The sequence below is a fragment of the Amblyraja radiata genome, chromosome 32 (assembly GCF_010909765.2).
Source record: "Amblyraja radiata isolate CabotCenter1 chromosome 32, sAmbRad1.1.pri, whole genome shotgun sequence".
Taxonomy (NCBI): Eukaryota; Metazoa; Chordata; class Chondrichthyes; order Rajiformes; family Rajidae; genus Amblyraja; species Amblyraja radiata.
The window spans coordinates 866,045-987,940 of record NC_045987.1 but is presented as its reverse complement, the minus strand read 5'-3'; the positions used below and the strand labels follow the sequence as shown (position 1 = coordinate 987,940).

At 46.8% G+C, this 121,896-nt stretch overlaps 7 protein-coding genes across 15 annotated transcripts in view; 1 reads left to right on the top strand and 6 right to left on the bottom strand.

Annotated features, from left to right (window-relative positions):
* Positions 1–849: 849 nt before the first annotated feature.
* rnf183 (ring finger protein 183) lies at positions 850–3,818 on the bottom strand. Of its 2 annotated transcripts, none has more exons than XM_033049328.1 (2): positions 3,198–3,818; positions 850–1,098 (listed from the first exon to the last, which is right to left on the bottom strand). In XM_033049328.1, the coding sequence occupies exon 1, from the start codon at positions 3,779–3,781 to the stop codon at positions 3,215–3,217; it is 567 nt and encodes a 188-aa protein (XP_032905219.1). In that variant the 5' UTR covers positions 3,782–3,818; the 3' UTR covers positions 850–1,098; positions 3,198–3,214. The 2 variants fall into 2 exon arrangements, with proteins under 2 accessions (XP_032905219.1, XP_032905218.1); XM_033049327.1 differs by having other exon boundaries at positions 850–1,048.
* A 7,647-nt stretch (positions 3,819–11,465) lies between these two features.
* LOC116991029 (RING finger protein 225-like) lies at positions 11,466–19,800 on the bottom strand. Of its 3 annotated transcripts, XM_033049330.1 has the most exons (3): positions 19,276–19,800; positions 14,439–14,441; positions 11,466–13,157 (listed from the first exon to the last, which is right to left on the bottom strand). In XM_033049330.1, exon 3 carries the CDS (start codon positions 13,143–13,145, stop codon positions 12,609–12,611), a length of 537 nt encoding a protein of 178 aa, XP_032905221.1. In that variant the 5' UTR covers positions 13,146–13,157; positions 14,439–14,441; positions 19,276–19,800; the 3' UTR covers positions 11,466–12,608. The 3 variants fall into 3 exon arrangements, with proteins under 3 accessions (XP_032905221.1, XP_032905222.1, XP_032905220.1); XM_033049331.1 differs by lacking the exon at positions 14,439–14,441 and having other exon boundaries at positions 11,466–13,153; XM_033049329.1 differs by lacking the exon at positions 14,439–14,441 and having other exon boundaries at positions 19,276–19,798.
* wdr31 (WD repeat domain 31) lies at positions 15,006–51,913 on the bottom strand. 4 transcript variants are annotated; one of them, XR_004416684.1, is made up of 11 exons: positions 50,061–50,284; positions 47,840–48,000; positions 47,598–47,727; positions 47,052–47,126; positions 45,854–45,998; positions 45,177–45,277; positions 43,644–43,711; positions 42,051–42,192; positions 40,575–40,737; positions 36,779–37,986; positions 15,006–15,039 (listed from the first exon to the last, which is right to left on the bottom strand). XR_004416684.1 is itself a non-coding variant. In XM_033049325.1 (10 exons), exons 2-10 carry the CDS (start codon positions 47,884–47,886, stop codon positions 37,826–37,828), a joined length of 1,032 nt encoding a protein of 343 aa, XP_032905216.1. In that variant the 5' UTR covers positions 47,887–48,000; positions 51,844–51,913; the 3' UTR covers positions 36,167–37,825. The 4 variants fall into 4 exon arrangements, 3 of the variants coding, with proteins under 3 accessions (XP_032905216.1, XP_032905215.1, XP_032905217.1); XM_033049325.1 differs by lacking the exons at positions 15,006–15,039; positions 50,061–50,284 and adding an exon at positions 51,844–51,913 and having other exon boundaries at positions 36,167–37,986; XM_033049324.1 differs by lacking the exon at positions 15,006–15,039 and having other exon boundaries at positions 36,167–37,986.
* A 1,448-nt stretch (positions 51,914–53,361) lies between these two features.
* On the bottom strand, positions 53,362–63,040 carry LOC116990694 (ganglioside GM2 activator-like). Its single transcript, XM_033048617.1, has 5 exons — positions 62,848–63,040; positions 62,603–62,716; positions 58,055–58,205; positions 57,352–57,531; positions 53,362–55,845 (listed from the first exon to the last, which is right to left on the bottom strand). The coding sequence occupies exons 2-5, from the start codon at positions 62,638–62,640 to the stop codon at positions 55,690–55,692; spliced, it is 525 nt and encodes a 174-aa protein (XP_032904508.1). The 5' UTR covers positions 62,641–62,716; positions 62,848–63,040; the 3' UTR covers positions 53,362–55,689.
* Positions 63,041–67,710: 4,670 nt separating this feature from the next.
* bspry (B-box and SPRY domain containing) lies at positions 67,711–83,324 on the top strand. Its single transcript, XM_033049377.1, has 7 exons — positions 67,711–67,771; positions 67,808–67,986; positions 76,281–76,379; positions 78,071–78,301; positions 78,389–78,414; positions 81,206–81,330; positions 82,333–83,324. Exons 2-7 carry the CDS (start codon positions 67,822–67,824, stop codon positions 82,854–82,856), a joined length of 1,170 nt encoding a protein of 389 aa, XP_032905268.1. The 5' UTR covers positions 67,711–67,771; positions 67,808–67,821; the 3' UTR covers positions 82,857–83,324.
* A 3,014-nt stretch (positions 83,325–86,338) lies between these two features.
* On the bottom strand, positions 86,339–91,032 carry hdhd3 (haloacid dehalogenase like hydrolase domain containing 3). Its single transcript, XM_033049378.1, has 3 exons — positions 90,971–91,032; positions 90,919–90,939; positions 86,339–90,088 (listed from the first exon to the last, which is right to left on the bottom strand). The coding sequence occupies exon 3, from the start codon at positions 90,056–90,058 to the stop codon at positions 89,342–89,344; it is 717 nt and encodes a 238-aa protein (XP_032905269.1). The 5' UTR covers positions 90,059–90,088; positions 90,919–90,939; positions 90,971–91,032; the 3' UTR covers positions 86,339–89,341.
* A 22,882-nt stretch (positions 91,033–113,914) lies between these two features.
* tor4a (torsin family 4 member A) overlaps positions 113,915–121,896 on the bottom strand; it is a 17,561-nt gene continuing 9,579 nt past the window's right edge. The window contains exons 1-2 of one of the 3 annotated variants that reach the window (XM_033048707.1): positions 120,971–121,172; positions 113,915–115,461 (exon numbers count right to left, since the gene is read on the bottom strand). In XM_033048707.1, coding sequence (XP_032904598.1) covers positions 114,191–115,450 — 1,260 coding nt within the window. In that variant the 5' untranslated portion in view covers positions 115,451–115,461; positions 120,971–121,172 and the 3' untranslated portion in view covers positions 113,915–114,190. Of the gene's footprint in view, positions 115,462–116,174; positions 116,421–120,970; positions 121,173–121,896 lie in introns of those variants that run through there. The other 2 variants (XM_033048706.1, XM_033048705.1) reach the window with 2 other exon arrangements.

Sequence of the window (121,896 nt, the reverse complement as noted above, 5' to 3'; positions counted from 1 at the left end):
TAATCACAGCATTGGCTAAGATTGTGACCTCTGTCTCTCTACAAGATGTGGTACATGAGACCCACATGCAGTAGGAGTTGGTGCGCCCAACGCACGGATACTGGGATCCTGGCTACGAGTGCTGTCTTTACGGAGTTTGCACGTTCTCTCTGTGACCCCGTGGGTTGAGGGCAACCCCATGTTAAGAGAAGCTGATGATAGGGGAACAGATGTCAGTCTAGAGTCAGGGTTGTGTTTCCAATATAAACTAAACTCAACATAGTTTAGACACAAAATGCTGGAGTAATTCAGCGGGGCAGGCATCATCTTTGGAAAAAATTAACGGGCGATGTTTCGGGTCGAGACCCTTCTTCAAAGTTTAGTCTAGTTTTAGTTAGTCTAGTTTATTGTCACGTGTACCGAGGTACAGTGAAAAGCTTTTGTTGCGTGCTAACGAAAAGACCATACGTGATTACCATCAAACCCTCCACAGTGTAGAGATAAAGGATACAGGATATAATGTTCAGTGCAAGATATAACATTGAAGTCCAATAATGTTCAACTAAAGATAGTCCAAGGGTCTCCAATGAGGTAGATGGGAAGTCAGGACCGCTCTCTAGCTGGTGATAGGATGGTTCAGTTGCCTGATAACAGCCGGGAAGAAACTGTCACTGAATCTGGAGATGTGCGTTTTCCCACTTCTGTACCTCTTGCCTGATGGGGAGAAGAGGGAGTGGCCGGGGTGAGACTGGTCCTTGATGATGCTGCTGGCCTTGCCGAGGCAGCGTGAGGTGTAGATGGAGTCAATGGAAGGGAGGTTGGTTTGCGTGATGGTCTGGGCTGCGTACACAACTCTCTGCGATTTCTTGCGGGTCTTGCCTGGAGCTGTTCCCAAACCGTTCTGTGATGCATCCCGATGAAATGCTTTCTCCGGCACATCTGTAGAAGTTGGTGAGATCTGTTGGGGACATGCCGAACTTCCCAAGTCTTGCCTTCTTAAGCGAGTGGGTAAGTTTATAAACCACAAGGCACAATTGAAAGAAGGACAAAAACAAAACTGGCTGGAAATCTGAAATAAAAACAGAAAATGCTGGAAGCATTCAACGGGCCAGGCAGTGTCTGTGGAGAGAGGAATGAGGAACTGTCAACATTTCGGGTTTGAGACCCTGTGTGGGTTTAAACCTGCAGAGATTTTCCAATAGTTTCTGTTTAATTTACAAGGAAGGCAAGATGTCAGAGGGTGGTGAATCTGTGGAATTCATTGATTGAGTGGGGGAGTAGACTCGATGGGCCGCATGGCCTAATTCTACTAAAACTTTGGGACTTGTGAGAAGGCTGTGGAGGCCAAGTCAATGGATATCTTCAAGGCAGAGATTGACAGATTCTTGATTTGTACGGGTGTGGGGAGAAGGCAGGAGAATGGGGTTGGGAGCGAGAGATAGATCAGCCATGAATGAATGGCGGAGTGGACTTGATGGGCCGAATGCCCTCATTCTACTCCTAAAACCGATCACTTTATGAGGTGCATTTTCTCGCTGATCCGAACAAATTGTTTCCTCAAACACAAATTAAAACATAGAAACAAAGAAACATAGAAAATAGGTGCAGGAGTAGGCCATTCGGTCCTTCGATCCTGCACCGCCATTCAGTACGATCATGGCTGATCATCCAACTCAGTATCCTGTACCTGCCTTCTCTCCATACCCCCTGATCCCTTTAGCCACAAGGGCCACATCTAACTCCCTCTTAAATATCGCCAATGAACTGGCCTCAACTACCTTCTGTGGCAGAGACGTTTCGGGTCGAGACCCTTCTTCAGACTGATGTGGGGGAGAGGAAGAAGAAAGGGGAGGGGAAGGAGGGAGAAAGTCTGAAGAAGGGTTTCAGCCCGAAACGTTGCCTATTTCCTTCGCTCCATAGATGCTGCTGCACCCGCTGAGTTTCTCCAGCATTTTTGTGTACCTTCGATTTTCCAGCATCTGCAGTTCCTTCTTAAACAAGATTATTAGATTTGTATTTCTGTGAGGTCTTCAACTGGATCGTCCTATTCATCTCCCAGGTAGCACGCAGCGTGGAAACGGGCCCTTCGGCCCACCTTGGCCACCCTGGTCAACATGCTGCAGCCTTGGCATGGCAGGCAAGCAAAAACATTCACTCTGACTTGTCACATGTGATAACAAAGTATTCAATTCAATTCAATGCCCCATCTACACTCGTCCCACCTGCTCTAGTCCCACCTGCACTAGTCCCACCTGCACTAGTCCCACCTGCCCCATCTACACTAGTCCCACCTGCACTAGTCCCACCTGCCCCATCTACACTAGTCCCACCTGCACTAGTCCCACCTTCCCCATCTACACTAGTCCCACCTGCACTAGTCCCACCTGCCCCATCTACACTAGTCCTACCTACACTAGTCCCACCTGCCCCATCTACACTATTCCCACCTACACTATTCCCACCTGCCCCATCTACACTAGTCCCACCTGCCCCATCTACACTAGTCCCATCTACACTTGTCCCACCTGCCCCATCTACACTAGTCCCACCTGCCCCATCTACACTAGTCCCACCTGCCCCATCTACACTAGTTCCACCTGCCCCATCTACACTAGTCCCATCTACACTAGTCCCACCTGCCCCATCTACACTAGTCCCACCTGCCCCATCTACACTAGTCCCACCTGCCCCATCTACACTAGTCCCACCTGCACTAGTCCCACCTGCCCCATCTACACTAGTCCCACCTACACTAGTCCCACCTGCCCCATCTACACTAGTCCCATCTACACTAGTCCCACCTGCCCCATCTACACTAGTCCCACCTGCTTGCGCTTGGCCCACATCCCTCCAAACCTGTCCTATCTATGTGCCTGTCTAATTATTTACGTTGGGATAGTCCCAGCCTCAACGACCTCCTCTGTGGAATTCTCTGCCTCAGAGGGCGGTGGAGGCAGGTTCTCTGGATGCTTTCAAGAGAGAGCTAGATAGGGCTCTTAAAGATAGCGGAGTCAGGGGATATGGAGAGAAGGCAGGAACGGGGTACTGATTGGGGATGATCAGCCATGATCACATTGAATGGTGGTGCTGGCACGATGGGCCGAATGGCCTAGTCCTGCACCTATTGTCTATTGTCTCTGGCAGCTTGTTCCATACACCCACCACCCCTTGATGAAACAGTTACCCCTCAGGTTCCCATTACACCTGTCCCCCTTCACCTTGGCCAGGTGTCTCCTCAGCCCAGATCCCAGAGTATTTTCTTGGTCCAGAAGAGGGAGATGACGAGGATGATGGTGATGCCGAATATGACGATGAGGATGTAGGTGACTGTCCGGCAGGGTGGGCTCTGACAACATCTCCACATGGTGTTGTGTGGGAGTCTCTCGTCCATGGCCGGAGCGGCCTGAGTGCGGACAGGGAGCCCGTTCTCCCGCTCCATCTCCAGGCTCAGGGTGTAGACGGTGGGTCGGCGCAGCAGGAAGCTGGCCTTGCCCGGACCCTTGTAGAACAGGCGGCCATGATCCAGGTACACGTGGAGCGGCTGCAGCCTCATGCGGGCCAGGATGTCCCCGTTAGTGCGGAGTCCGGTGACCAGTTGCCCGGGGCCGAGCGGCGTGAGGTGGCGGCACAGAGGGCAGGACATGGCCGGCTCCATGTCCGGCACTGAAGCCAAGCTCATGCGGGCCAGACACTCCAGGCAGAAGGTGTGTTTACAATCCAGGATCTTGGGCGTCCGGAACGCGTTGTCATATGGGTTCCAGCACACGGCACACTCACACTCAGACCCATTCACCTCCAGCATGGTCACCCCCCTACCCTCACCCTCACCCCCCTCACACACACCCCCACACACACCCTCACACACACCCTCACACACACCCTCACACACACCCTCACACACACCCCCACACACACCCTCACACACACCCTCACACACACCCTCACACACACCCCCCTCACCCCCACACACACCCTCACACACACCCCCACACACACCCTCACACACACCCCCACACACCTCTCGCATACACCCCTACCCCACTCACCCCCTTCTCTCCCTCTCTCTCCCCCTCACTCACCCCTCTCCTCCCTCTCTCTCTCTCCCTCTCTCTCCCCCCCTCTCTCTCTCCCTCTCTCCCCCCCTCTCTCCCCCCTCTCCTCCCCCTCTCTCCCCTCCCTCTCTCTCCCCCCCCCTCCCCCTCTCTCTCTCCCCCCTCTCCCTCTCTCTACCCCCCTCTCTCTCTCTCCCCCTCACTCACCCCTCTCCCTCTCTCTCCCTCTCTCTCACACACACACAGCGGGGCTGGGCTGGTCTGGTCTGGCTTCACACCTGCTCCTGTCTGGGACCCGGGAACCGCAGTGTGACAAGTTCACCAACTCTGCGCCTCTATGCGTCTCTCTGTCCCCGGCCTCCAGCGCTCCTCGCCCCGGCCCGCAGCTCTTCGTGTTAACCGGACAGGTTCACCTTCACCAGGACGTCCAGTGTTATTTTGCTGTCCGAGCCGCCCCGGCTGTAACGGCAGTGAAGCCCGGACTCTGTGTCGGAAACTGCCCGGCGTCTCCTCTCCGTCCTCTCCCGCCAGCGCTGTCTCCCTCCCTCCCTGACTCTGGAGCAACAGGTTGTGCGGGTTTGGTGCTGGGAGGCGAGGTTCTCATCACAAGCTGCCGCCTCCCCTGTGGACAGGTTCATCACAACATCCACCCCATCAATCACACGCCAGGGACACCCGAGATAGACACAGAAATGTTGGAGTCACTGCCTGTGCCTGCCATTCTGAAAGCGACCCGTTAATGCCTACTCTTTGTTTCCTGCCTGCCAACCACTTCTCTATCCATGTCAGCACTCTATTTATGAGACAGGTTTAGGTGGGATTACAGATGATGTCTAGTGGGGTACCGCAAGGCTCGGTGCTGGGACCGCAGCTATTTACAATATACATCAATGATTTGGATGAAATGATTAAAAGTAACATTAGCAAATTTGCAGGTGACACAAAGCTGGGTGGCAGTGTGAACTATGAGGAGGATGCTATGAGAATGCAGGGTGACTTGGACAGGTTGGGGGAGTGGGCAGATGCATGGCAGATGACGTTTAATGCGGATAAATGTGAGGTTATCCACTTTGGTAGCAAAAACAGGAAGGCAGATTACTATCTAAACGGCGTCAAGTTGCGACAAGGGGAAGTACAACGGGATCTGGGGGTCCTTGTACATCAGTCTATGAAAGTAAGCATGCAGGTACAGCAGGCAGTGAAGAAAGCGAATGGCATGTTTGCCTATATGACAAGAGGAATCGAATATAGGAGCAAAGAGGTCCTTCTGCAGTTGTACAGAGCCCTAGTGAGACCACACCTGGAGTATTGTGTGCAGTTTTGGTCCCCTAATTTGAGGAAGGACATTCTTGCTATTGAGGGAGTGCAGCGTAGGTTAATTCCAGGGATGGCGGGACTGTCATATGCTGAGAGAATGGAGCGGCTGGGCTTGCGTTTAGAAGGATGAGAGGGTTTCACATTGAAACATATAAGATTGTTAAGGGCTTGGACACACTAGAGGCAGGAAACATGTTCCCGATGTTGGGGGAGTCCAGAACCAGGGGCCACAGTTTAAGAATAAGGGGTAAGCCATTTAGAACGGAGACGAGGAACCAGTTTTTCTCACAGAGAGTGGTGAGTCTGTGGAATTCTCTGCCTCAGAGGGCGGTGGAGGCCGGTTCTCTGGATACTTTCAAGAGAGAGCTAGATAGGGCTCTTAAAAATAGCGGAGTCAGGGGATATGGGGAGAAGGCAGGAACGGGGTACTGATTGTGGATGATCAGCCATGATCACATTGAATGGCGGTGCTGGCTTGAACAGCCGAATGGCCTACTCCTGCACCTATTGTCTATTGTCTATTGTCTGTCTGCAGTTCCTTCCTACCCCTCTCTACCCCTGAATCATTCCAATAATATCTGGAGCGTATTTATGCTGCACGCCCTCTATTGTCTGAAGATGATCAACATTTACATTAAACCACAATGTCAGCCTGACACAAAGTAGTAACATCAATATGCAAAATAAATCAATAGTTTTCACTAAATTTCCAGAAAGCCTTTGCTGCCGGCCTTGTGGATACAGAGAATATACACGTGGAGTATCGCGTGCAGTCCTGGTCGCCCCTACAGGAAGCATGTGGAGCAGTTTACCAGAACGCTGCCTGGATTAGAGGGTTTCAGTTGCAGGGAGAAGTGGGACAGACTTGGAATGTTTTCTTTTGAACGTCAGAGGTTGAGGGGAGACTTGATAGAAGTTTATAAAATGACGAGAGGCGTAGATAGGGTAGATAGTCAGAACCTTTTTCCCTGGGTGGAGATGTCCAACACTAGAGGGCGTAGCTATAAGGTGAGAGTGGCGATGAACAGAGGTAGTGGGTGCCTGGAACGCGCTGTCAGGGGTGGTGGTGGAGGCAGCTACGATCATGTGTTTAAGAGGCTTTTAGACAGGCACATGGAGGTGCGTGGGATAGAGGGACATGGATCGTGGACAGGCTGATGAGATCAGTGTAACTTGGCATCATGTTCTGCACAGACTTTGTGGGCCGAAGGGCCTCTTCTATGTTCTTTGTCACATAAAACTAGCTCTGCACAATGCGTTGACATAGACTGAGGGCAAGGAGACTGTTGGATGTGAACAATCTTGCCCGGGCTGTGAGGGGTCAGAGTTCACAAGTTATAGGGGTAGAATTAGGTCATTCGGCCCATCGAGTTTACTCTGCCATTCAATCATGGCCAATCTCTGCCTCCCATTTTCCTGCCTTCACCCCCGTTCTAATCAAGAATTTGTCTATCTCTGCCCTAAAACTATCCACTGACGTGGCCTCCACAGCCTTCTGTAGCAATGAGTTCCACAGATTCACGGGTTTAAAGTGAGGGATTCCTGGAGGAACTGCCTGATAGATGGGCGCACGGTGGCCCAGCGGTAGAGTTGCTGCCTCACAGCGCCAGAGACCCGGGTTCCATCCTGACTACAGGTGCTGTCTGTAGAGTTTGTACTGTAGGTTCATCCTGTGATCGCGTGGGTTTTCTCCGGGATCTCTGGTTTCCAACCGCACTCCAAAGATGTACACGTTTGGGTTAATTTGGCTTTGGTAAATAAAAATTGTAAATTGTCCCTGGTGCGTAGGTTAGAACTAGTGTGTGGGGGTCGCAGGTCAGCGAGGACTCGGTGGGCCAAAGGGCCTGTTTCTACGCTGTATCTCTAAACTAAACTAAAAAATGAGGGGTTGTTTAAGATCTGCTGGAAAATCGAAGGTAGACAAAAATGCTGGGGAAACTCAGCGGGTGAGGCAGCATCTATGGAGCAAAGGAAATAGGCAACGTTTCGAGTCGAAACCCTTCTTCAGACTCAAGAAGGGTTTTGACTCGAAACGTTGCCTATTTCCTTCGCTCCGTAGATGCTGCCTCACCCGCTGAGTTTCCCCAGCATTTTTGTCTACCTAAAAAATGAGGGGTCTTATTCATGCCCGGAAGCAGAGATGTGAACAGCAGATAGACACAAAGATGTTGGAGTAACTCAGTGGGACAGGCAGCATCTCTGGAGAGAAGGAATAGGTGACGTTTCAGGTTGAGAGCAGCTGTTCTGATGAGTTGACAAAGTACGTGTTGCATCCTTTATGTACAGATGTACACATTAGCAGCAGGAGTAGGCCATTCAGCCCATTCAGCCTACCCCAATGTCATTAAAACCTCCTTCTTTCATCTCCGCAACATCGCCAAACTCAGACCCTCTCTCACACCGCCTGCTGCTGAAAGACTCATCCATGCCTTCATCTCCTCCCGACTGGACTATTGCAACTCACTTCTCCTTGGCATCAGCTCCACCTACATCAACCGACTCCAACTGGTCCAGAACGCAGCCGCCCGACTCATCACCCATACCAAATCCTGGCATCACATCACTCCAGTCCTCAAAAAACTTCACTGGCTTCCCATCTCCCACCGGATCACCTACAAAATCCTGGTCCTCACCTACAAAGCCCTCCACCATCTGGCCCCCCCATATCTCACTGACCTCCTCTCCCCCTACCAACCCTCACGGTCCCTCAGATCCACATCAGCCGGTCTCCTCTCCATCCACAAGTCCAACCTCCGCAGTTTTGGGGACAGAGCCTTCTCCAGGGCAGCTCCCAGGCTCTGGAACCCCCTCCCCCAACTGATCCGCAATTCCGTGTCCCTCACCATCTTCCAATCCCGCCTCAAGACCCATCTCTTCACCTCTGCCTATCCTTAGCCCCACGTCCCCCTCCCTTTTCATCTGTGCATGAATTGCCTCATATTGTGTTTTGAATTGAATCCTGTCTTTACTTTGTGTACTAGTCATGTCTCTACTATTTATTTCATTCCCCTTACATGTTTTTCCTCTACATGCTCAATTTTTGTGTCCTTGAGACTCTTGAAAGGCGCCCATAAATAAAATTTATTATTATTATTATTACTCCAATTTGATAACGCCATGATGGTCTGTTTGCTGTTTGGAGATACAGGCCCTTCGACCAACAAAGTTCAGACTAACCATCAATCACCCGCTCACATGAGTTCGACGTTATCCCAATTACACATCCACTGCCCTCATACTAGGGGCAATTTACAGAAGCCAATCTACCTACAAACCTGCATGACTTTGGGACGTGGGAGGAAACCGGAGCACCTGGAGAAATCCCACGCGGTCACAGGGAAAACGTGCAAACTCCCCACAGACAGCACCCGAGGTCGGGATAGAACGGGGGTGTCTACCCACGACACCATCATGCTACCCTCTGTTGCAACTTCAAGGATGATCTGCATTCCATCTAGCTGTGGTAACCCTTCCCCTCCTCATGTGTAAAGCATGTTCCTTGGCGTAAGAGACTGCAGATACGGGAACCTTAATCAAAGTGCTGGAGCAACTCCAAGAATATGTCCATCTCTGACTCCAAAATATTCAAAGACTATGCAACCTCCCTTCCAGAGAGAGAGTTCCAAACCTGACAATCCTCTGAGCAGGTAGACAAAAATGCTGGAGAAACTCAGCGGGTGCATCAGTTTCGTCCCGAAACGTTGACTATTTCCTTCGCTCCACAGATGCTGCTGCACCCGCTGAGTTTCTCCAGCATTTTTGTGTACCTTCGATTTTCCAGCATCTACAGTTCCTTCTTAAACAATCCTCTGAGCAGGTACACAAAAATGCTGGAGAAACTCAGCGGGTGCAGCAGCATCTATGGAGCGAAGGAAATAGGCGACGTTTCGGGCCGAAACCCTTCTACAGACTGAGCAGCCCTGACCAGTTGAGGGCGCCAGTGTACACTGGGTGAATGTTGCAGTAATTGCCCAGTGGACCAGAGGACAGAGGTTTAGGGTGAGGGGGGGGGGGGGGGGGGGAAGATTCGATACGAATCTGAGGGGCAGCGTCTTCCCACACATGAGGGTGGTGGGTGTATGGAACGAGCTGCCGGAGGAGGTAGTTGGATCGCCTCAACACAGAGGGAGACAAGGAGGGAAGGGAGACAAGGACATTAAGACTTTTGTCCATCATAGTGAGGAGGTGCCTGGTAGACTCACTGTGGTGGATGTTAAACTGTGTTAAGTGTGTGTTCTGTTATTTTATTCTATGTTATGACTGCAAGGTACGCAATTTCGTTCAGACTAAAATGTCTGAATGACAACAAAGGATACTTTAGCGGCGCCTGCTATCGCTCGCAGACATCGAACCCGGCGTTTGGAAGCCGCGGTCACGTGACTCGGGAGGGGCTGTTGTTTTCGTGCAGTTTTTCCCCTGCGTGCGTTAGTGCAGCGATGTCCACCGATGTGGCCAGACGTGTCTGTTAAACCTGTATGCTGCAACTTGAACTTTCGAATAAAGTTTCGTTGATGAATCCAGGAGTCGTTTATCAGACCACCAAAATACTTTACTATGCTTTTTGAGGCAGGGACTATCATCGTGTTAAGTCTTCCTGTCCCACTGAGGTACTCCAGCATTGTTTAAGAAACCTTTAGACAAGCAGCGTGTAGGAAGGAACTGCAGATGCCGGTTTAAACCGATGATAAACACAAAGTGCTGGAGTAACTCAGCGGGACAGGCAGCATCTGTGAAGAGAAGGAATGGGTGACGTTTCGGGTCGAGACCCTTCAGACTGGTTAGGGATAAGGGAAACGAGAGATATACTGTAGACGATGGTGTAGAGAGATAAAGAACAATGAATGAAAGAGAAGCAAAAATGTACCAGTGATGAAGGAAACAGGCCATTGTCAGCTGTTTGTTGGGTGGAAACGCAATGCTGATGCGACTTGGGTTGGGGAGGGATAGAGAGAGAGGGAATGCCGGGGTTACTTGAAGGTAGACAGGTACATGGATAGGACAGGTTTAGAGGGATATGGGCCAAAGGTAGGCAGGTGGGACTAGTGTAGACGGGACATGTTGGTCGGTGTGGGCAAGTTGGGCCGAAGGGCCTGTTTCCACACTGTGTGATACTATACTGGTCCTTGGGCACAATGGACCTCTTCATGCCACATGTGTCTGATGGACATACACACTGGGACAGGATCAATGATAGATCACCCATGATTGAATGGTGGAGTAGGCTTGATGGGCCGAATGGCCTAAATCGGTTCTTATGAACTTGTGAACATGATACCTATTTAAACTGATCTCATTTGCCAGTACATGACCCATATCTCTCTATTCTCTGCATATCCATGTGCCTGTCTAAAAGCCTCTTAAACACAACTATCGTATCTACCTCCACCACCACCACCCCTGGCAGCGAGTTCCAGGCATCCACTGTGTACAAAAACTTGCCCCTTACATCTGCATTAAACTTTCCCCCTCTCACCTTGTAGCTACACCCTCTAGTGCTGGACATTTCCATCCTGGGAGAAAGGATCTGACTGTCTACCCTATCTATACCTCTCATCATTTTGTAATGGGGTCAAGGAAGGAGCGTTCACGTTGATCGCGGCCCTGTTTCCACCACCACGCACAAGAAGTGACAAGACATTCACCATTGTGCTGATGCCGAGAAGTGGCTGAACAACCTCTAATCTCGTGTGTGGACTCGATAAGAAGAATTTTTTTAATAAACTTCTACTAAAGTCTCCCCTCAACCCCTGACGTTCCAGAGAAAACAAACCAAGTCGGGATGTTATGTTATAGAGTCATAGAGTGATAGTGTGGAAACAGGCCCTTCCCTTCAGCCCAACATGCCCACACCGACCAACATGTCCCAACTACACTAGTCCCACCTGCCTGCGTTTGGTCCATATCCCTCCAAACCTGTCCTATCCATGCACCTGTCTAAATGTTTCTTAAACGTTGGGATAGTCCCGGAAACAACTACCTCCTCTGGTCCTTGATTCACCTACTCTGGGCAAGTTTTGCAGGATTTACTGGGAATTCCTGGCATTCCTCTGAGTCCAACCCAGCAAATGACATTGGATACAACACTGTGTTGGTTAAGAACTCAGATCAGACACAACCTTAATGGATAATAATTTACTTAGACAATGATTCATGGACAACAGTTCATTCTTAACAATAATTTATGTTCAACAATAATTCATATTGGGTAGTAACCGATGCTGGGCACAATGGCACTTGAGAACATGTCTTCAATAACACATTTATTTATGATTGAATTGGATCATAGTCCATTTTAGACGATAGACATGCCAGATATTTTGGTATTGCCCAATAATGAATGCATGTAGTCACACAATGCTGGAGTAACTCTACGGGACAGGCAGCATGTCTGGAGAGAAGGAATGGGGGACGTTTCAGGTTGAGACCCTTCTTCATACTTGCACGCATGTATCATGCATTATCCTTATGATGTGGAAATAGGTGATGGTATCCACTTTGTGCACAAACCAGGGGAGCAAGATGTTGTTAAATGCTAACAGAACGGGCAATGTTAATGTTGATTGAGACGTCACTGAAAGGCAACGTACTAAAGCAGAGAAGTGAGCAGACAGGGAGACTGGGAGGGGTGGGAGAATGCTTGGACCCAGGGCAGGACATTAGTTTGGAAACCACTTCTTGTTGGCGATATTCTGTATTATTCAAGGTAGACACAAAATGCTGGAGTAACTCAGCGGGACAGGTAGCATCTCTGGAGAGAAGGAATGGGAAACATTTCGGGTCGAGACCCTTCTTCAGACTGCACTGTATTATTGAACTCGACTACCTTTTATAAAATTCAATTCTGCATCGGACTGTAGCTTGTGTTGGAAGCTTCTGTACGTTACTGTATTGGTGCTAATATATATATATATTACTCTTTGCCTTCTAGATCGCTACATCGTATTGAACCACATGAGAAGGTATCCCTTTCCCTAGCCATGTGGAGGCAGAGTTTCCCCCACATTGGGAAGAGTCATTGAGATGACCAGATGACCAGGTGTAGAATGGTGGTGACCTGGAGGTCAGTCGCTTCAATGTGATCCATGTAATGGGGTTAAAATCAAACAGAGAGAAGAAAGTTGATGGAATAAGTACAGGTTTACATTTACAAGTAAGTTTACAAGAATGTCAGTGTGAAATTCCTTCAGCACACATGTTGCGTTCCTTGAAGCATCTGGTTCTGTCCAGTTTGTCCACACTGGTCATTGCTGGTGAGGGTCACTAACGCACTACAAAGACCCAGATGGAACTGATGAGGATAGCTAGAGTGACCATGATGACAAGGACGATGGTGACGTAGGACTTGTGGACACAGCACCACCACCTCTGCCCCGACACCTGGTGATTGTCCATGTCTGATGGGCGCCCCACGTCCAGGCTTTGACTCACTGAGCTGGCAAACATTTTCTTTTTCCCCCTCTTCTTCTGGGACCACTGGCCTTTCTTCACGAAGAGCCGGCCCTTGCCCCGGTTGAAGCGAATGCTCTGGATTCTCTGCATGGCCTCAGGCAGGCAGGACAAGACGCCAGAGTTGTTGCCCAACTTGGGCAGCCCATCCTTGGGCACCCGGGTCAGCGAACGGCATATGGGGCACTGGATGGCTTCTGCCACCTGCGCCTTCATGTTCATACGGGCCAGGCACTCGAGACAGAAGGTGTGGTTGCACGCAAGCTGCTTCGGCGTACGGAATACATTGTTGTAGTTGCTGAAGCAGATGGAACACTCCAGGTCATAGTCCTTCTCCTCCGACACACTCATCCTGCAACCTGCCTGAGTAAAGAGAGATTCACAATAGAGTCATGGAATCATTCATAGAATCAGTCGTAGTCATAGACTCAGAGGCATCGCCACTGAGTCATTGAGTGATGCAGTGTGGAAACAGGCCCTTCAGCCCAACTTGCCCATACTGACCAACATGTCCCAGCTACACTAGTCCCACCTGCCTGTGTTTGGCCCACATCCCTCCAAACCTGTCCTATCCATGTACCTGTCTAAATGTTTCTTAAACGTTGCAATAGTCTCAGCCTCAACTACCGCCCCTGAACCTCAAACATCAGGCTGTTCCCAGATTCCATCCCCTCCCCTCCTCACCCACCGTGTGGTTCAAACAGATCCTGTGTCACCTCAGCCTGTACTCGCTGGAGTTTAGAACAATGAGGGGGGACCTCTTTGAAACTGACCGAACATTGAAAGGCCTGGATAGAGTGGATAAGGAGAGGATGTTTCCACTAGTGGGAGAGTCTAGGGCCAGAGGGCACAGCCTCAGAATAAAAGAACGTTCCTTTAGGAAGGATATGAGGAGGAATTTCTTTAGTCAGAGGGCAGTGAATCTGTGGAATTCATTGCCACAGACGGTGGTGGAGGCCAAGTCCATGGGTATTTTTAAGGCGGAGATGAACAAATTCTTGATTAGTACGGGTGTCAGGGGATATGGGAAGAAGGCAGGAGAATGGGGTTGAGAGGGAAAGATAGATCAGCCATGATTGAATGGTGGAGTAGACTTAGTTTAGTTTAGTTTAGAGATACAGCGCGAAAACAGGCCCCTCGGCCCACCGAGTCCGCAGCAACCAGCGATCCCCGCACACTAACATATCCTACACACACTAGGAACAATTTACAATTTTACCGAAGCCAATTAACATACAAACCTGTACGTCTTTGGAGTGTGGGAGGAAACCAGAGCTCCCGGAGAAAACCCACGCAGGTCACGGGGAGAACGTGCAAACTCCGTACAGACAGCGCCCGTAGTCAGGATAGAACCCGGGTCTCTGGCGCTGTAAGGCAGCAACTCTACCGCTGCGCCACTGTGCCGCGCTTGATGGCCTAGTTGTGCTCATGAACCTATGAACGCCTGTAACCTTGGTGTCTTCTGCAGGGCTTCTCCATGCCAGCTCCACAAGATCACCATTTCCCAACCCTGCCCCGACTGCTCGCAGGTGAAACTCTCCATCATTGCCCGACACATTAGCCTGGCCGCCTTCCACACACTGACCTGATACAAAGTGCTAGCCCTGCTTGTGAACTGTTCCACAATGATTCCTTGTGAATCACAGCCTCTATATTACATTCGACTTTTCAATCCCACCCATGTTCCCACTCCTCCTTACTCTAGGAATTTCCCCCAGGGCTGGTACACTCTGAGATTGCCTGTACACCTCCAGTTCTGCCTTGTTGCCTAACTCCCACTATGTGGAGTACCTTAAGCACTCACCTCTTCCCATTCCTTTAACCTTTGTGGTCCGTAAGTCATAGGAGCAGAATTAGGCCATTCGGCCCATCAAGTCTACTCTACTTATGGGCGGAACGGTTTTTCATTGTACCTCGGTACACATGACAATAAACTAAACTGAACTGACCTAGACTGCTCTCTAGTTAGAAACATAGAAAAATAGGTGCAGGAGTAGGCCATTCGGCCCTTCGAGCCAGCACCACCATTCAATATGATCATGGCTGATCATCCAAAATCAGTACCCCATTCCTGCTTTCTTCCCATATTCCTTGATTCCTTTAAGCCTAAGAGCTAAATCTAACACTCTCTTGAAACTATCCAGCGAATTAAACTCCACTGCCTTCTGTGGCAGAGAATTCCACAGATTCACAACTCTCTGAGTGAATGTGTCTCTCCAGAGATGCTGCCTATCCCGCTGAGTTACTCCAGATTTTTGTGTTTACTCTCTGGATGAAAATGTTTTTCCTCATCTCAGTCCTAAATGGCCGACCCCTTATTCTTAAGCTGTGGCCCCTGGTTCTGGTTGTGTTGTGGTAGGACGGTTCAGTTGACTGATAACAGCTGGGAAGAAACTGTCCCTGAATCTGGAGTCCAAGGACTATAATAATAATGCATGTTTATTGGCCAAGTATTCACATACAAGGAATTTGCCTTGGTGCTCCGCCCGCAAGTGACAACACGACATACAGTAACAAATAAGAATGACACATAAAACATTCATTATTAATTATACTGACCCAGACTCTCCAGCCACTGTTGATCGGACAACCCTGTCACCCAGGAGTGACCCTGGTGGATATTTTGGGATTGTCTACACCATAAGATCACCACCTCCGTGCCCGTAAACTCCAGCCCCCCTTGTAAGCAAAGGCCACCGCGTATCCCCCTAGATAATCACCTGGTCAGTACAGAATGTACAGGACAGCCCACTTTGGGGCTATTCTACAGTCCCAGCTGCCAGTCCCAAAAGGGATTATACAGATGGGCACATGTCAGTACAGACAGCGAGGAAAGATTCTTGCTACGGAGGGAGTACAGAGAAGGTTCACCAGACTGATTCCTGGGATGTCAGGACTTTCATATGAAGAAAGACTGGATAGACTCGGCTTGTACTCGCTAGAATTTAGAAGATTGAGGGGGGATCTTATAGAAACTTACAAAATTCTTAAGGGGTTGGACAGGCTAGATACAGGGAGATTATTCCCGATGTTGGGGAAGTCCAGAACAAGGGGTGACAGTTTAAGGATAAGGGGGAAGACTTTTAGGACCGAGATGAGAAAAAAAAAATTTACACAGAGAGTGGTGAATCTCTGGAAATCTCTGCCACAGAATGTAGTTGAGGCCAGTTCATTGGCTATATTTAAGTGGGAGTTAGATGTGGCCCTTGTGGCTAAAGGGATCAGGGGGTATGGAGAGAAGGCAGGTACAGGATACTGAGTTGGATGATCAGCCAAGATCATATTGAATGGCGGTGCAGGCTTGAAGGGCCGAATTGCCTACTCCTGCACCTATTTTCTATGTTTCTAAGGGCCTGTGTGCGTGACTCTGTGACAATGATGGAAACAGAGAGGGGTCTGTTATTTTTGGTTGGTTGCCAGACCTCATTAACATTCAGCTCTCCATGCAAAGGTTGGGCTGATTTGCCTGTTTCTACGTAACTTGCCTGACCATAGTTTCCACCTTCATTTGGTTATCAAATGTCCACTGCGTCACTGTTCCCAATTGTGCCTGGGCCGATCAGACCCAGCTACCTGCACCATCTGCCTGTGGATGAAGGCATGGTGTGTCTGCGCGCGGTGAATCGCTCACGCCCCAGCCTGGGCCTCTATGTAAGGGTGAAAACGCACCCCCCCAGATTCAGGGACAGCGTCATCCCAGCTGTTATCAGGCAACTGAATCATCAACACAACTAGAGCAGTGCTGAACTACTAGCTACCTCATTGGTGATCTTCACACTATCTTTGATCGGACTTTACTGCACTTTCTCCTGCACTAAATTTCATTCATGTTATTCCCTTTATCCTGTATCTGTACACTGTGGACGGCTCAATTGTAATCATGTATTGTCTTTCCAATAACTGGTTAGCACGCATGTGACAATAAACAAAACTCAACGGAACAAATTTAACTAATTTTGAACTTAAACTGATGTTTTCAAGAGAGTTAGATGGAGCTCTTAGGATTAATGAATCAAGGGACATGGGGAGAAGGCAGGAACGGGTTACTGATTCTGGATGATCAGCCATGATCATATTGAATGGCGGTGCTGGCTAGATTGAATTGAATCGAATTGAATTGAATCCTTTATTTGTCATTCAGACCTTTCGGTCTGAACGAAATGTTGTTGCCTGCAGCCATACATGTAATAATAACAACACACAATAAACACAAATTAACATCCACCACAGTGAGTTCACCAAACACCTCCTCACTGTGATGGAGGCAAAAGTCTTAGAGTTACTGTCTCTTCCCTCCTCTTCTCCCTCTGCGCTGAGGCGATTCCCCACCGGGCGATGGTAAGTCAGTCCCGCGGTTCAAGCTCCGCGGCCCAGGGGTGGTCGAAGCTGCCGCTGTGGCGAAGGGCCGAATGGCCTACTCCTGCACCTATATTCTATGTTTCTATGTTTAACTTAAACTACAGAGGAATGAAGGGTGACCCGATTCAAACATTCAAGATCCAAAGGGCACAATGTGCTGGAGTAACTCAGTGGGTCAGGCAGCATCTCTGGAGAAAAGATCTTTCTTCAGACTCCGACCCGAAACGTCACCTATCCATGTTCTCCACAGATGCTGCCTGACCCGCTGAGTTAGTCCAGCACTCTGTGTCCTTTTGTGTATTACCCAGTGTCTGCGTTGCAGAGGGTGGTGGGTTTATGGAACGAGCTGTTGGAGGTGGTAGTTGAGATGCATTCGGACCTGCTGTGTGGTTCTTGTATTTTTTGCATTGATTTCAGATTTCATAAGTGATAGAAGCAAAATTGGGCCATTCGGCCCATCAAGTCTACTCTGCCATTCAATCATGGCTGATCTATCTCTCCCTCCTAACCCCATTCCCCTGCCTTCTCCCCGTAACCTCTGACACCCGTACTAATCAAGAATCTATCAATCTCCACCTTAAAAATATCCAATGACTTGTCTCCACAGCCGTCTGTGGCAATGAATTCCACAGATTCGCCGCCCTCTGACTAAAGAATTCCATCTATCACCGACAGCGTGTTGTAAGATTATTCCTCTGCCTGACAATTCCGTGAGGGATAGTATCAGAGAGCACGCACAGACCGTTCAGCCCACTGCCTCCGTACTGTCCCACACTCACCTCACACAGCCCCATATTATTCTCCCCATATTCCATCATTTTGTGTCCAATAATTCCCAGAGGATCCAAGATTAACGTGGAATGTTGTAAACACTCCTTGCTTGAGCCGACCACGAAAGAAACAATATAATAACCATATAATAACCATATAACAATTACAGCACGGAAACAGGCCATCTCGACCCTTCTAGTCCGTGCCGAACACATAATCTCCCCTAGTCCCACCTGCCTGCACTCATACCATAACCCTCCACTCCCTTCTCGTCCATATAATTATCCAATTTATTTTTAAATGATACCAACGAACCTGCCTCCACCACTTCCACTGGAAGCTCATTCCACACCGCTACCACTCTCTGAGTAAAGAAGTTCCCCCTCATGTTACCCCTAAACTTCTGTCCCTTAATTCTGAAGTCATGTCCTCTCGTTTGAATCTTCCCTATTCTCAAAGGGAAAAGCTTGTCCACGTCAACTCTGTCTATCCCTCTCATCATTTTAAAGACCTCTATCAAGTCCCCCCTTAACCTTCTGCGCTCCAAAGAATAAAGCCCTAACTTGTTCAACCTTTCTCTGTAACTTAGTTGCTGAAACCCAGGCAACATTCTAGTAAATCTCCTCTGTACTCTCTCTATTTTGTTGACAATCTGATAAAGTGCTTCATATTATGGGGTTGAGGGGAGAAGAGGATAGTGGGGTTGAGAGGGAAAGATAGATCAGCTATGATTGAATGGTCTTGATGGGCCGAATGGCCCATATATTCTGCTCCTACAACTTAAGAACCTATCTAAGATAGACACAAAATGCTGGAGTAACTCAGCAGGACAGGCAGCATCTCTGGAGAGAAGGAATGGGCAACGTTCTGGGTCGAGACCCTTCTTCAACTTACCTATGAGTTGGGTGGTGATTTCATGTTCATAAGTGATAGGAACAGAATTAGGCCATTCGGCCCATCAAGTCTACTCTGCCATTCAATCATGGCTAATCTATCTCTCCCTCCTAACCCCATTCTCCTGCCTTCTCCCCATAACCCCTGACACCCGTACTGATCAATAATCTATCTATCTCTGCCTTAAAAACATCCATTGAATCTGCACTGGGACATGGGTCTAGGGTCCCCTTTGTAGGCTGGGCACCTGCAAGATGCATTAGACGTTGGCTGGGTAAAATATATAAATTTTAAATATTTCAAAATATACTTTATGCGAGAAATAAATATATACAATACATGATCCTTACAAAACTCCATCTGACATTCTTTGAGGCTGGACATACATTCAATACTGGTAAATATTATTCTTCAGAGGGAAGTCTCAGTTTAACGGGAACACACAAGAGATACTCACGTCGTTGGATGAGTGGAGGTCACTTTGTCATGCACTCGCCCAGTGTTTGGCCCCAAGATAGTGGCCAGGATTTGGGGATGTGGCGCTGGGTTAGACTGAGACTGTGGTGTGTGGAGTGGCGAGGTTTAAATGGTGCATGTATACTTCCTTGTGAAGTCCCGGGATGCTAACCCTCCCTCCCTCCCTCCCTCGATCAGGCGTGGCCCGACACACATTCACACAATGGGGCTTTGTGAGGGAACTCATTCCCCCAGCGCCCTGTTCCGCTGAAACACGAGAGCGGCGCTTGAATGAAAGCGGAATCCACTTGCAGGCGGCTTTCATTGGTCCATGTTGTCGGGAGGGAGGGAGGTAGAGAGACATTACACACCCCCTGTAGCGGCTGGTTCCAAATATTCAGACCCTGGTTCCAAACCCAGCTTCACCCCGGCTCCACTCTGGGTCACTCACACCCGCAACTCTCTCCCTCAGTAACTGGGTTAGAACCAGAGGTCTCGCCCCACACTATGCTGACACACACACATATACACACACACATACACATACACACATATACACACACACACACACATACATACACATATACACACATACACACACACATACACACACACACATATACACACACACATACACATATATACACATACACACACACACACACACATATACACACATACACACACATATACACACATACACACACACACATACATATACATATACACACACACACACATATGCGTGAACACCTCTGCGCTGCTGAAAAAGGTCCAGCAGAGACTGCACTTCCTGAGGGTGCTCAGGAAGAATAACATCACTCAGAGACTGCTGCTGTCCTTTTATCGGTGCTCCATTGAGAGCCTCCTAACATACTGTGTATGCGTATGGTACACCAGCTGCACAGCGGCTCAGAGGAAAGCGCTCCAGAGGGCCATTGACAACGCCCAGAGGATTGTCGGCTGCCCTCTCCTTACCTTGGAGGACTTACACAGTTCCCGCTGCATCAAAAAATCCCAGAGTATTATAAAGGACATTTCCCACCCCGGACACTCCCTGTTTGAACTGTTACCGTCAGGCAGACGGTACAGATCTACAAGGACAAGGACAAACAGACTTAAAAACAGTTTTTACCCCACTGCTATAAAGGCACTAAATGTAGCCGCCAAGGAACGCAGGGGCGATACATACATACATGAAATCGACAGAAGGATGTAGGGCTGGGTGTTTATGCGTGCTATTTTTATGATATTTATTTTAGTTGTTTACCTTTTTAAATATTTTACCTTGTATGTATCGTTAGCTTTTAGAAATGTTTGAATGGTGCACTGACTGGCTGACATTTTACAATTTCGTTGTACATGGTTCATGTTACAATGACAATAAAGAAACTATTCTATTCTATTCTATTCTATTCTATATACACACACACACACACACACACACACACACACACACATATACACACACACATATACACACACACACATACACACACACACACATATACACACACACACATACACACACACACACATACACACACACACACACATACACATATACACACACATACATACACACACACACACACATACACATATACACACACATACATACACACACACACACACACACACACATACACACATACACCGTCTATCTTCAGTGTAAACCGGCATCTGCAGTTCCTTCCTACACAGTTGATGCTGTTCACAAATTATAGGAGTAAATTAGGCCATTCGGCCCATCGAATCCACTCCGCCATTCTATCATGGCTGATCTCTGCCTCATAATCCCATTTTCCTGCCTTCTCCCCATAACCCCTGACACCCGTTCTAATCAAGAATCTATCAATCTCCACCTGAAAAATTTGTCTATCTCTGCCTTAAAAAATATCCACTGACTTGGCCTCCACAGCCCTCTGTGGCAATGAGTTCCACAGATTCACCACCCTCTAACTAAAGAAGTTCCTCCTCACCTCCTTCCGAAAAGAATATCCTTTAATTCTGAGGCTGTGACCTCTGGTCCTAGACTCTCCCACCAGTGGAAACATCCTCTCCACATCCACTCTATCCAGGCCTTTCATTGTTCGGTACGTTTCAATGAGGTGCCCCCTCATCCTTCTAAATTCAGGCCCAGTTCTGTCATGCGCTCATCATAGGTTAACTCACTCACTCCTGTTATTCCCCTGAGAGCTGCTTCAATTATTCACACTGTGGGTTACACTCGGATTCCCTGGGGGGAACTAAGGTTGTTCCGTGTTTCCACAACTGTACTGCCCTAACTTGCTTTAGAAGTAAGTTTGTGGTTGTTCATTACTAATTAATGAGCCGGTCATAGGGAGGAGCAGCAGAGAAACAGGCCCTTCAGCCCATCGAGTCTATGCTGGCCACCAACCACTAATCCAACCTGTTTTTCAAATTCTCATCATCTTCACATCAACCCGCACCAGAGGGAGAAGCAATGGCCAATTAGCACGCAGGGCAATTAACAGTTAACACGTTGGAAGAAACCAAGACAATAGCAAGGCGATAGACACAGAGTGCTGGAGTAACTCAGCGGGTCAGGCAGCATCTCTGGAGGAGAAGGAATAGGTGACGTTTTGGGTTGAGACCCTTCTTCAGACTGAGAGTCAGGGGAGAGGGAAATGAGAGATATGAACAAATGAATGAAAGGTATGTAAACAAAATGAAATCCAGCAAGGATGATCAAGGAGAGGTAGATAGAGCCCACAATGGTCCATTGTTGGCTGTGGGGAAAGATAGCTGTGGGGAAAGACAGGATTGCAGTGAAACTACGATTACTAGCGTGGGGAGGAGATGGAGAGAGAGGAGAGCAAGGGTTACTTGAAGTTAGAGAAGTCAATGTTCATACCGCTGGGGTGTGAGCTGCCCAGGCGAAATATGAGGTGCTGTTCCTCCAATTTACGTTTAGCCTGACTCTGACAATGGAGGAGGCCCAGGACAGAATGGTCATTGTGGGAATGGGAGGGGGAGGGGGAGGGGGAGGGGGAGTCAAAGTGTTTGGGAACCGGGAGACCGGAATGAAACACTTTATTGTCCCATGTGACCAGGCACAGTGAGATTCTGTGCTGCGTACACAATGTATACAAATAACAGCCACCTACAGTGTTGACAAAGTTACAAAGCACGCCGGCTCCTCCTTTGTCCCGTCACCCCCTCCCCACCATGCACCGCATCCTCATCGACCGCCGACCGCGGGTATCGCCTGGAAAGAAACTGTCCCTGAAACTGGAGGTGTGCGTTTTCACACTTCTGTACCTTTTGCCTGATGGGAGAGGGGAGAAGAGGGAGTGGCCGGGCTGGATCAGGTAGGCCGAGGCGGACTGAGCGTAGCTGTTCATTATTGCATTTACATTATTTGATTGCAACTTCTAGTAAAACGGTTTGTATGGATTTGTATGCACAGTGAGAACGTGCAAACTCCACACAGACAGCACCTGAGGTCAGAATTGAACCCAGGTCATAGGGTCTTACTGCCCTTCGGCCCAACTTGCCCACACCGACCAACATGCCCCATCTACACCAGTTTCGCCTGTGTATGTTTGGCCTGTGTCCCGTCCAATCCATGTTTCAGAAACGATGGGATAGTCCCAGCCTCAACTACCTCCTCAGGCAGCTCATTCCATAAACCCACCACCCTCTGCGTGAAAATGTTACCCCTCAGATTCCTATTAAATCTTCCCCCCCCCCCTCCATAAATCCATGTCATCTGGCTATTGATTCCCTGACTCTGGGTGAAGGACTCTGTGCATCGACCCTATCTAAGTTCATATGTTCTAGGAGCAGAATTAGGCCATTCGGCCCATCGTCTTTCTGATCTATCTCTCCCTCCTAACCCCATTCTCCTGCCTTCTCCCCATAGCCCCTCTAACCCGCACTAATCAAGAATCATCTGTTCCCCTCATGGTCTTACACAGATCTACACAATCATCACTCGTCCTCCTGGGTGGTGAGGCAGCAGCTCTACCCGCTGCACTGCTGTGCCGGCTGTACGTGGGCTGCTGGAGAGGCTGACATTTGTGACGCTGTGTGGAGCCAAGCTGGAACAGGGCAGCCAGTCACAGAGGGAGGAATGCAGCCCGTCCAGCCACACCTGCCCACACCGGCAGCCGAGAGTGAAGCCGTGCCAAGCGCATCATTAATGACCAAAGGACTTCTTCCTCCTCCCAATGAGTTGACAAAAAGACGTTGTCAATTGCAGTTGGACACAAAGTGCTGGAGTGACTCAGCGGGACAGGCAGCATCTCTGGAGAGAAGGAATGGGTGATGTTTCTGGTCGAGACCCCAATACAATACAATACAATATTTATTACATGTCATTTGAACCTCAGTGAGGCTCAAACGAAACTCCGTTTCCACAGCCATACAAACACAGACAATTTCCTACAGACATACACACAATTCAATTTACAGAAATATCCATCATAGTGAACCTCCTCCTCACTGTGATGGAAGGCAAAGTATTTTCTCTCCCCTGTTCTCGGTTTTTCCCCCTATGTCGAAGCCCCAGGCGCCAGACTGAGAGGAAGGGGAGAGGGAAACGAGAGATATGGCAGGGTTAGGTGTGGAAACATGAGGTGCAGCGAGAGAGAACGTTGCAGAACTCTCCACAACACCAATGGTGAATTATGCAACGCTATCTGTGTGGTTGGTTACAACACGACTTGGATCGGGAACCACTTAAGAGTAACTTTGGAAATTGGCAAGTAGAATAGAAAGCTGTCTTGATAAAGACCTGTTTCCATGTAACCTGCTGGCAGTAACCAAACACCTTTGTGTCTGAAAAACTACACAGTCACTACCCTGCATGAGGCCTCTGACAATGGCCAGCAATCACTCCCTTTGCCACTCGACACAATACTCCACGTGTGGTCTTGCCTGGCGTAGGGAGTACAGCATGGAGCCCTGCCCTGCAACCACTCCTAATCCCAGGAATGAGGTTTACAGGAATGATCCCCAAAACCATGGGTTAACATACGATGAGCCTCGACCCGCTGGAGTTTAGAAGGATGAGAGGAGACCTCATTGAAACTTACCGAATAATGAAAAGCCTGGATAGAGTGGATGTGGAGAGGATGTTTCCAATGGTGGGAGAGTCCAGGACCAGAGGGCACAGCCTTAGAATAAAAGGACGTTCCTTTAGGAAGGAGACGAGGAGGAATTTCTTTAGTCAGAGGGTGGTGAATCTGTGGAATTCTTTGTCACAGACGGCTGTGGAGGCCAATGGATATGTTTCAGGCAGAGATAGATAGATTCTCGATTATTATGGGTGTTAGGGGGTTTTGGGGAGAAGGCAGCAGAATGGGGTAGAGAGGGAGAGATAGATCAACCATGATTCAATGGTGGAGTAGACTTGATGGGCCGAATGGTGTATCTCGAAACTAAACTTCATGCCAACTCCGCTGATCTTTAGACACCAGGTGCGGAGGGTGGAGAGGTTTGGGCAGGTCAGTCTGGAGATCTCTTGTGGACAAACTGGTTTACACTAATGATAGACACAAAATGCTGGAGTAACTCAGCGGGACAGGCAGCATCTCTGGAGAGAGGGAATGGGTGACGTTTCACATCGGGACCCTTCTTCAGAAGGATCTCGACCGGAAACATCCCCCACTCCTTCTCTCTAGAGATTCGGCTCAACTTGCCCACACCGGCCAACATGTCCCATCTACACCAGTCCCACCTGCCTGCATTTGGTCCAAACCCCTCCAAACCTGTCCCAGCCTCGATGACCTCCTCTGGCATCTTGTTCCATACGCCCACCACTCTTTGTGTGAAAACATTACCCCTCAAATTCCTATTAAATCTTTTCCCTTTCACCTTGAACCAATGTCCTCTGGCCCTTGATTCCCCTACTCTGTGCAAGAGACTCTGTGCATCTTAGTATGATGTACTAATGTCTGATATAATTTGCCTGGGTAGCAGACAACGCAACGTTTTTCACTGTGTCTTGGTACAGGTGTCAACATCACACCAGGGATGAGTTTGCTAGTCGTTGTATTACTGGGGGGGAAGGTCATTGTGGTCTCTCACGCCTAATCTGCTTGAGGAAGCAAGGTAAAAGGCTACACTGTGTGCACGCCACGATATACACACCACAAACCAGCCTTACACACCACAGCCTCACCTCCAGGCACCATTTATCACAGCCAGAAGCCGTTGCTAAGTTACTATTTTATTTTCTGAGCATAATGTTCGCCCAACTTCAGAGAATTCCATGACGTGAACAGAACTATAAACAAGGAAGTTGTGTTTGCTCTTTAATCAAACACTGACAATCTTTCCTGGATACTCGCAGTGTTATATGACTGAACATAGAACTGTACAGCACAAGAACAGGCCCTTCGGCCCACAATGTCTGTGTCGGCATGATGCCAAGTCTCCTCAGGCTGCCCCTGATCCATATCCCTCCATATCCACGTGCCTGTATAAAAGCCTCTTAAACGCCACTATTGTATCTGCCTCCATCACCAACCCTGGCAGCGCGTTCCAGGCACCCACCACCCTCTGAGTAAAAACTTGCCCCACTCATCTCCGTTAAACTTTCCCCCTCTCCCCTTATAGCTACGCCCTCTAGTGTTGGACATCTCCACCCTGGGAGAAAGGTTGTGACTGTCTACCATATCTGTGCCTCTGATAATTTCTCCCAGTTCTATCAGGTCTGTCATTATTATCCAGTCATTGTTAGATAAGTCTGCAAGAACACAGGAGAATGGGAGTACAGCATTAGTCCCTTCAAGCCTGCCCCACCATTTAATATAATCATAGATCCACACTGCTCTTAACTCTGCTCCATCGAGACCTTGGGTGGCACGGTGATACAGAGGTAGAGTTGCTGCCTCACAGCGCCAGAGACCCGGGTTCAATCCCGACTACGGGTGCTGTCTGTATGGAGTTTGAACGTTCTCCCCGTGACCTGCGTGGGTTTTCTCTGGGAGCTCCGGTTTCATCCCACACTCCAAAGACGTACAGGTTAATTGGCTTTGTGTATATGTAAATTGTCCTTAGTGTGTGTAGGATGGTGTTAGTGTGCGGGGATCGCTGGTCGGCGCGGACTCGGTGGGCCGAAGGGTGAGCTGGCATCAATAGTTTAGTTCATTTTAGATTCTAAACTAAACCAAATGGAACTGTTGATGCCAGCCACTATCATTCAGCCTCTCACACGGTCAAGCTGGTAATGGTGTGGAAGGTGAGTCAGACTCACTGCCAGGGTGCTGGGTGCCAGGGTGCTGGGTGCCGGTTGCCAGGGTGCTGGGTGCCAGGGTGCTGGGTGTCAGAGTGCTGGGTGTCAGGGTGCTGGGTGTCAGGGTGCTGGGTGTCAGGGTGCTGGGTGTCAGGGTGCTGGTTGCCAGGGTGCTGGGTGTCAGGGTGCTGGTTGCCAGGGTGCTGGGTGCCAGGGTGCTGGGTGTCAGGGTGCTGGGTGCCAGGGTGCTGGGTGTCAGGGTGCTGGGTGCCAGGGTGCTGGGTGTCAGGGTGCTGGTTGCCAGGGTGCTGGGTGTCAGGGTGCTGGTTGCCAGGGTGCTGGGTGTCAGGGTGCCGGGTGTCAGGGTGCTGGGTGTCAGGGTGAATGCAGGTGAATGACTGTGAGTTCACACCCCTCTGAGAACCCAGCTGGAGATTTCAGTTTGGGGCAACTCATTTTCAGACGTTTACTAATGAGAACTTTAAATTAAAGCCCAGCTTGCCTCTCAGATACAGCATGGAAACAGGCCCTTCGGCCCAACTTGCCCACACCCGCCAACATGTCCCAGCTACACCAGTCCCACCTGCCTGCGTTTGGTCCATATCCCTCCAAACCTGTACTATCCATTCACCTGTCTACCTGTTTCTTAAAGGTTGCGATGGTCCCAGCCTCAACTACCTCCTCTGGCAGCTTGTTCCATACACCCACCACCCTTTGTGTGAAAAAGTTACCCTTCAGATTACTATTAGTTCTTTCCTCCCCTCACCTTAAACCTATGTCTTCTGGTTCTCGATTCCCCTACTATGGGCAAGAGACTGTGTGCGTCTACCTGATCTATTCCTCTCATGCTGCCCACTGGTAGATTTGTCCCGTGCCTTTGACTATAATCATCTCTCAATTAAATCTGCAAGAGCAGGTGATCTCTTTATTGATCCAGGACTGCTTGAATAAATTAGCCGTTGAATTTCCTATATCTCCGCTGTGACTAAATCTCCAAACTCCTCACAGACTCTCAAGTGTTTTCTTTGTCCCGTAGTTGCAGAAGCTGATGCACAAGGTTTTTAGTTTTTAGCCAGAGAGATACTGTGTGGCACATCGGCCCACTGAGTCCGAGCCAACCAGCGATCACCGCGTATACTAGCTCTATCCTGCACACTAGGGCCAATTAACCCACAACCCTGCATGTCTTTGGTGTGTGGCTGGAAATCGGAGCACCCGGAGAAAACACGAGGGTTTCAGTTTAGTTTATAATGTTCCATTGTTGGCTGAGAAGAGGTGATGACGTGTGGGTACAGACAGTGTAACTAGTTATTAAATATTCTGCAATATGGCTACAGGGAGTTAGGTAAAAATCTTACAAACAGGACAGTTTCAGGTTGGAACCCTTGGACACAATCTGTGTCTACCTGTGTCTATATGTGTTTACCTGTGTCTATATGTGTCTACCTGTGTCTATATGTGTCCACCTGTGTCTATATGTGTCTACCTGAGTCTACATGTGTCCACCTGTGTCTACATGTGTCTACCTGTGTCTATATGTGTCTACCTTCACCAGAAGTGGGTTTTGGTATCCCCTTTGGTGAACATTGAAACCTGATGAACTGAAGGGAAAGGCGAGTGCACTGGGATTGTGTTACTGTGGAATGTGGGCCACATTCATTACTAACAATCAAAGAGTTTTGTTGTGACAACAGGCTGAGCAATGAACAACCTTTTCACACAGAGGGTGCTGGGTGCATGGAACGAGCTGCCTGAGGAGATAGTTGAGGCAGGTACTATCGCAATGTTTAAAAAACATTTAGACAGGTACATGGATAGGACAGGTTTAGAGGGATATGGGCCAAACGCAGGCAGGTGGGTCTAGTGTAGATGGGCCATGTTGGTCAGCAGGGGCAAGTTGGGCCGAAGGGCCTGTTTCCATGCTGTGTGACTCTATGTCTATGACTAGTGTAGATGGGCCATGTTGGTCAGTGTGGGCAAGTTGGGCCGAAGGGCCTGTTTCCATGCTGTGACTATGTCTAGTGTAGATGGGACATGTTGGTCAGCATGGGCAAGTGGGGCCGAAGGGCCTGTTTCCATGCTGTGTGACTATGTCTAGTGTAGAGCAGCCAGTTTTGCTTCAGTTAATAATACTTTATGGCCTGGTAGTTTGCAATGGCCCACGCTATCAGTGGTGGTAGGGATGAGTGAAGGGGCATTGTATTGGGGATGGTTCCGTGGTTGCAGGCTCGGGCGGCTGCCGACAGGTGCCAGGACCATGGACGTGTCTGGGCTTGTGGAGTGATCGCGTATCCCAGCACACGTTGCCAGGATTCTGATACCCCTCCCGTTAAGGTGCAACCCATCCCTCTTGTACAGATCGTGTCAGCCCCAGAAGAGATCCAATGGTCTAGAAATCTGGATGCCTGCCCCAACTCCTCAGCCACACACTCATGTCCTCTGTCTTCCTGTTCCTACCCTCACTAGAACTTATCACTGGAAGTTTTATCTTGTCTATTTTTATAGTTTCTAATCTTTATACTTGTTTTTAAGATCTATACACACTGTGTGCTCGCAGAAATCTGTGTTGTATGACTGCTTATCAGTACATTGTCCTGGTTGTATGTTGAGCCACGTCAAAGAAGATTTTCTGTTACGACAGACAATAAAGTTTTCTGAATCTGAATCTGAATCTGAAGTAATCCTGAGATCACTACCCTGGAAGTCCTGTTTGTAAGATTTTTACCTAACTCCCTGTCGCCATATTGCAGAACCTCCTTCCTTTAGCAACCAATTTAATTTGCGCCAACATGAACGATGACTTCTGGCTGCTCCCCCTCCCCCTTGAGGCTGCCATGCAGCTCCTCCGAAACATCCTGGACCAAGTGTCTATCCTCAGATTCAACCCGTCCTGCCACACACTGGGCTGGAAAGGCTGAAATTGGTGTTTAACGACGCTTCTTTGTAAAACAAAGGTCATAGCCAAAGATCCTATAGCGGAGCAAGATGGATTACTCTCACGCAAACGTGTAGTACGCTCATGGGCAGATTCATGGGTGATTTTATGACCCATTTTAGCAACCTGCCCCCGCCATCTTGTTCCGCCATTTTGCTCCGCACTCTTGCTTCCGGCCAAAGATTGGATCCGCAGTGGGGAGAAGGAGTGCGCGGCCCGGGGCAGCGGGGACAGAGAGTGCGGAGAGAGAGGCCCAACTTTTGTTGGAGGCAGGGTGTGAGGTGCACTCAGTGGACATGGTAGTGGGGGGGGGGGGATGAAGGGAAGGGGTGTAATGGGACTGAAGAGGATGAGCCGTAATTCAATACAGTTTTATTCGTCACATTGCACATAAAGTGCAAGTGAAATGAATTTGCCAGCAGCGGTACAATGAGAAAGAACACACAATACACAATAAAGATTTAACACAAACATCCACCACAGTATTCTTCACTGTGGTGGAAGGCACAAAGTTTGGTCAGTCCGCCTCCATTTTCCCCCGTGGTCGGGACCACAACCCTCCGCAGTCGCCGCTGTGGGCGGCGAGATGAGCAGACAGGGCAAGTCCTGAATCGGTGCTTCCCCACCGGAGACCTCGGCTTCAAGATGGTGTAGATAACAGGCCGGCGGTCGAAGATCTAAAGTCCCCGCCAGAAGCACCGCAGCCAGAAGCACCGCAGAGCCGGCGGTCAGAGCTCCTCTCCAGGGGTGATGGTCAGTCCACGCCGGGCCCGCGGTAGAAGTTGGCCGTGGGCTGGTAGTGGAAACTTCTTCCTCTCCAGGGTCCCCAACGAGCGATCCCGGGCTGCGGACGCCACGCAAGCACCTCACCAAATCACAGTTTTGCAAAGAGATGCAGAAAATCCAGAATTTCAATCATAGATAAATATTCCTGTACTGCAGTGCCACAAGGCTTGGTGTAGTTTGTGCCCTTTACTGTTTATCGTGTCGTGTTATGTTTATCCACTGTTTTTTCCAAGTGTGCTGTACATATTAAGCCCCCTCTCCCAAAAAGAAAACCAAATTCTTGTTTCACCTCAGCAGGATTCAGTGCCTGAGCCCCAGTTACACCATAACCAGATTTCTCAGCTTTGGTGAGATGTATTGAGTCAAGAATTCCAGAGACACAAAATAAAGAGACCAATAACAAGATCACAGCTCTTTATCAGTGGCCATTAAAATGACCATTGTGGGTCCGATAATGAAAGGGTGGGTGGGATTTGATTCACCTGCTGCAAAGGAAAGGGAGGTCAGGACTTCAGAACAACTCCTTGGTTGGACGATACTCATGACCCCACCAGGCTACATAGACAACCTTTAGAAGGGAACCTACTGAGTAACATCCTGCACCCTGGAAGAGCAGCGTCCAGAGTGGTTACAGTGGGTTTCTGGTGACATCTGATCTCTCTCTTTGGAACAGGTTGCAGTCCGTAGTGCCGAGGCTTCAATGGGGCTTCTGCTCGATGTTCCCCTCTGGCTCTATGCAGCAAAATGTTGGAGGTAGATCACCAACCGTGGACTTGAAGGACAGGGCAACGCTGAAGATCCCAAAGGCCCATTGTTTCTCCAAATACTGAGTAACTGTGGAGGCACTAGTTGCGATCTTTCAAGAACCACTAGAGTCAGGGGTGACCGACCGACTGACCTGATTGACCCTAATCCTAACTGTACATGTGTTATTTATCATGTTTATTTAACAGTTCACATCATAACTTTATAAAGATAAATCAATTGTAAAACAAAATGATCAGCAAGGTGAGCATTACCTTTATTCCTTGGAAACCTTGCTATTGTTTTGATGTAATGAGGAGGCAGCCATGATCCCAGCTACCATGAAACAAAATGCGTGATTGGTCAATTGGCTCCCAACACAATGTCAAACGTACATTGATTGGACAATTACTACTCCGAAAATTGAGGTTTTTCTCATATTTTAACAATCTGTACAGGTTCTGTTCTTGACGAGTTTCAGGAATGATTTCTATAATATTTTTACACAATATGTTAAAAATTCAGGTGGTTACGTGATTTGGGTCACAAACATAAACGAAAAAGCTCCTCGGCCCACAGCCTACTTCCCACACATAAAGTTTAAGAAGGAACTGCAGATGCTGGAAAAATCGAAGGTAGACAAAAATGCTGGAGAAACTCAGCGGGTGAGGCAGCATCTATGGAGCGAAGGAATAGGTGACGTTTTGGGTCAAGGGTCTGAAGAAGGGTCTCGACCCGAGTCAGAACTGGACGAGTTTGACAAATTTCTTAAACGCCGTGGATTCTCCCAAGCAACAGGTCGCTGCCAGTTGTACTGGGAAATGTTGACGATGAAATCCCAAATACAGACGAGAGCGCGGGGTGGGGAAGAGGTTGTAGCTCTTTCTAGTGGCTCTTAAAAGGGCCTTTGTTGGCTGGAGTAAGAAATTCCAGTGCGGTCCCCACCGATGTGGCTTCAAATCCGATGTATTGTCAAGAACGGCTCTCAGGTTCCTGACGTCCATTTTCAGTTTTAGTTAAGTTTATTGTCATGTGTACTGAGGTACAGTGAAAGGCTTTTGTTGCGTGCTATCCAATCCCTCTTGGGGTTGCACGGGAGAATCCACGGTGTTTGAGGAATTTGTCAAACTCGTCCAGTATATTTTGTGCCCTTTACTGTTTATCGTGTCGTGTATGTTTATCCAGTTTTTTCCAAGTGTACCGTACATATTAAGCCCCTTATTTGGTTGTAGCCGAACATTGCCAATAAGACACCACCTCCCTCTCAACCGCCCCCCCAACCCCCCTTCCACCCCCACACGCCCAGTGTGGTTCATTATAGCAAGGGTTTACTGTAATTCATGATCCACCCCCCTCCCAAAAAGAAAACCAAATTCTTGTTTCACCTCAGCAGGATTCAGTGCCTGAGCCCCAGTTACACCATAACCAGATTTCTCAGCTTTGGTGAGATGTATTGAGTCAAGAATTCCAGAGACACAAAATAAAGAGACAAATAACAAGATCACAGCTCTTTATCAGTGGCCATTAAAATGACCATTGTGGGTCTGATAATGAAAGGGTGGGTGGGATTTGATTCACCTGCTGCAAAGGAAAGGGTGGTCAGGACTTCAGAACAACTCCTTGGTTGGACGATACTCATGACCCCACCAGGCTACATAGACAACCTTTAGAAGGGAACCTACTGAGTAACGTCCTGCACCCTGGAAGAGCAGCGTCCAGAGTGGTTACAGTGGGTTTCTGGTGACATCTGATCTCTCTCTTTGGAACAGGTTGCAGTCCGTAGTGACGAGGCTTCAATGGGGCTTCTGCTCGATGTTCCCCTCTGGCTCTATGCAGCAAAATGTTGGAGGTAGATCACCAACCGTGGACTTGAAGGACAGGGCAACGCTGAAGTTCCCAAAGGCCCATTGTTTCTCCAAATACTGAGCAACTGTGGAGGCATTAGTTGCGATCTTTCAAGAACCACTAGAGTCAGGGGTGACCGACCGACCCTAACCCTACTTTTGTTATTTATCATGTTTATTTAACAGTTCACATCATAACTTTACAAAGATAAATCAATTGTAAAACAAAATGATCAGCAAGGTGAGCATTACCTTTATTCCTTGGAAACCTTGCTATTGTTTTGATGTAATGAGGAGGCAGCCATGATCCCAGCTACCATGAAACAAAATGCATGATTGGTCAATTAGCGCCCAACACAATGTCAAACGTACATTGATTGGACAATTACTACTCCGAAAATTGAGGTTTTTCTCATATTTTAACAATCTGTACAGGTTCTGTTCTTGACGAGTTTTAGGAATGATTTCTATAATATTTTTACACAATATGTTAAAAATTCAGGTGGTTACGTGGTTTGGGTCACAAACATAAAACGAAAAAGCTCCTCGGCCCACAGCCTACTTCCCACACATAAAGTTTAAGAAGGAACTGCAGATGCTGGAAAAATCGAAGGTAGACAAAAATGCTGGAGAAACTCAGTGGGTGAGGCAGCATCTATGGAGCGAAGGAATAGGTGACGTTTTGGGTCAAGGGTCTGAAGAAGGGCCTCGACCCGAGTCAGAACTGGACGAGTTTGACAAATTTCTTAAACGCCGTGGATTCTCCCAAGCAACAGGTCGCTGCCAGTTGTACTGGGGAATGTTGACGATGAAATCCCAAATACAGACGAGAGCGCGGGGTGGGGAAGAGGTTGTAGCTCTTTCTAGTTGGCTCTTAAAAGGGCCTTTGTTGGCTGGAGTAAGAAATTCCAGTGCGGTCCCCACCGATGTGGTTTCAAATCCGATGTTTTGTCAAGAACGGCTCTCGGGTTCCTGACGTCCATTTTCAGTTTTAGTTAAGTTTATTGTCATGTGTACTGAGGTACAGTGAAAGGCCTTTGTTGCGTGCTATCCAATCCCTCTTGGGGTTGCACGGGAGAATCCACGGTGTTTGAGGAATTTGTCAAACGCGTCCAGTATATTTTGTGCCCTTTACTGTTTATCGTGTCGTGTATGTTTATCCAGTGTTTTTTCCAAGTGTACTGTACATATTAAGCCCCCCCTCCCAAAAAGTAAACCAAATTCTTGTTTCACCTCAGCAGGATTCAGTGCCTGAGCCCCAGTTTCACCATAACCAGATTTCTCAGCTTTGGTGAGATGTATTGAGTCAAGAATTCCAGAGACACAAAATAAAGAGACCAATAACAAGATCACAACTCTTTATCGGTGGCCATTAAAATGACCATTGTGGGCCTGATAATGAAAGGGTGGGTGGGATTTGATTCACCTGCTGCAAAGGAAAGGGTGGTCAGGACTTCAGAACAACTCCTTGGTTGGACGATACTCATGACCCCACCAGGCTACATAGACAACCTTTAGAAGGGAACCTACTGAGTAACGTCCTGCACCCTGGAAGAGCAGCGTCCAGAGTGGTTACAGTGGGTTTCTGGTGACATCTGATCTCTCTCTTTGGAACAGGTTGCAGTCCATAGTGACGAGGCTTCAATGGGGCTTCTGCTCGATGTTCCCCTCTGGCTCTATGCAGCAAAATGTTGGAGGTAGATCACCAACCGTGGACTTGAAGGACAGGGCAACGCTGAAGTTCCCAAAGGCCCATTGTTTCTCCAAATACTGAGCAACTGTGGAGGCATTAGTTGCGATCTTTCAAGAACCACTAGTCAGGGGTGACCGACCGACCCTAACCCTACTTTTGTTATTTATCATGTTTATTTAACAGTTCACATCATAACTTTATAAAGATAAATCAATTGTAAAACAAAATGATCAGCAAGGTGAGCATTACCTTTATTCCTTGGAAACCTTGCTATTGTTTTGATGTAATGAGGAGGCAGCCATGATCCCAGCTACCATGAAACAAAATGCGTGATTGGTCAATTGGCGCCCAACACAATGTCAAACGTACATTGATTGGACAATTACTACTCGTAAAATTGAGGGTTTTCACATATTTTAACAATCTGTACAGGTTCTGTTCTTGACGAGTTTCAGGAATGATTTCTATAATATTTTTACACAATATGTTAAACATTCAGGTGGTTACGTGATTTGGGTCACGAACTTAAACGAAAAAGCTCCTCGGCCCACAGCCTACTTCCCACACATAAAGTTTAAGAAAGAACTGCAGATGCTGGAAAAATCAGTGGGTGAGGCAGCATCTATGGAGCGAAGGAATAGGTGACGTTTCGGGTCGAAGGTCTGAAGAAGGGTCTCGACCCGAGTCAGAACTGGACGAGTTTGACAAATTTCTTAAACGCCGTGGATTCTCCCAAGCAACAGGTCGCTGCCAGTTGTACTGGGGAATGTTGACGATGAAATCTCAAATACAGACGAGACAGAGCGCGGGGTGGGGAAGAGGTTGTAGCTCTTTCTAGTGGCTCTTAAAAGGGCCTTTGTTGGCTGGAGTAAGAAATTCCAGTGCGGTCCCACCGATGTGGCTTCATATCCGATGTTTTGTCAAGAACGGCTCTCGGGTTCCTGACATTCAATCCCTCTTGGGGTTGACATTTGTCAAACTCGGACTCATCGTCTGCCCCAGTGGCATTTTCCTGCAAGTCTACAGGGAAAGTTCCTCACAAACAGCTGGCGACCACATCAGTCGGCAGATGTTTCATGCTTTGCCCATCACACCTCTGGAGGAGATCCAGGGCCACAAGAAGTCCCACCCTGACCAAGTTGTTCCTCAACAGCTTCTCCAGCGCCAGGTGTGGACTTGCGGGGACTTGGAGCAGAATGACACAAGAAAGAGACTCCCCGCGCTCACCCCCCTCCCTCCCTCCCTCCACACCCTCCCTCCCTCCATCCCAGGGGCGATGTCTTTGACCTTGACCCTTGGTCGTGTCCGGAACGCAGACCCGGTCCGGCCGCTGACCAGTGGGATGACCAGAGCGATGGACTGTGTCTTGAAGGCGCGCGTCGAGGTCTCTCTCCGGCCACTCGCTGGCGGACACTGGACAGCAGCGCCGCCTTTTATAGACACCGCCATGTCCCGCCCCCCTCGATGACCATTGGACCTCGCTCCGGCCACGGCGTTGGGCAAGGGGGGGGGGGGGGGGACAGTCCGTCCGATTGGCGGCGACCGCTGTCCGTCTGCGCGAAACCCCGTCAAACTTCAGCGCGGGAAGGAAAGCTGGTGCGAAGCGATTGTCCGCTCGCTCCGGCCACGACCCCGCGTCACTGGCGCCAAGCCGGACACTGGGGGAAACGAGCCACACTGAGAGAAAATGTTAGCACTCATTTAATCATCCAAAACCCAATTTGGCTGTGACTTTTGTACAAATTAAATATTTAAATAACTATGATACAGGATGATATTTTTATCTTCTGTTTCTATGTTCTTTAAATGTTGCTTTCAACATTTGTCAGTGTTACAGGAAAGACAATTTACTTTGGTAAAACATGTACTACAATGAAATACCAGAATTGTAACCCAACAAGCGAACTACATCTCACATAAAGACATTATACACTATCATACACAGTAGATCAGTAGATAGATCCCATACAAGTGGTACACAAAGAGATATTCTTCACATCATGTTGCAGATTCCTGTTTTGGTGGCATCTCTTCACTAATCTGCAGCAAATACGTACATGAGACAAGATAGAATGATGGGCCCATTGGAGCCCAGAAGGTCGGCTGTTTGTTTCAATAAGTCTACTGCCTCTCAGCAGAAAGGTTTGCATAGTTCTAATGTGTAGGAAGGAACTGAAGATAGTCACAAAATGCTGGAGTAACTACGGGACAGGCAGCATCTCTGGAGAGAAGGAATGGGTGATGTTTCAGGTTGAGACCCTTCTTCTCAACCAGCTGCCTGTCCAGTAGAGTTACTCCAGCATTGTGTGCCTATCTTCATGCATAGTTCTAATTTCTCATCTTACTCTCCTTAACTAAAACTATTAGTGGAGGAAACTTGTGAAAGCTATTCCAAGCAAGTGAGCTAGATCCTGATACAAGCTGCCATAATGTGCTACATATATCAATACCATGACAGTGCTAAAGAAGTCAACACTGTGCAAACATGGCATTGCCTCACTACACATTGGGAGTTTGCAATAATAAAATAATTTGCCAAATTATTATAATTGGCCCAAATAAGGTTCATTTTACCATCCTTTGTCCTTCTTCATGACGTCTTTTGGTTCAGCCTTATCTTATCTATTGCTCCGGGTGTCAGGGGTTACGGGGAGAAGGCAGGAGAATGGGGTTGAGAGGGAAAGATAGATCAGCCATGATTAAATGGCAGAGTAGACTTGATGGGCCGAATGGCCTGATTCTGTTTCTAGAACATGAAAACTATTCTCCATACTCCTATCACCACTGCCAATAACGCTGCAACTGACGGTAAAGATCAGAGAACAGGAATGGACACAGAGGTGGCTCCAGGCCATTGGTTATGGTGCTCAATGGTTAAACAATAGGTATTTACAACAATGCATTCATGATTTAATTCTACACAATAAATTAAAGTATTCTGACCTATACAATGCACATTCTGAGGATCCTTGTCGCATATGGAGATAACTCATGAGAGGAAGCTTTGTTAACAGAGCCCGCCGTTCCTTAGCATCTTCCATTGCTGCTCTCCTATATGTTGAAGTGTGTAGGAAAGAACTGCAGATGCTGGTTTACACTGATAGACACAGAATGTTGGAGAAGAACTCTGAAGAAGGGTCTCGACCTGAAACAACACCCATTCTTTATCTCCAGAGATGCTGCTTGTCACACTGAGTTACTCCAGATTTTTGTGTCTATCTTCAGTGTTGAAGTGTCGGCTCCGGTCTCCACTTGTGATCGATCCACTGCTGTCCATTCTGCTGAGGGCCTCCCACAAACCAGCCTCAGCTCCTCGGCGAGGAAGATGCATCCCTGCCTTGCTCAGAACCTGGCCACCTCTCTCAGGCTGCAGCCGTTCCAATGGGTCAGCCGGAGACAGTGAATTCCTGTGTTAAAGCTGCCACACAGGAGGCTAGCAGCATCACTAGAGACCAACGATGTCAGAGTGCCGGCCCCATCCAGGCAGAGCGAGCCAACACACACTACAGTGAAGACACAAAACACTCAGTCAATGTACCTGACTACCATCCTCTCACCCTCTTTACTAACATCAGGGTTAGATTTAGCTCTTGTGGCTAACGATATCAAATGATTATGGGGAGAAAGCAGGAACGGGGCACTGATTTTGAATGATCAGCCATGATCATATTAAATGGCGGTGCTGGCTCGAATGGCCAAATGGCCTCCAGCTGAACCTATTCTCTATGTTTCTATGTTGGAATCAATGTAATCTTCACTGCAAGCTTTTTAAAAATAAAGTTTCCTCTCTTACAAAATGAATGTTTATTTTCCAAGTGTTCGGGCTTCCCACACTCTCTGGACGATTGCTAATCATGTCTGTGCCCCTGGGAAAAGCAACTGTGGGGAGTAATATTGGGAGTCCAGACCACCCTTTCTGTCCTGTGATTTCTCCATTGCCATGGTGAGGCCACATGCAAACTGGAGGAACAGAGCTTCATATTCCACACTGATGCACGGATACAAAAGGCTTAGCGGGATATGGGCCAAACAAGGGCAGGTGGGACTAGCATAGATGGAGAGTCTGGGTCAGGATGGGTACGTTGGGCCGATTGGCCAGTTTCCACGATGTACGACTCATCTCTGACCAAAATATGCTGAGAGCAGACTAGTGTAAATTAAACCTAGCAGCGCCCGGCATAGAAAGATAAGAAATCTGACAGTGGGGCACTGGTAAAGGAGGTGAAACTCTCAGTAATAGAGTTGGTGACCAGGATCTCCTTCATTGATCCACTGTTATCAGGCTGCATCTTTGGAAACACATATGAAGATGCATGCACGGGTAGCGTCTGAGACATATCCAAGCTCAGTTATAAAGGCAAGCAGCTTGTATTTAAAGTGAACATCTTCTAGGATTTCAGGTATCCCAAAGTAAATTAAATGTTCCAGATAAATGGAAAAACAGAGACAATGCCTCTGATGACTAGCGACTAGTCTTTTGAATGTTTTAACAGTGCCACCTTTTGGATAAGACAATAAGCTGATACGCCAACTGCTCTCTAGGTTGGAGAATTAAAAAAAAGTAATGCATTGTTTCAAAGAAGAACAGGGTAGTGTTCTGGTCAATATTAATCATCAATTGACTAAAATAGACCAGCCTAGGAATTCAGTCAGGCAGAGTTGCTTCAATTAGTGCTCCATTTTTCCAGGGTGAGGTATGATTACGTTTGTTTTTGGGCTGAATATCAACATTTTGGAAATTCAACCGGGCACTTTCTTCAACAAATTATGTCAGTGCGATTTTTAACATTTACATTTCTACATTTTACATTCCACTCCTCTTTCATTCCTTTTCCCTCCATATTTGACACCCTTCTGTCTCTGTGTCTCCTTTTTGTCTGCTCTTCATATCTAATCTTTGTACACCCATCTGCAAATCAAACCCGTCTCACCCGTGTCCACCTGCCACTTGCCAGGTTAGATACAAAATGCAGGAGTAACTCAGCGGGACAGGCAGCATCTCTGGAGAGAAGGAATGGGTGACGTTTCGGTTCGAGACCCTTTGTGTTCATTTTGGGTTTAAACCAGTATCTGCAGTTCCCTCCTATCACTTGCCAGGCTTTGTCCCGCCCCATCAGTTTCTGAGCTTTCTACCCCCCTATTACAATCAGTCTGAAGAAAGGGCCCAACTGAAATGTCACCTGTCCATATCCTCCAGAGATGCAGCCTGACCCGCTGAGTTACTCAAGAACTGTGTGATTCACATTCTATCAATATCAGAACAAGCCAGATATGCTCTTAGTCATCAATCTATGATATTAGCTCAGTTCTTCTCTCTCATAGGGTCATAAATAATAGCAGAATTATGCCATTCGGCCCATCAAGGCTGATCCGCCATTCAATCATGGCTGATCTATCTCTCCCTCCTAATCCCATTCTCATGCCTTCTCCCCATAACCCCTGACACCCATACTAATCAAGAATCCATCTATCTCGGTGTTAAAAATATTCATTGACTTGGCCTCCACACCTTTCTGTGACAAAGAATTCCACAGATTCACCAGCTCTGATTGAAGAAATTCCTCCTCATCTCCTTCCAAAAGGAACATCGTTTAATACTGAGGCTTTAACCTCGTCCTAGACTCTCCCACTAGTGGAAACATCCTCTCCACATCCACTCTATCCAAGCCTTTCATTATTCAGTAAGTTTCAAGGAGGTCCCCCCCTCATACTCTCCATTTGCCCTGCTGGCCATTTCCCATGGCCCTGCTCTGAGTCACGCATAACACACAGACATGTAATCACAACTAATTGTCCCCATTAACCCTGACACAAAAATGTCCTTTGTCCTATCCATCCCTCCCATCAACTTCACCCAAACTTTCACTCTTTTCCAATTTAGTTTAGTTTAGTTTAGAGATACAGCGTGGGAACAGGCCCTTCGGCCCACCAAGTCCTATCAATTCCTTTATCATTTGAGTGGTCATCTCTCAAACTTTAGTGAAGAATCCCAGATTGCATGGACTCCAGATTTTAGGTTGCTGTGCAACCGAGGTAGACTAAAACTAGATTCAAATAACTCCAAGTGTAGCATTCAGCACAAGGACAATACCTGCAGTGTCGCGATTCCAGATCCTCACAGTACAGTCATGTGCAGAGGTTGCAACCAAAGGGAATGAAGAAGTCCCACTTGGGAGAAAGATGCAAGCTGCAGTACTCTGAAGATGTCCCTTATATTCGCACACCTTAAGTTTTGCCTGCCTTAAATCCCATAGCTGTAAGAGAGAGGGAAGCTGAGTAATTAGTGATCATAATAGTAATCAACTGGACTCGATGTTGTCGCGGATACTAGTGAGTCTTGTACTGTAGTGACTTGTTGGATATCATCTAGCAGCTTAATCATCTTTTTTTTTAATCCAAAACACTTCTTGTACTATCAGGTAATTGATAACTTGGTTACAATCTGTTTTGTAGGTAAAATGAAGAGTTTCTGGCAGGGAGGGTGGGGACAGAAGGTCCCCCCCTACCTCCTCCTCCCTCTCCCTCTCCCCCCCCCCTCCCTTATATACCCCCTTGCTGGGGTGTTTAGAACAGAGACACAGTCCTGCTATAAGGGATTGACCATTAAGGAAATTGCGGATCTTTGAGATATTAAGGGAATCAAAAGTTATTACAAAGTAGTGCTGAGAAAAAGATTGGACGTGATCTTATAGAATTGCTGAATAAGGATGAGAGGTAAATGGCCTACTCTTACTTCGATTTATTTTACTCTTATATTATAAAATATTATTTCAGAATTTGAGAATTAAATCAAACTGGGGTGGAGATAGGGGTGATTATGAAAGGAAGAAAGCACCAAAACACAACACTAATAAACTTGTTATTGGCAAATGTAATGGATTACAGTACAGATAATTATGATGGGGGTGCATTGTTGGTGGAAAAAGGAGAGAGGTCACATACTGATTGGATTATATTTACAAATGTGGCAGAGGTGCAGAGAGAGCTGAGATTAAATCACTAAAGTAATGAAATGTTGAAATGAGGAACTGCAGATGCCGGTTTACAAAAAAGACAAAGTGCTGGAGTAATTCAGTGGGTCAGGCAGCATCTCTGGAGATCATCTCTGGAGGCAGTGTTTCGGGTTTTCAGTGATTGCAGGGGGAGGGGGGGGGGGGGAGAAAGCTGGAAGTGAGGTGGGGGCAGGACAAAGTCTAAATGGGCGGCACGGTGGCGCAGCGGTAGAGTTGCTGCCTCACAGCGCCAGAGACCCAGGTTCGATTCTGACTACGGGTGCTGCCTGTAAGGAGTTTGTACGTTCTCCCCGTGACCGCGTGGGTTTCTCCCAGATCTTCGGTTGCCTCCCACACTCGAAAGACGAACAGGTTAGTAGGTTAATTGGCTTGGTGTATGTGTTAATTGTCCCTAGTGTGTGGAGGCTAGTGTAAATGTGCGGGGATCTCTGGTCGGTGCGGACTCGGTGGGCCGAAGGGTCTGTTTCTGTGCTTTATCTCTAAAACTAAAAAAAAATTAAAACTTAAAGTGATAGATACATTTTTTAATCTGGGCTAAAATGGTGATGACATACTGTGGCCTCACATCCCTCGCCTTCAAAACCGTTGCTACAGGTGATGCAATATCGCCCATCAGGACTGGTGTCACAGTGTGTCTGTATGTACTGCTTCATGGGGAAGGTATGGGTCACCTGGAGCTCACGAACATCCCAGATCCTGCAAGCAGAACACAAATAACAGGAGTACAGATAGCACTGGTTAATAATTGTAGTTTAACAAATATATATCTTTTAGATTATTTCAGTTCCTTATTATTTATTTTTTTTACAGTCAAATCCTAATTCCCTATTCTGTATATCAACATCAAACTGTGCTCTCAGCGACAGAAATGAGCAGGAAACTCAGTTTCCTAAATACTTCTAGTTTGTGGCATTATTTGCATATTTTTTCAAAAATGGTTGCGTAATAACATTTTTGAAATATTAAGCAAATGTATTGACAAAGGACAATCATGCATTTCACCGTGATTAAATCAAAAATACAAAGTTAGTTATATATCTGAAACAGGAACAATACCCCAAAATAGCTGGGAAGCAGAACCAACAGTAGTCGAGGCTAAACTAACGTGACTACTAAAATTATAAGAACATAGCACACAAACTAAACCTGAGGCTGATTCTTGCTGACAAATGCTAGCAGCTCCACAGCAAACCGACGACATTTAATCTGTAAATGCTGATAAATTCAGGACATTGGCATATGTGTATTCAAAGACAGAAGATGCAAATGTACTGAAAGATATCAGCCGGTGAACCAGTCTCTTCTCTTTGCAGTGGATCATAGACAGTTTGTGCTGGGTGAGCTGCTATGCTCAACCGAACAGGATCTATGTAACTGCTATCATGCCCAAACTGCTTAGCGGAGAGATGTTGACTGATTCCAAAGATAGACACACAAAGCTGGAGTAACTCAGCGGGTCAGGCAGCATTTCTGGAGAAAAGGAATAGGTGACGTTTCGGGTCGAGACCCTTCTTCAGATTGAGAGTCAGGGGAAAGGGAAACGAGAGATATAGACGGTGATGTAGAGAGATACTGAACAAATGAATGAAAGATATACAAATAAGTAACAATGATAAAGGAAACAGGCCACTGTTAGCTGTGGTCTAGGTGAGAACAGGTTACAGACAATGAGACTCAACAAGACAACTCTGAAGCCAGTACGACTTGAGTGGGGGAGGGACAAGGGTTACTTGAAGTTAGAGAAATCAACATCGTACCGCTGGGGTGAAAGCTGCCCAAGCGAAATATGAGGTGCTGTTCCTCCAATTTGTGCTGGGCCTCACTGACAATGGAGGAGGCCCAGGTCAGAAAAGTCTGTGTGGGAATGGGAAGGGGAATTAAAGTGTTCGGCAACCAGGAGATCAAGTAGGTCCAGGCGGAGTGAGCGCAAGTGTTCAGTGAATCTGGAGTGTGGGAGGGAACTGATAGAAGATTTCAGAGAAAACCCACGTGGTCACGGGGAGAATGTACAAACTTCGTACAGACAGGATTGAACCCGGGTCTCTGTCACTGAAAGCGCTGTAAGGCTGCACCATCGTGCCCACTTGATTAATGATTCTTACTGAATATTGGTTCATACTGGTTGAAGTGGACCATGGTTTACCTACCTGATCATCTTATCCTCTGAAGTCTGAATGACCAGTGATTCTGTGGGGATCCAGCAGATATGTGTCACCTATAAAAGCCACATCAATTAATCAATGCTGCCATATAATCAAACAGTAATAGGTCTTGTGACTGTGGCAGTCGTACACATGGTGACTGATTGGCATCAAAGATTATGGGGAGAAGGCAGGAGAATGGGGTTGAGACGGAAAGATGGATCAGCCATGATTGAATGGCAGAGTAGACTTGATGGGCCGAATGGCCTAATTCTGCTCCGATCACACATGAATCTTCTTGCATTGGGCCATTGAGGGAGAATTTAGACCATGTTGTCTGGAGATGTTCATCATTGGTAAGTCTAGGTCTTACCTTTGTCAAGCTGTTCTGGGATCTTTACCAGGTGACAATTATACTTGTCCTCATGGTTCCTCTCCCATAACTAAAATCATTGCTGATCCCAACCCCTGGTTCCCCCTTCATATCAGCTGGTGACTTTCTTTGTGCATTGCTCTTAAGCTAAACAGAAGCTTGTGTTGGGAAGGCACATCACTTGTCGCTAGCTCCCTGCAACTTATACCTAGCTCACCCTTACTGGTGCACAGCAACTTCAAGCCCTTTGCACGTTAATAAACAGTTATGTAGAGCAAAGAAAAATAATAATTGTCATAACAAAGTTGGAAACATAAAAATAAAATGTTGCACCTTTCATAACCTCAGGATTTCTGTTGTTCAGCAGGGAGTTCCAACATTTTGACCCCATCAATGATTAAGGACCAACATTACTTTTCCAAATCAGGATGTCACACGACTTTGAGGGGAAGCTGCAGGTAGTCAATAGAGGTTGCAGGTTGGACAGGTGTGGTGGTAGTACCTGGGCAAATCACTGCAGTGCATCTTAGTAATGGTGCATAGCACAGCCACTGTGCACTGATGGTGGAGAGGGTGAATACGAGTGCCTCCTGTTGATGGGCTGCTTTGTCTTGAATGTTGCGGTGCCTTTTGCATGTGAAGACTATTAATTACACATGCTTCTGACGTGTACTGTAGATGGAGGAAAGGCCTAGCAGTGGCAGAAATTTAGGGAGAACACAGCTGCTCTCAGGTGCCATGTGACAGAGTGTAAACAGGTCCTTCGGCCCAACTTGCCCACACCGACCAACATGCCCCATCTACACTAGTCCCACCTGCCTGCATTTGCCCCATATCCCTCCAAACCTGTCCTATCCATGTACCTGTGTAATTGTTTCTTAAACACTGCGATAGTCCCTGTCTCAACTACCTCCTCTGGCAGTTCGTTCCATACACCCACCATCCTTTGTGTGAAAAAGTTACCCCTCAGATTCCTATTAAATCTTTTCCCCTTCACCTTAAACCATGTCATCTGGTTCTTGATTAAACCCATGTCCTCTAATCTGTACACCTTCCACATTTATTAGACAGGTCATCGGAAACATGAGACAGCTTGTAGGTTCTCAACATTACAATCATATACACTGGGGGGAAAAACCCCATCAATAGTTGTTCATCAGTCGTACCAGATTCCTGGAAATGGAAGATTTTTGTAGACAGATTCCAGTTTGTACATCCCAGATACGCAACGAGTTATCCCGGGAGCCCGTACACAATTGGAAGTCACCTGGAAAAGGAAATAAAACAAAACTGTGACACACAAAAAAAATAATTCTGCAGCATAAATCACGTATTGCCACAAAGAAGGTTCAATGCCTTTTCAGTTATGGCTGCAGAACAGTCAGGAAGAGATAAAACATCTGTTAACAACATTATTTATTAATAATAGTAATTATATATACATGAGATAGCTCACAGAAATAAATGGTATTCTTCTCTTCCTGCCTCTTTCAATGCATGTTGTCCATTCTGCAACTTGATCCAAAACATCACCAATTTATTTTCTCCAGAGATGCTGCCTGACCTACTGAGTTACTCCAGCTCTTTGTGTCTATCTTCGGTTTAAACCAGAATGTGCAGTTCCTTCCTACACAGTATGCAGTGCTCCAGATATGGTCATACTAAGGCAAAACCTCCTAGTTTTTGCATTCAATCCCAGTTCGATTCCTTTGTGACCCTTTCTCTCTTTATACCAAATGCATGATTTCACTCTGCCCTAGTTAAATATATTATAGCAACTACCCTCACAACAGAATATAAGTTCTAAGGTGTTACAGAGAGTGATAGCTTCCAGTATCCAAACCTGGGCTCACAGCTAGGCCTGTCACTCCCAGTTCATGGCCAGTAAACTCCTGCAATGGTCCAGCTTTACCCTTCACGTCCCACATCAGGGCAGTTTTATCACGTGAAGCACTGAAGATTCTATTTGATTGAAAGATGCACGTTACCTGAAATGAAACGATTTGAAAAATATCCACATGTAGGTCATCATTTCAATGCAGGAATGGGTTTCAAACAACCACCCATTCACCAACCACTCTTCCCCTTAATCCCCCAGTGAATAGCTGGAAATAGCCCCAGACACCTTAGAGAATATCACACTATGTGGCTGTTTCACGTACACCGTATACAGGTGCAAATGCAAAGACAAGCCACATGCATTAGATTGGACCTGACCACATTCTCACCTATCATCTTCATCTCTGCAACTCCACACCACTGTAATACAATTCCCTCAGGCCAGGTGCTCACATCTTAACGTTGATATCTATGTTTGTCTGTACAGAGTTTGTAGTGTGTGTAGAGTAGTGTTAATGTGCAAGGATCGCTGGTCGGTGCAGACTCAGTTGGCCGGAGGGCCTGTTTCCACGTTGTATCTCTAAACTAAACTGACTATGCGAAAGTGAAGAGCACTGTTTTATAAGTTAATTCCATTTATAAGTTTAGATTGAGAATCATTTCACCGCTGACAGGAGCTCAGACCAGGAGATCAGAGGCAATTAAATAACTTAGTCACAATTATCCGCTACAAGATGACACTGGGAATTTTTTTTCAGTTCATGGTGCAAAATAGTAAATGGAAATGAAAATTGGGAAAAATGTTTAGAAGTTGGCAAAATGCACGATGATCGCTGGTCGGCATGGACTCAGTGGACCAAAGAGTCGTGTATCTCTAAACTAAACTGCTATTTCACCCCCTCCTCTCACTCAGGCGCAGGTGAGGATGGATCCCATCTATTCATGTTCTGATGCTGCCTGATCCGCTGATTTGGTGTCTTTCCTTGGTAAACCAGCATTTGCAGTTCCTTGGTTCTACATCATTTTGAGAACCATACATCAGAACAAAATACATAATGAAACCTCTGCACCAATCTATTACCAATGTGCAAGTTAAATCCTGGACATTAAAACCTAGCCTGAGATAATAGTTTGTGGCAGACCTTCAGTTCTCTGCTTGTGCATCAAGATTAGTTAGAACACTGCCAATACATTATTCTTACCTTGGTGACATCACGTTCATGCCCCAGGAATTTCTGCTGTACACCACCAGACTTCCAGTTATATATGACCACTGTCTATAAAACAGAAAGGTGAGAACATCTCCAGTGACTCCACCATGGAACTAAATTAGTACTTAAATATCTGCAAATACTTGCACATGTACAATGCAGCTGCCATAACAGTGATGCTGTGGAAAACACATGTAAAACATTAAATAAGCTGAAAGATAGACACAAAAACCCTAACTCAGTGGGACAGAGAAGAAATGGGTGACGTTTTATATACGTTTTATAAGATCACCCCTTAGCTTCCTGCACTCCAAGAAATAAAGTCATAGCCTGCTCATCCTCTCCCTGGAGCTCAGGCCCTCGAGTCCCGGCAACGTCCTCATAGATCCTCTGTTCTCTTTCGAGCATAATGACATATTTCCCACAGTCTGATGTAATACCACAAATCTATCACAACATTGGTGCACAATGGTGTAAAATGGTGATGCTAAAACTCTTTCTCTCCAATTCTTCCCTCTCGGAAGATAAAAGTCTCACCTTGTCCTTTCCACCAGACACGCATTGTTCAGATGTGAGGGAGGTTATCGATGTCACGGCATCGTTATGTGCCGGGCTGTATTGTTGCACACTTTGTGTGGAGGAACTGTGGCCTGCAAGCCCATCAATCCTGGAAAAAAATACAACAATTCTAGTAGAAAGCAAACGGCTTGTAACTGCAGAGTGATGACAGATTTGTTCATTGCTGTTTAAGCTCAGTAGTCTCTGAACTCTCATTGTACCTGTATCGTGATATGTTGCGTTTCTGCTTACTTTGCAGTTTCCCCATGGCAACAAAGCATCAACTGGAATCATCTAATAGTCAGGTGGATGGCTTACTTGTAGACATGGCATCAGCTGTAGTTCACCGCACTTTTCATAGATACATGGTGATGCTCACACCCTATGATAAGAGATAATCATATCCAGCAAAAAAAATCACTTTAAAGAACCAATTAAGTGAAAGTTTTAAAGTTGTAATTTCATAAGGGATAGGAGCAGAATTTGGCATTAGGCCCATCAGGTCTACTCTGCCATTTGGGCAATCAACATTCAAAAATGTTTTGATCAATATTTTGTTTCCACACATTTGTGCTTATAAGAGCCAGAAAAAATGTCATAACTAGGTGTCAGAGATATATCAAAGGGAAGGAACATTTAATTGAACTATCCCATAACTCATACACAGTTCAACCTGGACAATCCAGAACATTCAGAAATCCCCATAGTTGGGTATTTTTGTTCACCAGGTTATGTGTTCCCTTCCTACTCACCAGGGCACCGCTCCCATGTTCATGTGATAGGAGCAGAATTAGGCCATTCAGCCCATCGAGTCTACACCACCATTCAATTATCGCTGATCTATCTTCCCCTCTTAACCCCATAACATCTTGTGTATATATTTATATCATGGTATATGGACACATTTATCTGTTTTGTAGTAAATGCCTACTATTTTCTGTGTGCTTAAGCAAAGCAAGAATTTCATTGTCCTATACAGGGACACATGACAATAAACTCACTTGAACTTGAACTTGAACCCCAGACACCCGTGTTAATCAAGAATCTATCTATCTCTGCCTTAATTCTTCAGCCTAATAAACTTGCACTAGTCTCCAAATACAGTTCATGGAAAATATAATGTTAAAATTGCCATGCTTTCTGGCGGTGCAGGCTCGAAGGGCCGAATGGCCTACTCCTGCACCTATTTTCTATGTTTCTATGTTAAAAATATCCACTGACTGGGCCTTCACAACATTCTGTGAAGACACAATGAACTCATCACCATCTGACATTTAGGGCCTGGCTTTCCACACGCCCATCCACCTACTGGAGCTAGTGTTCCTGCACTCGCATTCAATTTACTGGGACACCACTTCCCTGGCTTGCATCAAACTGAGCAGGGTCCAACTACCCATGCTCCCTTTAAACTTACCTAGTTACAAGGAAATGTATTACAACATAATGTATTATTTGCAAAAAAAAGGTTATAATGTGTGAGTGTAATAATAGAAATAAGATCCATTAGTGTGGAGAATCTGCTAGCCCGGCACTGCCAAAATCCTAATCCTGTGGATTATTGGATTAGGTCACAACATGGTGGAGTAACTATCACCTATCCATGTTCTCCAGAGATGCTGCCTCACCTACTGAGTTACTCCAGTACGTTGTGCCCCTTTGTGTATTAACCAGCATCTGCAGTTCATTGTTTCTACTATTGGACTAGGTGTTGAGAATTGGTAACATATTGCAGAATCAAGACTGTGTGGAGTGCTGTTAAATTAGTTGAGCCTTATTTCTTTTAATTAATCCAGAAACATAAAACTCAGCCACATATGGGTGCACATTTGATGTAATGTGCCAATATCCTGATAATGCTTCTTACATAGGGAGTGAAATTGGCTGATGAACTCTCTTGTGCAAAAAACACAAAGTCCGTGAGTGCCTCCAGAATATATAAACTCTATAAATATAAAGTGGACAAAAATGCTGGATGGAACAAGCTGCCAGAGGAGGTAATTGAGGCAGGGACTATCCCAACATTTAAGAAACAGACTTGTACATGGCTAGACAAAAAATGCTGGAGAAACTCAGCGGGTGAGGCAGCATCTATGGATAAACCTCGTCATATTTTCAGGACCACAAGGGGGAGATTGTACAGAAATTTCATAATCCAGTTGAAGTAAGGAAAGCATGGCGATTTTAACATTATATTTTCCATGAACTGTATTTGGAGACTAGTGCAAGTTTATTAGGCTGAAAAAGTAATTGAATGTGGACTCAGATGCTGGGTTTTGCTGTCAGACTGATGAACCATGGGAGAATGTCTACAAAAGCAAGTCTTCTGCTTTCTAAGAAATGTGTGTCATTGCAAGCAAAAATTTACATGGACCAACATCATTTAGTGCGTTGTGTTGGGACTGCTCACTGGCTAAATGATGATGGACAATCTCAAAGACATACCTGATCTGAGATCTGCGGCCACTTGGTCAAACACATGACACCACTGAGCTCTCATCTTGCTTAGCAATGGTCAAGGCTTACTCTGTTCATGGTCAACATTTGCTGCGTCCTGTTTATGTATTTATTTCCTCTCGAATAATTGCTTCATTCCAATCCCTGTCACCTCTCCAGTCTCCACTCTATTTTTCCACATGCATTTACCTGTCCCTCTCTCTGCATTTACCTGTCCCTCTCTCTCTCTGCAATTACCTGTCCCCCTCTCTCTGCATTCACCTGTCCTTCTCTCTCTCTGCATTTACCTGTCCCCCTCTCTGCATTTACCTGTCCCCTCTCTCTGCATTTACCTGTCCCTCTCTCTCTACATTTACATGTCCTCCTCTATGCATTTACCTGTCCCTCTCTCTCTGCATTTACCTGTCCCCCCCTCTCTGCATTCACCTGTCCCTCTCTCTCTGCATTTACCTGTCCCCCTCTCTATGCATTTACCTGTCCCTCTCTCTCTGCATTTACCTGTCCCTCTCTCTCTGCATTTACCTGTCCCCCTCTCTATGCATTTACCTGTCCCTCTCTCTCTGCATTTACCTGTCCCCCTCTCTATGCATTTACCTGTCCCTCTCTCTATGCATTTACCTGTCCCCCCCTCTCTGCATTTACCTGTCCCCCTCTCTATGCATTTACCTGTCCCTCTCTCTCTCTGCATTTACCTGTCCCCCTCTCTATGCATTTACCTGTCCCCCTCTCTATGCATTTACCTGTCCCCCCCTCTCTGCATTTACCTGTCCCCCTCTCTATGCATTTACCTGTCCCCCCCTCTCTGCATTTACCTGTCCCCCTCTCTATGCATTTACCTGTCCCCTCTCTCTCTGCATTTACCTGTCCCTCTCTCTCTCTGCATTTACCTGTCCCCTCTCTCTGCATTTACCTGTCCCTCTCTCTCTGCATTTACCTGTCCCTCTCTCTCTCTGCATTTACCTGTCCCCCTCTCTATGCATTTACCTGTCCCCCTCTCTATGCATTTACCTGTCCCCCCCTCTCTGCATTTACCTGTCCCCCTCTCTATGCATTTACCTGTCCCCCCCTCTCTGCATTTACCTGTCCCCCTCTCTCTGCAATCACCTGTCCCTCTCTCTCTCTCTGCATTCACCTGTCCTTCTCTATGCATTTACCTGTCCCCCTCTCTATGCATTTACCTGTCCCCCTCTCTATGCATTTACCTGTCCCCCTCTCTATGCATTTACCTGTCCCCCTCTCTGCATTTACCTGTCCCCCTCTCTATGCATTTACCTGTCCCTCTCTATGCATTTACCTGTCCCCTCTCTATGCATTTACCTGTCCCCCTCTCTCTGCATTTACCTGTCCCCCTCTCTATGCATTTACCTGTCCCCCTCTCTATGCATTTACCTGTCCCTCTCTCTCTGCATTTACCTGTCCCCCTCTCTATGCATTTACCTGTCCCCCTCTCTATGCATTTACCTGTCCCCCTCTCTTTGCATTTACCTGTCCCCCTCTCTATGCATTTACCTGTCCCTCTCTATGCATTTACCTGTCCCCTCTCTATGCATTTACCTGTCCCCCTCTCTCTGCATTTACCTGTCCCCCTCTCTATGCATTTACCTGTCCCTCTCTCTCTCTGCATTTACCTGTCCCCCCCTCTCTATGCATTTACCTGTCCCTCTCTATGCATTTACCTGTCCCCTCTCTATGCATTTACCTGTCCCCCTCTCTCTGCATTTACCTGTCCCCCTCTCTCTGCATTTACCTGTCCCTCTCTCTCTGCATTTACCTGTGCTCCCTCTTGCTCGCACCTGGCAACGCCGCTCCGGTAACCAAGGGGGTCCCTCCCTCTAACCTGTCCCACTCCGCTGCTTCCGGTGCGTCAGTCTATCTCCTCCCCACCGCGCCCAGGTAGGTGCTGGGAACCAGGAGCTGAGACAAAGATGCACAGCCAACTCAAATACTTTCAATAATGCATATATTAAATTAATGAGAGAAAAAACACAAGTAGTTTTGACAGTAATCAGCACTGACTTTCTGGATATTAATCCCGAATGATTTAAAATAGATTATTGGGATTTTCCTAAGATTGTGTCCTGACTACACATTTTCCTAAAAGGTACTTTATTATCAACACTAATTTCTATAGGAAGTGTCCAACTCCTTAGTTTTATTTGTTCTGTTTTCCCAGTAAGGTTTGCCACCACCATAATATTGACTCAATCTTAGTACTGCTGGAATTATACCTGTGCCAACCTCACCTCAGTCTGAAGGGTCTCAACCCAAAACATCACCCATTCCTTCTCTCCAGAGATGCTGCCTGTCCCGCTGAGTTACTCCAGCATCTTTGGTTTAAACCAGCATCTGCAGTTCCTTCCTACACACTACCTCGCCTCATATCGATTTTACAAATATTTTTCTAGTTCACTTTGTTGCCTCCGATCTTTTGCAAATCCATGCTGTAAAAATCCATTGTCCTCTTCCGCTTACCATTTAAAATCATCATCCAATTCCTGCCCTACATTTGTATTATTTGCTCATATGCTTGTGGACTAATGATGGGCTAACAATGATCCATTCCACATTTCCTTGATCATCGTCTGCTTTTATCTGTCATTTTCACACCTTTCCCTTCCACATATCTAATCCCTCTTTCCCCTCACACCCAGTCTCAAGAAGGGTCATGACCTGAATCATCACCCATTCCTTTTCTCCAGAGATGCTGCCTGCCCTCTGAGTTAATCCAGCATTTTGTGTCTCTTGTGTTAATCCAGCATCTGCAGTTCCATCCTAAACGTTTGTCTTTTTTATTTCCTAATTGCATTGTTTGATGTATGTACAGATAATGTGGTGGGTGTTTCTAGTACATTTGATTCATTTTGCTATCTAGTAGTGTTGTTTTCAAGAGTGTGTCCGGTTATTTACTGTTAATTGTTGTGAGTTATATCATTAAACTATCTTCCCTCTCTCTGCACCCTCCCAGGAAATGTATGGGAGAAGTTTTCTGCCTCCCTTGAAGATCAACGTGGCATCTGTGCGTTTATCTGTGAGGGCATCTCATTCAGATTTCAGCAGATTAGAAGAAGGGTCTTGACCCAAAACGTCACACATTCCTTCTCTCCAGAGATGCTGCCAGTCCCGCTGAGTTACTCCAGCATTTTGTGTCTATCGTCGATTTAAACCAGCATCTGCAGTTCTTTCCTACACATTCAGCAGACCAGGCATTGCAACACTCACTGTGGAAACTCTGCCTGGATTTCGTGCTGGTGCACAAATTACATGTATTACAGAGAAAGTGATAGGAAACTTTTCATGGTGACAAATAAAGGCTTTATTTTAGGAAAGGACAGCATTTCAAACAAATCCCGAAACATTTAAAAAAAATCAGAAATGCTATTTTAGGTCCAGTTTGAGCATCTGCTTAAAGGGTTATGAGAAAAGCATTTAGCGAAGTATATTTTTAACCATTTCTTTGCATACAGTATGTGAAATGTTAGATTTTGAGATGAATCATAATTTCTATCTGATTATTATTAAAAATGATGCATATATCTAATGTCTTTCCCACCAATTGAGATTGTCAGATTCTGTTATAAATAGAATATATTACCCCTTTAAAAGTAGGTTTGCAAATCTCTTGGAGTGCCGAAAACAATCAACTAAGTGCATTGAAAGGATAAATAAACTGGTCAAGTGATTGTTTCAGTGTGCAACTTATTTTACCTTCACCAACAAATAATTTGTGTTGATGAAGTTTGATTAACAGTTCCAACTGGCTCGTATTATTTGACCATGTAACAGTGCAGTCGCTCGTTTTTAATTTGATTTACCTTCTGTAGTTCAGTTGAGTTTGGTTTAGCTTATTGTCACGTGTACCAAGGTACAGTGAAAATGTTTTTTGTTGCGTGCTAACCAGTCAGCAGAAAGACAACATGATTACAATCAATTACAATTGTAAATGCAGAACTGAGAATGATGTAAATATTGTAAACATTTTAATATTAAACAGAATAATTTAATTCTAAGGCTTTTCATCAGCAGATTAGTTAGTAACCAGAGGAAAAGAATGAGTTGAATGACAAATGAACTGGAAGCGTCTGGAGAGGATGATGATGTATATTCACCAGTGACTTTCAAAAGCGATTTGGATCCCCAACTTGAACTAAAGAATTGTACAAATATGGTGAAAGCAGCAGCGAGATTAACTGAGAGGCAGTTTGGCCGACACCCTGACGGTGGGGAAATGGCCTGCCTCTGTATTGCACTATTCTAGCTGTGGTCACTGTGGTTCACACTCGTGCTGCACCCATCAAATAGAAATAATGGGAGATCTTTGAAGTTTGCCCAAGGCACATGCAAAGTTGGCAGGCAGCTCTCCACTTATCTGCTGGGTTAGTGTGAAGTAAATTATTGATGCCTGCTGTTCAGAAGGCTAATTGTTCTTGAGACTATTTCTGTTGGCATGCAGTGCGTCCACTTCAGGCTGTAAATTTGCTGCAATTGGGTTAGTTGTTTAATAGTTAAATGAATGATACTTTATTATCCTTTAGCATAAGAAGCAATTACTGACTGGAATGTGAGAGTTGTAATCCATCAATACAATCAACAATTGTTCCTCTGATGTATAGAATAAGGAAAACCGTATTACTGAGACTAGCTTTTTGATTTTGCCAGGTCTCTGTTCAAATTTGGAGCAGCACTAGTGTAATGCAGAACATCACAAGAATGTAATGCTTGTGATGCTGGGAGATTGCAACCTTCACGTGGTCCACCCTGTTTCAACGAATGCAATCAACCTGGCATGCACAAACAGAAGATCAAACAGAACAAGTTGTCTTACAACTTTAGGCTGTGCACACCCTACGCAAGAAGAAGAAGCAGACAAGAATGTTGTGCGTTTAGAATACTCTCTCTTCTTCTGTACCCTGCCTACTGTCCTTATGGAATTTAACCCAAATCTTGAATAATGAGGTTTGTAAGAGGAGACCAATAATGGCAAATCTATTTCAAATGGATCTGATAACCTGAGGATTTCAATACAGATTTTGCAACACAAAAACTAGCCGTTCGAAATTATCAATGTTCCTGTTTATAGCTCATCATGGTCTTAGGACATTGAAGAAGAAGTCAGAATAAAGATGACAACTGATAAAAAGATTCCCATTAGATGAAGTGTGTGTGTTTTCTGTGCGTAAGAGAGTTTTCGCCACCTTTATATTTTGGACAGAATTAGTAAATTAAGAGGAGACCCACCCTCCCCCGTGTTTCCACCCACCCTCCAGAGAGAGGAATGTTTCTCAGTACAGGAGCTTACTCACTGGATCAATATCTGGGACATGATAGTCACACACCTCAGCACTTGTGACTTTACTCTGAGACTGGGACAGATTGTTCTCTTAACTACTCCCTTTTTTACACACTGAAAAAACTCACTGGATGAAAAGAAAAGAAGCAACATATTTTAAACTGAAATAGTGTTTTGTGGCAGCAGATCATAGTTGGAAAAAATGAACATTAGTTTTTCAGACATGATTGCTCTTGCAAAACTAAGCAGATGGAGGCAATTTGTTATTTCTTGTTCTGTGGTTCCAAGCAGCTGCAGTATACGGCCAGGAAAGATGCAGGCTTGATCTGATCATTCACTCTTCAGGGAGAAGGTGAGTTTGACACATGCCAGCTGATCTCCGTTGCTGCTCAGGATTACCTTAGCCTTGTAGTTCCCATTGGTCATCCAGTACGGAAATTCAACATAAGGGATGTTGAAGTTGGTATTTGGCAGAGAGTACTTACCCTGGTTATCAAAGAAAGAAAAACAATGTTAAGCAGGAAATGCTCATCCCTCTGTCTGAAACCACCAGTTCCTTCTTGGAGTGATTAATTTTTGTTTTTTTAATCGCACTACATCCTGCTCTAGGTTTCCTTCCTCTTTTTGTTCTCTTCCTTCCCTGACTGAGTAGGCTGGCTTCTTAAGTTCATAAGTGATAGGAGTAGAATTAGGCCATTCAGCCCATCAAGTCAACTCTGCCGTTCAATCATGGCTGATCTATCTCTTCCCCCCAACCCCATTCACCTGCCTTCTCCCCATAATCCTTGACACCCGTACTAATCAAGAATCTATCTCTGACTTGGCCTCCACAACTATCTATGGGAATGAATTTCACAGATTCACCTCCCTCTGACTAAAGAAATTCCTCCTCATCTCCGTTCTAAAGGTACGTCCTTTTATTCTGAGGCTATGACCTCTGGTTCTAGACTCTCCCACTAGTGGAAACATCCTCTCCACACCCACTCTAATAATAATAATAATAATAATACATTTTATTTATGGCCGCCTTTCAAGAGTCTCAAGGACACCTTACAAAAATTTAGCAGGTAGAGGAAACGCATGTAAGGGGAATTAAATAAATAGTAGAGACATGACTAGTACACAAAGTAAAGACAGAATTCAATTCAAAACACAATATGAGGCAATTCATGCACAGATGAAAAGGGAGGGGGACGTGGGGCTAAGGATAGGCAGAGGTGAAGAGATGGGTCTTGAGGCGAGCACTCTATCCAGGCCTTTCACTTTTCAGTAAGTTTCATCATTCATTATCAAACAAAATTAGTTTGGATTAGTGGGGGTTTAACATGTGGAACCTGCAGCCAGATTGTTACACCATTGTGACAGCGTTTTAGAAGTTTCTAATTGGCTCGAGAGTGCTTTGTGATGAACCAAACACACCCAAAATAGATGAATCTCTGAGCATGTAGACCACGGATCCAGGAAGAGATGTGTATACAAGAGTTGTGGATGGATAAAATCATGAATTTGTGTTCTAATTGCTTAGCTAAAGTAGCAAAGATACTATGTAAATGATCACAGTTCCTGCATTCATTTGGCTGAAGATAGGCACAAAATGCTGGAGTAACTCAGCGGGACAGGCAGCATCTCCGGATAGTTGGAATGGGTGATGTTTCGGGTCAAGGCCCTTCTTCAGACATAGTCAGGGGAGAGGGAGACAGAAATATGGAAGGGTAAGGTGTGAAAACGGGACATCAAAAGGGGACGAGATCAAAGGAAATGTAGAATAGATCATTGTTAGCTAGGGGAAGCTGACAACAAAGCATACAGAGATAACATGTATTCAGGAGGACAGTCAGACTGGTCAGAGAAGTAGGATGGGGGAGGGATGGAGAGAGAGGATCAGCAAGGGTTACATGATGTTAGAGAAGTCATATCGTTGATCCTGTGATTAGGATAACATTTCAGATTGCGCTGTTACTTTGCCTGTGGAAAGAGAGAAGAGCTTCTTACCGCTTTAAAGGGACAGTGACATGGAAGGCCGTATGTAAACAGTGGTTCGGGGCAGTCCTGTCCAGGGGGGATCAACATGTTCAGCAGTTCACAGACATCATTGTAGGTGCAGCTTCCAATTTCATCAATACACGGAATTTCCACCCACACTCCAACTTCCTTATACAACGTTACGTTAGCCTGTCAAACAGAAACTTATTTATATAACTTGTTTATATCAGAATTTATATAACCATTGCAACATCAAATATCCTAAGGGACTTGGCTTTGAGACAAGTGATAGGAGCAGAATTAGGCCATTCGGCCCATCTGTACTTTGTGTACTAGTCATGTCTCTACTATTTATTTCATTCCCCTTACATGTTTTTCCTATACATGCTCAATTTTGTAAGGTGTCCTTGGACTCTTGAAAGGCGCCCATAAATAAAATGTATTATTATTATTATTATCTGGTCGACGGCCATTCAATCATGGCTGATCTATCTCTCCCTCTCAACCCCATTCTCCTATCTTCTCCCCATAACCCCGTACTGATCAAAAATGACATCGGCTCAACTAAGAGGTAACTAGGAAGGTGACAAAAATAAAATAATGTAGAAACAAGGAACCGCAGGTGTTGGTTTTACAAAAAAAAGAGACAAAGTGCAGCAGTAACTTGGTTCTCTTGCCTGGAGCAGGGCAGAGGGAAGGGATGGAATCTTACCATTAGAGGTGTTGTAAGAATAACGCTGGAGGAACCTGTTGCACTGGCCTGAAGGTTCCCAGGAAGTACGATTGGATCGGGTTGAATTGAAAGAGCCTCAAGGACTGCAGGTGCCGTCTCACTCCCACAGTTAGCCCAGGAAAAACGTGGCCTGAATAACATAAAAAGAACACATATCTGAACAACTCCGCTCAGTCCGCATAAAACCTACAAAATCTCCCCATTGCCAAACCTTAACTCCCCCTCCCATTCCCACACTGATCTTTCTGTCCTGGGCCTCCTCCACTGTCAGAGTGAGGGCCAATGCAAATTGGAGAAACAGCACCTCATATTTTGCCTGGGCAGCTCACACCCCAGTGGTATGAATTATGACTAACTTCAAGTAACCCTTGCTTTTCCTCTTTCTCCATCCCTCCCTCATCCTAGTTCTCCACCAGTCTGACTGTCCTCCTGATTAAATGTTATCTTTGTATGCTTCATTGTCACATTCCCCAAGCTTTAATGTCTCGTTTTCACACCTCACCCTTCCATATCTCTGTCTCCCGCTCCCCCGACTCTCAGTCTGAAGAATGGCCTTGTTCCGAAACGTCACCCATTCCTTCCCTCCAGAGATGCTGCCTGTCCCGCTGAGATACTCTCTGGATAGGTGACGTTTCAGGTCGGAACCCTCTTCAGTCCGAAGAAGGGTCCCTACCCAAAACATCACCTAACCAGGTCCTCCAGAGATGCTGCTTGATCTGCTGAGTTACTCCAGCACTTTATATCTGTCCTGTAGTGTGGTGCTCAAAACAGGCCCAGTATTCCACTTACGCTGCTGTCAATGTTTTATACAATGGTCATCATGACTTCTTAACCCTGCACTGGGGATCATGAGAGAAGCCTCCTCGTGGCGATCCCCGGAAACGACGACACGATGTACTCTGTGACACGTCGGGTGACCAATTCTGTCAATATGTTGGATGTCGACAGAAGCCAACAGCGAGCTACACGTCGCCTGACACACGTGAACGAACCTTGCACTAAACTCCTGTTAATAAAGCCAGGCACTCAGATGCGTATCTTAGCCTTCATCTCAACCTGCTTTCAATGAAATAACTAAATGTACCATTAGATCTCGAAGTTTTTGTCGGCCTTTTAGAATTGTCTACTACAGTTTATATTGACTCTTCTTATTCTCAGTATGTTCAGTATTCAGTATTCTTTCCAGCAAAATATAAAAGTCCCAATTTCTCAGCATTAAATTCCATCTCCCGCCCGCCCTGCTTAACTTCTTGTGTTCTTAAAGTCTATTATTATCCACTTCAGGATTCACCACCAAATGCTATCTACACATTTGGATATTTTGTTCATCATTCTCTGAGCTGAATCGCCTTTTCCATTTAAGCAGAATCTTAAATCTTGATAGCATCAAACCGTACCAGCCAGAAAATTACTGTTACATTTCTACTGCAAGGATGGAGAGCCTGTATTGCTGATTAAGGCTTTTGATTCCACAATAACTGGAATGGACTTGTTGGCATCTAGCACATTGGTCACATTGTGCAAAAATTAACCTTGAGAGATATGGGATGCATGTCGTTGATCGGTCTCAGCATTTACTCATGTGAGGGATGGTAAACAGTCTTGCCACAGCCTTGGTTAATATTTGATCTTTACTCAACACCTCCCACAGCTTGAGATCAATTAACGCACTTTTGGATAAGTCACTACTTTTGAAACTTATGAAACGAGGCAGTCAGTAAATACTGTAGAACTATACAGTACAATACTGTATAGTACTGTACTATAGGGTAGTACTATGGGGCGCAATGTTAGAGTTGCTGCCTTACTGCACCAGAGACCAGGGTTCGATCCTGACTACGGGGGGCTGTCTGTACAGAGCTTGTATGTTCTCCCTGTGACCGTCATGAACCAGGCCCTTCGGCCCACCGAGTCTATGCCGACCAGCGATCCTACACTCACAAAGGACAATTTACATCTTTACTGAAGACAGTTCACCTACAAACCTGCACGTCTTTGGAGTGTAGGAAGAAACTGGGGCACCCGAAGAAAATCCACGCAGGTCACGGGGAGAACGTACAAACTCTGTATAGTTAGCACCCGCAGACAGGATCGAACCTGGGTCTCTGAAGCTGTGAGGCAGCAGCTCTACCCGCTGCTCCACCGTGGGTTCAGACTCTCCAGGGTAGACTGTTTGAACTCTCACCTGGAAACTGCATCCCATTATCTCCTGCACAATGTAACCCACACACACTCCGCTAGATGCCAACAAGTCTGTTGTGAAATGCCATTGTAAAATCAGAAGCCTTATTCAGCAATTCAGATTCTGTTCTTGCAGTAAAGTCGGAGTAATTATCTCGCTGGTTCTGTCCGGTGCTATCAAAGGATTCAGTAAGGTTCCAATTATATGGAAATGGCAGTTTTCAGATCAGAGAATGATGATCAAAGTTTCCAATTCTATAGACGGCACAAATTTAGAAATGTGATGAAGCCAGAGGCTGATAATAATAGATTTCAAGAACACATTTGTGAATGTGGGCGCCGCTAGAGGAAATGTGTGGGCTAGATGAAATTTAATGCTGAGAAATAAGGATTTTTTACATTTTGACGAAAAGAGGAGACAATGGGACAGAATTCCAAACGGGCTGCGAAAGGCAGAGAGAAATGGCAAAACATATATATATTTCACTGAAAGCGGCATGATAGGTTGAGAAAATGGCTTAAGAAAAGCATGTGGGGCCTCACTATATAACCTTGTGTTATGCAGCAAGATACTACTCTGTTCACCCACTAACATCCATGGGACTGATTCAGCACTTGCCTGTTCTCTGTGACACACCACGTTAGTATTAGCTGAAAGATATTAACCAAAAGAGGTCCCATCACCCTGTATACGTTGACCTACACTGACCCCATGTCCAACAATGCATTCATTGTGAAAGCACACAAAATGCTTCAGTATCTCGGCAGTCATTGGGTCCGGCAGCATCTCTGGGGAAAATGGGTAGGCAACGTTTTAGGTCAGGACCCTTCTGGGGGTGTGAAGGAGACAGCTAGCACTACCATCAGTCTGAAGAAGGGTCTCGACCCAAAACGATCTCTATCCACATCTCCAGAGATGTCTGCCTGACCGCTGAGTTAGTCCAGCACTCCTGTGAAACGTCACCTATCCATGTTCTCCACAGATGCGCCTGACCCCTGCTGAGTTACTCCAGCACTCTGTGAACCGTCCACCTATCCATGGTTCTCCACAGATGCTGCCTAACCTGCTGAGTTACTCCAGCCACTCTGTGAACCGTTCATCTATCCCTGTTCTCCACAGATGCTGCCTGACCGCCCTGAGGTTACTCCAGCACCCTGTGAAACGTCCACCTATCCATGTTTCTCCCCAGATGCTGCCTGACCCGCTGAGTTACCCTCCAGCACTCTGTGAAACGTCACCTATCCATGTTCTCCACAGATGCTGGCCTGACCCGCTGAGTTACTCCAGCATTCTGTGTCTATCTTCTGTGTAAACCAACATCTGCAGTTCCTTCCCACACACCCCTCCCTTGCTCTTCACCAGTCTTGGAGATTTCTTCCCTCCTCTAATTATGGTTTTGGGCTTGATGTTCATTTACCCAGTTGCAGCTTGCTCAGCTCTGAATTCTACTCCTACTGAATTTCATTGCCTCAACTTCCTCTTTTCAGAATTTCCATAAATATCACCAATGTGTTCGAGTTTCGGTCACCTGCCCGAATATCTTCTGAAGAATGGTCTCGACCCCCAGAAACGTCACCCATTCCTTCTCTCCAGAGATGCTGCCTGTCCTGCTGAGTGATTTTCTACGCTGTTATCTGCTGGGGCAACAGCATTAGTGCAAAAAACAACAAGAAGCTGGTCAAACTGGTTAAACGAGCTAGCTCAGTGCTGGAGGGGAGAGTAGACTCTGGGATGGATGTGCTTGAGAGGCGTATGAGGCACAAGGTGCAGGTCATCCTGAAAAACCCCGGGCATCCCCTCCATGTAATTCTGGAGAGTCAAAAGAGCACTCGGAACAACAACCGGCTCCTCTCCCTGCCCTGTAGAACGGAGCGGTTCAGGAGATCCTTCACCCCTGCAGCCATTAGATTTTATAATTCGGACCGCTAGGCTGTAGGGGGATGCATTTTGCAATTTTTAATTTTTAATTGTTAATTATTGATCTTTTTAAGTATTTATTGCTCTCAGGTAGTGTCCACATTGTATTCTATGCATTTTCTGTCTGCGTTCGTTTTGAATCTGTGGGTTTGTTGGTTGGGGGCTTCTGGACATCTGAATTTCCCCGAGGGGATCAATAAAGTATTTTTTATTATTATTATTATTATTATTATTATTATTATTACTCCAGCATTGGTGTGTCTGTCTACAGTTCCTACACTACCATCTTCTGCGACATTTTTGTTTGGTAACACTGTTTCACTGAGTAACAGGAAATACAGGAACGATACAAAATGGATTGCAAATGTCTGTTTACAATTACAAGAGCAAAATATCCCGACCACAGCGAGAGGGGAAGACATACATACCAGCGAGCGGCTCTCAGCTTGCTGCGACCGGTCCACATGAGACGTTGAGACACATCCCAAACCAAAGACGATTGCAACAATGACTTTAATTGCACTGGATTTTGTTTTAAAGATCTGTGGGAGGGGAAAGTGTGCAGAGAGTGAAGGAGATGATAAAACTCTAAAATTACAACAACAACAACAATCCTCGGTTGCATCAATGTCACTGTAGTTGGTGTTTGTGTTAAAATATAAGAGATACTTGCGTGCATCATCGTTGCAGTGGCAGGCTCACACTGAAAGAAAGCAGCGTCGGTTGTACACAGCGTCTGCTACCCAGTAAATCAGGAAACTGCAGCTACTACCCAGTGAATCAGGAAGCTGCAGACACAGACTAGGGCTGAGGCAAAGGCAGGGTAATGGTTCAAGATGTGCTGGTTCACCACAAACAACATGAGCAGAGACACTTCCTCGCCCTCTGTGGGCTGGATGGCCATGTGTCTGGCTAGAATCAGCTGGAGAACTGGCTTGAGTCAAGAGCGTTTTAGCGTCAGATTTAAGGAACATTTTTACAATCACTTTTAAAAAAAATATGAGGATGGCAAAGCGGTAGAGTTGATGCCTCACAGCGCCAGAGACTTGGGTTCGATCCTGACTACAGATGCTGACTGTGTGGAGTTTGCACCTTCTCCCTTTGACCGTGTGGGTTTTCTCCAGGTGAAACATAGAAACATAGACAATGGTGTTTAAAATAGTTTTTCAACGATTTAAATCATTTTGCATTGTTTTAGATCTCTCTGCTCAATGGAAACATTTATCAGCAGTTCAAAGTTGTTTGACAGCAATGAGACTATAGACAATAGACAATAGGTGCAGGAGGAGGCCTTTCGGCCCTTCGAGCCAGCACCGCCATTCACTCTGATCATGGCTGATCATCCCCATTCAGTACCCCGTTCCTGCCTTCTCCTCATATCCCCTGACTCCGCTATCTTTAAGAGCCCTATCTAGCTCTCTCTTGAAAGTATCCAGAGAGCCTGCCTCCACCGCCCTCTGAGGCAGAGAATTCCACAGACTCACAACTCACTGTGAGAAAAAGCCATCAGGGCAGCCAAGCAGGACTTGGCCTCACTGTCCACCAGCTGCAGCCGCCATGTTCTCATGGCCTGTCCTCTTCACTCTGGGAAGCTGCATCAGTAACTCCAGCAAATTCGAGTAAATAGGACTAACTTAGGTGGGGCATTGGAGAGTTGGGCCGAAAGGCCTGTAACTGTGCTGTGTGATTCTAAGACTCCAGTATCTGTACACTGTGGACGGCTTGATCATTATCATACATTGTCTTTCCGCTGACTGGCTAGCATGCAGCAAAAGCTTTTCACTGTACCTCGGTATAAGATTAACATATAAGATAACATATAAGATTGTTAAGGGTTTGGACACGCTAGAGGCAGGAAACATGGTCCCGATGTTGGGGAAGTCCAGAACCAGGGGCCACAGTTTAAGAATAAGGAGTAAGCCATTTAGAACGGAGATGAGGAAACACTTTTTCTCACAGAGCGTGGTGAGTCTGTGGAATTCTCTGTCTCAGAGGGCAGTGGAGGTAGGTTCTCTGGATGCTTTCAAGAGAGAGCTAGGTAGGGCTCTTAAAAATAGCAGAGTCAGGGGATATGTGGTGAAGGCAGGCACGGGGTACTGATTGGGGATGATCAGCCATGATCACGTTGAATGGCGGTGCTGGCTTGAAGGGCCAAATGGCCTACTCCTGCACCTATTGTCTATTGGCACACGTGGCCATAAACTAAACTCAAACTCAAAGCATTAACTGTTTCTCTTTCTACAAATGTTGCCTGACCTGTTCCTAGTATTTTTTCATGTTCATGCATTGTAGGAGTAGAATTAGACCATTCGGTCCATCAAGTCTACTCTGCCGTTCAATCATGGCTGATCTATCTCTCCTTCTTAACCCCATTCTCTTGCCCTCTCCCCATAATCCGTCACCTGTACTAATCAATAAAAAATATCATTGATTGGACTTCACAGCCATCTGCAGCAATGAATTCAACAGATTCACCACCCTCTGATTTAAGAAATTCCTCCTCATCCACTTTCTAGAGGTACGTCCTTTTATTCTGAGGCAGCTACGGCCTCTGGTCCTAGACTCTCCCACCAGTGGAAACATCCTCTCCACATCCACATGTTTTGTTTTAGTTTCTGGTGACTTAGTCCCCGATTATTATTTAATTCTCCTAAAATATGGTGTTCGACCTCCCTCTCTGTGCCCCTCCCATGTCTCTTAGGTTTCGCTGCGTGCGTTCACTCTGAGGTTGCCCATCCTTTGCCTTTGTCGGTGAGGGCAGCCTGGGGGATAAGTGGTGGGAGAGGCAGGTTCCAATCTGTCTCTGTTGTGTGGATGTAGAATATAGGTGACACACTGGATCAACAGGTTCAGCAAGGAGTCACTTTATCCAGAGTGCTTGAGATTTTGTGCACCAATCTAATCTTTGTATTATGTAGAAACAAGGAACTGCAGATGTTGGTTTACAAAAAAAAGACACAAAGTGCTGGAGTAACTCAGCGGGTCAGGCAGCATCTGTGGAGAACATGGATAGGTGACGTTTCACAGAGTGCTGGAGTAACTCAGCGGGTCAGGCAGCAACTGTGGAGAACATGGATAGGTGACGTTTCACAGAGTGTTGGAGTAACTCAGCGGGTCAGGCAGCATTTGTGGAGAACATGGATAGGTGACGTTTCACAGAGTGTTGGAGTAACTCAGCGGGTCAGGCAGCATCTGTGGAGAACATGGATAGGTGACGTTGTGGGTGGGGTCCCTTCTTCGGACTGCGGGGAGAGGAGGAGAGGTTCTTCAAAATAGGCATATCATGAGATTTTGCAGTGGGACAGTCAAAATGTCGGAACAAGGAACTGCAGATGCTGGTTTATAAAAATAGACACAAAGTGCTGGAGTAACTCAGCAGATCCAGCAGCATCCTTGGAGAACATGGATAGGTGACGTAGGTAAATGCCTGAAGAAGGGTAAAGGGTCCCAACCCGAAACGTGTACGAAGGAACTGCAGATGCTGGTTTCAACTGAAGATAGACACAAAAAGCTGGAGAAACTCAGCGGGTCAGGCAGCATCTCAGGAGAGAAGGAATGGGTTGCGTTTCGGGCCTAAGGTCCTTCTTCAGACTGGTTAGGGATAAGGGAAACGAGAGATATAGACGATGATGAAGAGAGTTAAAGAACAATAATAAATGATATGCAACTCGAAATGTCACCTATCCATTCCCCCCACAGATGCTGCTTGACCCCTTGAGCTATTTCAAAGTCTAGATTAAAAGCTTGATTTAACTATTTGCTTTCCAGTACTTGGTTCAACAGAGTATCAACAATCTCAAAGAGATGTTAATTCCTTTATGAGTCATAAGGACCATTGTTTTGGGTAGGTAGTGCCTCTGTGGTTCACCTATTCGACTATTTCTCACTTTGCTTCTGATTCCAGTAAATGGATTTTGTAACAAACGTTCAAAGATAACCATTGGCCATAACTAATTAGAAAAATAAACATAAATAATTAATTACTGTATGATTCAATTTGTTGTAAGTAGACCGGGCTCTGGGGAGTGTTGTAGAGCAGGGGGATCTAGAAGCGACATAGTTAGTTGAAAGAGGTATCACAGTTAGATTGGGTGGTCAAGAAGGCTTTTGATCCATTGGCCTTCATCAGGCAGAGTATAGAGGTTGGTGAGGCCACATCTGGAGCCTTGTGTTCAGTTTTGGTCACCCACCTGTAGGAAATATGTTGTTAAGCTGGAAAGAGATCAGAGCAGATTTACTAGGATGTTGCCAAGACTTGAGGGGCCTGACCTACAGGGAGAGGTTGAGCAGGCTGGGACTTTATTCCTTGGAACTCAGGAGGATGAGGGGTGATCTTATAGACTGTATAAGAGCTCAATTTAGCTCCTATCACATGAACATGATATGGGCCAAGCTAGGACTGGTGTAGATGGGGCATGTTTGTCGCATGGGCAAGTTGGGCCGAAGGGCCAGTTTCCACGCTGTATGTCTCTGTGACTCTGTGATAGATTCCTGGTGAGTTTACCATGAGGAGCTGCCCTTTGTGAGTTTTCCACTCTCCCTCCCACAGCTGTTCAAGGCACCAATTGGCAGGTCTATGTCTGGGACCCTGTCTCGACCTTCTCCCCATGTCATCTCTCTTAGGTCTTGCCCCAAGAACAACGATCTAGTTGCAAATATGTAAGATCGCAGATGGCTGGAGATGTAGCCGTTAAGAGGAGATGAATTAACCGATTTCTTTTTGAAGAGATAATAGGTTAAAGTTGAAGGGGAAAACGGATTTAATATGGATGTTTTTCACATAATGTGGGTGTATGGAACGAGCTGCCAAGGGAGGTAGTTGAGGCAGGGACTATCGCTACGTTTGAGAATCATTTAGACAGATACATGGATAGGACAGGTTTAGAGGGGAATGGGCCAAACGCGGGCAGATGGGACTAGTGTAGATGGGGCATGTTGGTCGATTTGGGCAAATTGGGCCGAAGGGCCTGTTTCCGCACGGTGTCACTGTGACTGGGAGATGGCATTTGCAAACCTCGTGGACAGACGGGGAACCCGGAGCCGCCAGTTCTCTGTGAAGGGAAGGAATAGGTCTGAATTCAGAAATTCTGAAGAAGGGTCTCGACCCGATACATCACCCATTCCTTCTCTCCAGAGAAGCTGCCTGTCCCGCTGAGTTACTCCAGCATTTTGTGTCCACCTTCGGTTTAAACCAGCATCTGCAGTTCCTCCCCACACATCCCTGTGAAGGGAGTTTAGACGTCTTGGAAGGGTTATTAACACACATAATCTTCCATTAAACCAGGCCAGACTTGCTTTATTCGTACAAGACGAGCTGAGGGTTTAAGAGTGAGGACCTCGCTAGATCGCTCGTCCCTTCAGGATGGAGGGTGTGTGTGAGTGAGTGAAATATCCAGGCTGGGCGCGCCTCGGTATTTCCTGCAATACTCGCCTGCCATGTCCTCTCCCTCCCTCCCTCTCCCCATCCCTCTCCTCCCTCCCTCTCCCACTCTCCACCCACTTCTCTTCCTCTCCACCTGCCTTTCAACCTCCCTCTCCCCACCCACTCACCTCTGTAGTTTCCGCGTTCACCTGTTACCGGCCGCTCCTCCCTCTCCCTCCCCCTCTCCTTCTCTCTCCCTCTCTCCGTCTCCCTCTCTTTGCCCCCATGTCCGAGCCCGGACCCGCTGCCCCCGCCTGCCCGGCCGCTGGAGCCGAGGATGGGGATCGCGATGCCGCAGCGAGCGGCGCCTGTCCCGTCCACGGAGCCCCGGCCGGCAGCGAACAGCTCGGCACCGGCACCGGCACCGGGCAGGCGGCGGAGCGCATGAGGGTGAGTGTGAGGGGAGGGGACAGGTGTGGGGACAGAGAGGGCAGGGCAACAGGTGCAGAGAGTTGGGGACAGCCACAGTGTAGTACAGGTAGCAGGTATGACTGTGGGACAGGTAGCAGGTATGAGTGTGGGACAGGTAGCAGGTACAATGACACTGTTACACACAACAGGTACCAAGACCACCACCCCCCCCCCCCCGGGTACAGGTGAGGGGTACCAGGATAATGGGGGCAGAGGCAGCGGGTACGGGCTGAATGGGGTGCAGCTGGATTAGGGTTCAGGTATCGGGGCCAGGTACATTGGGTACAGGGAGCAATGTACAAGGGGAATGGGGTCACGGAAAGTTCAGGGCATCGGATACAGGGGAATATGGAAAATGGACAATAGGTGTAGGAGTAGGCCATTCGGCCCTTCTTCAATGTGATCATGGCTGATCATCCACAATCAGTACCCCGTTCCTGCCTTCTCCCCATATCCCCTGACTCCGCTATCTTTAAGAGCCTTATCTAGCTCTCTCTTGAAAGTATCCAGAGAACCGGCCTCCACCGCCATCTGAGGCAGAGAAATCCACAGACTCACCACACTCTGTGAGAAAATGTGTTTCCTCGTCTCCGTTCTAAATGGCTTACTCCTTATTCTTAAACTGTGGCCCATGGTTCTGGACTCCCCCAACATCGGGAACGTGTTTCCTGCCTCTAGCGTGTCCAAACCCTTAACAATCTTATATGTTTCAATAAGATCTCCTCTCATCCTTCTAAACTCCAGAGTGTACAAGCCCAGCCGCTCCATTCTCTCAGCATATGACAGTCCCGCCATCCCGGGAATTAACCTTGTGAACCTATGCTGCACTCCCTGAATAGCAAGAATGTCCTGCCTCATATTAGGGGACCAAAACTACACGCAATACTCCAGGTGTGGTCTCACTAGGGCTCTGTACAACTGCAGAAGGACCTCTTTGCTCCTATACTCGACTCCTCTTGTTATAAAGGCCAACATGCCATTCGCTTTCTTCACTGCCTGCTGTACCTACATGCTTACTTTCATAGACTGAACAAGGACCCCCAGATCCCGTTGTACTTCCTCTTTTCCCAACTTGATGCCATTTAGATAGTAATCTGCCTTCCTGTTTTTGCTACCAAAGTAGATAACCTCACATTTATTCACATTAAACTGCATCTGCCATGCACCTGCCCACTCCCCCAACCTGTCCAAGTCACCCTGCATTCTCATAGCATCTTCCTCACAGTTCACACTGCCACCCAGCTTTGTGTCATCTGCAAATTTGCTAATGTTGCTTTGAAATATAGAGAGTACCAGGGGAAGTGGGGGCATCAAGAGAAGAGTGTGCAGGCATTCAGGCAGAGGTCTGAAGGCAGTGCACGGGCATCTCAGCCTATTTTTGGAAACTGCAACTGCATGAACCTGTTCTCAGGAGAAAGGTTAAAAATGTACACTGTGTGTTCAACCTCAGTTGTGAAACGTGACTCATGGATCGACACGAGTTGCTTTGGGAATCATCAGTGCTTTTGGTCCTTGTAGAACCTAAATCAGGTCACGCTGGTAAACACTGCCATTCTTCAGCTCCGTCCCCTCCCCCCAGCGAACTGTCGAAGGTTTCACATCCCTTTTTATGTTTCATGACCAGTTACTCTTGTAATCTACCTTCCCTTTTCCTTATCAATACTTGCTCCCCCTTGGCTGAATTCTGAAATAATCTCAATCCTCAGCCCTTGTGCCATTTCCCTCCAACTGAACACCTAGCTTTAACCTGTTCATGACAACAGCTAGACAACTCCCTCTGAGCTTGTGTGCCTCAAAGTAATACTGAAGAAGGGTCTCGACCCGAAAAGTCACCCATTCCTTCTCTCCAGTGAAGCTGCCTGACCCGCTGAGTTACTCCAGCATTTTGTGTCTATCTTCTGTTTAAACCAGCATCTGCAGTTCCTTTCTGCACACTTAAAGTATTACATGTTTGTCGTAAACTTTAGTTTAGTTTATAGTTACAGCGTGGAAACAGGCCATTCGGCCCACCGAGTCCATGCGGACCAGCGATCCCCGCACATTAACATTATCTCCTAAAGACACTAGGAACAATTTACATTTATAACAAGCCAACTGTCCATTAATTCTTTAAATGTTAGTCATTGCTTATTTACTGTTGGATCTTTTATGAAGTTTCCCAATCTCCCAGTGACTCCTGGCTTCATCCTATTATAGTTGTGAACAATCCAAATCCTTAAATTGCCTCCTGAATATTACAAATGAAATAATATATAATCAGTCTGAAGAAAGGTTCCAACCCGAAATGTTATCTGTGCATGTTCTCGGTGAATCTCTGGAATTCTCTGCCACAGAAGGTAGTTGAGGCCAGTTCATTGGCTATATTTAAGAGGGAGTTAGATGTGGCCCTTGTGACTAAAGGGATCAGGGGGTATGGAGAGAAGGCAGGTACAGGATACTGAGTTGGATGATCAGTCATGATCATATTGAATGGCGGTGCAGGCTCGAAGGGCCGAATGGCCTCTACTCCTGCACCTATTTTCTATGTTTCTATGTTTCTCCAGTGATGCTGCCTGACCTGTTGATTTACTCCAGCACCTTGTGTCTGTCTTTGGAAAGAACCAGCATCTGCGGTTCCTTCTTATAACATAGGGTGGATCTGAATAGTGGTTTGCCCAGACTATTTCCAGATTAAAGTCTCCAATTATTTAAATTATGGCCTCTATGTAACTTGTATTAGTTCTTCCTGAGCACAATAAAAAGGGGAAGTTTTCTAACAACTACTTATATAAATAATTAAAGTTGGAATTTGCTTCCAGTAGAACTGTGAAATGAATGTTGTAATTGTCCTTAATCAGTTGGCAATACCTGGTTTAGGTTTGATGTATTATAGTCACATATACCCACATACAGAGAAAAGGGTTAATTTGCAGGCTGTCAAAACAAATCAGATAAGTTTGTTAAATCAGTTTGATGATGGGTCTCGACCTGAAACGTCACCCATTCCATTTGTCCAGAGATGCTGCCTGACCCGCTGAGTTACTCCAGCTTTTTGTGTCTATTTTCAGATAATATGGTGTACCCTGGTTATTACGGACTTCATTATAACGGATTTTGGTTATTGTGGATAAAATCTGTAGCAACCGAGGCATCTGGGGTATCGGGAACAAATGACTGAGTTTGTTGTAACATGTTGTGACCGCAAGGTGATAGGGGCGAATCTTGTCTGTCTGTGTTTATCGTCCCCATTTATTGTGTGTCTTGTTTAGTGTATGTTTATTGGCTGCTTTTATTTACCCCCCTCTCTCCTTACTTGGTTATAGCGGACAATCAGCAATAATGGACATCCCCCCCGTGGCCAGTTCTAATAAGGGTTATCTGTACCAGATGTTGCACGCAGGCCATTCCCTCTTCCCCCCTCTCCCATCGGGCAAAAGGTACAGAAGTGTGAAATCGCACACCTCCAGATTCAGGGACAGTTTCTTCCCAGCTGTTATCAGGCAACTGAATCATCCTACCACATCTAGAGAACAGTCCTGAACTACTATCTACCTCATTGGTGACCCTCGGACTCTCTTTGATCGGACTGGCTTTACCTTGCACTAAACGTCATTCCCTTATCATGTAACTATACACTGTGGACGGTTCGATTGTAATCATGTATTGTCTTTCTGCTGTTTAAGAAGGAACTGCAGATGCTGGAAAATCGAAGGTAGACAAAAATGCTGGAGGACCAGCGTAAATTGGAGGAGCAGCACCTCATATTTCGCTTGGGCAGTTTACACCCCAGCGGTATAAACATTGACTTCTCTAATTTCAGGTAGTCCTTACTTTCTCCTCCCCTTCTCAGCTCTCCCTCAGCCCACTGGCTCCACCTCTTCCTTTCTTCTTCTCCCCCCCCCCCCCCCCCCCCCCCCACCCTCACATCAGTCTGAAGAAGGGTTTCGACCCGAAACGTTGCCTATTTCCTTCGCTCCATTGATGCTGCCTCACCCGCTGCGTTTCTCCAGCATTTTTGTCTGGTTAGCACACAACAAAAGATTTTGACTGTACCTCGGTCCACGTGACAATAAACTAAACTGAACTACATCAAGCCAAACAAAGTACAAAAGGTAGAATGAAGAGCTAGGGAGCAGAGTCAGAATATGTGTTGCAAGGATAATGAATGGGCAGAAGCTACAGGACATATTGCTCTGTTCCACAGTTACACACGTCAGAACACCCTCCCCATGAGTGAATTTGTTTCTGCTTTTCTGTGTATTAATTACCAAGAAGTTGTGGCAGGTATCCACTAACGTTTGTGTCCTTTTAATACCAAGATATCTGCCCCAGCAATGCAGATCACCCTCTCCAACTGAACTAAACACACATTTATAAACCATGGAACCTCCATTCCAACTGGTAGTGAACTGCTCCAACACAGTTTTAAACATGGAGATCTTTGTTCTCTATCTGTCCTTGCTTCCTTCTTGCTTAATTTCTCAGTCTGTACTTAATTTGATTCTAATTCACTCTGCAGCTGCTCTTGACATTGTTTCTATTTCAGTCCTTCAATCTTCATCATTAACTCTTCAACTTCAACTCCCCCTCCCATTCCCACACTGACCTTTCTGTCCTGGGCCTCCTCCATTATCAGAGTGGGACCCAGCGCAAATTGGAGGAACAGCACCTCATATTTCACTTGGGCAGCTTACACCCCAGCAGTATGAACATTGACATCGCTAACTTCAGATAGCCCTTGCTCTCCCTCTCTATCCCCTCCCCTTTCCCAGTTCTGTCTCCGACTACATTCTATCTTTGTCCCGCTCACTCCCCTGACATCTGTCTGAAGAAGGGTCTCGACCCGAAACGTCGCCCATTCCTTCTCTCCAGAGATGTTGCCTGACCCACTGAGTTACTCCAGTATTTTGTGTCTACCTTCGATTTAAACCAGCATCTGCAGTTCTTTCCTATACATTCATAATTAGCAGATACGCTCAATGTTCGTTGCCCCATTATCACCCATCCTCACACAGAGTTACAGTGCAGGCAAATATGGAAGCTCTTGTCCCTCCTACGTGGTGTCTCTGTGGGTTATCAGACCACACAGTGAGCCACTGAGACAAACATTGAGAACGTCTTGCAATGCCTTGGTGGCCGAATAGGTTTGCAGAAGGGTGGCGCAGCGGTAGAGTTGCTGCCTTACAGCGCCAGAGACCCGGGTTAGATCCTGACTACGGGTGTTGTCTGTACAGAGTTTGCACGTTCTCCCCTTGACCTGCGTGGGTTTTCCCCGGGTGCTCCGGTTTCTTCCCACACTCCCAAGACGTACAAGTTTGTAAGCTAATTGGCTTGGTAAAATGTAAATTGTTCCTAGGATACGTATGCTGGTGTTAATGTATGGGGTCGCTGGTCGGCGCGGACTCGGTGGGCCGAAGGGCCTGTTTCCACGCTGTATCTCTAAAGCTAAACTAAACCAGTGCCTCAACTGTGCGTGTGTCTTTGTTCGTTCGTGTGTTAGACCACGTTCCGCCATCGCTTTGCCACGGCCAGTGCCACATCTGTGCCTCTGCGGAGATCGGCCGCAGTGCTTGGCTCACCGCCACAAGTCAGTAGGTGTGACTGTGTCTGGTCAACTGCTAACCCGTAATTGAGAGGAAATCTGTAAATTGCACAATTATACTCTATAATTCAAATACAATTAGTTATGGATAAGGCACGAGGGTGTAACGAAACCGTGTGCACTAAGGAGCTTTAGTTACAGACCAGTTGCCACGGTTACATGATTTGATTGGAGCGGGTGACTTTGGAATCTGCGGTTGTAAACTATGTGCAGAATATTCAGATAACACAAGTCACATGCGGCAGGTCACAGTGTGGAAGTGTAGTCGGGTTTAAACAAAGCCACCATTTGTATCATTATCATGTTGACATTGTTATCCATATTCCTGTGTGCCGGTGCAGAGTCTAGGTGGAACAGGAGTGCAGGAGCTTGCAGAACAGTTCCATCAGGCAATGGGCCGAGAAAGAAACGTCACCTATCCATGTTCTCCACAGATGCTGCCTGACCCGCTGAGTTACTCCAGCACTCTGTGAAATGTCACCTATCCATGTTCTCCACAGGTGCTGCCTGACCCGCTGAGTTACTCCAGCACTTTGTGAAACGTCACCTATCCATGTTCTCCACAGATGCTGCCTGACCTGCTGAGTTACTCTGCAACTTTATGTCCATATTTAGTGAACAGAATACTCTTACCGGTCCCTCTCCCATCCACAGATAACCCGAAGGACAGAGTTTTATTTGCATTTCCAGCACCCATTGTGTTCCTGGTCATTGTATAAGAAGGAACTGCAGATGCTGGTTTACACCGAAGATAGACACAAAATGCTGGAGTAACTCAGCGGGACCAGGCAGCATCTCTGAAGAGAAGGGATGAGTGACGTTTCAGGTCAAGAACCTTCTGCAGACTGAAGTTATCTCTGTGTCTTCTTCTCCCCTGACTCTCGACCCAAAACATCAGCCAATGTTTCTCCAGAGATGCTGCCTGTCTCGCTGAGTTACTCCAACACTTTGTGTCTATCTTTGGAGTTCCTGATCATTATCAGGCTTTCTCCAAAAAAATTAGCTTTTTCTTTTCTGGACTTGATTCGTTATTTCCTGCTGGCTTTAAAACTACTTAGAAAAGTGGAACCTGGGTTCGATCCTGACTACGGGTGCTGTCTGTACGGAACTTGTACATTCTCCCTGTGACCGCGTGGGTTTTCTCCGAGTGCTCCAGTTCCTCCCACACTCCAAAGATGTTCAGGTTTGTAGGTTAATTGGCCTCGGTAAAATTGTAAATTAGTCCTCATGTGTAGGATAGTACCAGTTTACGGGGTTGGCGTGGACTGGGTGGGCCAAAGGGCCTGTTTCTGCACTGTATCTAAAGGCAAAGAGAGACCAGGATTGATGTAGTTACTAGACTAAGTGGGGGTGTGTGGGGGAGGAGGGATGTGGGGGAGGGAGGGTGGGGGAGGTTGTGTGTGTGGGGGAAGGGGGCTGTGGGGGAGGGGTGGTGGGGGAGGGGGAACCTTCAAAACCTTCATAACTTTTGTACTATTTCACGGATCGAAACAAAACTTATTTGACTTGCAGCAGAGGAGAATGGCGAGTAAGGTGGCGAAAAATCGTAGCGCTATAGGGGGATCGTTTTTGCGGAAATGTAATTACAACGCAGACAGGAAGTGGTCAAGATGAGAGTTTTAGTAATATATGGATAGATAGATGGGTTATATGTTTCTCAACCAATGGTGACTTAGAAATGTAGTTATTGTTCTGTTTACAAGAACACTGGAACAAAGTAAGATGGTCCCATGGTGTTAGCAGCTGACCAAGGATGTGTTGCCCATTTGTATTTCTTCATTTCTTCATTGACTTCAGTGGAAATAAAAATGAACAGAGATATAAAACATTGTATCAATTAACAATTTTCCTTCTTAATCTGTTGGTCAAAATCAAAATCTGCCTTCTTGAACAGTAAACATATTTATATACAAAATATCTACTTGATATCGAATATAAATAAACATCAAGGAGGAACTTGGTTGTATATAAAACACTTAATCATCCTTTCTCTCTTTGTATTGCTTACATTTAACTTAGTTCTGGGAGTTGAGTTCACCAAGGCTCAATACCATTCTGATTTTCCTTCAGTGCCTCCTAGCATCCATACATGGACATACATACAAGGCACTAGATACTTGAAACAACATTGAGTGCTGGAGTAACTCAGCAGGTCAGGCAGCATCTGTGGAGAACATGGATAGGTGACGTTTCACAGAGTGCTGGAGTAACTCAGCGGGTCAGGCAGCATCTGCGGAGAACATGGATAGGTGACGTTTCGGTTTGAGACTGGAAAGCTGGAAAAGGGAAGAGGGAGGACAGAGTGTGACTGGGCGAGGTGGGGGGGGGAAAACATTTAATAGGAATCTGAGGGGTAACTTTTTCACACAACGGGTGGCGGGTGTATGGAACGAGCTGCCAGAGGAGGTAGTTGAGGCAATGACTATCACAACGTTTAAGAAACAGTCAGACAGTTACATGGATTGGACATGTTTGGAGGGATATGGGCCAAACGCAGGCAGGTGGGACTAGTGTAGATGGGACATGTTGGCCGGTGTGGGCAAGTTGGGCCAAAGGGCCTGTTTCTACACTGTATCACTCTATAACTAGATGAATAATGTTTATTTTCTTTTTTTTGCATCAACCTATTCTCCCCCCCCCCCCACTATTCCCCCCCCTCCCACTGCCCCCCCCCCCCCCTTATTCCCCACAGAATAAACTGGTTGACGTCTGTGAGAAGCTGCAGCTGAGGATAGCTTCAGTGACCAGGTTCGAGGCAGATACTCTGAACAGTAAAGACCACAACGTTAAGGTAAGTGCATTTGGTCAACAAAACCTTAGCACTTGAAGTGGGCAAAATTCTTCCTTGTGCCGAGGGTGTTATTTGCAGGAGCCAAAACACAATTATTCTGCACCTTTTAAGGGGATTTTCATGGATCATCTGTGATGGGTGGTATTGGTGGAACAGCAGGAGGAATGGGAGCTGGTGGATAGTTGGTGGGGCAGCGGTAGAGTTGCTGCCTCACAGCGCCAGAGACCTGGGTTCGATCCTGACTACGGGTGTTATATATACGGAGTTTGTACGTTCTCCCCGTAACAGCATGGGCTTTATCTCGTTTCCTCCCACACTCCGAAGACGTACAGGTTTGTCGGCTAATTGGCTTGGTGTAAATGTAAATTGTCCCTAGTGTGTGTAGGATGGTTTTAATGTGCTGGGATCGTTGGTCAGCATTGACTCGATGGGCCCAAGGGACTGTTTCAGTGATGTACCTCTAAACTCACTGTTTGGAAGCCACTGCCCAGGCAGAATGGTGAGGTTGTCTTCCCCTGCTGTGGGGCTAATGTTAACCTAGCTCCGTGGGCAGGAGAACCGTGAGATCACATTCAATGCCAGGATCATTATTTAACAGAATTCCTTCAGCAGATAGAAGATAAAGCTAGTAGGCACCTGCTCCTCTGAGTTCCCTTACAGGACAATGAGTTTTAAATTGCCCCCATTTTTCTTAAGATAGACACAAAAAGCTGGAGTAACTCAGCGGGTCAGGCAGCATCTCTGGAGAAAAGGAGTAGGTGACGTTTAGGGTCGAGACCCTTCTTCAGACTGAGAGTTACGGGAGAGGGAAACGAAAGATATAGACGATGATGTAGAGATATAGAACAAATGAATGAAAGATATGCAAAAAAGTAATGATGATCAATGAAACGGGCCATTGTTAGCTGTGTGCAGGTGAGAACAAGTTACAGACAATGAAACTCAACAAGACAACTGTGAAGCTGGAACAACGACTTGGGTGGGGGAGGGGTGGAGAGAGAGGGGGTGCAGGCAGGGGTTACTTGAGGTTGCCTGCTTCTTTGTTCTTGTGGATTGCAATGACTGCCGTTAGTTTCTCTGTGGCGACGCTTCCTAAAACAAATAGATTTTGCAAACCTCATCCTTTCTGTTCATGTCACTTAATTCACCTGCCCTATGCCATCTTACAAAGCTGGTTGCTTCAGTCTTGTGTGTAAGTGCTGCAGTGGGACATTAGCAAAAGGCTTTGATGAAGAATTGGAAGTTGCTGCAATAGGTTCATAAGTGATAGGAGCAGAATTAGGCCATTTGGCCCAACAAGTCTACTCCCCATTCAATCATGGCTGATCTATCTCTTCCCCTCAACCCCATTCTCCTGCCTTCTCCCCATAACCCCTGACACCCAAACTAATCAAGAATCTATCTATCTCTGCCTTAAAAATATCCATTGAGGCCTCCACGGCCTTCTGTGAAAATGAATTCCACAGATTCACCACCTCTTAATAAAGAAATCCCTCCTCCTCTCCTCCATAAAGGAACGTCCTTTTATGCTGAGGCTGTGCCCTCTGGTCCTAGACTCTCCCACTAGTGGAAACATCCTCTCCACACCTCATATCCAGGCCTTTCACTATTCAAGTGGCCTCTTTCTACTCTGGATAGGAAAGCCGGCAGCTCGTCCTCGCTAACAGTCTCACTCCCCTTCCCGCTGGCAGGCAAAGGCGAGCGAGTCCAGGGAGCTGATCATCCATCGTGTGAACTTCATCCGCGAGGTGTGTGAGAATGAGGAGCAGCAACTGCTGGATGTTATCCATGATGAGGAGGAGCGAGTCCAACAGAGCGTCCTAACACAAAAAACCTACTGGGCGGAGGCGCACCACAAGCTGACGGACATTAAAAAGTACCTGGTGGACATGCTGACCAAAATGGACGATGTTGCACTTATGGTGGGTCAAGGTTTTCCATGCCTGCTCTGTCAGTTTAGGATTTGTCCCCCTTTCAAAATGAACTGAACTCACTTTCTTTTCCTGCAGGAACAACAGAAGGAAATACTTGAAAAGTACGTCCAGCCGATTACAACCAACTCAACTCACCCCGCGAGCAATCCCCGTGCAATTTCTGAATGTCTTTGAGACTGTAGTTGTGCTTGTGCTGAATGTGTGGTAAAACCGTGCCTTGCCCAAGCTCTCAAGTAGTGCTGTTCAGTCAAAATTGTTGCGTAGAGCCTAGAGACATTAGCGATACAGCAAGGAAACAGGCCCTTCAGCCCACCAAGTCCGTGCCGACCAGCATTCACCCATTCTACTATTCCACACACACACATTAGGGATAATTTTACAATTTTACTAAAGCCAATTAACCTACAAACCTGTACGTCTTTGGAGTGTGGGGATAACCGGAGCACCCGGAGAAAACCCACCTGGTCACTGGGAGAACGTACAAACACCGTACAGACAGCCCCGTAGTCAGGATGGAACCGGTGTCTCTGGCGCAGTGAGGCAGCAACTCTACCGCTGTGCCACCCACACTAACAACACTATCTGAATGTTTCTGGGCATTTGATAGTGCCGAACCTTTCTGATCTCTTGAGTTATTCCGTGCTTGGTCTTCACTTGCGTTTAGCGCTGCGCCCTGTCTGAGCACGAATACTGGCCAACGCTGTCAGCCCCTGATAACGCAACCAATCTCCCACATCGGTCCTGTCCAATAGGTGGCACAGATACATTGTGAAAGAAACCAAAACAGAAAGAGTGGAAGAACTCAGCTAGTCCAGCGGTATCTGTGGAGAGACTCCAGTCTTCACAAGCCGGATGACAACAACTTCTCAAGGTCATAATATTCTTACTGTTCAACATCACCCACAGCCCTTTAATGAAGTTGAAGTAACTCACCATTGTAACCACTCTTGAATCTGACAGACGACATTCCGTTTGCTCTTGCCTTGAATCCCATTTTCTATCCACGTGGTGAGACTTTTGCTGCCCAATCTTTTGTGTGGGATTTGTCAAATAACTTCCAGGTCCATGTAGACAACACACACTGCAATCCCTTCATCGAGATGAAGTTTGAGTTGATAAAGGAGAGCTTTTATCAAATTATGTTTGATTAAACTGGATGAACGAATGTTGATCAAGTCACAAAGAAGTTGATGAAGGGATTGCAGTGGGTGTTCGCTACATGGACTTCTGGAAGGCTGTGTGTACGGAGTTTGTACGTTCTCTCCGTGACCTGTGTGGGTTTTCTCCAGGATCCAGAGTATAGAAGAGAGATCGAGCAACTGTCCATATGGTGCCAGCGCAATAACCCGGCCCTCAACACCAGCAAAACCAAGGAACTGATTGTGGACTTTGGAAGGAGTAGGAGGGGGACCCACAGCCCCATTTATATCAACGGGTCGATGGTTGAAAGGGTCAAGAGCTTCAAATTCCTGGGCGTGCACATCCCTGAAGATCTTTCCTGGTCCGAGAACACTAATGCAATTATCAAGAAAGCTCATCAGTGCCTCTACTTCCTGAGAAGATTACAGAGAGTCGGTTTGTCAAGGAAGACTCTCTCTAACTTCTACAGGTGCACAGTAGAGAGCATGCTGACCGGTTGCATCGTGGCTTGGTTTGGCAATTTGAGCGCCCTGGAGAGGAAAAGACTACAAAAAGTAGTAAACACTGCCCAGTCCATCATCGGCTCTGACCTTCCTTCCATCGAGGGGATTTATCGCAGTCGCTGCCTCAAAAAGGCTGGCAGTATCATCAAAGACCCACACCATCCTGGCCACACACTCATCTCCCTGCTACCTTCAGGTAGAAGGTACAGGAGCCTGAAGACTGCAACAACCAGGTTCAGGAATAGTTACTTCCCCTCAGCCATCAGGCTATTAAACCTGGCTCGGACAAAACTCTGATTATTACCAACCACTTTCTGTTATTTGCACTATCAGTTTATTTATTCATGTGTGTATATTTTTATATCATGTTATATGGACACACTGATCTGTTTTGTAGTAAATGCCTACTATTTTCTGTGTGCTTAAGCAAAGCAAGAATTTCATTGTCCTATACAGGGACACATGACAATAAACTCACTTGAACTTTGAACTTGAACTTGAACTTCCTCCCATATTCCAAAGTTTGTCGGTTAATTGGCTTGGGTAAAATTGTAAATTGTACCTAATGTGTGTAGTATAGTGATAATGTACAGGGATCGTTGGTCGGCATGGACTAGGTGGGCCGAAGGGCCTGTTTCCACCTCTATCTCTAAAACTAATAAAATAAACCTCATATTGGAGAATGGTTAGAGTAGTGTTCTCTAGGGGACAGTGTGGGACTCCTTGGGTTTTGTTAATATACACTAATAATTTGCTATCTGTGAAAAAATGTCCAAGTTTGTGGATATTCCAGAGATTGGAAGAGTAGCATGCACTCAGGATAGGAATAAGCTGCAAGACCTTGAAAAGCTGGCAAAATAATACTCGCTGAAAAGTCATCTGTCCATTTCCCTCCACAGATGCTAACTGACCTGCTGAGTTCCTCCAGCACTTTGTATTTTGCTCAGTTATAGGGGTAATCTGGTTCACATCACATTTCTGAGACCATACTGTATGTTGGCTATCTTGTAGCCTCCATTACATCACCACCTACACTCCAAACCTTCCCACTGGATGTGGAGCTCTTTGGAATGTCCGTAAGGTTACGTAAGGTGCTCGATAATGCTGAAGTCTGCAGAAGGATCTCAACCCGAAACGTCTATTCTGTCTGACCCGCTGAGTTACTCCAGCGTTTTGTGTCTGTCTACTAGATTATGCAAGTATCTCTTTCTGTTTCTCTTGTTCTAAATGTGCTTCTTCTTTTTTCCAGAGCAGAGGAAGCAGAAGGGATCCTGGAACCTAAGGACTCGAACAAGCTGAACTTCAACCTTGCCTGTGGTCGCAGTAATCTCCTCAGTAGCCTGTGGGCATCTGCGACCATGCTCTGCATGGCAGGTCAGTAATGGTATCTCCATCCACAGTAATAAACTGGTAATGTGGAATAGAAGTCAGCTGTCTCAATGTTAGCTGAGCGGCTCATGGACTAGTTCATGAGTTCATAAGTGATAGGAGCAGAATTAGGCCATTTGGCCCATCATCTAAAGCCATTCAATCATGGATGATCTATCTTTCCCTTTTAACCCCATTCTCCTGCCTTCTCCCCATAACCCCCGACACTTACTAATTGAGAATCTATCTCTGCCTTAAACATATCCCATGATGGCCTCCACTGCCTTCTGTGGCAATGAATTCCATAGATTCACCACCCTCTGACTAAATAAATTCCTCCTCATCTCCTTCCTAAAGGAATATCCTTTTATTCTGAGGCTGTGACCTCTGGGCCTAGATTCTCCCACTAGTGGAAACATCCTCTCCACATCCACTCTATCCAGGCCTTTCACTATTTGGTAAGTTTCAATGAGGTCCTCCCTCATCTTTCTAAACTCCAGCGCGTGCAGGCCCAGTGCTGTGAAACGCTCATCATATGTTAACCCACTTATTCCTGGGATCATTCTCATTCAGAGGAGAGGTCATTGTTATGATGTGGTCTCCAGGCATCTAGTAGCCCAAACAAAATAGGGATATCAGAGTTATTTTCCTGAAGAACAGTGGAGTTTTACATTAATTTGATAGTATCAATGATATTGGATAAGTAGTGACTGTGAATTACAAAGGAAGAGAGGAACCTTGTTGTCATAGTATCATGGATGGTCAGCTGGTCAATGTGTATTTAACCCCTCTGTGCTATCTACCTGTCTCCCCTCCTCTCCATGTGAATATTGCAGGTAACAGGACAAATGTGATACTTTGCTTTACCAGCTGATGCATGGAATATAAGAGTGGAGAAGTCACACAAAGATGCATAAACACATACTCAAGGCTTTGGGGAATACAGTGTGTACAATTGTTAACAAATAAGTAAATGTAATTGAAGTAAAACAGAATCCCCCGTTTCAGGTGCCGAAGATGTTCACGTTGATGAGAAAACGTTGCACCCATCCTTGGTATTATCCGAAAATAAAAAGCGATTGACCTATGCAAGCAAGAGGGTGCATTTGTACCCAGACGGTCCTGAACGCTTCGACCACTGGCCCAATGCTCTGGGACTGGAGTCTTTCCAAAGTGGACTCCACACCTGGAGGGTGGATGTGGAGAGGAGCTGTGCCTACAAAGTAGGGCTGGCATCCGACTGCCTTGCCCGTAAAGGTGCTGGCAATGAATGCCGGCTGGGATATAACCCGTCTTCCTGGGTCTTCTCCCGGTACGATGAAGAATACACAGTTGCCCACGATGGGCAGGTGAAGCGACTGGATCTGTTGAGGCGTCCAACAGCCATTGGTGTGCTTGTAGACTACGATGGAGGTGAAATCCTCTTCTATGACCCTGACACCTGTGCCATACTACAGAGTTACAGAACAAAGTTCACCCATCCCATACACGCGGCCTTGGGTGTAGTAGATGAAAGTATCTCAATCATCTAGAAGCATGTTTGTGGATCGCAGGATCAAATTCTCACCTAATATTTTGGCCCTGGAATACCCCTATTCTAGGACTACACTACAGTGGTATAGACTGGACATCAACATCTGTGCCAAAAATGGGTTCAACTGCCCCCAAACGGAGTCATCAACATACTGATGTTTCATTCCTGGGTCAGAGTTTGGATAAGATGTTGACCGTTTAGGAAAAGTTGGGTAACTGGGATTTGCTTCAGTTGTTTTCTGATCTTGTTTGCCTTTAGAAAAAAAAACTATTTCCTTGTGAGTGTAATTGTAAATAAAATTCATACTTGGGAGTTGGTGCTTTGGCCAGCCTAGGATTTCCTCATGGCCCATGGTTCTCTTGAGGAGAAGCTGGAGAGGTGCCTTATTGAACTGTGTATGAAGGAACTGCAGATGCTGGTTTACACCAAAGATAGACACAAAAAGCTGGAGTCACTCAGTGGGTCAGGCAGCATCTCTGGAGAGGATTGGGTGACATTTCAGGTCGAGACCCTTCTTCAAACGTCACCCATTCCTTCTCTCCAGAGATGCTGCCTGACCCGATGAGTTACTCCAGCATTTCAAGTTCAAGTTCAAGTTCAAGTGAGTTTATTGTCATGTCCCTGTATAGGACAATGAAATTCTTGCTTTGCTTCAGCACACAGAACATAGTAGGCATTTACTACAAATCAGTTAAGTGTGTCCATATACCATAATATAAATATATACACACATGAATAAATAAACTGATAAAGTGCAAATAACAGAAAATGGGTTATTAATAATCAGAGTTTTGTCCGAGCCAGGTTTAATAGCCTGATGGCTGTGGGGAAGTAGCTATTCCTGAACCTGGTTGTTGCAGTCTTCAGGCTCCTGTACCTTCTACCTGAAGGTAGCAGGGAGATCAGTGTGTAGCCAGGATGGTGTGGGTCTTTGATGATACTGCCAGCCTTTTTGAGGCAGCGACTGTGATAAATCCCCTCGATGGAAGGAAGGTCAGAGCCGATGATGGACTGGGCAGTGTTTACTACTTTTTTAGCCTTATTGAACTCCAGGGATTGAATTAAAACAAGTGATGGGTGGGACAGGAGACCCACACAGGCCAGGCCAGTCCAGGCTCGAAAGGAATTACTTTTCTAAAGAACCAGTAGGTTTTTAATTTACTCCAGTAACTTCATAGCCACTTTTATGTTGCCACATTTTCATTTTCATGTTTTTAGAAATGACTAACTCACTATTATTTGAAGTGACTCATTTATGAGATTCCACAATATTACCATATCTAACCTCAATGGTAAAATGTTGACACGAGATCTTTGAGAGTAAATGTTGGCAGGCCATTTCACTGTCAGGCACTTCTTGAATGGAAGAACAAACTTTAGACTTCAGGGATGGAGCGTGGAAATAGGCTCTTCAGTCCACCGAGTACTCGTCAGCCAGACCCCCCCCCCCCCCCCGTACACAAGCACTGTCCTACACACCAGGAGCAATTTACACTTTACCAAAGTGAATTAACCCACAAACCTGTTAGTCTTTGGAGTGTGGGAGGAAACTGGAGCACCCGGAGAATACCCATGCAGTCAGAGGGAGAACGTACAAACACCGTACAGACAGCACCTATAGTCAGGATCAATCCCAGGTCTCCCGCTGCACCAGTGCCATGAAAGAAACTTTGGATGATTCCCCCCTAAGTTGAGCTCAGAGTGATAATCACAACACTACCACTGTCACCTGGTAACTGGTGATCCAAACCTAGTTGCTGGAGCTGTCATGAAGCTTTCAGTGTTGGCAGTTTGTGAAAGGAAATGTCTGATATTCAGACATGAGCACATTGATCTAGAACTCAGAACCTTCAGACTCTTTTGAGGCCACGTAGTTAGGAGGATCTTAGTTCAATGTGCAGTGTGAGTGACCAGGTGATACTGAGAGGAAGAGGCTAGAGAGCTCAGTAGCTTGACCCAGCTCCTACACATGTCCTAATTCACTGGGATTGCTATACTGATCCATTGTAGACAGTCGTGATGTGATGCCCATCTTCTATTGCCCCCCTCACCTCCATTGCTCTCTGCCCCTTTGTCGCTCCATTCATCTCTCTCTGCATGTATCTGTCTCTCCCTCTCTCCCCCTTCTAGCTGTGTCACACAACCACAGACCAAAGGGCCTGTTTCCATGCTGTGGGACTAGTGTAGATGGGGCATCTTGGTCAGCATGGGCCAAAGAGCCTGTTTCCTTGCTGTGTGACTCTATGAACCTTGAAGGGGATTTGGAAAGTGTTGGATGATAATCTTCTGGCTTGAACTGCATTCTCCGGGTATTGTAATGCCATGCCCAACCCAAGGGAAAAGTTAATAGAAGTGGTTAAACTATATTTTAAAACATGTTTACTTCTGAATTCTAGAGGTATTAAAGCCTAGGTGTTTGGGGTGGGGGGATGGGAATGGCTTGTGGAAGCTGGAGCGGGGGAGGTATGGAGGGATGATATACAGAGTTAACAAGTCCAGTGGCAGTGAGATACGGTTCTGCTGTATTGAAAGACATAAGAAATATGGTGGTGGGAAGGTTGGTTAATTCTAAATTCTGATTTCAAAGGGATTAAAGTTAGATGCCTAGGGCATGCCATTTTATAGAAACAAAGAACTGCAGATGCTGGTCAATACACAAAAAGGCTCAAAGTGCTGGAGTAAATTAGCAGGTCAGGCAGCATCCCTAGTGACCATTTCAGGTCGAGACCATTCTTCACTCTGATGAGATGCCACCTGACCTGCTGAGTTACCCGGGCGCTTTGTGCCATTATTTTATGCTCTCTGCCTCCTATTGATTACCACGGAGCTCAGAAATATGCTCCAAACATATTGTTCTGGTGACTGAAAGGATTATTGCTGTCATACTTTCTAAGCTGAATGAACATCCTTGCCCATTACAGGGTCACAGGCTGCACCTCTGGAACCGTATCGTGCCTGGTCCCTGATAGTTACTGATGAATGTATTATTTATTTTGTAGCCTCTTATAGTTCAGCAGAAATATTTAAACTAATGTTTGTACTTTTGACATATGAATATATCTTCATTCAACACAATTGTGACCTCGTCTTTAATGACCAGTGCATTCTCTGAACCTACACGTTAAAATGCCAAGTTCTTCCATACGAGGACACTAAGACACAATGTGGAAGAGCCGGAGAGAGGCACAGAGGGAAGTTATTCAGCAGTCTCTGTCTAGAATTGCCCCTTGCCTCTTTCATGAATCATGAAATATGTAGCTACTGATGAGCAATTGATAGCAGTAGCTGCCTAAACCTCAGTAGATAAAATGGTGCAGCTGCATAGTGGACAAGGCAGATAAGATTGTGGGGAAATATTTATCTTCTATGAATTATGCAAGTGGTTGAGAGGGAGGTAGAAGACCATGAACTCACTGTAGTCGATGGTTCAGACTATTGTCACAATGTGATGCGGCAGAATCTGTGATTTCCACAGGATTGTTACTTATTAGTCAAGAGTGTTTAATTGTCATATGTACTGAAACCAGAACAATACATTTTTTACATGCAGCAGCATGACACAATACGCTTAAAAGAAATATTAGAGGTTGGAATAAAGCGTCACTGAAGGTGGCGCTGAAGCCAGGCGACTGCGTGCTGGTCCCAGAAGTGGATCTGCGATCAAACATTACAATCGCTCCACTCTTCTAAACCTTTATTTATCTGTGCAGTGTGGACGGTTTGATTGTAATCATGCATAGTCTTGTCTTGACTGGATAGCACGCAACATAAAAGCTTTTCACTGGACCTCGGTACACGTGGCAATAAATTTTAGTGATACAGAGTGGATACGGGCTCTACGGCCCACCGAGTCCACGCTGACTAATGATCACCCCAATCATAACATAGAACCAACTAGTTCTATGTTATGGTACACACAAAATGCTGGAGTAACTCAGCGGGTGAGGCAGCATCTCAAGAGAGAAGGAATGGGTGACGTTTCGGGTCGAGGCCCTTCTTCAGACTCTATGTTATCCCAGTTTCACATCATACACACTAGGGGCAATTAACTTACAAACCCGCATGTCTTTGGAGTGGGAGGAAACCTGGGTAGCCTGGGTAGGACACAACATCTATGGCACGTGTATTCTTTATGCAGGGCCATCTGACCTCTCACCTCATTTAAACATATTCATGTGTTCATCAGTCATGTTGACAGACTGTGAATGTCGGGGCAGTGGAAGAACACAAATCAATGTCCTATACTGCATCGGAGGTGCAAAGGGACTTGGGAGTGCTGGTACAGGATTCCCAAAAGGGTAAGGAAGGCAAATGCAACGTGAATATTCATTTCAAGAGGACTAGAATATAAAGGGAGGGATGTAATGCTGAGTCTTCATAGGGGACTGGTCAGACCATATTTGGAGAAATGTTTTGGACCCAATATCTGAGGAGGGATGTGCTGGTGTTGGAGAGGTATACGAGAATGATCGGGTTAACATATGAGGGGCGTTGACGACACACTTACTGAAGCTCTCCTCCAGAGTGCATATTCCCACTATTGTTGGCCCTGATACACCTCCATGTGCTGTAGAGCAGGGGAGGATATGTGGAAACATGCATTTAGCGAAGTTTATCTCATGCTATTTAATAGGAAAGGGAGGGGTAACATTTTCACACAAAGGGTGGTGCATGTATGGAACGAGCTGCCAGAGTTGAGGCTAGGACTATCCCAACGTTTAAGAAACATTGAGACAGATACATGGATAGGACAGGTTTAGAGGGGTATGGCCCAAACGCGGGCAGGCGGGACTAGTGTGTCTGGGTCATGCTGGTCGGTGTGGGCAAGTTGGGCCCAAGGGACTGTTTCCGTGCTGCATTACTTTATTTGTCTCTCTTTAAAAAGGTTCCACTTGGTATCAATGCTTGGAAGAGTGCTAGCACAATGTAACTGCAATAAAGTGCACTCTTGCTCCACCTTATGACTCAACTATTTATTTATTGCATTTTATATGCTGTCGAAATCTCAATTTGTTGGTGATTTTGCTGGTTAGCCTGCACCTGGTAGTGCTTTGGGAAGAATGTTGGCTCTGGTAAGTACTGGAGCAGTGCTTTTGTTTCCCTTGGGCTAACAATACACTGCAGTGCATCACACCAACATGCAAACAATGCATAGTAAGGAGTTAAAGATTCTATTATTCACTCCAGTGGGTATCGATGACAAGCCCAGCATTGATTGAGCCTCCCCAGATGCCTTGCTAAGGAGTTGCTGCTGCCTTTCAATATTGGAGCAGGAATGTTATTGCATACGTATAGGCAGGACAAATTAACAATAGCAACTCTCTTCTCTGAAAGACACTGGCGAATGCATTTTTCTCTCAGAGATTTCAATGCCCTATGTTTATTCTTAATTAATCTTGTTATTTTCTTCCAAACTTAAGTTTGCACGTTGGTGTGGTGAACTCCAGTGTATCGTTGGCCCAGGGGAAACAAAAGCATTGCTCCAGTACAATCTGAAGAGCAGTGGGATTTACATACCAGAGCCAACATTCTTCCCAAAGCACCACCATGTACAAGTTAATCAGCAAATTCACCAACAAACTGAGATTTCAACAACATATAAAATGCAATAAATAGTTCAGTCATAAGGTGGAGCAAGAATGCACTTTATTAACAACTTATATTGTGCTAGCACTCTTCCATTGCCTCTCCGTTCAGCATGGTGTACTCACTGCAAGCTAACCATTCTTTCCAGGCAAGAACACGTGGCTCACATTTGCTCCACATCTCAGACAGACTGTGCAGATACTGATCTAAAGTGCAATGTGTAAAATATTTTTTTTCATATTAAATGCGAAAAATAATTATTAAAACATTCCTGATTAAAATGTCACCAAAGAATCACAGCAGAATGTTATCTGTTGGATTCTCTTTTATAAATGTTATCTATTTGCATCAACCCACAGAATTGCGCAGATCTCTTCCACTGTTTGTTCATTCAGGGAGTATTTACTGGGGTTGAAGGCATATCCCTCTGCCCAACACTATAATTTACACCAGCTCACACTGATAATTCTCTCAGGAAGCAAATCCGACCTGAACGTTTCAATAACTATCAGAATTCTAAACATCAGCAATTGATGGTCAGGGTGAGGGTACTTGGAGTTTAATTTAGAGATACAAGAGATAGGAAACAAGCCCTTCAGCCCACCGAGTCCAGGCCGACCAGTGATCCCCACACACTAACACTATCTTACACAAACTGGGGGCAATTTACAATTTTAGCGAAGCAAATTAATCTATAAATCTGTACGTCTTTGGAGTGTGGGAGGAAACCGGAGCTCCCGGAGAAAACCCGCGCGGTCAAGGGGAGAAAGTACAAACTCCATACAGACAGAACCCATAGTCAGGATCGAACCTAGGACTCTGGCGCTGTAAGGCAGCAACTCTACCACAGCGCCACAGTGCCGCCCTATGCTAGGACAGGCACACACCATTATGTCTTCATTTAATGAGGTCACACAGTTGGTGCAAGGAGCTGAGGATGTGGGCTCTGGGCACCAGCCGCTTCGCATCACAGAGCTCCTCTTGTCCTCTGCAGATCAGGTAGCTCTCCATTCCGACAGCCCTGGCTGCCAGATAATCCATCCTGATGTCATCTCCGATGTGCATGACCTGTCTGGGCTCTACCTGGGCGAGGTTCAGGGCTGCACGGAAGATCCGCTGATCTGGCTTGGCGATTCCGGCATCTTCTGACGTCATCACAAACTGGAAATACTGCCGCAGGTTACAATTGGCTAAAATCTGCTCCAGGCGGCGATCAAAGTTGGAAATCACTGCCATGCTGACGCCTATCTTCCTGCAGTGATCCAGGGTGTCCTGTACGTCACCATACACTTCCCAGTTGGCAGCGCTGCAGAACTGGTGGTAAAGCTTCTCTGCCAGTGGAGACAGCACCTGCTCATCGCTCACTCCGCAGAAACAGAAGGTTTTTTTTACCACGTCCACCCACCATTGCTGGGAAGTCAGACCCCGACCTCGCCCATAGTTGGGGAATTGCTTGTCTTGCATTTGTAACGCAGCTTGGAATGATCTGTCCAGAGCTCTGGCCTCCAGCTGGAGTCCGTGGAGCTTGGCCTCTGAGGAGTAGAGCTCACCAACTGACCGGCGCACACATAGCAGAGTCCCCTTCACATCCCACGTCAGGAGCTGGGGCCTCATCCTCACATCAGTTAAAGCGTTGACTATTCTCTGAAAGAGAACAAAATCACTGCATTCACACAATGCCTTCAAAACTCCAGGACATCCTTAAACATGGTCACTGTTCAAACAAGTCATAGCAGCTAATTTATTCCTTGCAAATACCTTAAGGAACAAGATAATAATGTTAAGGTATGGTCTCCCAGCACAGTGAGGTGCTGCTGAGGCCACGCACTGAAGCTTAGTGCAGCCATCGCGAAGGCTATGTGGGGGAGAATCACAGTCTCAGTTTCTTCCACTACTGGACATTGAGGGACCAAGTCCAACGGGGAAACCCTCAAGCAACGGAAGGGTTATCACTCCAGGTGGACACACGAGTAGCATTGGTGCTATGTGTAAGGGAAAAGTCTTGTTTAGTTTAGTTTGGTTTGACGGCGGGTATTCTGGTGCTGATATGGGGGCTTGGGGTCGAATCCCACTCCTGACAATATGTTTAGGTCCGGCACGGTGGTGCAGCGGTGGAGTTGCTGCCTCACAGCGCCAGAGACCCGGGTTCGATCCTGACTACGGGTGCTGTCTATACGGAGTTTGCACGTTCTCCCCGTGGGTTTTCTCCGGGTGCTCCGGTTTCCTCCCACACTCCGGAGACGCGCAGGTTTGTAGGTTAATTGGCTTTGGTGTAAATGTAAATTGTCCCTGGTGTGTGTAGGATAGTGTTAGTGTGCGGGGATCGCTGGTGGGTGCGGAACAAGAGAGAGAGTTAGGGCTAAAGGAACCAAGGGATGTGGAGAGAAGGCAGGTACTGATTGTGGATTGAATGGCGGTGTTGGGCCGAAGGGAAAGCCTGTTTCCGTGCTAAACGAAACCACAGCCCCACTCACATGTAAACAGCTGGTTGTTGTCAAAGATCAGCTCTGCTCTATAATCTTTGGTTGTTGTTGCTCTGTGTAATGGCGGCCGCTCCTCTCCTCTCCTCCCGGCCCGGCCCGTCCCGCCGTCATCAGCCCGCGCCCGCCAGCCCGCCCGCCGTCGCCCGGCAACAACCAACCGCCAGCCCGCCCTCTCCCGCATCATCACCCCGCGACCGCCCGCCGTCGCCTAGCAACCCGCCGGCCCGCGGCCTGCCTGCCCTGGACCCGCTGCCACTGGGCGGCCGGTGTCCGGTGTCCGGGGCATCCTTGGCCGGGCCGGGCCGGGCCGGTGTCCGGTGTCCGGTGCATCCATGGCCGGGACGGCTGGCTTCTTCTCCCGGCGGCTGGTGGGCAAAGTGGAATGAGCCCAGCTTGGAATCACACTGTGAGAGAGTAAGTGATGTGAGCGAACAGGGATCGGGGGACGGACAGGGAGGGAGAGAGAGAGAAGGGGGAAGAGGCAAGGGACATATGTCCCAGATACAACTATGAAATCCTTACTTGCAGCAGCACAACAGAATATATAAACGTAGTACACTGTAAACAATATAATAAACGTGAAAATAAGCTCAGTGTGTGTACACATATATACACACACATGTTTAAGAAAGAACTGCAGATGCTGGAAAAATCGAAGGTAGATAAAAATGCTGGAGGAACTCAGCGGCTGATGCAGCAACGAAGGAATAGGCGACGTTTCGGGTCGAGACCCTTCTTCAGACCTCTTCCTCTGAAGAACTTCTTCCTCGACCCGAAGCGCCTCTACTTCCTGAGAAGATTACGGAGAGTCGGTATGTCAAGGACTTCTACAGGTGCACAGTAGAGAGCATGCTGACCGGTTGTATCGTGGCTTGGTTCGGCAAACATTGAGTGCCCAGGAGCGAAAAATACTTAAAAAAGCAGTAAACATGGCCCAGTCCATCATCGGCTCTGACCTCCCTACCATCGAGGGGATTTATCGCAGTCGCTGCCTCAAAAAGGCTGGCAGCATCATCAAAGACCCACACCATCCTGGCCACACACTCATCTCCCCGCTACCATCAGGTAGAAGGTACTGGAGCTTGAAGACTGCAACTACCAGGTTCAGGAGTAGCTTCTTCCCCACAGCCATCAGGCAATTAAACTCCTCAAACAAAACTCTGAACATTAATAGCCCATTATCTGTTTATTTGCACTTTATCTGTTTATTTATTCATGTGGGTATATATTTATAAAATGGTATATGGACACACTGATCTGTTCTGTATTCATGCCTACCATATTCTGTTATGCTGAAGCAAAGCAAGAATTTCATTGTCCTATCTGGGACACATGACAATAAACTCTCTTGAATCTTGAACGTCGCCTATTTCTTCTCTCCATAGATGCTGCCTCACCTGCTGAGTTCCTCCAGCATTGTGCTGGCTGCCTTTTTGAGACAGCTACTCCGGTAAACCCCTGCAATGGGATTTATCAGACAGAGAGAAGAACAGGGAGAGAAGGAGAGAGATGTCAGATCCTCTCCTTGATCTGAATATAATAAACACACTCCAAGGACACTGAATAGCAACAGTTTTATTCTGCTATTCCTTTACATCCATGTGTCCTCTGACCTTTCTGACTCTTGCTAACCAGGCCAGGGGACATAGAAACATAGAAACATAGAAATTAGGTGCAGGAGTAGGCCATTCGGCCCTTCGAGCCTGCACCGCCATTCAATATGATCATGGCTGATCATCCAACTCAGTATCCCGTACCTGCCTTCTCTCCATACCCCCTGATCCCCTTAGCCACAAGGGCCACATCTAACTCCCTCTTAAATATAGCCAATGAACTGGCCTCGACTACCCTCTGTGGCAGGGAGTTCCAGAGATTCACCACTCTCTGTGTGAAAAAAGTTCTTCTCATCTCGGTTTTAAAGGATTTCCCCCTTATCCTTAAGCTGTGACCCCTTGTCCTGGACTTCCCCAACATCGGGAGCAATCTTCCTGCATCTAGCCTGTCCAACCCCTTAAGAATTTTGTAAGTTTCTATAAGATCCCCTCTCAATCGCCTAAATTCTAGAGAGTATAAACCACTGTTACTAAGAATTAGAAAGGTCAGATGGCTCAAGGGATCAAATTCAAACTGACAGACTTAAAACTAAAACTCCAAGATGAGTTTGCCAGTAAAGCTGTAATTAAGCAAGTAACATATCCTGATGATGATTTGCTGGTAATATATCACTTGGTTTGATATCCTGGTAATATATAAATGTCAACATTCCCATTGTAAAACACCTACCCGACTTGAATGACTGAAAATGTAGAAAGTAAACAGATGATTTAGACTTCAGAGGTGAGCATTGGGATAAAGTATGGAGATTATTTGATTTTCAAATAACGAAGGGCTGCTGTAGCCTTCGAACCAAGTCCACCAGGTGGCAGCATTGTCGCACAGTCTTGACCAAAGATACTGACTGGCTCCAGAAGCAGCAAACAGCTGATGAACACAATTTAACCCTAACTCCCATGTCAGCACCCAAACAACTAAGCCATGAATCCTACATTAAAGTACAGGACACAATCCTTATCACAATGCAACATGCCTGCCCCTCCAGTGACACGAGGTCTCCTTTGAGAAGCCGGATATTCATTCTCAACCCCTTGGTGTGCGTGACCAGACAAGCAGAGACTTTGTGCAGTAATAAAGAGTGTCAGCAAGCAGTGAAACCCGACCTCAGAGGGCGAGGAAAGGGATCCAGAGGAGGGAGGGCTTTTGTCCTGCTCTCTGCTACATTGGAGCAAGATGCAGGCACAGACACGGCTGGGCCAGTTACATGGGGGGTAGGGTGGGAGGGAGAGACTATAAACTGGTGAATCTGAGAATTCATTGCCACAGACGGCTGTAGAGGCCGTCATTGAATATTTCCTAAGATGAGACTGATTAGTACGGGTGTCAGGGGTTATGGGAAGAAGGCAGGAGAATGGGGTTAGGAGGGAAAGACAGATCAGCCATGATTGAATTGTGGGTTGAATGGCCTAATTATGCTCCTTCAACTTATGGTGTAGGGGAATGGGAGCCTATGCTCTGCGGTGCACGGACTCTGACTCCAGCAATAAGGAGCGGTGCTGGAAACACTCGTCCTGCCGGGCAGCCGCAGGGGACGGAATATTTCAGTCACCCTTTACCGACCGGGGTGAGGCCGTTTGCTCTGAGCCGCCGAGGCGGGTGGAATCCACTGGCCGCCCGCTCCCTTATCACCAAAGATTATAGAGGAGCTCCTCTATAATCTTTGCTTATCACCAAGGAGTGTTCTGGTGATAACTAGGCATACCGAGTCTACACACGTCTCATCCCAAGAAACCAAGAATCCCACACATCACTCGCACCAGTTTTGTCTTTTGACTTTTTTTTAATTCAGCAAATCCCGCACATGGGCCACACGATTAACGACCAATAAATAAACAATAAATCAATATTAATAACAGTGTCACATAATAAACAGTTAACCATAGCCCGACCTGGGGCCTCTGCAGCCTCAGTTGAGATTATTGAGGTACAGTGAAAAGCTTTTGTTGCTCGCCATCCATTGAGCGGAAAGACAGTCTGAAGAAGGGTCTCGACCTGAAACGTTACCCATTCCTTTTCTCCACAGATGCTGCCTGACCCGCTGAGTTATTGCAGCCCTTTGTGTCTGTCTACAGCCGAGCTGTTTCCAGTGTACAGATACATGGTTAGTGCAAGGATAGTCCGATCAGGGATAGTCCGAGGGTCTCCAAAGAGGCAGACAGTAGTTCAGGACTGCTCTCCTGCTGTGGTGGGACAGTTCAGTTCAGTTGTCTGATGATGAAATGTTCCCGAGTGGTTCCAGGGCCCGGCCTCCTTGTCTCTGGCCCCGGGCCCCGGTCTCCAGCCCGGTCCAGGCCGCTCCAATCCGCCGGTCTCGCCACTGTAGTTGTCGGCCAGGGCCGGGGCTGGGGCAGCCTCTACCTTCTCCCCGTCCTCCTCGTCCGGCTGCTCGACGCAGACCTGCAGCGCGACCAGGGCGCCGAGGGCGAGTAGCCAGAGCCAGGGCCTGTCCCGCTGCCGAGGCGGCAAGTAGCGCCGGCCCGAGGCCGGGTACAACACCCGCTGGGGCCGCCTCCTCCTCCTCCTTCTCCTGCTCACCTGGCGGTGGCAATCAAGCTGCTCCCGGTCCCGGTTCCCTGGCTCGGCCACACCGCTACTCGACGTCCAGGGCAGAGGCCCACAGCGGCACGCAGGGCTGAGGCACATGGCGGGCAGTGGTAGCGGCAGCGATGCCCCGGCCTCTGTCCTCACTGTCCCGGCCTCTGTCCTCACTGTCCCGACCTCTGTCCTCACTGTCCCGGCCTCTGGGCCTCGCTCCTCTGGGCCTCGCTCCCCGGTTCTTGACGCTGGACCCCGGGCTCTGGCTCTCGTTGTGTCCGGGCTCTCGATGCTGTTTCTCGGACTCTGTCCTCGTTATCCCCCAGGCTCTGTGTCTTCACGCTGGGCCCCAGGCTCTGTGTCTTCAGCTGGGCCCCAGGCTCTGTCTGTGTCTCTGGTGCTCCCGTGGTTCTGTGCTCCTGTAGCTGCCCGTTCCCTGGGTTATATTCACGCCGAGCTCCGGGGCTGGGACCTGAATTTTCCCTCCCTCATTCACCCAGTGACGGGCAGGGCCGCCCACTTGCCCAGCCGCAAGATTTATTAAACCTTTAACGTCGGTAAACATTCCTGAGCAGTGTGTAGGCGAGTAATGAATCTAAACCTGAAAAACTGCAGAAAGGTAATGATTAAATGCTGCTTGTTTGCAATAAACAGACTGCTGAACGGCCCTCTCACAAACTAAGGGCGCAGCCCCCCATCTCCCGACCTACCTCGTGGGGTTTTTGCATTTTTAAAATCTGTACTTTCTGTAACGGTAACGCTATAATTCTGTAACACGTTGGTATTGTTCACTTTGCACGGCATGTTTGATTGTACAGTATGACTTAACTGGGAAGTATGCAAACAAATTGCTCCTGGCCAAGTGCTTAAAACCCGTGAGACCAACTGGAAAGTTTTTGTGGAAATCTTCAATCCATCATCACTATAGTCCAAGGTTCCCAACTGCTTGAAAACGACGTCAATAATTCTGGCACCGAATAAGAGTAAGTTGACATGCCTCGATGACAATCGCCTGTGGCACTAACATTTGTGATGATCAAGTGCTTTGAAAGGTTGTGTATGACGCATATCTGTAAAACATATCTGCCTCAGAGGGACCTGGACCCACTGCATTTCTACAGACACAATACCTCAACAAGGGATGCAATCTCACTGGCTCTCCACTCTGCACTGGACAATTGAACAATAAGAATACATATGCCAGGCTGTGGTTCATTGACTACAACTCTGGTTCAACACTTTCATCTCCTCCAACCGTAGCAGCAAACTCAGAGAACTGGTTCTCTATGGAATCAGATCCTTGACGTCCTAATCGGCAGACCACAGGAGTGTACAGAGAAGATTTACGAGGATGTTGCCAGATGGGAGAGGGAACCCCCGTTCCCTAAAGAATGCGGACATCTCGGATGACCTAGTATGGAACACTCATCTTGGGCGCATATGGGCGTGGACGGAGGAGTTGGGATTGACTAATAGTGACTGACATTTATTCGTGGTGGCTATGATGGTCTACATTCTGTTGTCTTTATGGACTCTCAGGTGGCTTATGAGTCCAATCCTGGCTTTGAAAGTTCTTCGACATTCAGGACAAGTCGGGCTTGGCTGTTGCTGCCTCTCTTTCCGTTTTCTTATCTTTCCTTCTAATTCTGCGCATCTCTTGGCTTCGAAGGTCGCTGTTCCCTCTTGGATGATGGTTCGCCAGAGTTTCCTGTCCTTGGAATTGGTGTCCCAATTGTCGATGTCGATTTCAAATTTCTTCATGCTGGCTTTTTAATTTTCATTTATTTATTTATTTATTTATTAGAAGTAGACATATTATAAAATGTAGTTACATATTATAGTAAAAAAACTTTTCATATACATTAGTCATACATTATTAAAATTTTCCATTATCAATTACTTCTGCTTCTAGTGTTTTTATTTTTTATAGAAAGAGGGAAAAAGAGAGGGTAGAAAGTTACAAATAAAAAAGAAAGCAAAAAAAAAAAAAACACAACAGAAAAACAAGGGAGGTGGAATGGGTTACCTGTAATACATCAATGGAGATAGGTTCGTAGGTTATAAAGTATAGCTTTTCATCTATTCCTGAGTTCAAGTTTCAGTTGGGTCCTCGTGCTGTGCCAATCTATCCCTTCGGATAGTTAATGAATGGAGCCCAAATTTTATGGAAAAGATCTTGTTTGTCCATTAAGACAAGTCTAATTCTTTCTAAGTATAGGGTCTCCGACATTTCCGTAATCCACATTTTAATTGTGGGGGTTGTAGGGCCTTTCCAAAATTTTAATATTCATTTTTTTCCGGTTATTATACTGTAGTTGAGGAAATTTCTTTGGTTTGTTGTGAGTGTTAAGCTTTGTTCTGATATTCCACGTATTATTAATTTTGTGTCTGGGTCCAGTTTTGTATTAATAACTTCTGAAGTTATTTCAAAAATATCAGTCCAAAAATGTTTAAGTTTTATACAGTTTGCAAACGTATGTGTTAAATTAGCCTCTAAATGTAGACATTTATCACAAATAGGAGAGATTTGTGGGAAGATTCTATTTAGTTTTATTTTAGAGAAGTGTAGTCCATGTTGGCTTTTAAGGCGTCTTTGAATCTCTTCTTTTGTCCGCCTCTTTAACGTTTGTCTTCTTTAAGCTGGGAGTAGCAGGTTTGCTTTGGTAGAGGCTCGTCGTCCATCCGAACAACATGACCGACCCATCTTAGTTGGTTCTTGATGACGAAGGCTTCGATGCTAGATGTTTTCGCTTCATTCAGCACGCTGACGGTGGTTCTTCTGTCTTCCCAACTGATATTTAAGCTGCTTCGAAGACATCGTTGATGGAACTTTTCAAGTGTTTTCAGATGACATCGGCATGGTGCCCAGGTTTCTGATGCATGCAGGAGCGTTGGAATCGCCACTGCCTTGTGCACTAAAATTTTAGTGTCAGTTCGGATGTCACGATTTTGAAAGACTCGATCGAAGACGTCCAAAAGCTGTTCCAGCACACTTAAGACGATGTTGGATCTCGTCATCAAGATCAACATTGGAGGAGAGGTGACTTCCAAGGGACGGAAAGTGATCCACATTTTCCAGGGTTGTTTCACCAAGTTGAATTGGCGGTTCTTTCCAATTTGTCTCAGCTGGTGATGATTGGTAGATAACCTGAGTGCTTGGAGTTGATGGTAAGTCCAAGTTTCGTGTATGCATTGTTGAAGGCAGTCAGGATCTGTTGCAGATGAGTGTCTGAGAGAGCTGCAACATAGTTGTCGTCTACGTATTGGAACTCGATGAGGGAGCTCATAGATGTCTTCGTTTTGGACTTGAGACGGGCAAGATTGAAAAGTCTGCCATCTGTTCTGTAGACAATTTTGATTCCTGAGGGTAGGTCGATCTGGATGATGTGGATGGTTGTCGCAATGAAGATGGTGAACAGTGTTGGGGCAATCACACATCCCTGTTTCACTCCTGATCTGACTTGAAACGGTTATTACAAACCCACTGACTCCCACAACTATCTCCACTACACTCCTTCCCACACTGCTTCCTGCAAAGATTCTATCCCCATCTCCCAATTCCTCCGTCTACGCCGCATCTGTGCCCAAGATGAGGTGTTCCTTACTAGGACATCCAAGATGACCTAAATTAGGGAACGGGGGTTCCCCTCTCCCATCATAGATGAAGCCCTCACTCGTGTCTCCTTGGTAGCTTAATTCTGTATATAACTTTGTAGCTTTGTATATAACTATCTTTGTAGCTACAACATTGGGAATGTGTAATGGGACAGCTCTGAGGCAGCTTCATTGCACATCCAAGTCGTGCTATATCTGTCCTACCAACATTTTATGGGCTGGACAGAACATATCTTTACTATAGATCTAACACGTACTGTAACTGACCTACAAGCTAATGATAGGGCAAAGTAGAAAATGTTTTACTCTCTACCTGATCTTTGCCTGATTATTGGGAAAGAATGGAGACTATTGTTTTCTGTCTATAAACTGTACAGTATCTTATCTGAAATTGTTTACTGGATCAGCGAAGAGGGAGGTTATTACATTTTTGACTTCTTGAACCTCTCTTAGTTTAGAGTTTAGAGATACAGTGTGGAAATAGACCGTTCGGCCCATCGATTGTGCACAGACAAACAATCACCTGTACACTAGTTCTATCCTACACACAATTTACAGAAGACAATTAACCTATAAGCCTGCACATCTTTGGAAAGTGGGAGGAAGCCAGAGCGCCTGGAAAACCCCACACAGTTTCAACTTTGATGGTGTAATCTCCTGATTACTGCCAGTACCAAGTGCCAGTGTGCATGGAAACAAGGGTGGCCTTGATCACTGTCCAATTGGAAAGAAGTTGCACGAGGAGGGCTTTAAATTCTTGGACGTTAAATACTCTGGGACCATTCCTGGGACGGGTGGGATGTGTACATGTGTAGGAAGGAACTGTACATGCTGGTTTAAACCAAAGATAGACACAAAAAGCTGGAGTAACTCAGCGGGACAGACAACATCTAAAGAAAAGGAATTGGTAACGTTTCGGGTCGAAAGGGTCTGAAGAAGGGTCTCAACCCTAAACGTCACCTATTCAGATGCTGCCTGACCCGCTGAGTTACTCCAGCTTCTTGTGTCTATCTTTAGGATGTGTGCATGCTGGACAGATTGTACCTCAACCAAGCAAGGATCACTCTGCTGACACAGGTTTAGTGGTGCTGTGGGGGGACGTGTAGGCCAAACTGGGTTCAAGAAGGTAACATTAAGAAGGAAGAAATGAACAGCACCAGAATAAGAAGTAGAAATGTTTGGACTGGATGAGAAGGGCGGGCACAAGAAGCTCAAGGGTACATGAGGGCAACATTGTAAATGATTACAAGAACTGGGGGACATGTATGGATAGCTCATGGAATAGTGTAGATGGGGAATGTTAGTCGGCATGGACAGGTTGTGTTGAAGGGCCTGTTTCCACACTCCACTATTGCAGGTGGAGAGAATGATTAAGAAAGCACAGTAATCTGAACTTGAATCTTTATTAAACAGTATCCAATTCGGGCACCACCACTTGGAGAGCATCTTTGAAGAGATTTACCAAAATGATTCATAAGGTCATAAGTGATAGGAGTAGAATTAGGCCATTCTGCCCATCAGGTCTTTTCCTGCCTTCTCCCCATAACCTCTGTCACCCGTACTAATCAAGAATTTATCTATCTCTGCCTTAAAAATATCCACTGACCTTGCCTCCACAGCCTTCCGTGGCAAAGAATTCCACAGATTCACCACCCTATCATTAAATAAATTCCACATCTCCTTCCAAAAAGAACGTCCTTTAATTCTGAGGCTATGTCTTCTAGTCCTGGGTCTCTCCAACTAGTGGAAACATCCTCTCCACATCCACTCTATCCAAGCCTTTCACTATTCTGTACGTTTCAATGAGGTCCCCCCCTCATTCTTCTAAACTCTGGCGAGTACAGGTCCGTCAAAGGCTCATCATAGGTTAACCTACTCATTCCTGGGATCATTCTTGTAAACCTCATCTGGACCCTCTCCAGAGCCAGCATATCCTTTCTCAGATATGGTGCCCAACATTGTTCACAATATTTCAAATGTGGCTTGACCAGCGCCTTATAGAGCCTCAACATTACATCCTTGTTTTTGGATTGGTAGTAAAGAAAGCAAACTCAATGCTAGCCGATTCTACTTGCAGATTAGCCTTTTGGGAATCCTACACCTGCACTCCAAAGTCCTTTTGCACCTCTGATTTCTAGATCCTCTCCCCATTTAGAAAATAGTCTACACCTTTATTCCTACTACCAAAATGCATGACTCCACACTTTGCTACACTATATTCCATCTGCCACTTCGCTGCCCATTCTCCCAACCCGTCCAAGTCCTGCAGAGTCCCAGCTTTCTCTACACTACCTGCCCTTCTACCTATTTTGGTATCATCTGTAAACTTGGCCACAAAGCCTTCAATCCCCTCGTCCAAATTATTAATATTCAATATGCAGAGCAGCTGCCCCAGCACTGACCCTTGCGGAACTCCACTAGTCACTGGCAGCCAACCAGAAAAAGCCCCCTTTATTGCCACTCTTTGCCTTCTCCCATCCAGCCAACCTGCTGTCCATGCTAGTATCTGTCCTTTGATACCATGGGCTCTCATCTTCCTGAGCAGCCTCCCATGTGGCACCTTATTATCGGCTTTCTGAAAATCTGAGTAAACAACATCTACTTTGTCCATCCTTCTATTTACTTCTTCAAAGAATTCCAGCAAATTTGTCAGGCAACTCCCCTTCACAAAGCCATGCTGACTCAGCCTATTTTATTGTGAACTTCTAAGTACTCCATAACCTTATCCTTTATAATGGACTTTAAATTTTACCAACCACTGAAGTCAAACTAACCAGCCTATAGTTCTTCTGCTTTGCTCCCTTCTTGTGCAGCGGGGTAATTTTGGCAATTTTACAATCATCTGGAACCATTCCTGACTCTAGTGATTCCTGTAATATCACTGTCAATGCCTCCACAATCTCTAGAGCCATCTCTTTCAGAACCTTAGGGTGCAGTCCATCTGGTCCAGGTGACTTATCCACCTTCAGCCCTTTCAGCTTCCCAAGCACCTTCTCGCTGGTAATAGCCACTCCACTAACTTCCACCCCCTGACTCTCTTGAATTTCAGACATGTTGCTGGTGTCTTCCACTGTGAAGGCTGATGCAAAAAAGTTATTCAACTCCTCTGTCATTTCTTCATTCCCCATTATTACTTCCCCTGCATCATTGTCCAGCAGTCCAACGTCCACTCTTGCCTCTTTCTTGCTCTTTATATAACTGAAGAGACTCTTGCTATCCTCTTTTATATTATTGGCTAGCTTACCTTTGTATTTCATCTTTTCTCCCCATATTGCCTGTTTAGTCACCTGTTGTTCTTTAAAAGCTTCCCAATCCTCTGGTTTCCCACTAATCTTTGCAATGTTATATGCCTTCTCTTTTAGTTTTATACTGTCCTTGACTTCCCTTGTCAGCCACAGTCACCTCTTTCTCCCCCTAGAATCTTTCTTCCTCTTTGGAATGAAAAGGTCCTGCATCTTCCGGATTTTTCCCAGAGATTCCTACCATCGTCCCTGCTGGGGTCCCTTTCCAGTCAACTTTGGCCAGCTCCTCCCTCATGCCTCAGTAGTCCCCTTTGCTCAGCTGTTCAGGGTTGAGATTCCTGTTGAGTTAGTTATGTGGACAGACTGGATAACTGCCACAAGAAGGCAAGATGTTGTGAAGTGACAAAGGAGTTTAAAACCATGAAAGTTATAGAAAATGTTGACCAAGACAGAGTGTTCTCTAATTCCCGATTGCTCCACCATGCTCCACCATGCTCCACCATGCTCCACCATGGTCCACCATGCTCCACCATGCTCCACCATGCTCCACAATGCTCCACCATGCTCCACCATGCTCCACCATCCACCATGCTCCACCATGGTCCACCATCCACCATGCTCCACCATGCTCCACCATGCTCCACCATGGTCCACCATGCTCCACCACCATGCTCCACCATGCTCCACCATGCTCCACCATGCTCCACCATGGTCCACCATGCTCCACCATGCTCCCCGATTGCTCCACCATGCTCCACCATGCTCCACCATGCTCCACCATGCTCCACCATGCTCCACCATCCACCATGCTCCACCACCATGCTCCACCATGCTCCACCATGCTCCACCATGCTCCACCATCCACCATGCTCCACCACCATGCTCCACCATGCTCCACCATGCTCCACCATGGTCCACCATGCTCCACCATGCTCCCCGATTGCTCCACCATGCTCCACCATGGTCCACCATGCTCCACCATGCTCCACCATGCTCCACCATCCACCATGCTCCACCATGCTCCACCATGCTCCACCATGGTCCACCATGGTCCACCATGGTCCACCATGCTCCACCATGGTCCACCATGCTCCACCATGCTCCACCATGCTCCACCATGCTCCCCCACCATGCTCCACCATGCTCCACCATGCTCCCCCACCATGGTCCACCATGCTCCCCGATTGCTCCACCATGCTCCACCATGGTCCACCATGCTCCACCATGCTCCCCCACCATGCTCCACCATGCTCCACCATGCTCCACCATGCTCCACCATGCTCCACCATGCTCCACCATGCTCCACCATGCTCCACCATGGTCCACCATGCTCCACCATGCTCCACCATGGTCCACCATGCTCCACCATGCTCCCCCACCATGCTCCACCATGGTCCACCATGCTCCACCATGCTCCACCATGCTCCACCATGCTCCACCATGCTCCACCATGGTCCACCATGCTCCACCATGCTCCACCATGCTCCACCATGCTCCCCCACCATGGTCCACCATGCTCCCCGATTGCTCCACCATGCTCCACCATGCTCCACCATGGTCCACCATGCTCCACCATGCTCCACCATGCTCCTCCACCATGCTCCACCATGGTCCACCATGCTCCACCATGCTCCACCATGCTCCACCATGCTCCACCATGCTCCACCATACTCCACCATGCTCCCCGATTGCTCCACCATGCTCCACCATGCTCCACCATGCTGCACCATGCTCCCCCACCATGCTCCACCATGCTCCACCATGCTCCACCATCCACCATGCTCCCCCACCATGCTCCACCATGCTCCACCATGCTCCACCATGCTCCACCATGCTCCACCATGCTCCACCATACTCCACCATGCTCCCCGATTGCTCCACCATGCTCCACCATGCTCCACCATGCTCCCCCACCATGCTCCACCATGCTCCACCATCCACCATGCTCCACCATGCTCCACCATGCTCCTCCACCATGCTCCACCATGCTCCACCATGCTCCACCATGCTCTCTGCACTGGTTGTAGCCGGTATTCGCAAACTTGAAATGATTGTAGAAACAAATAACTACAGATACTGGTTTATACCAAAGATAGGAACAAACTGCTGGAGTAACTCTGGGTCAGGCAGCATCTCTGGAGAAAAAGGATAGATGATAGACAATAGACAATAGGTGCAGGAGTTGGCCATTCGTCCCTTCGAGCCAGCATCGCCATTCAATGTGATCATGGCTGATCATCCCCAATCAGTACCCCGTTCCTCCCTTCTCCCCATATCCCCTGACTCCACTATCTTTAAGAGCCCTATCTAGCTCTCTCTTGAAAGCATCCAGAGAACCTGCCTCCACCGCCCTCTGAGGCAGAGAATTCCGCAGACTCACAACTATCTGTGAGAAAAAGTGTTTCCTTGTCTCCATTCTAAATGGCTTACCCCTTATTCTTAAACTGTGGCCCCTGGTTCTGGACTCCCCCAACATCGGGAAAATGTTTCCTGCCTCTAGCGCGTCCAAGCCCTTAACAATCTTATATGTTTCAATAAGATATCCTCTCATCCTTCTAAACTCCAGAGTGTACAAGCCCAGCCGCTCCATTCTCTCAGCATGTGACAGTCCCGCCATCCCGGGAATTAACCTTGTAAACCTACGTTTTTGGTCGGGATCGTTCTTCAGACGAAAGATCTGAGTCACTCCAGCACTTTGATCTCTCTTTAAATGTTAATACTTCTGACTTTGATGAAACGATTGTAATATATCCCCGTACTCACTGAATGGATATCTTTTTGTCAACTTATTGAGCAATTTTAAATATCTATTAGTCTGCAACTTTAAGTTGTGTTTGAACTTTTTTCTTTAGTTAAGTTAATTTGTTTGTCACGTGTACCGAGGTACAGTGAAAAGCTTATGTTGCGTGCTATCCAGTCAGTGAAAGGACAATACATGATTATAATCGAGCCATTCACATTGTACAGATACATGATACAGAGAATAACATGAATAATGTTTTGTGCAACATAAAGCCAGTAAAGTCCAATCAAAGATAATCTTTGGTTTATCCAATGAGGTATTGTTCTCTGGTTGTGGTAGGATGGTTCAGTTGCCTGATAACAACCGGGAAGAAACTGTCTCTGAATCTGGAGGTGTGCGTTTTCACACTTCTATACCTTTTGCCCGATGGGAGAGGGGGGAAGAGAGAGTGGACTGGGTGTGACTGGTCCTTGATTATGCTGCTGGCCTTGCCGAGGCAGCGTGAGGTGTAAATGTAGTCAATAAATGAAACTTAGAATTTGATACACAAGCTGTATAAGAGTTAAATTACCAGGATAGATTGCAAAAACAAACATTGTAATCCTTGGCATTTAATTGGTGTGGATATATTTAATTATACAGTAGTTGTTAAAACATTATGAACCATTAATAGAGGGATTGAGAATAATCAGTGCTGGGATTCGAGGGGCAGGGTTCCGCCTCAACACTTGAACTCCCCTTCCCATTCCCACACTAACCTTCCTGTCCTGGGCCTCATCCATTGTCACAGTGAGGCCATACGCATCTTGGAGGAACAGCACCTCATATTTCGCGTGGGAAGCTTACAGCCCGACGGTATGCACATTGAATTCTCCAATTTTAGGAACTGCTTAATACTCCCCCTCTCCCTTCTTCCCCATCTTCTCAGCCCTTTCCCTCTACCGCCCGTCTCCCCTGTGCCCCTCCTGAACTCGCACCCATCTCTCCTGGAACTTACATTCCTTCCTCTAGCTTCACAATTCGCAACTCTCAATCCTTTTGTCTTACACCTTCTGTCCTTTCATCTTAGTTTAGTTTAGAGATACAACGTGGAAACAGGCCCATCGGCCCATTGAATCCGTACATACCAGTGATCCCCACACACAAACACTATCCTACACACACTAGGGGCAAATTACATTTATACCAAAGCCAATTAGCCTACAAACCTGCACGTATTTTGAATGTGAGGGGAAACCGAAGATCTCGGAGGAGACCCACGCAGGTCACAGGGAGAACGTACAAACTCCGTACAGACAGCACCCGTAGTCGGGATTGAACTGATTGTGGATGATCAGCCATAATCACATTGAATGGCGGTGTTGGCTTGAAGGGCCGAATGGCCTACTCCTGCACCTATTGTCTACAAATAGAGTCAGTAATGGGTAGAGTGTAGATTGGGTAAAGAAGGTCTGGGGTATCATGACCAGGGTGGCACAATGGGAGAACAGTGGGTGAACAATGTATAATAAGTACAATCAGCCAGGGTTTATAATGAGTGTGTGTGTCTGAAGAAGGATCTTGTCCCAAAACATCACCTGTCCATGTTCTCCAGACATGCTGTCTGTCCCACTGAGTTACTCCAGCACTTTGTGTCCTTTTATAATGAGTGTTATGGATGCAATGGAAAATGGGCAGAGTATATAATTGTAGATATAACATGTCTGTATAAAATGGGAAGGATGTAGATTGAGTGGCTACATAATTGGCTCCCCTCTCCTGCTACTTTCATAATCCACAACTTCAATCCTATCTCACACTTTCTACTTTTATCTCTGGTCTTTGTTCCAAGCATTGACTATCAAAGCTCCCCTCCCTTCGCTGTCCACCAATTACCAACCACACTTGGTCCTGCCTCTCCCCTTTTCCTGCTTTCCCCTCCTTCCATTAGTCTGAGGCAGGGTCTCGACCTGAAATGTCACCTATCCACACCTATACAGAGATGCTGTCTGACTCACTGAGTTACTCCAGCACTTTGTCCTTTTGTGTATTAACTAGCATCTGCAGTTCCTCGTTTCTGCATAATGGGCAGATATATAATGGGTAGGGTATGTGGATGACAGGTGTAACATGGTTAGTGTATATCATGGGATATATAATGGAAGGTATGTGTAATGAGTGGTGATAGATGAGCGGGGAAATGGGTACGGTGTATAATATATATTATGTATATAATGCACGGTGAATATAAGTTGTGTTAACATCAGAGGTTGAACCTCAGTATTTAGACGGTGCTTGTATCTGCGTGCACAGCAAGGCATCGATGCCTTGTTCACTGAGATACAGCCGATGTGGACCTTAGCCACATGCACAAGGTTCAGTTTCAGTTCAGTTTAGTTTATTGTCACGTGTACCGAGGTACAGTGAAAAGCTTTTGTTGCGCGCTAACCAGTCAGTGGAAAGTCACGACATGATTACAATCGAGCCGTCCACTGTGTACAGATACACGATAAAGGGAATAACGTGAATAGGGTAAAGGCCTTGCAATACCACATCCTCCAGACGTTAGAGAAATAGACCTCATATCCCAAGAGGCATGTTTGGTGAAGGAGACTGACCACTGCCTTGCTGTTGAGGAGGGTGTTATGAAACTTGAGGCCATACATTGAAGCACAGAAGCCCTGCGTATGTGTGAAAGAAATGCACCACTTCACAAACCACCCACCCACCGCCCCATCAGGCACTCAGACTGTGGCTTCCACACTGCCTTGATTACCCATCTCAGAGGCAGAGTAGAATCAGATTGTCCTTAATCTTGGGTGTACTATGGGAGAGTGATGTTGGGTGGTATAATGTACAATGGGTGGGTTGTAAACTAGGATGGGTGCATACTGGGTGTGATGAATCATTAGCTGAATATGTAACGGTTGGTGAATACAACAGTGAGGGGCAATGCCATTGCCACAAACAAATATAAAACAGCTGGATTGTACTGTGGTGGATATGCAAATGTACTAGGCAGGCTGTGTAGTGTGTGTGTATTCAAGGAGGGGTTGTATAAGCAACTTTATAACTGGCAAGGCAAATTGAGCTTGGAACATTATCAACTGGGTATATCTTGGGTGGATTTCTTACAACCTGTGTGTGTAACTTGTGGTGTGTAAAACGTGTGGTTTTAAAAGGATGCTAGGGTATATAATGAGCTTGAATTATGGGTGTGATGTATAAAAGGTGCTGTGAGAAATGAACAGATCGGTAACATGAATGCATTTTGGGAAGTCAAACTAGGGCAGGTACTTCACAGTGGACTGGCAGGGTCCTGGGGTATATTGTAGAGCAGAGGGATGTTGGAGTATAGGTACATCATTCCATTCAAGTGGGGTCACAGGTAGACCGGGTGGTGGTGAAGAAGGCTTTTGGCACATTGGCCTTCATCAGTGAGGGAATATCGAATGTTACAGTTGTACAAGACGTCGGTGAGGCCGTACTTGGAATATTGTGTTCAGTTTTAGTTTTTGCTATAGGAAAGCCATAAAAGTTGGAAAGGGTGCAGAGAAGATTTACGAGGATATTGCCAGGACCTGAGAAAGGGAGCGACAGGGAGATGTTGGGCAGGCTACCTTAAAAAGGTGTATAAAATCATGAGGGGAATAGAGAAGATGAATACATTGTCTTAATTCCTGGGAAGGGGAATCTAAAACTAGAGGGCATGAGGGCTAGAGGGTGAGAAAGGAAACGTCTGGAGGGATATGGGCAAAGCACAAGTAAATGGGACCAGCTTAGATGGGCTGTATTGGTCAGCATGGATGAGTTGGGCCGAAGGGCCAGTTTCCGTACTGTATGAATCTATGACTCTAAGCGAGGTATATATTTGTGCCGGATATATATAGAGCATATATATACTTGGTGGATGTACAAGGTATGAACCGTGGGATATGTGAAGTTGGAGATGAATGTGTGGTAGGTGGAGTTAACACTGGCCACACGTGCAGTGAATTGTGTGTATCAGGTATCACGTCCCCCTCCCTTTTCATCTGTGCATTAATTGCCTCATATTGTGTTTTGAATTGAATTCTGTCTTTACTTTCTGTACTAGTCATGTCTCTACTATTTATTTCATTCCCCTTACATATTTTTCCTCTACCTGCTAAATTTTTGTAAGGTGTCCTTGAGACTCTCGAAAGGCGCCCATAAATAAAATGTATTATTATTATTATTATTACTGTTCCGGTGGGAGTAGCACGTGGCTGATGATGCTGGAGCAGAGATGGGCAGCAGGTTAAATAATGGAGATACATTTAACAATAAAATAGGTCCCATGGTTGCAAAATCGATGAAAGGTATTAACAGCCTAAGCTGCCACATCATAGGTGAATATGTGCAGGAGAAAGGACACAGAGTGCTGGAGTAACTCAGCGGGTCAGGCAGCATCTGTGGGGAACATGGATAGGTGACATTTCACAGAGTGCTGGAGTAACTCAGCGGGTCAGGCAGCACCTGTGGAGAACATGGATAGGTGGCGTTTCACAGAGTGCTGGAGTAACTCAGCGGGTCAGGCAGCATCTGTGGAGAATGGTAACAGATAACGGTAAAAGTAGCATTTTACAGTATGAGGATGTTGCCAGGATTGAAGGGTCTGAACTGTAGAGAGAGGTTGAGCAAGCTAGGACTCTATTCCTTGAGTCGTAGGAGGACGTGGGGTGATCTAAGGGAGGTGTATAAAATCATGAGAGGAATAGATCGGGTAGACGCACAGAGTCTCTTGCCCAGAGTAAGGGAATCAAGAACTAGAGGACGTAGGTTTAAGGTGAAGGGGGAAAGATTTAATAGGAATCTGAGGGATAACTTTTCCACACAAAAGGGTGGTGGGTGTATGGAACGAGCTGCCGGAGGAGGTAGTTGAGGCAGGGACTATCCCAACGTTTAAGAAATAACTAGACAGGTACATGGATAGGACAGGTTTAGAGGGATATGGGCCAAACGCAGGCAGGTGGTAGATGGGATGTGTAAGAAGGAACTGCAGATGTGGTCTCGCTGATGTATAAGAATCCACATCTTGAACAACGGATACAGTAGATGAAGTTGGAGGAGGTGCAACCTGAAAGGACTGTTGGGGTCTCAGGACAGAGTCGAGGGGAGGAGGTATAGCAACAGGTGTTGCACCTTCTGCGGTTGCAGGGGAAAGTACCTGGGGAGGGGGAAGGGATGAGTTAACCTGGGAGTTGCGGAAGGAACAGTCTCTGCGTGGGCAAGTTGGGCCAAAGGGCCTGTTTCCAAGCTGTGTGACTCTGTGACTCGAAGAGAGCCAGAGGGGGTTTTGGTGAATCATGGTGATGCCATTGACCTGCTATCAGGGCCCATTCACTAGCTGAGGTGTCTCTCTCTCTCTCTCTCTCTCTCTCTCTCTCTCGAGCTTGACTGGAACTGTGGGCAGCCCAGAGAGTAGACGCACAAAATTAGAAATGTGATGAATAATGTTGAGAACAGGGGACGTGAGGATTCATTCTCTTAAAATGACACGACATTGGAAACTATTTGTCCCTCAATAACTAAGTCATCACTGTAGCTACATCCTTTTCCCCACCCCCACAACATCCCATTCTGATGAAGGGTCTCCACCCCAAACATCACCCAACCCTTCTCTCTACAGATGCTGCCTGTTACTGAGTTACTCCAGTATTTTGTGTCTATCTTCAGTTTAAACCAGCATCTGCACTTCCTTCCTACACATCCCATTCTTAAACATTTCTGCTTTTCAGGCACACGACATTAGCTCTTTAGACCAGCGCGGCTTGTTTTAGGGAAAGGAAACTGCTGACACAGTGAGCTCTATCGCGCCATAATGCCCCTGGTGAAATTTAGCTGTTGTGAATTCTAGACTTTTTAGCAGGAAGTGTAGCTATATTTAATCAGACACTCATCCTACTGAATGAAGTTATTGACCGTGAACTCAATGCTGATCATTGATTAACAGCAGAGCTTGTGTCAGGAACCGTTTAGCACGGGTTCTGCTGAGCAGTGAAAGGAGGAATATCTGGGGGTTATATCCTGGTGTCCACTAGCACACGTGGGAGTGCGGCATGCCGCTGTAGACCCGCAAGTGAGCTTGCTGACTCGCAGTGCTTGCTTCCTCTTCTACATTAAACATCCTGCGGCTCTCAACTTCACCCACAACTTGTCACAGTTCTTTCAACACACACTTTCAAACGTTCTTGCTGAGAAATTGGACCCCACCCATTACTGCGTTTAACCTTATTGGAGTGCCTGCAAAAGATGCCTACATTGGAGAGATGAACAAATCATGTGCACCTTTGCCCAGCATCTCACGTGTTTCCCATCAGCCACAGTGTGTAGACAGACGATGGGATGAGAGGGCAGTGGGGGGAGTTAGAGTGTGGAGTATTTGTGCCTGAGCCCAGTCTGGCCCAGCACCAACTTAGAGAGTTGATCAGTACAGGTGTCAGAGTTTATGGGGAGAAGGCAGGAGAATGGGGTTCGGAGGGAGAGATTGAATGGCGGATTAGTAACTGACTGTGCAGCAAAACCAAGGAACTGATTGTGGACTTCGGAATGGGTCCCACAGTCCCGTTTATATCAACGGGTCGATGGTGGAAAGGGTCAAGGACTTCAAATTCCTGGGCGTGCATATTTCCGAAGATCTCTCCTGGTCCCAGAACACTGATGTAATCATAAAGAAAGCACATCAGCGCCTCTACTTCCTGAACAGTTTGTCAAGGAGGACTCTCTCGAACGTCTACGGGTGCACAGTAGAGAGCATGCTGACCGGTTGCATCGTGGCTTGGTTCGGCAACCTGAGCATCCAGGAGCGGAAAAGTCTGCAAAAAGTTGTAAACACTGCCCAGTCCATCGACGGGATTTATCGCAGTCGCTGCCTAAAAAAGGTTGCCAACATCATCAAGGACCCACACCATCCTGGCCACACACTCATCTCTCTGCTGCCATCAGGTACAAGGTACAGGAGCCTGAAACCTGCAACATCCAGGTTCAGGAACAGCTGCTTCCCCACAGCCATCAGACTATTAAACACAACTTCAAACAAACTATGAACTATAACAGCCAATTGCACTTTATCTGTTTACTGATGTATGTATGTATATATATATATACTATGGTATATGGACACACTGATCTGATCTATATTTATGACTACCATATCCTGTTGTGCTGCAGCAATGCAAGAATGTCATTGCCCTATCTGGGACACATGACAATAAACTCACTTGACTTGACATAAGGGAGTGACGTTGATAAGGTGGCAGTGCGGGGGGCAATGGGGTGTTTCAGGGTGGCAGGGGGGAGGTGGGAACAATGGTCTGCCCTTTCTTCTTGCACACTTTCTCTGAATGGCTTGGAGTTTGAGGTCAAGTTTCCAGAACGTGTAACTGGCAGGTCTTGTGCTCAAGTTCAATTTGCCCTCACTTTCTGCAGCATTTCCCACAGTGTGCATGTTGACCAGAGGTCTGTGCTGCATTGGGATCTTGCTCTGCCATTGGCCGGCATTAAGGGCAATATCCAGCAACTGATCAACCCACCAGCATGGAGAGGAGACGGTTGCCCACCTCTTTGCAGAGTATGGATTTGCAAAGAGAGTCTGGAGAAGTCTGCAAGCGTCCCTGTCACGGTTTATCCCGAACAGCTCCGTCACAGAGGATCTGTGATTTACAGACTGTTCCCAGGTACACATTCAGAGACTGACATCGAGTGCTGCTGGAAGGTCATCAACTCGGTGAAAGACGCTCTTTGGTCTGCCTGAGCGTTGTTCACCACCCAGCGGAGCGAGATGTCCGTCAGGGAATGTTGCCGACTGGCCCATTGCAGGAGTACGTGCTGAGGGACGCACTGAAGCTCGGTGCAGCCAACGACAAGGCTCGGTGGGGGAGGACCACAGTCTAGGGTCCTTCCGCTGCTGGACACGGGGGGCACGGTATGGTGGAGACGCCCCTCAAAATAAGGGAATGTATCCCACGCCTGGGGGCCACATGAGTGGCACGGGTGGGGGACAGATTTGTGAAATCTGAGAAATGTATAAACACTGTATGGAACAATTTGTATAGCCTCTGAAAATGTCAAATGAATTTTACGCACGGTTCACGTATTGTATATATTTATGACCTGAATAAAGTCTATTTTGAAATTAAAAATTAACCCACCAGCACGACCTCAGCATGTGGGGGCAAACCAGTGTTTCCAGAGGGTGGGGTGGGATGGGGGGGTGGGGTGCGGGGGGGGGAGGTGGATGCGGGGGTGGGATGGGTGGGTGAGGATAAGGGGTGGGGTGGGGGGGTTGGATGGGGGGTGGGGTGGGATGGGATGGGGGGGTGGGGATTGGGGGTGGGGGGGGGGGTGGGGTGGGATGGGGGGGGTTGGATGGGTGGTGGGGTGGGATGGGGATGGGGGGGTGGGGTGGATGGGGGGGTGGGGTGCGGGGGTGGGATGGGGGGTGGGGGGGGGGTGGGGTGGGATGGGGATGGGGGGTGGGATGGGGATGGGGTGCGGGGGTGGGATGGGGGGCGGGGTGCGGTGGGATGGGGGGGTGGGGCGGTGGCCTAAATCAAACAGAAACTGACCTTTACTAGGAGTCTGGGCATTGAGGGAGCAGCAGGTTATGGGTGGGTGCTGCCAGCTTGCTGTGCTAGAGGTGATTAGCTGTAGGGCAGGTTCGGGTATCAGCTAGCTCACGAGCACACGCAGAACTTTTGCAGAATTTGCATTCCGTGCAAATGAGCCTCTGAGTCTCTCTCTTGTTGGCCTTTGAAAGCAGGCGGGTGTAAACAATGAAGTCACACCACACACACTGGCCCCATTCACCCAGTGAAGCTGCAGAGATGAGAAGCATGATAATATTTCACAACAGCTCAGTGGTGCTGTACATGCTGCACTTGGTGTGGCTCTGAACTACTAACATGATTCAAGAATGGAAAATGCCTCTCGGCTTTTCAGTTTAGAGTCAGGCAGGGTTAGGCACTAGCATCTCATTTAACTGCAGATAGAATAATGTGTGATCAACTCCCCCTGTACAGCACAGACTCAATGTGGACACAAACACTGACTGACCACGGGTCCACAGATCAACACAGACACTGTAAATGATTGGCCACTGTTGTAACATTACCGCACTAACACAGACTGGACACTATTGTAGTTCACTAATAGTGTGAACACTAACACAGACTGTTGTACAATACAGCACTGACTCAGTGTAAACACTTGCCTGAGACACAATATTCACAGCACTCACTTTGCTTTTGAAATGGTTACTTCATTTTAGCAACAACATATATTTTCCTTGACAGAAAGTGAACAGTAGACAGAAGCGTCATGAATTGTCTTTTTGGACAAAGTTACTCGGTGTATGTAGCGTGGTGCGGTTAGAGTTAGTCAGCGAATGATTGTCCAACACACCTGCCCTGTGCCATTCCATTAGTAAACCTAGGGGCAGGGGCAAGCAGAGAGAGCACGATGAATGTCCCAAAGCCTTTCCTGTCATTGTGTTGCTGAGAGTCAGCCTCCGTCATCAATGCAAGAGGTTCATTTTGGAGTCTACGTGCTTGCAGCCATGGACAGAGTACTGGTGCTCGCCAACAGAGTAGTAATTCAGCTCGCCGGACAGCTTGTCCAGATGGGCCGAGTCTGGGTAGAATCCTTCTGCCATCATCTTTTCTAAGAAGCACTCCAGGATGTGGTGTCTCTGGAGCAGGGTGAAGGGCACAATGTCGGCATGGTTCCACAGTGGGTGGATGTGTACCAGTGAAGACTGCACGGTGAAGAGAAGCTCTTCAGACTTTGCTGGCTGCTGGGTCACGCCACTAGAAGCGTTGTGGAGAACAAACTTGGTTATCTCGGCCTGCCCGTGGTTGCTGATCAATATGTACACCGCATTGAGGAACTCGTTGGTCTGGTTGGGCTGGAGGAAGTTGTGCAGGAAGTCCAGGAGGGCGGGCTGCATCAACTCCACCTCGTCGAAGATGAGCATCGGGATCTTCTCCTCATTCTCGGCACGGCTGACTATCTCCGAGATGACCACCTGCAGCTCCTGCTGACAGCTGGTCACGTTGTCGTCGGTCGGGCAGTGATGCAGCACAAAGTACTGGTACACCAGCTCGTCACCCAGCACTGAACGGAAGTGTTTGGCCAACAGTCTGCCCAGCAGGCTCTTGCCCACCCCGATGGGCCCATTGACAGAGAGCACCAGTGGTTTGTTGTGACTGTGAGTAGACAGGTAGTCATTCAGCAGATCCATCACTCCGTCAACGGCAACCGCCTGCCCAAACACCTCCCTCTTAAGTGTCTTCTCCAGCCCTGCCAAGTCATACTTTAGCACGTTGTCATCCAGGTTCTCGATGGCGTTGTATATCTGAAAGAACACAATAACACTCAGCAAGAAGAGGCAGTGTTTGGCCTTGCTTTTCTTCTCCTCGGGAAGGTACTTCCGGCTGTCGTTTGGGTAGAGCACTTTGCGTTTCTTATGTGAGCGCCGCTTCCTGGTGGCCCTGACGGTGACCTTGTCGAAGGTGAAGTGCTCTGGTGGCTTGCCCCTGCTCCTGACCCCGCGACCCAGGCACTCCTGCCCCTTGACCCCCGGCTTCTCCCCATCGCTGGGCTCCCGCTGCTCTGTGCTGACCCTCCGCCTCTTCATCAACAGGTACTTGTGGCGGATACGGCAGGCCGCTCTCAGCGGTGATGCAAAGGTGGACATCTTGTGTCTGGGCACAGGCACCCCATTGGGCATCGACTCCATCGCTCGTCTGGTTGGCTCAGGCCCCTTGGGTTCCATCAATGTGCTCCCTGTAATAAGCACAAGAACAATTTAACCAACACTGCAAAACCCTCCACACACCCTCCGCACCCTGCCTCCGCTAGGCCAGCAGCACAATCAAGGACCAGTCGCACCCTGGCCACTCCCTCTTCCCCCCTCTCCCATCGGGCAAAAGGTACAGAAGTGTGAAAACGCACACCTCCAGATTCAGGGACAGTTTCTTCCCAGCTGTTGTCAGGCAACTGAACCATCCTATCACAACCAGAGAACAGTCTTGAAATAATATCTAGCTCATTGGAGATCCTCAGACTATCTTTTATCAGACTCTACTGGCGTTAAGTTGCAGTAAACCTTATTCACGATATTGCCTTTATCCTGTATCTGTACACTGTGAATGGATGAATTGTACTCATATACAGTCTTTCTGCTGACTGGTTAGCACGCAACAAAAAGCTTTTCACTGTACCTCAGTACACGTGACAATAAACTAAACTGAACTGAGCTCAAAGGCAGGGTATTGAACTAGAAGGCACTGAATCAAGCTTTAAGTTGGGTAACCAAGGGGAGCAGTCAGGGCCGAGTGACTGGGCACTGGAGAGATGCCCATGGTTCTGGGCATTCCTGCAAGGCCAAAATAATCCCACAGCACTGGGGCTGGGCAGCAACTACAAACTACAAACACACCCGCAACTTCCAGAGGACAGTTCCCTGAGGACACCTGATGTTTTTGCCCAGTACTCACCCTACAAGTCATGGGCTCAAGCTCAGCCGCTGTCCCAGCGAAAGGTTCCGGCTACTTCCTAACTCCAGCTCGCCGCTAATGAGAAGCTGTGTACTGTCCACACTATATCAGGAAGTCCTGATGTAAAGAGTTGCTTCTGTTCAGCAGTGAGGGACGTTGCTCCTCCCCTTCCCCTTCTGCACGTTTGTGCACTGGCCTGCTGAAACTGTCTGGCCTGCAGCTCCCCACAACTAGGAGAGAGAGGCCTGTTACTCCCCTCTCCAGCCCACTCACCCCACTCCACACACTCACTGTACCCACCACAGTGGGCTGCCTGTTACTCCCCTCTCCAGCCCACTCACCCCACTCCACACACTCACTGTACCCACCACAGTGGGCTGCCTGTTACTCCCCTCTCCAGCCCATTCACCCCACTCCACACCCTGGCACACTGTACCCACTGGCGTGCCAGAGACTGCTTACTTCCTGCTCTCTCTACAAACATATTAATTCATACCCTTTGTGTGGGAAAGAACTGCAGATGCTGGTTTAAATCGAAGATAGACACAGAATGCTTGGGGTAACTCAGCGGGACAGGCAGCATCTCTGGAGAGATTCTCCAGAGAGATCCTCTCCAGAGATACTGCCTGTCCCGCTGAGTTACTCCAGCATTTGTGTCTATCTTCAATTCTGCCCAAGTATCTAAGAAATTACTTTATATTTCACAATCTCGAGACCCAGGGCATTTATATTTCACAACTGCTGGACAAGGAGTTTTATAATCAATTAACCAGTTTCAAAGTTCTGCACATAGACAAAAAACCTGGAGTAACTCAGTGAGTTAGACAGCATCTCTGGAAAAAAAGGAATAGGTGACGCTTTGGGTGGAGTTGTGTAATTGGGGATCATCAGTGGGCATTTCACCAGCATTGTGGGTACCCTGTGCCTAGTGATCTTACTTTAATCCATGGATCCTGCAAATATCTAACTATTTATCTATATCAATGATTTGGATGAGAACGTACATGGCATGCTTAGCAAGTTTGCAGATTACACTAAAGTTGGTGGTTTTGCAGATAGTGAAGATGGGTGTGAACGATTGCAGCAGGATCTGGATCGATTGGCCAGGTGGGATGAGGAATGGTTGATGGAATTTAATACAGAGAAATGTGAGGTGTTGTATTTTGAGAAGTCTAACATGGGCAGGACCCACACACAGTGAATGGTATGGTTCTGGGGAGTGTTGTAGAGCAGAGGGATCAAGGTGTCCAGGTACATAGTTGCTTGAAAGTGTAGTCGCAGATAGATAAGGTGGTCAAGAAGACTTTCGGCATATATAAGACGTTGGTGAGGGTGTATTTAAAGTATTGTATTCAGTTTTGGGCACCATATTATTGGAAAGATATTGTCAAGTTTGAAAGGGTTCAGAGAAGATTTAAGAGGATGTTGCCAGGACCTGAGGGACTGAGCTACAGGGAGAGGTTGTGCAGGTTGGGACTGTATTCCTTGGGGCACCAGAGGATGAGGAGTAATCTTACAGAGGTGTAAACATTTTGAGAGGAATAGATCAGGTAAAAGCAGTCATTTGCCCAGAGCAGAGGAATCGAGAAGCAGAGGACCTGGCTTAAAGTGAGGGAGGATAAATGTAATGGGAACTTGAGTAACTTTTTCACACAGAGGGTGGTGGGTGTCTGGAACGAGCTGCCGGAGGAGGTAGTTGAGGCTGATACTATTGCAACATTTAAGAAACATTTCGACAGGTACATGGATAGGACAGGTTTAGAGGGATGACCAAACGTAAGCAGGTAGGACTAGTGTAGATGGGACATGTTGGTCGGTGTGGGCAAGTTGGGCCGAAGGGCCTGTTTCCACACTGTATTCTTTCTAGATCTCTATAGCTCCGGGAGCTTCTGCTCATTTCCTTCACAGAATCAAAACATTACATATGCTGGAATCCGGAAACGACACAAACAACATACTTTGGAAATCCTTGGTGGATTAGGCAGTATTTATGGAGAAGGAAATTGCCTTTGCTCTGCAGCTCCAAACTGCACAGTGTCTCGATTTGGAAGTATCGTCTAGTCTCCGACCTAAATCTTCCCGCTCAGTAACTCTGTGGCAGCAGGGATGGCTTCCTAGAGGCTGGAGAGGTCAGCACACCAAGAGCAGTTAGAGAGGGCTGGTAAATACTGCCCATACCAGTGACGTCTAGGGCAGCTGATGAATTCAAAGTTCAACAACCTTTTAGCAGGACTGAGTGAGTCTTGAATACTTCTGTAAAATCTCCCCATGTCCACTCTACTCTTATTAGCAACTCCACCTCTCATTACTCCACAGAAACACTCAGAAAGCCAAGAAACGGGGCAGCACGGTGGCACAGCGGTAGAGTTGCTGCCTCACAGTGCCAGAGACCCCAGTTCGATCCTGACCACGCGTGCTGTATGTAGGGAGTTTGTATGTTCTCCCCGTGACCGGGCATGTTTCCGCACTTTATTTCTAAACTAAACTAAAAACAAAACTGAACAGGCCCTTCAGCTGAGCGGGTCTGCACTGACCATCAAGCACTCATCGACATTCCTCTTGCACTTTTCCTATTTTATTCTCTCAGATTCCCATCAATGTGCCTGAACATTCCACCACTCACCTGCAAACTCGGGGCAATCTCCAGCACCCACTCAGCTGCCTGCCTGAGCAGTAGGTAGAAACCAGAGCACCTGGGGAAAACCCACACCATCTCCACACAGAACAGCACCAGAGGTCAGGATTGAACCACAGTGTAGCAGCGGCTCTATTAGCTGCACAACTGTGTCCCATTACTGAGTAGGAAGGAACTGCAGATGCTGGTTTAGACACAAAGTGCTGGAGTAACTCAGCGGGTCAGACCGCATCTCTGGAGAGAAGGGATAGGTGACGTTTCTTGCCGCAACACTTCTTGGGTCTCGACCCGAAACGTCACCCATTCCTTATCTCCAGAGATGCTGCCCGTCCAGCTGAGTTACTCCAGCACTTTGTGTCCCATTACTGACAGCTTGCTGTATGGTTCTGGCCTGTTTGTTGCAAAATAATATCAAGGCAATGGAGACAGATGGTAAAACACTTTATATTATCTGAAGAGGAAGTTATCACTGCCAGGAATGTTGAACAGGCTGGTGCTTACAGGAAAGGGAAGTTTGACAGGTGAAGTGACCTTGAAAAGCTTTTGTACATGTTTAATCTCCTCTCCATCTACAAGTCCAACCTCCGCAGTTTTGGGGACAGAGCCTTCTCCAGGGCAGCTCCCAGGCTCTGGAACTCCCTCCCCCAACCGATCCCCAAGGGGATCAGAGGGTATGGAGAGAAGGCAGGTACGGGATACTGAGTTGGATGATCAGCCATGATCATATTGAATGGCGGTGCAGGCTCGAAGGGCCGAATGGCCTACTCCTGCACCAAATTTCTATGTTTCTATGTTTCTATCCGCAATTCCGTGTCCCTCACCATCTTCCAGACCCGCCTCAAGACCCACCTCTTCACCTCTGCCTATCCTTAGCCCCACGTCCCCCTCCCTTTTCATCTGTGCATTAATTGCCTCATATTGTGTTTTGTATTGAATTCTGTCTTTACTTTGTGTACTAGTCATGTCTCTACTATTTATTTCATTCCCCTTACATGCTTTTCCTCTACATGCTCAATTTTTGTAAGGTGTCCTTGAGACTCTTGAAAGGCGCCCATAAATAAAATGTATTATTATTATTATTAATCTATGAGGGAATCAACATCCAAAAGTCAAAGATATGAATGTGAAAGAAACTTTGTCCAGAGTGTGGTTAGAAAGTGGAACAAGCTGCCACAAAGAGTAGTTGATGTTGGGGAAGCTGAACTCAAACCCAGAAGAAAAGATTAGTTCAATGAAGGGGGGTGATCTGCTGGAGTGAGCAGGGGAGTTAATCCATGCTGAGATGGTTTGAGGGAATGGATAATGAGAGACTGTTTCCAGGCTATGGGACAGAGCGTGGGGTTAAACTGGGAGAAGGGGTGATGGACCCAACGGTGGTGCAGTGGTAGAGTTGCTGCCTCACTGCACCAGAGACCTGGGTCCGATGCTGTCTGTACGGAGTTTGTACGTTCTCCCCGTGACCGTCTGGGTTTTCTCCAGGTTTCCTCCCACACTTAAAAGACATGCAGGTTTGGAGTTTGGAGGGAGAGATAGATCAGCCATGAATGAATGGCGACTAGATGGGCAGAATGGCCAAATTCTGCTAGCACTTATGACCGTATGAGTTGGTGGGCCGAAGGGCCTGTTTCCATGCTGTATCTCTAAACTGAACAAACTGGGAGAGAGAACACAAACTACATGGAGAGAACACACAGTGCTGGAGACGTCGTCTACACAGAGTGGGCTAACTCCAGACCTGCCTCGTATACTTCAAACACCACGAAAGACTGGGTCTCTTGCTTTAGCTGCCGATTGGATTGTGTAATGCCTTTAGTAATCGCCCAAAATCTTGGTGTCTTTGTTGATTATAGTCCCTGGCAGCCTAACCATGCCCATGGAGAAGTTGCTGCCTCACAGCACCAGAGACCTGGGTTCCATCGTACATCGAACATGGATAAGTGACGTTTCCGGTCGAGACCCTTCTTCAGACTCAACTTCCAATTGTGAATATCCGGGTGCAGCTTATAGAAATAAATAATTGTGGAATGCTCCAGTGCTGTGGTCCTGTGGGTCAGTCAGCCTGAGGCTCAGTTACATGTCTGGCTGACAGTATACACTGTTGGTTCTTCAGTAGCTGAGATCTCTCCCCACACACACACCCACCCACCCTCTGCCTACCTACCTGTATGGTGAAGCCCTCTCTTCAGCTGGTCTGTGGTCTTTGTCCAGCTCTCTAATCCTGTAGCCACGGTTAACACAGCTCTGTTAGCTCACAGCTCACAGCGCAAGTAGATAAGTGCAGAGTCACACAACCTGTTAAACCACAGCCGAGGAATAAAACCACTTCCTCTCCCCCGGGCCCTTTCCCCACTGCTCTGTGAATGCTGTGCAACATCATGCACATTGATGCAGCTGCCAGAGATGACAAACAGTCATTCACACAGAGGCTGTGCTGGGTTAATCACTAACTGACTGGCTGCCTGTTCAATGCTACTCAGTGCCCATTGTCAGGAGCAGGTCTGTGTGAATGGGCAGTGCCCAGCTAATCATTAGCAGGTGGTCATCAAGACTCAGTCCAACTGTGATAGACACCAAATGCTGGAGTAACTCAGCGGGTCACACAGTATCTCTGGAGAGAAGGAATGGGTGAAGATTCTGATCAGGACCTTTCAAAGAATCTCAACCTGAAACGTCACCTATTCCTTTTCTCCAGAGATGCTGTCTGACCCCTTGAGTTACTCCAGCTTTTTTGTGTCCATCTTCTAGAGATCTCCATCCTTCCTGACTGGTGTATCCTCAGTTTTAGTCCCAGCATTAGAAAACTTTATTGTACATTCTGTGCTCTCTCTATATCTTCATAAAATGCTCAGATGACTTCAGGTGGGAGAGAAGAACTCTTCATTTTCTGAAGAATGCTTGATGGATAAGGGCAACACAGTGGGGCGGCGGGTGGAGCTGCTGCCTCACAGTGGCAGCGATCGACAATGGGTGCTGACTTTACGCCGTTTGTAAACCCACCCTGTGACCACGTGGGTTTTCTCCGGGTGCTCCGGTTTCCTCCCACACTCTAATGATTATTAGCAGGTGGTCATCAAGACTCAGTCCAAC

Excerpts from the sequence above, each read along its gene's own strand:
- LOC116990694 (XM_033048617.1), bottom strand. The coding sequence starts at position 62,640 with ATGTGGACCGGTCGCAGCAAGCTGAGAGCCGCTCGCTG. Across the intron at positions 57,532-58,054 it reads TTCTTACAACACCTCTAATG|GCTAACGTAACGTTGTATAA; the intron begins GTAAGATTCCAT and ends TCTGTTTGACAG. Across the intron at positions 55,846-57,351 it reads GTCACTGTCCCTTTAAAGCG|GGTAAGTACTCTCTGCCAAA; the intron begins GTAAGAAGCTCT and ends TTTGATAACCAG.
- rnf183 (XM_033049328.1), bottom strand. The coding sequence starts at position 3,781 with ATGCTGGAGGTGAATGGGTCTGAGTGTGAGTGTGCCGTGTGCTGGAAC.
- wdr31 (XM_033049325.1), bottom strand. The coding sequence starts at position 47,886 with ATGGGGAAACTGCAAAGTAAGCAGAAACGCAACATATCACGATACAG. Across the intron at positions 43,712-45,176 it reads CTTCCATTTCCAGGAATCTG|GTGACACATATCTGCTGGAT; the intron begins GTACGACTGATG and ends TGGCTTTTATAG. Across the intron at positions 40,738-42,050 it reads GCGAGGGATGTGAGGCCACA|CTATGGGATTTAAGGCAGGC; the intron begins GTATGTCATCAC and ends TCTCTCTTACAG.
- hdhd3 (XM_033049378.1), bottom strand. The coding sequence starts at position 90,058 with ATGAGGCCCCAGCTCCTGACGTGGGATGTGAAGGGGACTCTGCTATGT.
- LOC116991029 (XM_033049330.1), bottom strand. The coding sequence starts at position 13,145 with ATGAGTGTGTCGGAGGAGAAGGACTATGACCTGGAGTGTTCCATCTGC.
- bspry (XM_033049377.1), top strand. The coding sequence starts at position 67,822 with ATGTCCGAGCCCGGACCCGCTGCCCCCGCCTGCCCGGCCGCTGGAGCC. Across the intron at positions 76,380-78,070 it reads GTAAAGACCACAACGTTAAG|GCAAAGGCGAGCGAGTCCAG; the intron begins GTAAGTGCATTT and ends TCCCGCTGGCAG. Across the intron at positions 78,415-81,205 it reads CAGAAGGAAATACTTGAAAA|AGCAGAGGAAGCAGAAGGGA; the intron begins GTACGTCCAGCC and ends TCTTTTTTCCAG.